The sequence below is a fragment of the Salmo salar genome, chromosome 18, assembly GCF_965601325.2.
Source record: "Salmo salar chromosome 18, fSalSal1, whole genome shotgun sequence".
Taxonomy (NCBI): domain Eukaryota; kingdom Metazoa; phylum Chordata; class Actinopteri; order Salmoniformes; family Salmonidae; genus Salmo; species Salmo salar.
Genome location: NC_138308.1, coordinates 19,545,716 through 19,689,894, shown reverse-complemented (window position 1 = coordinate 19,689,894; position 144,179 = coordinate 19,545,716). Strand labels below are relative to the sequence as shown.

At 41.7% G+C, this 144,179-nt stretch overlaps 2 protein-coding genes across 2 annotated transcripts; one reads left to right on the top strand and one right to left on the bottom strand.

The window, feature by feature from the left end:
- Positions 1–25,874: 25,874 nt before the first annotated feature.
- Positions 25,875–39,911, top strand: LOC106576999 (filensin). Its single transcript, XM_014154628.3, has 8 exons — positions 25,875–26,462; positions 27,140–27,200; positions 27,948–28,043; positions 35,293–35,385; positions 36,257–36,370; positions 37,423–37,643; positions 38,082–38,173; positions 38,591–39,911. The coding sequence occupies exons 1-8, from the start codon at positions 26,092–26,094 to the stop codon at positions 39,517–39,519; spliced, it is 1,977 nt and encodes a 658-aa protein (XP_014010103.3). The 5' UTR covers positions 25,875–26,091; the 3' UTR covers positions 39,520–39,911.
- Positions 39,912–41,094: 1,183 nt separating this feature from the next.
- On the bottom strand, positions 41,095–125,291 carry pcsk2 (proprotein convertase subtilisin/kexin type 2). Its single transcript, XM_014154627.3, has 12 exons — positions 124,883–125,291; positions 121,293–121,397; positions 106,045–106,158; positions 105,504–105,612; positions 102,382–102,419; positions 91,378–91,454; positions 87,460–87,548; positions 85,071–85,246; positions 68,143–68,358; positions 66,364–66,464; positions 64,127–64,354; positions 41,095–42,298 (listed from the first exon to the last, which is right to left on the bottom strand). Exons 1-12 carry the CDS (start codon positions 125,066–125,068, stop codon positions 41,812–41,814), a joined length of 1,926 nt encoding a protein of 641 aa, XP_014010102.1. The 5' UTR covers positions 125,069–125,291; the 3' UTR covers positions 41,095–41,811.
- Positions 125,292–144,179: the final 18,888 nt, after the last annotated feature.

Sequence of the window (144,179 nt, the reverse complement as noted above, 5' to 3'; positions counted from 1 at the left end):
ATACGCACCAGGTTATACGCACTCCTGAGATCCAATTTCGTGAAGAAGCGCGCCCTGTGAAATGACTCCACTGCCGTAGCAATGAGAGGTAGCGGGTAACTGAAACCCACTGTGATAGCATTTAGACCTCTATAGTCAATGCACGGGCGCAGACCTCCCTCCTTCTTCTTCACAAAAAAGAAGCTCGAGGAGACGGGGGACTTAGAGGGCCGAATGTATCCCTGTCTCAAGGACTCAGTGATGTATGTATCCATAGCCACTGTCTCCTCCTGAGACAGAGGATACACGTGACTCCTAGGAAGAACCGCGTCGGCCTGGAGGTTTATCGCACAATCCCCTCGTCGATGGGGGGGTAATAGAGTCGCCTTCATCTTACTGAAAGCGATAGCCAAATCGGCATACTCTGAGGGAATGTGCACGGTGGAGACTTGGTCTGGACTCTCCACCGTAGTCGCACCGATGGAAACTCCTATGCACCTACCTGAGCACTCCCTCGACCACCCCGTCAGAGCCCTCTGCCCCCACGAAATCTGGGGGTTGTGTATGGTTAGCCAGGGGATTCCCAGTACCACCGGAAACGCTGGGGAGTCAATGAGGAACAGGCTGATACGCTCCTCATGACCCCCCCACGTCTGCATAACCAGTGGCACGGTGACCTCCCCTACTTGGCCTGACCCTAGCGGTCGACTATCTAGGGCGTGCACAGGGAAGGGGTGGTCCAGCTGAACCAGGGGAATCCCTAACCTCTTAGCTAACCCACGGTCCATAAAACTCCCAGCTGCACCTGAATCGACTAGCACCTTATACTGGAAGTGAGGGGAAAAATTAGGAAAACAAACGGAGTAGTGTGGTTTTCCACTTTAATTTTGAGTGTGACTCCATGGGTTGATAAAATGGATTTCCATTGATTATTTTTGTGTGATTTTGTTGTCAGCACATTCAACTATGTAAAGAAAAAAGTATTTAATAAGATTATTTATTTCATTCAGATCTAGGATGTGTTGTTTAAGTGTTCCCTTTATTTTTTTGAGCAGTATATTTGCATGTACTCTACCCTAATAATATTACTCTAGATTTTTATACCGACCTCTGCTGCACACTCATTACATTTCTATTATTTTAAGATGAACCTGTAATGTGCCAAATGTAGAAAATACATCTGCCAATTGTTAATCAATCCAAACAATTCAAATTTGAAATTCCTACTTTCCAATTTACTTACTTTCCTTTGTTACCATCACTAGTCTACATCTCTTCCCTTAAACTCAGAAAGCCCTCTACAATCTCTACTGTACTCCAACTCTGTCAGATTATACCATGTTCCATTAAGTGGAATTGACCCTGTCTAAATAAACAAACCAATAACCCCTTTCTGGTAATCTAATCATTGCAACCTGTTGCATTAATTTAGTCAAAATATAAACCTGTTGTTTAACAAAAGTTGAAGCTTCAAAAAGTTGGTGCTGTCTTATTAGCTTAATTACATCTAACGCTACGTTACCAGGTAAACATTTTTTTTCAATTATAGTCAAAATAAACATAACTTCGGTTCTCAGGGAGGCCACTTTAATTACTCTCTCTTCCTCCCTTTCCTCAATTCAATACATCTATTTTAGAATAAAACAAAATAAACCCCTAGGGTTTTCTTGAGTCGCATTGTTCTCGAAACCCCCAAATATGTTATCTCTTGTTTCGACGTTTGTACTTTACCATATAATACCTTGTGACCCTGCTCTACCACATAGTTTACTAATGTGGTGATGTTTGGTATATGAGTTCCTTTGTCTTTTCACACCAATAACCATAACACAGTCACAAAAAATCCAACCTTACCTTTTATTATCTAACCTCCATCTCAGGTGAAGTGCCAGGAACAACAAAACACTTACAATAACACCTAACAATAGTAACCCAGTGCATACCTGTTTACCTCATATAACAAAACATTTGATCAATTACATACACGTTATAATTTGAACTTCAAGTCAGATGCCCTCGCAAGTACTGAGAAAAACTTTGTCATTTCTTCAAACAATCATCTTTATTTAATATTGATTAACCTCTATGGGCTAGGTGGGACGCTTGGCGTCCCACCTACTCAACAGCCAGTTGAATCCTGTGGCGCGTTATTCAAATACCTTAGAAATGCTCTTACTTAAATTTTTCTAAAATATGACTATTTTACACCATTTTAAAGATAAGACTCTCGTTAATCTAACCACACTGTCCGATTTCAAAAAGGCTTTACAACGAAAGCAAAACATTAGATTATGTCAGCAGAGTACCCAGCCAGAAATAATCAGACACCCATTTTTCAAGCTAGCATATAATGTCACATAAACCCAAACCACAGCTAAATGTAGCACTAACCTTTGATGATCTTCATCAGATGACAACCCTAGGACATTATGTTATACAATACCTGCATGTTTTGTTCAATCAAGTTCATATTTATATCAAAAACCAGCTTTTTACATTAGCATGTGACTAGCATGTGACTAGCATTCCCACCGAACACTGCCGGTGAATTTACTAAATTACTCACGATAAACGTTCACAAAAAGCATAACAATTATTTTAAGAATTATAGATACAGAACTCCTCTATGCACTCGATATGTCCGATTTTAAAATAGCTTTTCGGTGAAAGCACTCATCAAAGTCAGATTTACTATAAGAAAAATTGTATTACCTTTGTTGTCTTCGTCAGAATGCACTCCCAGGACTTCTACTTCAATAACAAATGTTGGTTTGGTCCAAAATAATCCATCGTTATATCCAAATAGCGGCGTTTTGTTCGTGCGTTCAAGACACTATCCTAAAGGGTAAATAAGTGTGGCGAGCAGGGCGCAATTCGTGACAAAAAAATTCTAAATATTCCATTACCGTACTTCGAAGCATGTCAACCGCTGTTTAAAATCAATTTTTATGCCATTTTTCTCATAAAAAAGCGATAATATTATTCCGACCGGGAATCTGCGTTTAGGTAAACAGACAAAGGAAAAGAAAGCATTCGGTCGACGCGGGCACACGCCTAAGCCCATAGTACTCTGAGTGGCCACTTGCCAAAAGCGATAAAGTGTTTCAGCCAGAGCCTGCCCCGATATCGTTCAGCTTTTTCCCGGGCTCTGAGAGCCTATGGAAGCCGTAGGAAGTGTCACGTTATTGCACAGATCCTGAGTCTTCAATAAAAAGAGCCAAGATGAAACACTACTTCTCAGACAGGCCACTTCCTGCTTGAAATCTTCTCAGGTTTTGGCCTGCCATATGAGTTCTGTTATACTCACATACACCATTCAAACAGTTTTAGAAACATTAGGGTGTTTTCTATCCAAAGCCAATAATTATATGCATATTATAGTTACTGGGCAGGAGTAGTAACCAGATTAAATCGGGTACGTTTTTTATCCGGCTGTGTCAATACTATATAGCCCTAACAGGTTAATTATTGCAATAATGAGGTTGGTCGATCCCCCACCCTGAGTGTTGGACTGAGTAATCTAACCTTTACACAAATGCAGAGTACTATATATAGCTGACACTAACAATGTTCAGTCATGGTTTGTTCAAGCCCCCTCATGCAGACCAAGGATCATCATAAGCCACTCTGGGTTCATCCTGTCGTTATCTGCACGTAGGTTGTTGTCTTATCCCCACCCTGGCTGAGTTTTCCAGATGCAAGGATGATTTTGAGACAATGAGGGATTGTTCTGCTATCACTACTAAAACACATTCATGTATATGTTATGTAATGCAGTCTTTAACTCATTTGTCAGCTCAAGCCATCTCTGGTGACCATACGCCCAGAATGGCTGTAGGGAACTAGAGTGGAGCACATGAAAACACAGACACTAGTAGGACAGAAATGTCTTACTATTAGTTAAATATCGAATAGATCAGTTAAATATGTCATTTTTCTATCAAACAGCTCATGAAACATGGGACCAACACTTTTAGATGTTGCATTTATATTTTTGTTCAGTAATAGATTACTTCCCTAAGTCCACTTTTTAAGCAAAGCTGTATGTTTCTGATTCCTATTGACAGCAGTGACTAAACGCTTCCATTGTCAGTTGTACAAATGGCACTAGGTTTGGGGATCTTGTCCATTCTATTATGTTGGAAAGAATAATGACAGTAACTTTCATAGAGCCATGTCCATAGATTTTGGCACTGAGAATTCTTACCTTCATCTGCTACAAGCAGAATGAGCAGCCTGCTTGGCAAAGCACTTCCAAAGGCAGCCTTGAGAGAACATTTACTGTGTGATAATGTCGTGTTTCCTGTTTACAATGTTCCTTCCGGTTTTTCTCAACATGTCCTCAGCAACACATATCTGAATAGAAAAAACTGTTAACACAAGGTTGTTTCACAATATCTTTTGTATGCATTATTTTGATGACAGGTGTTATGGACCAAATATGGTCCTTCAGTAAGAATACACTTTATATTTTACAATATTACAATAGTTCATAATGTACTAGCTAGATATAGCTACGCTATCCCATGCATGACTTTGCTGTAACTTTTCTGATTCTCTGGAGGCATGGCATTGACCAAGCTGTAGAAAGCCTTAACAGCAATTTTTCTATAGTAATCCATCGTATAGAGCAGATAAACAGATGGACAGATGGCAGCTGTGGGATTTGAAGATCAATCATCATTGTCACTGTCCCCGCTTCGCTCGTCATGCTGTCTCCCTCTCTCAAACGTCAAGAGCTGCAGGCCGGCTTCTAAAATCTTATTCCTTTGGATATATCGACTTTTTAAGCTGAGAGTCAAGGAGGGAAAATAAATGGGTCTCTTTCATGTTTCATTTTAACTATAGAGTAAAGCATTATATGATTCCCTGCTTAGGTGCATCTACCTATTTTGGTCATGTTCTTGTATCGACAAAGACTGTTTTTAAGGCCTGACGCACGAAAAAGTAGCCGCTGGGTTTTTCTGTTCATTTTAACACCCTTAAAATTTACAGCTCCACTAACACAGCCAATGCCTCAGGTCAAGTCTGTTGTTAGAGCTAAGCAAGCCTGACGGGCTGTATAAACACAAGGCTCTCATTTCCACCTCAGACAGCTTTCTAATCTCAGGCAAGGCTCTGGATTTACTACCACTATTATCTAATATATATGAAGGACAAGTGTCCGGGAACCTAATCCCATTCCTCAAATGTGGACACATTATGCAAACAACATAAATTCCTTCTGAAATGAATCCTGCGGATAGTTGGTGTATTTATGGCCACTTTGAGGTTAGACATCAGTAGTGTACACAGATATACAGTATATCCAGTGTAAAAATGGCCAGACTGTGGCTCTGTGTAGCCTGTTGGCTTGGCTTTTGATTTGTTCTGGGATGCTGATTTTGCAATGCTCTGTTAATAAGAATTTTCATTATTTTGCAATTGGCACATGTTGGGAGTGTATGCAGAGTTTGTGGGTGTGTGCACATTTGTGTGTGTGTGCGCTATGAGTGCGTCTGCAGTAACAGTGATAGTGCATTTAAAGACTATAGTGGATTGTGTGTGAGTGTCCTCTGTGAAGTCCTATTTAGTGGCTGAATGCAGGGTTGCCTGGATGAACTGAACACCTGCAGTGAAGGGAAAAAAGCATCCCCTGCTGATTTTGTATGTTTGCCCACTGACAAAGAAATTAGCAGTCTATAATTTTAATGGTAGGTTTATTTGAACAGTGAGAGACAGAAAAACAACAAAAAAAATCCTGAAAAACGCATGTCAAAAATGTTATAAAATGATTTGCATTTTAATGAGGGAAAAAAGTATTTGACCCCTCTGCAAAACATGACTTACTACTTGGTGGCAAAACCCTTGTTGGCAATCACAGAGGTCAGACGTTTCTTGTAGTTGGCCAAAAGGTTTGCACACATCTCAGGAGGGATTTTGTCCCACTCCTCTTTGCAGATCTTCTCCAAGTCATTAAGATTTCGAGGCTGACGTTTGGCAACTCGAACCTTCAGCTCCCTCCACAGATTTTCTATGGGATTAAGGTCTGGAGACTGGCTAGGCCACTCCAGGACCTACATGTGCTTCTTCTTGAGCCACTCCTTTGTTGCCTTGGCCGTGTGTTTTGGGTCATTGTCATGCTGGAATACCCATCCACGACCCATTTTCAATGCCCTGGCTGAAGGAAGGAGGTTCTCACCCAAGATTTGATGGTACATGGCCCCGTCCATCGTCCCTTTGATGCGTTGAAGTTGTCGTGTCCCCTTAGCAGAAAAACACCCCCAAAGCATAATGTTTCCACTTCCATGTTTGACGGTGGGGATGGTGTTCTTGGGGTCATAGGCAGCATTCCTACTCCTCTAAACACGGCGAGTTGAGTTGATGCCAAAGAGCTCCATTTTGGTCTCATCTGACCACAAAACTTTCACCCAGTTGTCCTCTGAATCATTCAGATGTTCATTGGGAAACTTCAGATGGGCATGTATATGCGCTTTCTTGAGCAGGGGGACCTTGCGGGCGCTGCAGGATTTCAGTCCTTCACGGCGTAGTGTGTCACCAATTGTTTTCTTGGTGACTATGGTCCCAGCTGTCTTGAGATCATTGACAAGATCCTCCCGTGTAGTTCTGGGTTGATTCCTCACCGTTCTCATGATCATTGCAACTCCACGAGGTGAGATCTTGCATGGAGCCCCAGGCCGAGGGAGATTGACAGTTCTTTTGTGTTTCTTCCATTTGCGAATAATCGCACAAACTGTTGTCACCTTCTCACCAAGCTGCTTGGCGATGGTCTTGTAGCCCATTCCAGCCTTGTGTAGGTCTACAATCTTGCCCCTGACATCCTTGGAGAGCTCTTTGGTCTTGGCCATGGTGGAGAGTTTGGAATTTGATTGATTGATTGCTTTTGTGGACAGGTGTCTTTTATCCTCTTGACGGTCGCCTAGGATAGGGGGCGCCACAGCGCATTTTGAAAAAAATTTGTGCCCATTTTAAACGGCCTACTACTCAAACTCAGAAGCTAGGATATGCATATAATTAATACTTGTGGATAGAAAACACCCTAAAGTTTCTAAAACTGTTTGAATGGTGTCTGTGAGTATAACAGAACTCATATGGCAGTCAAAACCCCGATACAGAACTCAACTTCATCAGGTTGCCTATTAATCACACCGTGAGCTATGATTCATGGAGCACTTCCTATTGCTTCCACTAGATGTCCCCAGTCTTTACAAAGTGATTTGAGTCTCCTACTGTGAAAACTGAATGAATGAGACGCTGTGGAACGTGGTCACACGGAGAGGGCCATCACCATTATGACGCCGACGCCCCTGGTTACCCTCCCCTTTCGAAACGTTTTGAAACACAATGCAATCGTCCCCCTCGAATCTTATTGGAGCTCTGGTTAAAAAAGGCCCTAAAGATTTATGTTATACAACGTTTGACATGTTTGAACGAACCTAAATAAGAAAAAAATGCATTTTGTTGAAAGAGTAGCCCCGCGCACGTCGGCACTTTTGGTGCAGCCTTCAGAACGCGCTAACAACAACAAGCTAATGGAACATAAAGGATGAACTTTTTTGAACGAAAATACATTTGTTGTGGACCTGGGATTCCTGGAAGTGCCTAAGTTTGAAGATAATCAAAGATAAGGGATTATTGACAATAGTATACAAGACTAGATTTGATATGCGATTGTTCCAGGTATGCTACTTCCGGTTTGGAGCGAGCAGTCGCACTACGCTTCGCTCCACAGGTAATATTACACTTCACTACATTACAACGGCTTGATTTGTTTGATCTGAGCAATTCTTCTTAGCTAGCTACATAGCCGTCTTTGTATCAAAGATAATCGTGTAGTTTAGAGTAATTAGAGTAATTATCGAGGCTAGCTATCTTCGTCCTCCTAACGTAGTCAACACTGCTAGCTGCTAGCTAGCTAGTCATCACTGCTAGCTAGCCAACTTCTACCGACTAGCAGCACTGCAGAAACTATTACATTACAACGTAACGACTTGATTAGTGTGGTGTTAGTGTTAGTTAGCCAGCTACATAGTTGTCTTTGCTGTCTCTGTATCTAAGATAATTGTGTAGTATGAGTAATTATCGAGGTGAGCTAGCCAGCCGCGACGCGGCGCCAGACTTAGTCAACACACCTAGTCATCATTAACCCACTGCTAGCTAGCCAACCGTTACCGACTAGCAGCGCTGTAGATACTAATACTTTACAACGGAACGATTTGACTAGTTCAGTGTTAGCTAGCTAGCTACTTAGTTGTCTTTGTCATAGCTTGATAATTGTGTAGTTTAGTAATTACCGAGGTTAGCTAGCCAGCCATCGAGGTTAGCTAGCCAGCTATTTCCGTCCCCCGCGACGCCATTTTTCCTAACCCAGCCAACTATTACCGACGAGCAGCATTGTAGAAACTAAATACATTACAAGGAACGTCTTGATTAGTGTTATGTTAGCTAGCTAGCTACAAAGTTGCTTTGTATCATGACAAGGTGTAGTACTGAAACTATCGAGGTTACCTAGCCAGCTACACGTTCAATGTCAACAACGCAGCCACTGCTAGCTAGCCTACTCCACCAGCCAGCAGTACTGTATCATTTTCGTCATTTTAGTCAATAAGATTTTTGCAACGTAAGCTTAACTTTCTGAACATTCGAGACGTGTAGTCCACTTGTCATTCCAATCTCCTTTGCATTAGCGTAGCCTCTTCTGTAGCTTGTCTACTATGTGTCTGTCTATCCCTGTTCTCTCCCCTCTGCACAGGCCATACAAACGCTCCACACCGCGTGGCCGCTGCCACTCTAACCTGGTGGTCCCAGCGCGCACGACCCACGTGGAGTTCCAGGTCTCCGGCAGCCTCTGGAACTGCCGGTCTGCGGCCAACAAGGCTGAGTTCATCTCAGCCTATGCTACCCTCCAGTCCCTAGACTTCCTGGCGCTGACGGAAACATGGATTACCACAGATTACACTGCTACTCCTACTGCTCTCTCCTCGTCTGACTACGTATTCTCGCATACCCCTAGAGCATCGAGCCAGCGGGGTGGTGGCACTGGAATCCTCATCTCTCCCAAGTGGACATTCTCTCTTTCTCTCCTGACCCATCTGTCTATCTCCTCATTTGAATTCCATGCTGTCACAGTTACCAGCCCTTTCAAGCTTAACATCCTTATCATGTATCGCCCTCCAGTTTCCCTTGGAGAGTTCATCAATGAGCTTGACGCCTTGATAAGTTCCTTTCCTGAGGATGGCTCACCTCTCACAGTTCTGGGTGACTTTAACCTCCCCACGTCTAGCTTTGACTCATTCCTCTCTGCCTCCTTCTTTCCACTCCTCTCCTCTTTTGACCTCACCCTCTCACCTTCCCCCCCTACTCACAAGGCAGGCAATACGCTTGACCTCATCTTTACTAGATGCTGTTCTTCCCCTAATCTCATTGCAACTCCCCTCCAAGTCTCCGACCACTACCTTGTATCCTTTTCCCTCTCGCTCTCATCTAACACTTCTCACTCTGCCCCTACTCGGATGGTATTGCGCCGTCCCAACCTTCGCTCTCTCTCTCCCGCTACTCTCTCCTCTTCCATCCTATCATCTCTTCCCTCTGCTCAAACCTTCTCCAACCTATCTCCTGATTCTGCCTCCTCAACCCTCCTCTCCTCCCTCTCTGCATCCTTTGATTTCCTCTGTCCCCTATCCTCCAGGCCGGCTCGGTCCTCCCCTCCTGCTCCGTGGCTCGACGACTCACTGCGAGCTCACAGAACAGGGCTCCGGGCAGCCGAGCGGAAATGGAGGAAAACTCGCCTCCCTGCGGACCTGGCATCCTTTCACTCCCTCCTCTCTACATTTTCCTCTTCTGTCTCTGCTGCTAAAGCCACTTTCTACCACTCTAAACTCCAAGCATCTGCCTCTAACCCTAGGAAGCTCTTTGCTACCTTCTCCTCCCTCCTGAATCCTCCTCCCCCTCCCCCCCCTCCTCCCTCTCTGCGGATGACTTCGTCAACCATTTTGAAAAGAAGGTTGACGACATCCGATCCTCGTTTGCTAAGTCAAACGACACCGCTGGTCCTGCTCACACTGCCCTACCCTGTGCTTTGACCTCTTTCTCCCCTCTCTCTCCAGATGAAATCTCGTGTCTTGTGACGGCCGGCCGCCCAACAACCTGCCCACTTGACCCTATCCCCTCCTCTCTTCTCCAGACCATTTCCGGAGACCTTCTCCCCTACCTCACCTCGCTCATCAACTCATCCTTGACCGCTGGCTACATCCCTTCCGTCTTCAAGAGAGCGAGAGTTGCACCCCTTCTGAAAAAACCTACACTCGATCCCTCCGATGTCAACAACTACAGACCAGTATCCCTTCTTTCCTTTCTCTCCAAAACTCTTGAACGTGCCGTCCTTGGCCAGCTCTCTTGCTATCTCTCTCAGAATGACCTTCTTGATCCTAATCAGTCAGGTTTAAAGACTGGGCATTCAACTGAGACTGCTCTTCTTTGTGTCACGGAGGCTCTCCGCACTGCTAAAGCTAACTCTCTCTCCTCTGTTCTCATCCTTCTAGACCTATCTGCTGCCTTTGATACCGTGAACCATCAGATCCTCCTCTCCACCCTCTCCGAGCTGGGCATCTCCGGCGTGGCCCACGCTTGGATTGCGTCCTACCTGACAGGTCGCTCCTACCAGGTGGCGTGGCGAGAATCTGTCTCCGCACCACGTGCTCTCACCACTGGTGTCCCCCAGGGCTCTGTTCTAGGCCCACTCCTATTCTCGCTATACACCAAGTCACTTGGCTCTGTCATATCCTCACATGGTCTCTCATATCATTGCTATGCAGATGACACACAATTAATCTTCTCCTTTCCCCCTTCTGACAACCAGGTGGCGAATCGCATCTCTGCATGTCTGGCAGACATATCAGTGTGGATGACGGATCACCACCTCAAGCTGAACCTCGGCAAGACGGAGCTGCTCTTCCTCCCGGGGAAGGACTGCCCGTTCCATGATCTCGCCATCACGGTTGACAACTCCCTTGTGTCCTCCTCCCAGAGTGCTAAGAGCCTCGGCGTGACCCTGGACAACACCCTGTCGTTCTCCACTAACATCAAGGCGGTGACCCGATCCTGTAGGTTCATGCTCTACAACATTCGCAGAGCACGACCCTGCCTCACACAGGAAGCGGCGCAGGTCCTAATCCAGGCACTTGTCATCTCCCGTCTGGATTACTGCAACTCGTTGTTGGCTGGGCTCCCTGCCTGTGCCATTAAACCCCTACAACTCATCCAGAACGCCGCAGCCCGTCTGGTGTTCAACCTTCCCAAGTTCTCTCACGTCACCCCGCTCCTCCGCTCTCTCCACTGGCTTCCAGTCGAAGCTCGCATCCGCTACAAGACCATGGTGCTTGCCTACGGAGCTGTGAGGGGAACGGCACCTCCGTACCTTCAGGCTCTGATCAGGCCCTACACCCAAACAAGGGCACTGCGTTCATCCACCTCTGGCCTGCTCGCCCCCCTACCTCTGAGGAAGCACAGTTCCCGCTCAGCCCAGTCAAAACTGTTCGCTGCTCTGGCACCCCAATGGTGGAACAAGCTCCCTCACGACGCCAGGACAGCGGAGTCAATCACCACCTTCCGGAGACACCTGAAACCCCACCTCTTTAAGGAATACCTGGGATAGGATAAAGAAATCCTTCTAACCCCCCCTTAAAAGATTTAGATGCACTATTGTAAAGTGGTTGTTCCACTGGATATTATAAGGTGAATGCACCAATTTGTAAGTCGCTCTGGATAAGAGCGTCTGCTAAATGACTTAAATGTAAATGTAAATGTTCCAAGATGGCTAGCCTATTGCTATTGCTAGCCTATTGTTCTGAGTATCGCATCCCCTTTTATCGCAAAGTGTGATTACCCAGTAAAGTTATTTTTAAATCTGGCATTACAGGTGCTTTCAAGAGATATTCATCTATAAATCTTAGAATGACAATATTACATTTTAAAAATGTTTTCGAATAGTAATTTAGTAAATTGTAGCGCTGTTTCATCGGATGCATTTGAGGGAAAATAGTTAGTCAACGTTACGCACCGATGTAAAATGCTGTTTTTATATATAAATATGAACTTTATCGAACAAAAGAATGCATGTATTGTGTAACATGATGTCCTAGGTGTGTCATCTGATGAAGATTGTCAAAGGTTAGTGCTGCATTTAGCTGTTTTTTGGTTATTTGTGATGCATGTGGTTGGTCGGAAAATGGCTGTGGCTACTTTTACGATATACTCCTCTAACATAATCTAATGTTTTGCTTTTGCTGTAAAGCCTTTTTGAAATCGGACAACGTGGTTCGATTCAGGAGAGGTGTATCTATAAAACGATATAATTTGAAAATTTTTTTTTATTTTTTTAATTAAATGTTGTTATGCTAATGGCGATAGGATTTTTCGCTTTTTTTCTCAATTTTTCGCTGGAGGCCGCACAGGGGTTAAACAGGTAACAAGCTGAGATTAGGAGCACTCCCTTTAAGAGTGTGCTCCTAATCTCAGCTCGTTACCTGTATAAAAGACACCTGGGAGCCAGAAATCTTTCTGATTGAGAGGGGGTCAAATACTCATTTCCCTCATTAAAATGCAAATCAATTTATAACATTTTTGACATGCGTTTTTCTGGATTTTTTTGTTGTTGTTATTCTGTCTCACTGTTCAAATAAACCTACCATTAAAATTACAGACTGATAATTTCTTTGTCAGTGGGCAAACGTACAAAATCAGCAGGGGATCAAATACTTTTTTCCCTCACTGTATCATCTCCCTCTCTAGCATGTAAGAGGTATAATGTAAGTGAGCATTTCCTTCTGAGTGCTCTGACAGGCTGAAGATGGTGAACAGAGAAGAATGAAACTCTAACAAACAGTGGCTGATGCAGCACAAACTCCAGTGGATTATGTGCTGTGCAGCCATTTTTAGTTTTGTGAAATGATGGCATGGTGTGACATTTTAGTGCCTGTTACCATTTAGTAGACTCGCGACAAGCTAAGGGGTTAGTGATGGGGTTGGGGTTCAACCACGAGCTACGGCTCTGAGCGCTGCGGGTTTAAGCCCAGTGCTAGGCACTCATTTTGAATTTTTGTTTTTCTGTTTTAACTCTATCCTGAACCTTAACCCTAACCGCAACCACCAGGAATGAATGCCTACATTTACCTTTAGCCGTATAACCAAACCTTAGGAATGTATGCCTAAACTTATGTTTCAGTTTCACTTTTGCACAGTTTGACTGACAGCTAACATGGCAATATATGCCATAAATAAAAGGACAATACACACTATATACAGTATCTGTTGCCAGCAGTTTTCTTTGGAGGTTTCGTTTGGCTGTGGAGAATTCTCTTCATAAGGTGGGAAGAGCATAATTTTGGATGACTAACCATTAGGAATGAGTCATACTGTATGCCACCGTCAGTGTTTTGTGTCTGTTATTTCATTTTTAGACAAATTATAATATACTCTTTACTCTTTCCACTTTACTTACCCAATTTAAAAACACTCTGGGAGATTTACATGTGAAAGTAGACACTTGAGAAAATGGTCAACAGCTGAATGAATCAGCACTAAAGAACTTTAGTGCCATTAAAAAACCATTCAAAGGCTAAGTGTGGCACTACAGTAGACGATCAGGTCAGAATTTTAAATGCCACGTAGCAAAAATGTCATTTGAACATTGTTTTCTCTCTTTGGAAGTTGCTGCTCTTTAGAAGGCTGTACTTCATCTTCCCTCTCAGTGCTGTTGGAATAATACTGGTGCTGTTGAGACATTTGCGACCAACTGCATTTGTCCTTGACATATCACTATGACAATAGAATACCTGATTTTTGGTTATAGGAAATTATTTTTTAATAAAAAAAAAAATGTAACCAGGAAGGGCTCATTGAGATTTAAAATCTCTTTTTCAAGAGTGTCCTGGCCAAGATAGGCAGCACCAAGTCATCACAAAAATTACAGACAAACACAACATGAAAAACTACAAGTAATCTAGTAAAAACCATAGAATTCACAAGAGTATAACAAAATCAAAAACAGCAAATTGAAAACATTGATAGGTCAGGGAATCAGTCTCAAGATCATTCATCAGTGATTTAAAAATACCAATTGGGACAAGTTCTTCCAGTTTAAAAGTATTTTGTAAGGCGTTCCAAGATGATGGCGCAGAGTACATAAAAGCCTTTTACCAAATTCAGTTCGGACATTTGGAACAGTTAGCAGGATAAGGTCCAGCGAACGAAGAGAGTACCCACCACATTTCTGAACAATAAAAAAGCCCAAATAAAAAGGTAGTAAACCCAAAATGGCTTTTTAAATAAAAGTATACCAGTGACTGAGCCTACGAGTGACTAGAGAAGGCCAGCCAACCCTGGTATACAAAGTGCAGTGGTGCGTAAGGGTTTTGCAGTTTAAAATAAATCTCAAAGTGCCATGGTAAAGGGTGTCTATTGATCTCAAACACTTGAGCGGAAGCATTCATATATAAAATATCCCCATAGTCTAGTCAAGGCATAAATGTAGCTGATACTAGCCTCCTTCTGTCTTCAAAAGAAAAACAGGCCTTATTCCTAAAATAACATCCCAATTACAGCTTAAATTTTTTTGTAAGTTGTTGAATATTTTAAAGAGAGGCCGACATCAATTAAAATTCCAAGATATTTATATGAGGTTACAATCTCAATCTCATTGCCAAGACAGGTAATAATAGGTAAAAAGTTCAGAGGTCTATTTCTTGCTTTAGAAAACACCATTAGTTTAGTTTTGTCAGAATTGAGGATAAGCTTAAATTGACACACAGTATAAAAAGCAGTTTGCAAGTTCTGGAAAGCTTTTGTAAGAGACGAGGCACAACAGTAAATAACAGTATCATCAGCATAAAAATAAAGTTGCGCATTTTGGACATTTTGGTCTATATTATTTATATAAATAGTGAATAAGAGAGGACCAAGTACAGAGCCTTGGAGCCATTACAGACAGACAATTTAACAGACATGAGCCCTTCAAATTGAGTGCACTGAGTTCTATCAGACAGATAGTTAGCAAACCATGCAACTGCATGCTCCGAAAGACCTACACTTGACAATCTCTGACATAGTATAGCATGATCAACTGTATAAAAAGCCTTAGAGAGATCAAGAAAAGTGAGACACAGTGCTGTTTTTAGTCAAGGGCTTCAGTGATATCATTTAAAACCTTAATGGCTGCTGTAATTGTGCTTTGCTTCTTCCTGAAGCCCGATTGGTACATTGATAAAATAGAGTTAGTAAATAAAAACTATTTTAGCTGTTCACTCAGAAGGGTTTCAAGTATTTTCACCAGGGGTGACAGCTTTGAGGTTGGCCTATAATTATTTGAAAGAGTTGGATCTCCCCCTTTTAAAAGTGGGAGGACAAATGCTGATTTCCAGATCTTTGGAATTTCATTACATTCCAGGGTTATATTGAAAAGATATGTAAGTGGTTCAGCTATGAAATCAGCTGCCAGATTTAAAAAGCAGGGATCCAGAAGATCAGGACCTGCAGGCTTTCTCTGATCTAAGGATATCAGGGCTTTATGTACCACCTGCACTGAGAATGGCAAAAAGATAAACGTTTGACGAGCTCTCACTGGTTCAACCACACATAATTAAATTGACTTTTGGTTAAAGGAAATAATTAAATCTCCCATTCACTTTCACCCATTGAAAATAATAAATATGAGAGAGAGTGGATAGTGAGAGTAGGGACCAACAATGTGTTTGTCACGGATCTCCCCGGTATTACCGGCCTTCTAGGCGTCACTGAACTGGATTTATTACCACCAACCCCGGACTGTCTTGTCTCATTATGCACACCTGGTTCCCATTCCCCCTGATTAGTATGTTCGTATATATGTGCCCTCTGTTCCCCATTGTCCTTGTCGGTTATTGTTACCATGTCCGTTGGTCTTGTGAGTACCTGTGTTGTTGTATCGGCTTCCATGCTACATGTTATTGTGCACTTGTTTTACGGGTCTCATCCCGTGTATTATTTAGAGGTTTACTCCTCGCTCTTTTGTTTGGGTGGAGAAAATAAAACCCCCTATTAGGTATTCCTGTATGTGTCTCCTATCATTATACAGCGTGACAGAATAACCGACCTCGCTAAATGGAGACCGCAGGAAACACAGATCTGTCGACCATCGTAGAGACAGTCCAGCATCATGAGGACTGTCTTTCCAGACTCAGCAGCGCCATGGACAGCGTGCTGGCAATTATCCTGCATTTGGAGGGGAATGTGCAGTCTCTCCAGTCTCCAGCACCGATTCCGGCACCAGCCCCCACACCACTACCTGCCTCCGTCCCGTCTGAGCCGGTCCGCGGAATACCCCTGTCCCTCCCAGAGCGCTTTGACGGCGCATCAGTGAGATGCAAGGGATTCCTTCTGCAATGCAATCTGTACCTCGCTTGCTATGCCGATGTTGTCTTCGGGAGAGACAGAGTTGCCATTGTCATCTCGGCACTGACCGGACGGGCCCTGGACTGGGGTTTAGAGGTCTGGGAAACGGGCGGACCCGAGGTCGAGTTCCACGAGCGCTTCACCCTCTTCCGCTCTGTGTTTGTTCATCCTGTGGAGGGCCGAGAGGGGGGTGAGTGCCTACTACGACATCGCCAGCGATCTTGGACTGCCTCGAAGCTCACCCTGGAGTTCCGGACAATCGCGGCCTCCACCGGATGGAACGAGACGGCTCTGGTCACTGTGTTCTGCAGCGGACTGCGGGAGGAGGTACAGATGGAGTTAGCCTGCCATGATGACTACCTGTCACTTGACCAGCTCATCAGCAGTCCCGACAAAGACCTGCACGGAATCCAGAGCCCATAGCTACACCTGCTCCGTGGCCAGAGCCGAAGGAGGTGGGCTTTGCAGGTTTTCCCGAGGCAGAGCGTAGGAGAAGGGGAAATCTGGGCCTCTGCTCCTATTGTGGAGAAAGGGGTCATTTCTCCCTACCTGCCCTCTATCCAGTAATAGGCGAGGCGGTGACAAGCCAGGGAATTCTCCTGCTCCAACTCAGGTAGGATGCAAGACCTCTTCTCCTTTTCTGTCAACTCAACCAGTGTTTTCCCATTAAATTGCCTGAATACCCTAGCCACTCACTCCCGTTAGTTCTGATTTGATTCTGGAGCTGCCGGGAATATTTTAGTGCACTGGCCACTGCATTACGCTATCACCACAAATAAATCTACAATAATCGAGAATTTCAATAAGCATTTTTCTACGGCTGGCCATGCTTTCCACCTGGACACCCCTACCCCGGCCAACAGTGCCGCACCCTCCACAGCAACTTGCCCAAGCGTCCCCCACTTCTCCTTCACCAAAATCCAGATAGCTGATGTACTGAAAGAATTGCAAAATCTGGACCCCTATAAATCAACTGGGCGAGACAATCTGGACCCTCTAGTTCTAAAATTATCCGCCGCAATTGTTGCAACCCCTATTGCTAGCCTGTTCAACCTCTCTTTCGTATCGTCTGAGATCCCCAAAGATTGGAAAGTTACCACGGTCAACTCCTCTTCAAAGGGGGAGACACTCTAGACCCAAACTGTTACAGACCTATATCTATCCTACCCTGCCTTTCTAAAGTCTTCGAAAGCCAAGTTAACAAACAGATCACCGACCATTTCGAAACCCACTGTACCTTCTCCGCAATGCAATTTGGTTTCCGAGCTGGTCATGGGTGCACTTTAGCCATGCTCAAGGTTCTAAACAATATCATAACCGCCATTGATAAAAGACAGTACTGTGCAGCAGACTTCATCAACCTGGCCAAGGCTTTCAACTCTGTCAATCACAGCATTCTTATCGGCAGACTCAACAGCCTTGGTTTCTCAAATGACTGCCTCGCCTGGTTCACCAACTACTTCTCAGATAGAGTTCAGTGTGTCAAATCAGAGGGTCTGTTGTCTGGATCACTGGCAGTCTCTATGGGGGTGCCACAGGATTCAATTCTTGGCCCAACTTTTTTCTCCGTATATATCAATGATGTTGCTCTTGCTGCTGGTGATTCTCTGATCCACCTCTACGCAGACGACACCATTCTGTATACTTTTGGCCCCTCTTTGGACACTGTGTTAACTTCTATGGGCTATCAGGGTGGAAAATTCAAAAACAACAAAATGTCATAATTCAACTTTCTCAAACATACAACTATTTTACACCATTTTAAAGATAAACTTCTTGTTAATCTAACCACATTGTCCAATTTCAAAAAGGCTTTACAGCGAAAGCAAAACATTTGATTATGTTAGGAGAGTACATAGACAAAAATAATCACACAGGCATTTTCCAAGCAAGGACATGTGTCAATAAAACCCAAAACACATCTGATGAAGCACTAACCTTTGACGATCTTCATCAGATGACACTCCTAGGACATTATGTTACACAATACATGTATGTTTTGTTCGATAAAGTTCATATTTATATCCAAAAACAGCATTTTACATTGACGCGTGATGTTCAGAAAATGTATTCCCACCAAAACGATTTACAAAAATACTCATCTTAAACGTTGACAAAATATATTACAATTATTTTAAGAATTATAGATAGACTACCCCTGGATGCAACCGCTGTGTCAGATTTTAAAATAGCTTTACGGAGAAAGCACATTTTTCTATATTCTGAGTACATAACTCAGCCATCACGGCGAGCTATTCAGACACCTGCCAAGTTCGGCGCAACCTAAACTCAGAAATAGTATTAGAAATATTCTCTTACCTTTGCTGATCTTCGTCAGAATGCACTCCCAGGACTGCTACTTCCACAAGAAATGTTGTTTTTGTTCGAAATAATCCATATTTATGTACAAATACCTTCGTTTTGTTCGTGCGTACAGATCACTTATCCAAAGGCATAACGCGCGAGCGCGGAACGAGAGATGAAAAGTCAAAATGTTCCATTACCATATTTAGAAGCATGTCAAATGCTGTTTAAAATCAATCTTTATGGTATTTTAAACATAAAATTGCGATAATATTCCAACCGGACAATAGCATATTCATTCAAGAAGAAAAAGAAGGAGGGGTGCGCTCGCGGGACCGAGCATATCCAATCCCTTTGTTGCCAGGCAGTCCACTCAGAAACTGAGCTCCTATTATCTGCCCAGTGACAGGAAAATGCTCAAACCACTTTCTGAAGGCTTTAGACAGCCAATGGAAGCCTTAGGAAGTGCAACGTCCCCCACAGACACTGTAGTTTTGATAGAGAATCAAAAGAAGAACTACAATTCTCAGACTTTCCACTTCCTGCTTGGAATTTTCTCGCGGTTTTGCCTGCGATATGAGTTCTGTTATACTCACAGACACCATTCAAACAGTTTTAGAAACTTCAGTGTTTTTTATCCAAATCTACTAATAATATGCATATTCTAGTTTCTGGGCCAGAGTAGTAACCTGTTTAAATTGGGTACGTTTTTCATCCGGCCGTGAAAATACTGCCCCCTAGCCCAGACAGGTTAACAAAACTCCAGACGAGCTTCAATGCCATACAACACTCCTTCCGTGGCCTCCAACTGCTCTAAAATGCAAGTAAAACTAAATGCATGCTCTCCAACCGATTGCTGCCCACACCCGCCCGCCCGTCTAGCATCACTACTCTGGATGGTTCTGACTTACAATATGTGGACAACTACAAATACCTAGGTGTCTGGTTAGACTGTAAACTCTCCTTCCAGACTCACATTAAGCATCTCCAATCCAAAATTAACTCTAGAATCGGCTTTCTATTTTGCAACAAAGCCTCCTTCACTTATGCTACTAAACATACCCTCATAAAACTGACTATCCTACTGATCCTCGACTTCAGCGATGTCATATACAAAATAGCCAACAACACTCTACTCAGCAAATTGGATGCAGTCTATCACAGTGCCATCCGTTTTGTCACCAAAGCCCCATATACTACCCACCACAGCAACCTGTATGCTCTCATTGGCTGGCCCTTGCTTCATATTCGTTGCCAAACAGAGTGGCTCCAGGTCATGTATAAGTCTTTGCTAGGTAAAGCCCCGCCTTATCTCAGCTCACTGGTCACCATAGCAACACCCACAAGTAGCACGCACTCCAGCAGGTACAGTTGAAGTCAGAAGTTTATGTACACCTTAGTCAAATACATTTCAACTCAGTTTTTCACAATTCCTGACATTGAATCCTGGTAACAATTTCCTGTCTTACGTCAGTTAGGATCACCACTTTTTTTTAAGAATGTGAAATGTCAGAATAATAGTAGAGAGAATGATTTATTTCAGCTTTTATTTCTTTCATCACATTCCCAGTGGGTCAGAAGTTTACATATACTCAATTAGTATTTGGTAGCATTGCCTTTAAATTGTTTAACCTCTCTGGGCTAGGCGGGACGAATTCGTCCCACCTACGCAACAGCCAGTGTAATCCAGTGGCGCGATTTTCAAATACCTTAAAAATCCTATTACTTCAATTTCTCAAACATATGACTATTTTACAGCATTTTAAAGACAAGACTCTCGTTAATCTAACCACACTGTCCGATTTCAAAAAGGCTTTACAACGAAAGCAAAACATTAGATTATGTCAGCAGAGTACCCAGCCAGAAATAATCAGACACCCATTTTTCAAGCTAGCATATAATGTCACAAAAACCCAGAAGACAGCTAAATGCAGCACTAACCTTTGATGATCTTCATCAGATGACAACCCTAGGACATTATGTTATACAATACATGCATGTTTTGTTCAATCAAGTTCATATTTATATCAAAAAACAGCTTTTTACATTAGCATGTGACGTTCAGAACTAGCAGGGAATTTACTAACAATTTACTAAATTACTCACGATAAACGTTCACAAAAAGCATAACAATTATTTGAAGAATTATAGATACAGAACTCCTCTATGCACTCGATATGTACGATATTAAAATAGCTTTTTGGTGAAAGCACATTTTGCAATATTCTAAGTACATAGCCCAGCCATCACGGGCTAGCTATTTAGACACCCGGCAAGTTTAGCCTTCACCAAAATCAGATTTACTATAACAAAAATGTTATTACCTTTGTTGTCTTCGTCAGAATGCACTCCCAGGACTTCTACTTCAATAACAAATGTTGGTTTGGTCCCAAATAATCCATCGTTATATCCAAATAGCGGCGTTTTGTTTGTGCGTTCCAGACACTATCCGAAATGGTAAAACAGGGTTACGAGCATGGCGCAATTCGTGACAAAAAAATTCTAAATATTCCATTACCGTACTTCGAAGCATGTCAACCGCTGTTTAAAATCAATTTTTATGCAATTTATCTCGTAAAAAAGCGATAATATTCCGACCGGGAATCTCCTTTTCGGTAAACAGAGGAAAAAACAGAAAGACGGGGGCGGCCAGTGCACGTGCCTAAGCCCACTGTCCCTTGATCGGCCACTTGACAAAGGCGATAATGTGTTTCAGCCTGGGGCTGGAATGACGACATTCAGGTTTTTCCCGGGCTCTGAGAGCCTATTGGAGCCGTGGGAAGTGTCACGTTACCGCAGAGATCCTAAGTTTTGTCAAAGAAAGCCAATAAATGGTCAGACAGGCCACTTCCTGTAAAGGAATCTCTCAGGTTTTGACCTGCCATTTGAGTTCTGTTATACTCAGAGACACCATTCAAACAGTTTTAGAAACTTTGGAGTGTTTTCTATCCAAAGCCAATAATTATATGCATATTCTAGTTACTGGGCAGGAGTAGTAACCAGATTAAATCGGGTACGTTTTTTATCCAGCCGTGTCAATACTGCCCCCTACCCCCAACAGGTTAACTTGGGTCAAACATTTCGGGTAGCCTTCCACAAGCTTCCCACAACAAGTTGGGTGAATTTTGGTCCATTCCTCCTGACAGAGCTGGTGTAACTGAGTCAGGATTGTAGGCCTCCTTGCTCGCACACACTTTTTCAGTTTGCCCACACATTTTCTATAGGATTGAGGTCAGGACTTTGTGATGGCCACTCCAATACCTTGACTTTGTTGTCCATAAGCCATTTTGCCTCAACTTTGTAAGTATGCTTGGGGTTATTGTCCATTTGGAAGACCCATTTGCAACCGAGCTTTAACTTTCTGACTGATATCTTGAGATGTTGCTTCAATATATCCACATAACTTTCCATCCTCATGATGCCATCTATTTTGTGAAGTGCACCAGTCCCATCTGCAGCAACGCACCTGTGCTTCATGGTTGGGATGGTGTTCTTCAGCTTGCAAGCCTCCCCCTTTTTCCTCCAAACATAACGATGGTCATTATGGCCAAACAGTTCTATTTTTGTTTCATCAGACCAGAGGACATTTCTCCAAAAATTACGATCTTTGTCCCCATGTGTAGTTGCAAACCGTAGTCTGGCTTTTTCATGGCAGTTTTGGAGCAGTGGCTTCTTCCTTGCTGAGCGGCCTTTCAGGATATGTCGATTTAGGACTCGTTTTACTGTGGATATAGATACTTTTGTACCTGTTTCCTCCAGCATCTTCACAAGGTCCTTTGCTGTTGTTCTGGGATTGATTTGCACTTTTCGCACCAAAGTACGTTCATCTCTAGGAGACAGAACGTGTCTCTTTCCTGAGCAGTATGACGGCTGCGGGGTCCCATGGTGTTTATACGTGCATACTATTGTTTGTACAGATGAACGTGGTACCTTCAGGCGTTTGGAAATTGCTCCAAGGATGAACTAGACTTGTGGAGGTCTACAATTTTTTTCTGAGGTCTTGGCTGATTTTCTTTTGATTTTCCCATGATGTCAAGCAAAGAGGCACTGAGTTTGAAGGTAGACCTTGAAATATATCCACAGGTACACCTCCAATTGACTCCAAGTATGTCAATTAGCCTATCAGAAGCTTCTAAAGCCATGACATAATTATCTGGAATTTTCCAAGCTGTTTGAAGGCACTGTCAACTTAGTGTATGAAAACTTCTGACCCACTGGAATTGTGATTAAGTGAAATAATCTGTCTGTAACAATTGTTTGAAAAATTACTTGTGTCATGCACAAAGTAGATGTCCTAACCGACTTGCCTGTCATGATCGTCATATAAATAATTGGACCAAGGCGCAGTGTGAGTAGAGTTCCACATTTTAATAATAATAAAGATATAACGATGTGAAATACGTAGCGCACATACGCACACATACAAAACAAACAATATCCCACATCGCAGGTGGGAAAAGGAACACACTAGTCACACTCTGACCTATTACACCACAGAGATCCCCGAGGGCTGTCCTCGGTCATGGTGTGACATTGCCAAAACTATAGTTTGCTAACAAGAATTTTATGGAGTGGTTGAACAACAAATTTTAATGACTCCAACCTAAGTGTATGTACATTTCCGACTTCAACTGTATATTTCACTGGTCATCCCCAAAGCCAACTCCTCCTTTGGCCGCCTTTCCTTCCAGTTCTCTGCTGCAAGTGACTGGAACCACTTGAAATATTTTATTTTTTTTGCTCCTTTGCACCCCAGTATCTCTACTTGCTCATCTTCTGCACATCTATCACTCCAGTGTTAATGCTACATTGTAATTATTTCGCCACTATGGACTATTTATTGCCTTACCTCCCTAACCTTACTACATTTGCACACACTATATGTATAGATGTTTCGATTGTGTTATTGACTGCATGTTTGTTTATCCCATGTGTAACTCTGTGTTTGTGTCGCACTGCTTTGCTTTATCTTGGCCAGGTCGCAGTTGTTAATGAGAACTTTTTCTCAACTGGCCTACCTGGTTAAATAAATAACAAAATACCACCAACCCCAGACTGTCTTGTCTCATTACGCACACAGGGTTCCCATTCCCCCTGATTAGTATGTTTGTATATATGTTCCCTCTGCTTCCCATTGTCCTTGTCAGTTATTGTTATTGTGTCCATTGGTCTTGTACCTGTGTTGTATCGGCTTCCATGCTACGTGTTATTGTACACTTGTTTTACAGGTCTCGTCCAGTGTATTATTTAGAGGTTTACTCCTCGCTCTTTTGTTTGGGTGGAGAAAATAAAACCCCCTATTACATATTCCTGTGCTTGTCTCCTATCATTATACAGCGTGACAGTGTTATTGTAAGGTACAACAATAGGGGCCTACAGTGGACTGAACTTGGAAAATCTATAAATAACAAATTAATATATACTGAACAAAAATGTCTAAGCCATGTCTAAGCCCCTGCCCAGTCATGTGAAATACATAGATTAGGGCCTAATGAATTTATTTCAATTTACTGATTTTCTTCTATGAACTGTAACTCAAAATCTTTGAAATTGTTGAATGTTGTGTTTATATTTTTGTTCAGTAATACTAATACTAACATATCTTTTACAGAACTAGGAGCCTATGTCCAGTTCTAGCTGCCTGCACTGCATAACCATTTTTTCCTCTGAACCCCTGGCTTTTCTACGGTCAGAAGTGCTGATGTAATACATTGTGGCATGTGCTCCATTCAGCCATATATGGGCAGACAGCCCCTCTAGATCTGTCAAGTGTGACCACCCACCACACAGGACAATGCCCTAATGCACACACACACCATATTAATAAAATACACATACAATATATAAATACAATATGTGTCAACACACAAACTGACACAGCTGGGTTAGATCTTGAGGTCATGAAGTCATGTAAACGTACATAGCAGAGCACGGCTATCGCCCTGGAACAAGATGAGTCATTTATGCACTCAACCTGTGCTACTCAACCAACACTGGTCTGCTGCAATGTGAAGTGAGGTCACACATGCACACACACACACACACCACCCACCAGACACAGCTTAAATAGCATTGCTTGAGGCACAAGCATTATCAGTGTCCAGAGAGACTCCCTGAAAAAAGCTGTCGTCTGGGTTCTATTTGACATTTTTACAATTTATGTAAACATTCACTGAATTTCTGAGGTATTTCAGGTTGAGAGCTTTCCTCAAAAGGAGCAGCAACACCATCCTCATATAAACTTAGGCGAGAGAGAGAGAGCTCCTTTGGCTTTTGGTGTGTTGTTGTGAGGTGAGGGTGGATGCAACAAAAGCTCATTTGTACAGATACTAGTGTTACTGTGGCTGCTCCTGGCCTTGAATTTGCTAATTCCACAGAGGAATACACATTTTACAGTAACACCAATCCCCTTACATGAAAAAGAAGCAGGCTGTCGATTTGTGTACAGTCAATACATTCAGAATATTCAGTAGACAAGTTGAGAGCTAAACCAAACATTCCAAGATCGTCTGCAGTATCCATAAGACCAAACCCTTTGGTTCCATATGTATTTTTCTCATGCAGTTGATAAAAATGTATTTTTTTACCCCTGGGACAGTCAGTCAATTGTTGTGACTCCCATCAGTGGGATTGTAATTTCGTATAATCTTTGTGCAATTGGAAGATTTTGAATAATGTATGACTGACCAATTTCATTATTTGAGCTGGATCTTGGCCAATGCTTTCTGTGGGTTATTGTGTGTAATAATTTAATGTTTGCGGACATCTATGAATATTCAATTCACTTGTGTGATGAAGGATGTGACAGGGCTTGCCAATTTGTAACAGTTTGTATAATAACCAGTAGGAGAACAAAATAGCTCAAATCTGCTTTAGGGGTTACTAGAGTACTTTTGGCACATTAGTAATTGTCTATAGCCTGTAGCAAAAACCTGCACAGCATGCTATTTCCACTTGGTCATGTGTTAAACCTAGGCCATAGTCCAAAATTCCCTATAAATCAAACCGAGATCTAGAAAAACAGTTCATTGGAAACAATGAGGCTTCTCATAATGGTCCATTTGACACAGCAATATTCCCCCTCGCCTGTCTGCCGTTTGTTTTTGTCTTTTTGCTCGATCATCATTGGCAGAGCTTTTGTAATGTCAGCCACAAAGGCTAACAAACTCTGGAAGGCCCTATGAGCGCGGCTTGCGTGGGATCAGGCCAGCAGGAGATTTGTGGGGGTCTATTTCGCAGCCGGCAGGGGCCGGGCAGTCTTTAGTCTAGCATGAGACAGCCAAGGGTGAGCACCCGAGTTTTCACACACTAAAGGTGCTAAAGGGGAGAACGCACTCCGGGGATAACACCAACCGAGACAGCGGGAGAGCGACAACCACCACCATGCACCAGACCAGTTACAAGCACGAGGTGCGCAAGGAGAAGTATGAACGCTCCGATGTCTTCGAGGAGCCCTATGGCCCTGACGCGTCGGCGGGCGCCTCGGCCATCCAGGGCTGGGAGAGCCTGCAAGAACTCAACAACCGTTTCGCCCGCTACATCAACCGGGCACGCGTGCTGGAGCAGCGCAATGCTGTGTTCCGGAAGCAGCTAGAGACGCTGCAGCGGATGGAGGAGGCTAGTGGGCTCGAGGAGGCCTTTACCGAACAGATCGGCCTGAACCAGCAGCGCATCCGCGAGCTCTCCGCTGACCGTGCCAAGCTTGAGCGAGAGCTGAAGGACTCATGCCGCATGCTGGACGAGTTCACCAACAAGTAAGTGATGTCCGTGAGTTTGAAGGTGTGCGTGCGTGTATTTGTGTGCGTGCGTTAGTAGGACTAGTGTGTTTTTTAAAACTGATGTGTGGGTCAGAGAGAAGGAAAGTGTGGATGGGCCACCGGCTGTGAGTAAGCAGTGCAGGGGTGAGGTGCCCTTCTCAAGACCAGATGCAGAGTAAACTGTTTGTATGCTGGTGAAGGCTTCGTTTTCCCCGATAATCTGACTGTGATACATTGTCCACCTGTTGAAAGTCTGTCTTCAATAAAGGGGTTTATTGACATGGAAATGGCAGGTGCTGTGAGTTCAGTCATGGTAAGTGTCATGGATTTTTACCTTCTAACGCCAAGACAGTACTAAGAGGAATGCTGCACAAGTGGTTGTGTGCTGAAAAAGATAACAAACATCCCTTTCAAGTGTTCTCAAGGGGAGTCAGGTTGAATAAGGAAAATGAATAGTTAATAAAAACGAAAAAAATTGTGTTTTATTCTCACACAGATAGGTGCAGTGAAATGTGTTGTTTTACAGACATTGTAAAGTCAGAAAAGCCCAATAGAGAAAAGTTGATCCTCTCAATGTGCTCAATACACAAACTCATGTAAATGACAGAGCAATACAAGGTAGTCCACACATAATTCTTGAATTTATGTTTTGTGACTGTTTTTGTACTCCAAAGATACAGAAATGAATGTGAGTATCAAGAACAGCTGCGGGGTACATTGGAACAACTCAACAAGGTATGTGTGTGAGTCCTATGACAATTTCCCCCATTTAATTTAATGTAAAAAAACCCGAAATGAAACTTAGTCCCGGACAAAAAATAATTTGATGGACATTCTCCATTGGGCTTGCTTTTTAGTCCAGGACTAAGCCTAATCTGTTTGCGGGAAACCGCCTACTATGTTAAACTGTAATACACATGCTAAACTGTCATGCTGCATTATTAGCGCCCTAACCATAAAACACAATTTATGAGCAAAGTTTTCTGCATAAGCACTTTGCATGAAAGGGGCTTTGCAATGTGGAACAACAGAAAATATGTAATATATAATCTGTCTGGTTAATAATCTACAAGCTTTGTCCAGAGTGGTAGAATCATAATTATATTGTGTAACTGCAATCCTGATAGGACTTTGGGGCTGAGAGACAAAGCTTATGAGGTCAGGACAATACAGTGAGCTGATGGAACTGAATTAAAATGTCTTATCATATCGCTGTCTTTCTGGGTTAGTGATATCAGAGGCTTTAGACATAATGGAGGAATGTACTAGTGAAGAAAAGGCTTTGTGTGGTGTTCAGATGAATAATAACCGCAGTATAATACTGTGTGAGGCTTTATGAGGAGTGGATATCTACCTATCGACTTGCCTCTCTCTCTCTCGTCTCTTTTGCTCCCATCTTCTTCGCTTCTTTTATTTTCTCTTCCCTCTTTTATTTTCCTCTCCTCTCCACTTGTCCTTTTCTCCTCTGCTCTCCTCTCCTAGGAGGCTGACTATGCCCTGTTGAGGAACCTGGAGTTTCAGATCCAGTCCCAGTTCCTTCAGGACGACATCAACTCCACCAAAGACAGACACAGGAAGGTAAGAGGTATACAACCTACACATCATCTGCAATCTATTACAAACTTATTCTGCCTTTTATATTGTACAATCATACAATTGGCCCTGGGGGAAGTATTTTAGGTCAGTGGAGTGTACTAATCATAAAAAAAAGACTTATTGCAAAGGAAACCGGTACAGTATTTGTGTGCCTTTCAACCTGCAGATGTAGGAACTTAAATTGACCAGTCTCGCAATAGGAGTAACATAATCCTGCAGCAAAAGGATTTGATTATGAAAAATATTTGTTTTCATAGGCTACAGTAGGCTACAGTAGGCTATTAGGTGTATCTAGTCCCCCCATTTGAAGGTGTCATAACTATTTGGACAAATTCACTTATAGTGTATTAAAGTAGTCAAAAGTGTAGTATTTGGTCCCATAATCCTAGCACGTAATGACTACATCAAGCTTGCGACTCTACAAACTTGTTGGATGCATTCGCAGTTAGATTTGGTTTGGGTTTTGGATTATGTTGTGCCAAATATAAAGGAATGGTAAATAGTGTATTGTGTAATTTTGGACTCACTTTTATTGTAAATAAGAATAGAATATGTTTCTGAACACTTCTACATTCATGTGGATGCTAACATGATTTCAGATAATCATGAATGAATTGTGAATAATGATGAGTGAGAAAGTTACAGAGGTACAAAGACCATTCTGCAAAACCATGCTAGCCTCTCACCATTACCAATAACAGGGGAGGTTAGCATTTTGGGGGGTTATGATATTTATCCCTCTGTGACTTTATCACAAAGTAAAAATCCAAAATGCTGGTGTATAGAGCCAAATTAAACATTTTAGCCTCCCTGTCAAAATATGTGACTAGTTTCAGGAAACTAGGGCATATTTCGCACGTCACAACTTCACAGGAGAGCCTTCTGGAACGTGAACTTTTATGTGCCTTAATAACAAACTTGTATGCTGTAAATACGAATAAAATATCTGTAAATACGAATAAAATTGTTACATGATGAGCCTAGTTGGTTTGGCCACGGAAAAAGTCAACTGAGACAATGAGCGGGCTGGACATTCCGAGAGATGAGTTCGGATTGGTCTGCCGTGTAGCAGGCTTCTGTCTATAACATGAGCTGTTACATGAGCTGTCAGTATGTGTAGGTAATCCTTTCCAACCCATCTTTTTTTAAAGATATCACATAGTAGAACTGCACAAGGGTTGCTCTCCACTTTCTGGAGGACCGAGTTTTGAAATCAGTGGAATTAGAGTATGATAGCTAAGGAGATGGAGGAAATTCTGGTGTTTGATTGCAAATATGCAGACAGAGTCAAAAAGAGAACACACAGAAGGCTGTTGTATAAAACACCTGTTTCCGGATTACATCTTCAAACTAAGGGCAACCATGGCATCCATGACAGAGAGGGAGAAGCGTCCATCAATTTATACGGGTAAGAGAGTCTAGCTAGCTACATTTTCAGATTTTACACGTTTCTAATTTTGTCAAAGTAATTTTAATTTAAAGTTAAAGTGCAGTGTTGGCTAGCTATCTAACGTTAGCTGGCTGGCTCGCTAGCTAACCTTAAGTGTATGATCTGTGTAGTAATATTATTTGTTTCTCAGAGCCATTTGCATTGCTAGTTGTAGCCTAATGTTAGCTAGGCTAGGGGTTAGGGTTTAAGATTAGGGTTAAGGTTAGGAGTTAGGTTAAAAGGTTAGGGGAAGGGTTAGCTAACATGCTAAGTAGATGCAAAGTAGCAAAAAAGTAGTAAGTAGTTACAAATTGGCTAAAGTTGTCCATGATGAGATTCAAACATGCAACCTTTGGGATGCTAGATGTTCGCCACCTCTCCACCCCGACCAACAACCTTACTTTTGTTTTTGCCTTAAGTAACCTTCTGTCATATGTAACCATACCAAACATAACATACTGTGTCATACTAATTTAAGTGTCGTGTTTACATTTACTATGTTATGTCTAGTCTATGAAACCAGGCTGGCATTTCAGGTAAACATTTTTACATTTGAATGTGGCAGTAGTAGGATCTACAGTAGTAGGATTTTTATTCTGACTGGTGCTTTAGCGTTTGAGACAGCAAGAGAGAATGAGAACTGGAGGTTTTCAGTGAATTTAGATAAATCACAAGGATTATTGGATTTTTCTGTGATCAAATTAAGATACCACATCTGTATATTTATATATATATATATATATTTTTTTTAACATCCGTAATGCTTTGTTTACATCCGCCAGATGGACCGTATCAATCCAATCAATAAATACTGAAACTAAATCAATGACTAGTGAATTTAACAACCCACCTCAGTGCGTTGGTGTTTACCCGGCAAACACATTTTATTTGCTTAGGCAACATACTTAACGAGGCTATTAAATGTGTAATTGCACACATATTTACTCTTAAATTCTTCATCAGGTTAGGCCTATACTGATGCAAGTCAGGCAGAACACATCAGAGAGTCAAACAATTAGACACATTTAAAGGCTGTAATGATGAGCCCAGTGGTCTACCAAACTCTTCACACCACTGCCCTCATTTACAGAGGCTACAGAGCTGCTGGTATTGGCTAGGTCATTAACAGCCCCTTGTAAACAGACAATATTGCAACTGCCTCTTTAGCCACATACTGTACCACATTTTGCTCAACCTTTTTCTAATGGAAGTACCTTGTTGAAGTAGGTTACAGATGTCGGATCTTAACTTGATCACTCGTTTGTCACAGATCATTTTCCTGATGCATCAGGAAATTCAAATGAGCCTTGTGATTCTCTGAAAATGAGCAGTTCTTGGGATCAGGACTTGCTTTCAGAATAAGATTCTCTCTCGCTCACTCAAACGCTAGGCCTAGGTCCTATTACTGCAACATTCAAATGTACAAACATTTATCTGAAATGCAGCCATACACATTAACAACCATTGTTTTATATAGCTTAATGACACAAGCTAGATATTGGTCTCCACTAGGCTACGACATACAAATGTCATGTGTAAATTAAGGTTACGATTGAACTGTCAACATTTAGTTCAATAGTGGCCTGGGGTGGTCTAGCGGTTAGGGCTGCTGCCTTCCACGCCCACATATAGGTCTACAGTGTCTGCGTGGGTTTGATTCCGGCCCATGCCCTTCTGACACAAATAACTGATCCTGTGTGGCTCAGTTGGTAGAGCATGGCGCTTGCAATGCCAACGGCTCAGACACTAGAGGAATGTGGCAGGGTCTACAGTCAATCACAGACTACAAAAAGAAAACCAGCCCCGTCGCGGACTCCGATGTCTTGCTCCCAGACAAATGAAACACCTTCTTCTCTCGCTTTGAGGACAATACAGTGCCACCAACACGGCCCGCTACCAAAACCTGCGGACTCTCCTTCACCGCAGCCAACGTGAGTAAAACATTTAAACGTGTTAACCCTCGCAAGGCTGCCTGCCCAGACGGCATCCCTAGCCGCATCCTCAGAGCATGCGCAGACCAGCTGGCTGGGACATATTCAATCAATAACTATCCCAGTCTGCTGTTCCCACATGCTTCAAGAGGGCCACCATTGTTCCTGTTCCCAAGAAAGCTAAGGTAACTGAGCTAAACGACTATCGCCACGTAGCACTCACTTCCGTCATCATGAAGTGCTTTGAGAGACTAGTCAAGGATCATATCACCTCCACCCTACCTGACACCCTAGACCCAGTCCAATTTGCTTAACACCCAAATAGGTCCACAGACGACGCAATCGTAATCACACTGCACACTGCCCTAACCCATCTCGACAAGAGGAATACCTATGTAAGAATGCTGTTCATCGACAACAGCTCAGCATTTAACACCATAGTACCCTTCAAACTCATCATTAAGCTCGAGACCCTGGGTCTCGACCCCGCCCTGTGCAACTAGGTCCTGGACTTTCTGACGTACCGCCCCCATGTGGTGAGGGTAGGAAACAACATCTCCACCCCGCTAATCCTCAACACTGGGGCCCCCAGTGAGGGTAGGAAACAACATCTCCACCCCGCTAATCCTCAACACTGGGGCCCCCAACACAAGGGTGCGTTCTCAGCCCTCTCCTGTACTCCCTGTTCAACCATGACTGCGTGGCCATGCACGCCTCCAACTCAATCATCAAGTTTGCAGACGACACTACAGTGGTAGGCTTGATTACCAACAACAGCGAGACGGCCTACAGGGAGGAGGTGAGGGCCCTCGGAGTGTGGTGTCAGGAAAACAACCTCACACTCAACGTTAACAAAACAAAGGAGAGGGAGCAGCAGAGGGAGCACCCCCCTATCCATATCGACGGGACAGTAGTGGAGAAGGTGGAAAGATTTAAGTTCCTCGGCGTACACATCATGGACAAACTGAAATGGTCCACCCACACAGACAGCGTGGTGAAGAAGGCGCAGCAGCGCCTCTTCAACCTCAGGAGGCTAAAGAAATTTGGCTTGTCACCAAAAACACTCACAAACCTTTACAGATGCACAATCGAAAGCATCCCGTCGGGCTGTATCACCACCTGGTACGGCAACTGCTCCGCCCACAACCGCAAGGCTCTCCAGAGGGTAGTGAGGTCTGCACAACGCATCACCGGGGGCAAACTACCTGCCCTCCAAGACACCTACACCACCCGATGTCACAGAAAGGCCAACAAAAATCATCAAGGACAACAACCACCCAAGCCACTGCCTGTTCACCCCGCTACCATCCAGAAGGCGAGGTCAGTACAGGTGCATCAAAGCTGGGACCGAGAGACTGTTAAACAGCCATCACTAACACATTGAGTGGCTGCTGCCAACATACTGACTCAAATCTCTAGCCACTTTAATAATAAAAAATTGGATGTAATAAATGTATCACTAATCACTTTAAACAATGCCACTTTATATAATGTTTACATACCCTACATTACTCATCTCATATGTATATACTGTACTCTATACCATCTACTGTATCTTGCCTATGCCGTTCGGCCATCGCTCATCCATATGTACATATTCTTCTTCATTCCTTTACACTTGTGTGAATAAGGTAGTTGTTGTGAAATTGTTAGATTACTTGTTAGATATCACTGCATGGTCAGAACTAGAAGCACAAGCATTTCACTACACTTGCATTAACATCTGCTAACCATGTGTATGTGACCAATAAAATGTGATTTGTTTTGGTTGTAGATTTGATTCCCACAGGGGACCAGTATGAAAATGTATGCACTCACTACTGTAAGTCGTCTGCTAAATTATGTTAATGTAAATCCCCCTGATTTACTAGAATTAGTTTCAGATTTCAAAAATGGTAGCTGGGAAGTAAGTTGCCTTGCACAAGCCTTAGCTTGGAACAGCTCATAGGAGCAGGAGCCTGTCTCCTGTTTCTGTAGTGTGAGGCAGCTTGATGTTGTACACCCCCTGGACAGGGAACGCTAGCCTATCACAGGGCCTTACCCCCAATCTATATTAGCTACTTAATGCTGAGTGGTTCCATGTTTACAGTCTTTGGTATTACTTGGCCAGGGATTGAACTCCCAACCATGGCCAGCCCTCCATCAGGCAGGATTAGGCGGCCACTTATGGCGGCAGATTGACGAGGGCGGCATTTTCTGAGCTAAACTGACCAAGACGCACCTCCAACAAGTACAAATAAAGCCTTACAAAATTCTGTTCAAAAACAATTTCAATTTCTCTCATCCAGTGGCATATGGGCTTTTTAGGTGAGCATTGATGCTAACCTGTGATAAGCAGTGCCCACTTTATCAAAGGCAGGGGCAAAAATATTTTGCTTATCCATTCCCAGCGTGCCTCTCCAGTGTGCTGTTCTAGAGACGTAGCGCTGCGGCGTCCACCAACGTTCTGTCAGAAATATAATCTAACATACAGTACCAGTCAAAAGTTTGGATACACCTACTCATTCCAGGGTTTGTCTTTAGTTTTACTATTTTCTACATTGTTGAAACTATGAAATAAAACATATGGAATCATCTAATAACAAAAAAGTGTTAAACAAATCAAAATATGATTCATATTTTAGATTCTTCAAAGTAGCAACCATTTGCCTTGATGACAGCTTTGCACACTCTTGGCATTCTCTCAACCAGCTTCACCTGGAATGTTTTTACAACAGTCTTGAAGGAGTTCACACACTTGTTGGCTGCTTTTCCTTCACTCTGCGGTCCAACTCATCCCAAACCTATCTCAATTGGGTTTAGGTCGGGTGATTGTGGAGGCCAGATCATCTGATGCAGCTCTCCATCACTCTCCTTCTTGGTCAAATAGCCCTTAAACAGCCTGGAGGTGTGTTAGGTCATTGTCCTGTTGAAAAACAAATTATAGTCCGCTAAGTGCAAACTACATAGGATGGCGTATCGCTGCAGAATGCTGTAAGCATGAGCCGACGTCTTGGATGTTTTTTGGGGCCGTTTAACAAATGGTAGGCTTACCACATTGATGGGCATTCATAAAATGCAATTTCAGGCAACCCTGTAGGGTACAGCTCAGTAAGCACGTACCGACGCCAATGCCTTTTGGACGTCTTTTTTTGGTGCAGTCTTGACAGGCCTTGATTTCCACATCCACGGACATTGGTTTTTGATGCGGACCAAATCTGAACCAATCATAGATGTGTATGTTTGGTTCAGATTTTGTCAGGTCTGGACCAACCTTGATTTTGCCCAAACATAGATGTCTATAAATTACTTATTTTCAACTTTCATTCAGAACCCAAAATTTGCCTGATTTCAACATCAGGAAAATACGTACAATACACTATTCGAGTATAGTAGGGGTGACTTTTTTTGGTCTCACCTAGGGCGGCAGAATGGCAAGGACCGGCCCTGCTCCTAACTTTTCAATATCAGGGCGGACCCTAACCACATGGCCACTGAGTTGGTTATGGATATTGTGTACTGTACAGACCCTGGATTCCAAATACACAGTGCACACATAATACTGAGGAAAATAAAGGGATGACATACAGGGTGGGTATATTTCATAAAGTTAGGATTAGAGTACATAGACGTTGTGTACTGTACTCTAATCCCAAATATATTAAATACACCCACCCTGTATGACAGTTCCCTTTATTTTTTATAGTCCAGGATCTAATATTGTCTTGGAGAACGTCTTAAATGCAATGTTTGTGTTTTAAAGGCAACGTTTATTTTTCATTTGATACAGCAGCAGTATGTATACAAGATCATTTCAAGTAAAATATAATGTCAAATTAATCCCCTCTCCCCCCCTCATCTCCTTTATCCCCCTCCCGCCCCCTCCCTGTAGAACCTGGCAGAGATCCAGACCTACGTGAACATCCTGCACCAGATCAACCAGACAATAATCCTGGGGCCCAACGTGGCCGTGGGCATCTCTGAGGTAAGGTCACCAGGCATCTTTCTGTGTCCAGGGGAACCAGCTGAGTCAGACCAGGGGTGTCAGACCAGATAAAAATAGAGCCGTAAGGACCACCAGTGGAATCAGCTATGTGAGCTGAACTTTGTGTCTTTGACTGGAAAATGTGTTGTGATTTGTTCCAATGTGTTAACGTGTACTGACATTTCAGTGAAGTCTGACTGCCTTTTATAATAAGCTTCTGTTTATTATTATGACAGTTAATCCCAGCTCTGTGTGTCATGTTGTCCCTTTATAGAAAGTATGTTGATGCTGTCAGTCTGTAAGCTGTTTGCTTGTCTGTCTATGAAGTTGCAAGTAAAGCACTGTAATCTAATGTACACCGAGTATACAAAACATGCTCTTTCCATGACAGACTGACCAGGTGAATCTAGGTGAAAGCTATGATCCCTTATTGATGTCACTTGTTAAATCCACTTCAATCAGTGTAGATGAAGGGGAGGAGACAGCTTAAAGATGTATTTTTAAGCCTAGAGACAATTGCAACTCAATTCTAGTTGAGTTGTTGTTCAATTCTACTTGTTCAGTGTGTATTATAACTGGTCTGTGGTCCCTTTGTGTGATCTCTATGTGTTATAACTGGCCTGTGGTCCCTTTGTGTGATCTCTATGTGTTATAACTGGCCTGTGGTCCCTTTGTGTGATCTCTATGTGTTATAACTGGCCTGTGGTCCCTTTGTGTGATCTCTATGTGTTATAACTGGCCTGTGGTCCCTTTGTGTGATCTCTATGTGCTATAACTGGCCTGTGGTCCTTTTGTGTGATCGCTATGTGTTATAACTGGCCTGTCTTGTCTCTGTGTGATCATTGTGTATTATAACTGTTTCTGTGTGAAGGAGCAAGACAAGCAGCTGGCCCAGAGGAGAGTTCCAGCCCTGCAAAGCCAGCTGGAGGAGTACAAGAGCGCCCTCTGCCAGCTCCAGGCACAGAAGCTGCATCTGCAGACCGAGGTAGGTTCCTGTCTCCATTACTGTGATAACTTAGCAAACATCTCACGCTCAAGTGTTTGAAAGTGTCACATTCCAAATCAACCCCTAGGCCCTACTCCCTATGCATATTAGTGAGGAAGGGAGATGAGGTAGCCACTTGACTTGAGGTAGACAATTTACATGTACCCATGGAGGACAGTACATAAATTGGTTGTAGTTGCACAGGGGCACCAGTAGGTGCCAGTCATCACCTTTAGATTAGTGAGTAAAGATGATACAAGCAACAGAGAAGCAGGAAAATACAGGTCTCTCTCTTAGAAAAAATACTAGTAAAAACTAAAAGACATAGGACAAATAAACAACTCTCAATGTCTACCTCAAACTGATCCAAATGTCCATGTGTATTTTCTCCAAAAGTTGTGAATCTATTGAATAATTTCTTAAATGAGCATCCCTTCATTTTAGTTTTGTTTTGTCCCTACCTCTGCTTTCTTCCCAAATGATGCTTTTCACTTTGTTCATTTTCTGTAGCCTGTACCTCATGACTGTTTGTGTTTCCTAGCAAAACGTTTTCAAATGGCATTCTATAACTCAGACTTTTTTAAATTGTGTGACTATAATTGCAAGAAATCTGAATATCTGAATGAAATAATTATCATTTATTTCTCTAAAAACTCTAAAAGCTCAATTTTCAATCGGAGACAGGTTGCCATGAAGGTTGAATACGTATGTGGGTTGAACACCTGTGTAGTACTACAGTTGTCACCACAACATCGTCAGAGAGTACAGTAGTCATGATGTTCTGATTTATTCTGTCTTTTTATAGTCAGACAGCTGGCATGTTAGCATAGTTCGATGACTAAGCAGGAATGACAACGATCGCTTAAATAATCAGATGGGCAAAAAATTAAGTTGAACTTTTCTATATGACATCTATTCTTGATGGTTTTTGGTTTTTTATATTCTGTTTTTGTAATTTTTTATAAGCAGTGTACAGTAGCATACCATATGATAAAATGTTTCCCACATCTATATTGAAATGATAATCCGATTTATCTCTCTCTCTGTGTCAGACGTCAGTGTTGGAGAATTCCATCAAGAGCACCCAGGAGAGCTATGACGATGAGATCCAGCTGTACAACGAGCAAATTGAGTCTCTGAGAAAGGACATTGAGGAGGCCGAGAGGTCCCTGGAGAAATACACCAACGAGTGCCGCCACCTGGCCATGTACCAGATCTCCCTGGAGAATGAGCTGGAGAGGTACAAGAGGATCATTGAGAATGAGGACAACAGGTAATTACTAACCACAACACACAGTGACCAGTGTCCTGCTACTGGATATAGGAAGCACTTCAATGTGTTGACTCTGCGAAATCTTGTAGTAGAATATTTCAGTCACATGGTGGCAGTGTTGGATATTATATTTGTGTGTTTTCCACCTCAGATTTGTTCAATCATGGTTGAATATCTCTTCAGGAGGGTTATTTATTTTTTATGTAATATTTAATCCCCTTTAATATGGCCTAATCTTTTTTTGTTTACTTTATCAATACATATTTTCTTTACAGCCTCACAATACAAAAATGGGAAAGTAATTAGAAAAAGGACAAAGGAATTTACCTCTTAGAATTACTAATATAATGTTTAGTACTAACACATACAAATACACTATCACATGCTGCTTCTGTGGTGGTGACCTAACTGATGTTTCTTCCTCATTCTCTTCCACAGGTTGAATTCAGCGATAATTGGGACTCCCATTACCTTGTTCACCACCAATTACCGCTTTACCCATACACCCACCGTGTCGAGCAGGGGCAGAGGTGAGGACATGCCACAGCTTCTTCACACTGATAGTCTCCATACATACAGAGCAGACACGTAACAACCCATCGTCATCATAGGCTATAACCACACTAGCTAGAGCCCTAATGAATACAGCTACACAGTGATGTGATTCCCACCCACTTAAAACAACAAACAATGGATCCTCCTGAGGTCTATACATGGATAATGGTGATCATGGTTAGGATGATCCAGGTTCCGCAGGAGTCCTCTCCTCCTTCGATAATGTGTTTTGAATTTTTAAAGTGTGTTTTGTCTTATATAAAGGTTCTATTCATGATCCAGGTTAGGATGATCCAGGTCCCGCGGAAGTCCTTTCCCCTTTCAATAATATTTTTAGAATGTTTAAAGAGTGTTTTGTCTCATATAAGATGTTTATTTTGTTTATCTGCCAGACATCACCCAAGCCATCCAGGACATCAGCAGTGTCAAGCCTCGCCAGAAGAACCTGGCTAAGAAGGTCATGAAGAAGAAGGAGATCAGTCCCAAAGACGTGATGGACAGTGGCCAGGACGAAAGAGTCAGTGGAGCTGAACACATGGAGGATGAGAAGCAAGGGATGGCGGCGGAGGAGGACGAGGTGAATAGGGAGAAGCAGAGTTTGCTGTACACGGGTGTGTCCCCACAGGACGTCCCAGACGGAGCTCAGATCAGCAAGGCCTTTGACACGCTCTGTAACATCGTCAGAGACCGCATGAGGAAGTACAAGAAGCCAGAGCCAATCGCTGACTTCTACACTAAGGGGCGCTATGTGCTGGTGACGGGAGACGGCAGCTACCCCCACCCCCATTTCTACACCTCCAGCCCCTCCGCTGGACACGTCTTTGTCACCATCTGTGACGGCATGGTCTCCCCTTATGACCCCTTCAGCCCATACACCCCCCCCCCTGACCCCCCTCATCCACAGCCCATGCCACCCCCTTGCCCCTGTATCCCCACCCCACCTTCCGACGGAGAGGGTGGCAAGGGTGACGATAAGGGCGGAAAAGGTGGTGGGAAGGGGAAATCTAGGGACGTAGATCCTACTCCCCCCCCACAGCCCAACCCTGTCCCAGCTCCAGGTCCGGACCCCAAAGACCCCAAATTCCCCAGCAATCCCTCCGGACCCAAGGGGGGTAAAGATGACAGTCATCGCAGGGGCCTTCCTCCCATGCCCTCCCCCCGTGGCGCTAGCAGCATGCCCCCTGACTCCATGAGCTATGAGAAGGTGGAGATGGTGGAGTCAGTGGAAAAGTTCTCCAAAGACCGCAAGACCAAGGGCTATGAGGAGACGGCCATGGTGGTGGAGACCATGATTGAGAAGACAAGCAAGAAGAAGCACTGAGTCTGAGGAGACTGACCTTGACCAAAAGAGCTGGACAGGCTCCTCACAAGTTCCACCTCACCTTATGCCAGCAAGAACAAACAATGAGACCAATATGAAACTCTGCTAAAGACATTCTAAAAACACTGTTCAACCGTGAATGAGACCAACTGCGAAGAGCCAGTCCTCACATAGGAAACTGCTAAAGACTCCTTCCACATTGCTGATACTGCTCCTCCATCCACTCACGCTCTCTGGCTTTGTGTTCAGCAAGAGTTAGCTGGTTCCATAATGCTGCTGTTGTTGTTTCTACCTACGCCAATACCTTATGCCTTTACTGTCTGAAAACTCAAAGTACCAACATCGAAACAACAGCACAAGCCCCCTCGTCCCCCCCCCCAAAAAAAAATAAAGTGAATAAAAACATGACTTTGATGTGTGAAAAAATGGATTACATGCTACTGCCCTCATGGATGTTTGCCACCCTTCCAAATCAAACCTTGCCCCAAACCTCCACCCAAGACTTAATTTGTGCAATTGGATGCCATTGACCGCCCTCAACACAGTCTTGCTGTGTATAAAACTGCTTTAATAATAAAAAAATGATCAAGTTTCAAAAGCACAAAGCTCTACTGTCTTTGTGTTTTAATGTTAAGACCGCTGTTATGACACACTGTTGCTTTACAAACAAACGCCCCCAGTCCTTCTCATCATCTCATGTAATTACAAAAAAGATTAAACGATTCATATTATATTCTTTGAATAATAACAGCTGATGTTTCATATTTGTACTTTCTATGTACTGTATACAGTTTAAGCGCTCTTTACCTACTTTATAAAGATGATTGAAGGGTAGAGGCGATGGATGCCTCGTTTTTATCTGATCACCCTGTTTGACTTAGATACTAGAGGAATATTAATTGCAACAAAGTGAGGACGCTACACTAAGTAAACTAGTGTGATACTAGAGGAATATTAATTGCACCAAAGTGAGGACACTACACTAAGTAAGCTAGTGTAGTGTTTAGTAAACATCGGGAGTCACCCAGCCCTGAGTGAAAGGTGTTACATTGAACTCTGCAGCTACTGAAGGAAAGACATAAATGTTTAATTGAGGTGATCTGGAGGAGCAGACAGCGACCTCTGAACTCTGCATAATCCACTCTCCCTTAGAGGGTCAGACAAGAGAGAGAAAAAGAGAACGAGAGAGAGCATGTGTGTGTGTGTGTGTGTGTGCGTGTGACAGAGAAACAAAAGTAAGACAAAAAGGGGAGAGAAACAGAAGCTAATAGTGTTTTATACTATATAGTCTCTTTACACAGTGTGTGATCTAAATGTCCCTGTGCTTTGTGCTCTCAAGTTAACAGATAAGGGCTTCCCATTACCGCATAGGCTTCAGTTGACTGGCAATGACCATTGTAAGGCAAAATGACTTACCTTAAAAAGTGGAATTGGAATACAGAGGCACGTGCGCAGGTTCTGACCTCTATCTCTCTGCTGGTCTTATTTCTCATCCTTATTCAAATTACAAAAGAGACTGAAGACATGTCTGCTACCTGAATGTGCATTGCCGAGTGAGGCAAATCACTCAAGTGCTTTAACAAACAGCTGAATAGATTTATTATAGTATACTTTTTTTAGGTGCACAGGCGTCAAAATTAATCACACGTTCCTTGTCTTGTTTATATAGAAACAGTTGCTTGTCACAAAAATATAAACAGAAAGAAGTATCACTGCTCTGATTGCAAGATATTCAACTTTAAGAATGACACAGAAAATCGTTTACAGTCACAAACTGTACAACAGTTGTTTTACCAGAGATGGAGGGGCGGGGAAAAGCAAGAACACCATATAGTGAATATAGTCTGTTTATATACATTTTAGTAAAGTGTAAAAAACATAGACAGAAAGCAAGATGGGATCTTTTAGTTTTCTCTATAGAATAGATTATTTGAAGGTTACACTTTTATCATAATCGGATTACAAGAAACATCTATCGAAAGTGGAGGGCTAATATAAACACAGAAAAACAAAAAGCAGAGAAAAGGGTGGGAGGGGAGAGAAGGAGAGAAAGACAATGAGAGAGAGGAGAGAAAGGGAGGGAGGAGAGAAAGTGTGAGAGAGGGCAAGAGAGGGGGAGAGGAGAGAAAGTTATTTGGTGAGAGAAAGGGAAAGTGAGAGAAAGATATGAGAGAGGGGGAGTGAGAGAAAGATAGGAGAGATGAGAGAGGGGGAGTGAGAGAAAGAAATAGAGAGAGAGAGAGTGGCCCGGCATGCTGACCTGACCAGACGGTGTTTAGTTAGCTACGTCAGCTAGTTTTTACTCAGCAGGCTCTTCAGGCTCCTTTCCACCGCCTCGTCCAGCTCTTCCTCCAACTCCTCCTTTTTGGACATGGCTAATTTGGACTGGTAGTCACGCACTATCTGGTCTATGTAAGGTGCACTTTGTGTTCCGTGCAGCATGAGGGTCCACTCCTTCAGGACCCCCCTCTGTGGCTCGTTTCCCTGGAAGCCCACCTCCAGGACCCAGGTCCCGCGGGGGTCCTCTCCCCAGGTTTGGGTAGTCATGAAGGGCCACTTGTCGAAGCCAACCTTGGCATCGTCGTCCCGGGGCCGGCGGCTTAGTAGGATGGACTTGGTGCCCATGGGGGAGGTCATGTTGATGTTGAGGTCCCCACGGCGACTGCCATTGACAGTGATCACGGCCTGAACATGCTCCAGGTAGCGGACAAAGTTGTCCTTCCCCTGGCAGGAGTCAGTGGAGATGGCCAGGATCAGTTTGTCACCCGACTGGATCTTACTGCAGGGAGAGAGGGTTGGGGGGAGAGAGGAGAGAGAAGAATTAGGAAGGTGAAGGCAGAAGAAGAGTCAAGAGAGACCCAAAGGGAAATAAGAAAGTGATAAAAGTAGGACAACGATAAGGGGCAACAGAAAGAGAGATGGAAAGAGGGATTAACAAGACTTGTGAAAGGGAGACAGAAGACGAAAGTTCGGAAAGGGAGGGTCAGAGAATGAGAGAAACAGGGAAATGGAGAAAGGAAAAACAGGACAGAAAGAAATAGACAGGAAGATGGAGGTAGCAAAGAAAGAGGCTAATATAAAGCTGTATTAAGGAAGAGAGAGGAGAAAGAGAGAAAAATAGTAACATTATCAGTATTCTGGTCAGCTCCTTGAGAAAGCTGGTGTCCCTGTATCTAATTCAATCTGAGATTTAGCCTGCGGGTGCAGAGTATTTACCATAGCCCAGTCTGTCTAGTTCTGTCTACGCCTCCGCCCTCAAATATCCTGCTATTACCTGACCTACTTAGCATGGACCCAGTAGACCCTGATAGAGCACTGGTGGTGCCTCAAATCCTGCTCCCGCACGGCAACACAACAATGACAGAAACAACGCTTTCTTTGCCATTAAATTATTAGAATAAACCGAAGCGTGCAGGCTTTTTGGTTAGACTTAGACTAATATCTTACCATCCTGTTACCACTATCTTAGCTGGCCATCTTTATTAGAGATTGAGATTCACTTGATCTTTATTAGAGATTGAGATTCACTTGATACATAAAAATAAAGCATTTTAATGTAATTTTGATGTAATTGTATGAACTTAAATACTATAGTTAGTACCTGAAATAACTTGTGCATTTCAAAATGCTTTGAGGATGATTGTCTCAAGGACACATCACTGTTTGTGCCCAAGGCAATACCATCGACAACACCATTACCCTTGCCCAGAGAGACCGGCTGAAAAATACACCTAATATTCTAGCCCTTTTTGAATAAGCAAGAACTGTTATGAAAATGTTAATGACTAGTGTTGAATAATGAATGGAGGAGAATGAGAAAGTGTGTAGCACAGTAGAACTCCATTGAGACGCCCTGAGGCCAGCCACAGGCACTAGGACCACCATAGAAAGAACAATACTATGACAGAGCCTGTCTCCTATTGCCTACCATGTAGTTCTAACAGATATTAATAAATGGATGGATAAACAATCTAGGTCCTTTTAAGAAATCTGCCAGTCATCTTCATGATATGTAATTCAGAATAATTTGTCATGTCATGAAAGCTCATGCCATTTATTCTTACTATGCTATGTAATGTTTAGGATTAAAAAAATACTTCTGATTTATTTTCCTTTCAAATATTGAACTTGCATCCTACTTAATGTTTTTCAAAATGGACTTAGATTATTAAACAAGAAAAGGACAGAATAACATTTACATAAACTAAATGTCACTCTTTTCAACAGTTTTTTTCTCCATCTTGCCCAAAGCAACAGGCTCTACTACACAATCACTCCCACAGCATTTCACTGTTCATCCCTCCAGGATAACAAGGGCCTACAGTAGCTAGCAAGCTAGCCAACGTTAGCTTGGGTGCTTGACTGCCGTTGTAAGGCCAGAACGCTCAAATCAACCCTACTCCTCGGCCCAAATGTCCAGTGTGCGCTCCGAGAGCGAAACGGTCTGAATTTACAAACTGACAACACTGAATTTATGAGTGCGCCATATTTCTATTCCATCCTAACGGAAACCCAGAGGGTTTTTCATTTTTTATGGAATAGAAACACCATAATATTAATCAAATTGTAAGTAAGTACCAGTCAAAAGTTTGGACACACCTACTCATTCCAGGATTTTTCTATATTTTTACTATTTTCTACATTGTAGAATAATAGTGAAGACATCACAACTATGAAATAACACTGGTCTCCCGCGTGCCCCGCATTCTGTAGTACAGACATGGCCTGCTCTCCCTTATGTAAGGAATTAGCTACTTTCCCATGTTTACCACAGTATGTATTGTAGACTGCACAATAGCCTAATAAACAAATAAGCACATTTTGTTAATAAAATAATTATTAAAAAAATACTCTTTCAAAATACAGATGTTGATTTAGTTATGGATCCATAACAAATTACTATAGGAATAAATATCACTGATTTAAAGAAATATTGGAACAAAGTTGTCTAATGAAAGAAAACTATTTAGAATCCTAACAATTTAGAATCCAATTTAGAAGCCTACTCCCGACCTTCACATTGTACAGTGCCATATTTTCCATTCCATCCTAACAGAAACCCTGAGGGTTTCATTTTTTGTTTTTCTCTGAATAGAAACATCATAATATTAATCAAATTAATTAAGCCAAATTTCTTAAAATCAATCCCATATACTATGTTATTTCAAAAAAAGGTTTTAAATTCTCTGGTAATACCAATACGCAATACTATCAAATGCTTCTCAAAGATGCCCTCTGGTGGTCAAACTAGCAGTAACAGAAAAAATGGCTGAAAATTAAATGACGTGCCACAGAATGCTGCGGCAGCACGCAAGGTGTGCCGCAGTATGACGCAACTTTTAAAGGAGGAACCACTATAGCAACCCAAAGTCATATTGGACCATCTAAGAATTATATTATCTTCCTTCCTATTCAACTCATGGCAGAGAGCTGGTGCAGGGAGATTGCCTTGTCCAGATTGAGGGTCCCAAGCCAAAGCCTTAGGAGCAGGGATGTTATGTTGCTATTCTCTGGTTCAGAGGCACACACAGGAACCCTGCTGACTCCCTGCTTTGTGGTGAGGCGGTGAGGGTGTTAAGAGCTCACTCGGGCAGGGGTGGACCACTGGGTAGATAGAGAGATGGGGAAGCTGAGCTGAGGAGAGGACGATGGGGGTAAAGTGGACCTAATGGCATTATTAGAGTCAGGGGCCACATCTCTGGCCCATTACAGCTCTCTCAGATTAGCACAGCACACAGAGAGAAAGAAGGAGAGAGGTATGTTCTGGGAAGCACATTGGTAGAATAATATCCTGAGCAGAGAGGTGTGCTGAGGTCTGATGGTGAGGTGGTTAAATTAGTAGTAATTTAGTGGGTCAATGGGATTCAGTACAATACACTGTCATGTGGTTTCATTGAAAACCAGATGGAGTCTGTTACGGCTCTGACCAACAATTAATGAGTTTTAACAGTGAATTAGCTGAGAGCTTTTCTTGTTTTCTGATAATTCATGATAGATTATCAACAATACCTTTAAAACTGTTTTTCATAGATGTTATCATAGATAATAATAAATACATTATATGTGTAGATTCATACATGTTTTGTATTCCAGTATACCTTTACAATAGAAATACAAATTAATTGAAAGTTAATGTTGTATGAACTCATTTAAGGCCACTATGTAATATGTAGATGCTTTGATGTAACTGTATCCTGTAGATCCATTACCCAGAATGCATTTCAGCCAGGTGGCCCAGCTGGAAAGTTAATGAGTCGAACTGTGAACCTGTCACCGGATCACATCACATCCTGAGAAAGGAGGGAAATTGTATTCTGCACTGATATGACAGTATCTATCATTGAAAAGCGGAATGTGTGTATGTGTGTGTCTGTCTGTGCATGTGTGTGCACAAGTACATCATATGTGTTGATCTGTGTGTGTCTGGGCTCATGAATGTGTGCAGAAATCAATTTGTCGCCAAAATGATTTTCCTGAACAGCAGGTGCAGCAATCTCATCAGATAATGTGTGAGAATAACGACTCCCTATGGTCATAAACCCCACCACTAGTTCTTCCCACGCCTCATCACAACAACGTCACACTTCCTCGTTGTCTCTGTGCTGCTGTGCTGTTTGTTGCGTCTTGGCTACCTGCAAACCTTTCGTTTTTTACTTTTAATAACCGTTTAATCCAAACTCTTGCATTTAACACATTTACCAACTTTTAGTTTTTTCCTCATTTCACTTTCTTTATTCAACTTTTTCACCCGAACGCTTTAGTACCTGGATACCAACAATCGATCCAGGCTACCAAGAGCTCAAATCATAAAACGCTCTCTATAGAACTATTTCCAGCATGTGAGTGTGACTACAATTGTTGGCCAGGACATGCTGTAATTGTATGTTTTGTGTCCCCCACGAGTATAGACACTGGGGACATACCCGACACAGCTGTGAGAGAGAGGCTACACCAAACGCTACCACGCAGCCAGACCGGTGCGTAGCAAGGAACAGCCGGCGACCTGCCACTGACAACCGACCTAGCATCACCTGGCCCCCTGCGCTTCTCTCTCGTTCTTCACATTCAAGGAGAGACCGACAACAACATAGTTGTGCGAGGCACAATGAAGCGCTGGTAGGAGACAGGTATTATGGCGAAGCCGGGAAATGTTTGTTCCCTTTGATTGTTGCCGTTCAGCAGTGAAAATTCCTTTGAATCTGCTGGGGACTCGCGTGTTATTAAGTGTATAATCTGCGACATGTTCGTAGTTGTCACGGGGAAAATGTATTGAACTTGAGGCATCTAAAGAAAGGATTATTACTCTTCATGAAAAAATAAAACATTTGACCAAGCGCCTTGAACTGAATAAGGATTCTATGAGACTATCGGCATCTTTAAATGCTTCCAATCAAAACATCCAAGAGGATCATAATGGGATCTTCCTGGACTATGATCAATTTCCACCACTGCACCCCTCTACTAGCTTGAACCAGAAAATGACTGCTCATTGTTCGACTCCAGGTGAGCATGAATGGATGCGTGTCGAAACCAGAAAGAAGTAGAAGAATCGTTCTCGGCGTACCTGCCTTCTTACCCCGCGTCGGGACCCTGTTAGGGCTAGGGGGCAGTATTGACACGGCTGGATAAAAAACATACCCGATTTAATCTGGTTACCACTCCTACCCAGTAACTAGAATATGCATATACTTATTACATATGGTTAGAAAACACCCTAAAGTTTCTAAAACTGTTTGAATGGTGTCTGTGAGTATAACAGAACTCAAATGGCAGGTCAAAACCTGAGAGATTCCTTTACAGGAAGTGGCCTGTCTGACCATTTCTTGAACTTCTTTTCCATCTCTATCTTTTACTAAGGATCTCTGCTCTAACGTGACACTTCCCACGTCTTCCATAGGCTCTCAGAGCCCGGGAAAAAACAGAATGTCGTCATTCCAGCCCCAGGCTGAAACACATTATCGCCTTTCTCAAGTGGCCGATCAAGGGACTCTGGGCTTATGCGCGTGACCCGACCGCCCCCGCCTTTGTGATTTTTTTCCTCTGTTTGCCGAAAAGGAGATTCCCTGTCGGAATATTATCGCTTTTCTACGAGAAAAATGGCGTAAAAATTGATTTTAAACAGCGGTTGACATGCTTCGAAGTACGGTAATGGAATATTTAGAATTTTATTGTCACGAATTGCGCCATGCGCGCGACACTTCTTTACCATTTCGGATAGTGTCTGGAACGCACGAACAAAACGCCGCTATTCGGATATAACGATGGATTATTTTGGACCAAACCAACATTTGTTATTGAAGTAGCAGTCCTGGGTGTGCATTCTGACGAAGACAACAAAAGGTAATCAAACTTTTATAATAGTAAATATGATTATGGTGAGTGCTAAACTTGCCGGGTGTCTAAATAGCGAGCCCGTGATGCCTGGGCTATGTACTTAGAATATTGCAAAATGTGCTTTCACCAAAAAGCTATTTTAAAATCGGACATATCGAGTGCATAGAGGAGGTCTGTATCTATAATTCTTAAAATAATTGTTATGCTTTTTGTGAACGTTTATCGTGAGTAATTTAGTAAAATGTTAGCGAATTCCCCGGAAGTTTGCGGGGGGTATGCTAGTTCTGAACGTCACATGCTAATGTAAAAAGCTGGTTTTTGATATAAATATGAACTTGATTGAACAAAACATGCATGTATTGTATAACATAATGTCCTAGGGTTGTCATCTGATGAAGATCATCAAAGGTGAGTGCTGCATTTAGCTGTCTTCTGGGTTTTGGTGACATTATATGCTGGCTTGAAAAATGGGTGTCTGATTATTTCTGGCTTGGTACTCTGCTGACATAATCTAATGTTTTGCTTTCGTTGTAAAGCCTTTTTGAAATCGGACAGTGTGGTTAGATTAACGAGAGTCTTGTCTTTAAATAGCTGTAAAATAGTCATATGTTTGAGAAATTGAAGTAATAGGATTTTTAAGGTTTTGAAAATCGCGCCACAGGCTGCAAGTGGCTGTTACGTAGGTGGGACGAATTCGTCCCGCCTAGCCCAGAGAGGTTAAGACTTTCAAATCGCTTAGAGCCCCTGTACCAGCTGTCTTCTGCCATGGACTTTGATGTTCCCTCCATGGCTGTGGATGCCCCTCTAGCTACCTCTCCCTGTCCTAGTCAATCAATTGTCTCGGCACAGCCTGGTCCACCTCGGCCCCCCTCCGCTAGGTTGTGCTCTCTTGATGCCTTTGGCTGTTATGTCCTGCACGCAGCCGGCGTCTCAGCAGCTCTCTTCTCAGATGAGTTCTGTGGCTCTGGCCTCGCAATCTGCTTCGAGACACGGCAGAGGCCGGATCATTCCAGCGATTGTGATAGAAGTTTGATGGTGAGGCATATATCTGTACCTGGGGCAAATACTTTGCGTTTTCCTTGGGAAAAAGTTCAGGATATCACCAGGTTGCTTCCCGAGGCTGTGCGTCAGTCACCCGGGTCTGATACTGTCATGGTTCATGTGGGGTTGAATGACATTATGAAGGGCAGCTCAGAACAGCTGAAGATGGATTTAAAAGAACTGATTGGGCAGCTCCTTGACACCAACAAGATGACACCGAAAGAGATGGTAGCTTCGCTTCAAGTCCTAAGGAAACTGTGCAGCATTTTGTTTTTTGTATGTATTATTTCTTACATTGTTAGCCCAGAAAACCTTAACTGTTATTACATACAGCCAGGAAGAACTTTTGGATATCAGAGAGACGTCATCTTTGCCAGCACAACCAGTACTACAACCAGGAATACGACTTTCCCAAAGCGGATCCTTTGCCTGCACCTCCCAGGGCATTTGAACTGATTCCAGAGGCCGACCCAAAACAACGCCGTTGAAGGAGGAGAGGGTGCCGGAACGTTCCTCAAGTGAGGCTTCGCATGCGCGCACACCACCCACAGCTTCCGAGTATATTACACGGTAATGTCCAGTCCCTAGTTAACCTGTCTGGGATAGGGGGCAGTATTTTCACGGCCGGATAAAAAAACATACCCGATTTAATCTGGTTACTACTCCTGCCCAGAAACTAGAATATGCATATAATTAGTAGATTTGGATAGAAAACACTCCAACGTTTCTAAAACTGTTTGAATGGTGTCTGTGAGTATAACAGAACTCATATGGCAGGCCAAAACCTGAGAAGATTCCATACAGGAAGTGCCCTGTCTGACAATTTGTTGTCCTTCTGTTGCATCTCTATCGAAAATACAGCATCTGTGCTGTAACGTGACACTTTCTAAGGCTTCCATTGGCTCTCAGAAGGCACCAGAAAGTGGAATGGGGTGTCTGCTGTCTCTGGGCGAAGAACAGCAGGAGAATTTGTTAGTGGTCAGCCTGGGGACAGTGAGACTGAGAGGCGCATTCACGAGAATTCTCCATTTTTTTTCTTTCAGCCTTTGAATGAATACAACGTCGCCCTGTTGGAATATTATCGCTTTTTTACGAGAAAAATAGCATAAAAATTGATTTTAAACAGCGTTTGACATGCTTCGAAATTCGGTAATGGAATATTTTGAAATATTTTGTCACGAAATGCGCTCGCGCGTCACCCTTCGGATAGTGACCTGAACGCACGGACAAAACGGAGCTATTTGAATATAACAATGGATTATTTGGAACCAAAACAGCATTTGTTGTTGAAGTAGAAGAACAGCAAAGGTAATCCAATTTTTCTAATAGTAATTCTGAGTTTAGGTTGTCCCAAACTTGGTGGGTGTCAAAATAGCTAGCCGTGATGGCCGGGCTATGTACTCAGAATATTGAAAAATGTGCTTTCGCCGAAAAGCTATTTTAAAATCTGACACCGCGATTGCATAAAGGAGTTCTGTATCTATAATTCTTAAAATAATTGTTATGTATTTTGGGAACGTTTATCATGAGTCATTTAGTAAATTCACCGGAAGTTTGCGGTGGGTATGCTAGTTCTGAACATCACATGCTAATGTAAAAAGCTGGTTTTTGATATAAATATGAACTTGATTGAACAACACATGCATGTATTGTATAACATAATGTCCTAGGAGTGTCATCTTATGAAGATCATCAAAGGTTAGTGCTGCATTTAGCTGTGGTTTTGGTTTTTTGACATATATGCTTGCTTTGAAAATGGCTGTGTGATTATTTTTGGCAGGGTACTCTCCTGACATAATCCAATGTTTTGCTTTCGCTGTAAAGCCTTTTTGAAATCGGACAATGTGGTTAGATTAACGAGAGTCTTGTCTTTAAAATGGTGTAAAATAGTCATATGTTTGAGAAATTGAAGTAATAGCATTTCTAAGGTATTTGAATAACGCGCCACGGGATTCCACTGGCTGTTACGTAGGTGGGACGAAATCGTCCCACTGGCCCTAGAGAAGTTAACAAAGCTAATCTGAGAACAAGGCTACCTAAATTCTATCAGCATATCGATTGCAGTACACGAGCGAGTAACACACTCGACCACTGCTACTCCAAATTCCGCGATGCATACAAGACCCTCCCCCTCCCTCATTTTGGCAAATGTGACCATGACTCCATCTTGTTGCTCCCCTCTTATAGGCAGAAACTAAAACAGGAAGCACCCGTACTTAAGTATATCCAATGCTGGTCTGACCAATCGGATTCCACCCTTCAAGATTGCTTCGATCACGTGGACTGGGATATGTTCCAGGTAGCCTCAGACAATAACATTGACATATACGCTGACTCGGTGAGCGAGTTTATAAGGAAGTGTATAGGAGATGTTGTACCCATTGTGACTATTAAAACATTCCCTAACCAGAAAATGTGGATTGATGGCAGCATTTGTGCAAAACTGAAAGCACGTATCACCGCATTTAATCATGACAAGGCGACTGGAAACATGAACGAATACAAACAGTGTAGTTATTCCCTCAATCAAACAAGGAAAGTGTCAGTATAGAGACAAAGTGGAGTCGCAATTCAACGGCTCAAACATGAGACGTATGTGGCAGGGTCTACAGACAATCATGGATTACAAAAAGAAAATCAGCCCCGTTGCGGACATCGACGTCTTGCTCCCAGACAAATGAAACAACTCCTTTGCACATTTTGAGGACAATACAGTGCCACCAACACAGCCCGCTACCAAAGACTGTGGGCTCTCCTCTGTGGCCGACGTGAGTAAAACACTTAAATGTGTTACCCCGCAAGGCTGCCGGCTCAGACGGCATCCCAAGCCACGTCCTCAGAGCATGCACAGACAAGCTGGCTGGTGTGTTTACGGACATATTAAATCAATCCCTATCCCAGTCTGCTGTCCCCACATGCTCAAGATGGCCACCATTGTTCCTGTTCCCAAGAAGTGTGTTGAGGATCAGTGGAGTGGAGATGTTGCAAAGGTAACTGAACTAAATTACCATTGCCCTGTAGCACTCACTTCTGTCATCATGAAGTGCTTTGAAAGGCTAGCTAAGGGTCATATCACCTCCACCCTACCTGTTACCCTAGACCCACTCCAATTTGCTTACCGCCCCAATAGATCCACAGACGACTCAATCACCATCACACTGCACACTGCCCTAACCCATCTGGACAAGAGGAATACCTATGTAAGAATGCTGTTCATAGACTACAGCTCAGCATTTAACACCATAGTACCCTCCAAACTCAACATTAAGCTTGAGACCCTGGGTCTCAGCCCCGCCCTGTGCAACTGGGTCCTGGACTTCTGGACGGGCCGCCCCCAGGTGGTGAAGGTAGGAAACAACATCTCCACTCCACTGATCCTCAACACTGGAGCCCCATAAGGGTGCGTTCTCAGCATCCTGCATGGCCATTTACACCTCCAACTCAATCATCAAGTTTGCAGACGACACTACAGTGGTAGGTTTGATTACCAACAATGACGAGACAGCCTACAGGGAGGAGGTGAGGGCCCTCGGAGTGTGGTGTCAAGAAAATAACCTCTCACTCAATGTCAGCAAAACAAAAGAGATGATTGTGGACTTCAGGAAACAGCAAAAGGAGCACGCCCCTATCCACATCGACGGGACAGTAGTGGAGAAGGTGGAACGTTTTAAGTTCCTCGGTGTACATATCACCGGCAAACTGATATGGTCCACGCACACAGACAGTGTGGTGAAGAAGGCGCATCAGCTTCTATCTCAAGGCCATCAGATTGTTAAACAGCCACCACTAGCACAGAGAGGTGGCTGCATACCTACAGACTTGATATCATCAGCCACTTTAATAAATGGAACACTAGTCACTTTAATAATGTCACTTTAAGAATGTTTACATATCTCACATTACTCATCTCATATGTATACACTGTATAGGTGTTTCCTTCATTATCTATTGCATCTTAGCCGCTCTGTCACTGCTCATCCATATATTTTATACTTATATATTCTCATCCCATTCCTTCACTAGATTGTGTGTATTAGGTTTTGTTGTGGAATTTGTTAGATATTAGGTTTTGTTGTGGAATTGTTAGACATTACCTGTTAGGTACTGCTGCACTGTCGGATCTACAGTAGAAGCAAAGCATTTCGCTACACTCGCAATAACATCTGCTAATCATGTGTATGTGACCAATAAAATTTGATTTGATTTGACAAACGCTCCATAATATCTGTCCCTCTGCCCTCCCTAAATCGTGGCAATGAATGGTTCAAAATGGTTTTAGCCCTCCATAACTGGCTACGAGACTATTGCAGCTCTGTGGGTGTAAAATGTTTGAAAATTTTGATACCTTCTGGAATCAAAGCTTGTATTATAAGGAGGATGGGATCTACCCAGATCATTTGGGTTCCTGGATCTTTTCACAGCATTATAAGGCTGCGTTGAGACAATGACTTATCAATGAAGTCCAGATAATTTAATCCCTACCATTGTGTCGCTGAGTTATCATAATGCTTCAGCAGATGTACATTATCCTAGGGACGTTGGAAGACACAATGTAAGTAACCTAATGTATGTCCCTCTTACTGCCCTGAATGCCTCTGCTGATCCTACAACTATTGTATGCAGTAATCATGTACCTATGAACCAGAGTTATACTGTTAGCACTGAGGTGGTGTGCACTACCAGGAAGTCCACTGTGTGCAGCTCACCCTGCACTAACATAAATAACCTGAGCATGTCTACCTCTGCTAAGCTTCCCAGTAAAGCAAGAAAAACAATCAAGAATCCCAGAAAAGTGTTACAAATAGCGCACATTAACATATGTAGCTTAAGAACAAGGTTCATGAAATCAATAATTTGCTAACAACAGATGACATTCATACTCTGACAGTCTCTGAAACTCACTTAGATAATACCTTTGATGCAACAGTGGTAGCAATACATGTTTATAAGATCTACAGAAAGTATAGAAATGCCAAAAGTGGAGGTGTGGCTGTTTATATTCAGAACCACATTCCTGTAAAGCTAAGAGGGGATATCATGTTAAATATTGTTGAAGTAATATGGCTACAGGTTCATCTGCCTCACCTAAAGCCCATTCTGATGGGAAGCTGCTATAGACCACCAAGTCCTAACAGTCAGTATCTGGATCAAATGTGTGAAATGCTTGATAATGTCTGTGATATTTTCTGAGTGATTTAAATATTGACTGGCTTTCATCAGGCTGCCCCCTCAAGAGAGTTTCAAACTGTAACTAGTGCCTGGAACCTGTTTCAGGTTATCAATCAACCTACCAGGGTAGTTGCAAACAGCACAGGAATGAAATCTTCAACATGTATTGATCACATCTTTACTAATTCTGCAGAAATTTGTTTGAAAGCAGTATCCAAATCCAATTGATGTACTGATCACAATATAGTAGTCATATCTATAGGAAAACCAAAGTTCCAAAGGCTGCACTTAATATAGTGTATAAGAGGTCATACAATAAGTTTTGTAGTGATTTCTATGTTGTTGATGTAAATAATATTTGTTGGTCCGTGGTGTGTAATGAGGTTCAACCAGATGCTGCACTTGAAACATTTAGGAAATTGCTTATCCCAGTTACTAATAAGCATGCACCCATGTCTGGCTGTACAACCGATTGGCAAATGTACTGCAAATTGAGAAATCATGTGAGTAAACTGAATAAAAAGAAGAATAAACTAAACTATGAAAGATAAATGACATAAGAAAGATATATGACATAAAGAATGATCGTAAAATGCTTGGAGCAACTTAAATTACATTTTGGGCAAAAAGTAAATCTCTACGCCACCATTAATTTAATCAATTGGCTCATTCATCACAAAACCCACTGATATTGACAACTACTTTAATGATTTTTTTCATTAGCAAGACTAGCAAATTTAGGCATGACATGCCAGCAAAAAACACTGACACTACATATCCAAGTATATCTGACTAAATTATGAAAGACAAGCATTGTAATTTTAAAAGTAAGTGTGGAAGAGGTGAAAAAGTTATCGTTGTCTATCACCAATGAAAAGCCACCGGTGTCTGACAACTTGGATGGAAAATTACTGAAAATAATAGCGGACGATATTGCCATTCCTATTTGCCATATCTTCAATTTAAGCCTACTAGAAAGTGTGTGCTCTCAGGCCTGGAGGGAAGTAAAAGTTCTTTCTGTACCTAAGAATAGTGAAACCCCTTTTACTGGCTCAAATAGCCAACCAATCAGCCTGTTACCAACCCTTAGTAAACTTTTGGAAAAAATGGTGTTTGACCAGATACAATGCTATTTTACAGTAAACAAGTTGACAACAAACTTTGTTATGGCTTTACACCCCCTGCTATGTTGTGGATAAAGAGTTACCTGTTTAACAGAACACGGAGGGTGTTCTTTAAGGAAATCCTCTCCAACAACATCCAGGTAGAATCAGGAATTCCCCCAGGCAGCTGTCTAGGCCCCTTACTTTTTTCAGTCTATACTAATCTTTGAGTAAAGCCTGTGTTTCTATGTATGCGGATGACTCAACACTATACATGTCAGCTACTACAGCGACTGAAATTACTGAAACACTTAACAAAGAGCTGCAGTTACTTTCAGAATGGGTGGCAAGGAATGAGTTAGTCTTAACCTTTCAAGTGTGAGTTAGAAATATCTCTAAAATATCGCTCCTGCGTGAGTTTTTTCATGCGCGTGATGTTAGAATGCTCTCACTGTTCCAAAGTGATTTTTACGCAATAGGACAGTTACCCGCACTGCCCTCAAACCCAGGCACGCTGCCTGCTAATTATCAATAGGCTATGTTTCAATTAGTCAATTTCAAATTATTTTCTAACAAGTTTTACTTTAGAACAACAGTTTGAATTGAGGTGTGTTCCGCCTCCTCGTTAATTCGCATAAAAAGTAGCCCATTTCACTCTTGCGGACAATTTACATTTGAGGCACTACTGAGCGGACAAACCTCTCTCTTCAATGAGAGCCCAAGCACTTCCCTAGTGTTTCCCCAGATCAAGTATGAAGAAATTGCAGATCTCTAGTCAGAACAGGCCTTGCACAAACATTTTCCCCCAGCACATTTTCTGACTGGTGCCCGCATTGCCTTCATGGTTGTTTGTCTTACAAATAGGACCGCACACGTCCAAAGTCCAATTAAAGTAAGTGGCTTATTTTCTGTATAGCGTGTTGTCATTTCTGCTGTAGCACACCGTATGTATGTATGGATCATAAGGTATTTACTGTTTTATTAACATGTTTTCAAGTACTGAATACAAATCATGCATTCCAATTCTTGAATAGATTGTAATGGACACATATGATGGGTGTAAAATACTTGAATGTTGTACTGATTATGATGAGCTAATGCTAAGCTATTAGCCGGCTAGTTTTTGGCACCATGTTTGTTGACATCATGTTTGCTATGAAAGCGTCTGTCAGACCAAAGATGTTATAACAAGGGATAGTTCCCTTTACCTACTTATGGTGCTTTCAAGACAACTGTGAAAACGTAAAAATATTAGGTAAAATCATGACGTCAATGATCTTCAGGTCGAAAATTCGGAGCTTTAGAAAGAGGCCCGAGCTCCCGAGTTGGAATTCCAAGTTGGATGACCATTCAAAACGATTTTTTCTCAGTCGGAGCTCGTTTTTTCCAGAGTTCCCAGTTGTAACTTTGGTACCTCAGGGTTGTCAGCACAGACGTTCATTTTTATTTAGCGTATCAACTTATTGTGTTTGCCCCCCATTTATTGATAAATCCCCCATTATAGTAATATGTTACGGCCGTCATATGAAGGGGACCAAGGCGCAGCGTGTAGAGTGCTCATCATTATATATTTCAATGGAAATGAACACTAGACAAAATAACAAAATGACAGCCAACAGTTTCGTCAGGTTTACTAACTAAACAGAAAGCAACTACCCACAAAAACAAAGGGAAAAACAGGCTGCCTAAATATGGCTTCCAATCAGAGACAACAATAGACAGCTGCCTCTGATTGGAAACCATACCCGGCCAAAACATAGAAAACAAAACATAGAATGCCCACCCACCTATCACACCCTGACCTAACTAAATAGAGAAAACACAGCTCTCCTATGTCAGAGCGTGACAGTACCCCCCCCCCAAAAGGTGCGGACTCCCGGCCGCAAACCTGAACCTATTGGGGAGGGTCCGGGTGGGCATCTATAATTGGCGGCGGCTCTGGTTCCGGGCGTAGCACCCCCACCACCCACTGATCCCCCCGCTTCTGTGTGCCCGGAGGAACCAGACCCTGGATCATCGCCGGAGGCTTTGGAATGCCAACCGCCGCTGAAGACTCTGGGCTGAAGGCTGCTGAAGACTCTGGGCTGCAGACCGCCGTTGAAGACTCTGGGCTGCAGACCGCCGTTGAAGACTCTGGGCTGCAGACCGCCGTTGAAGACTCTGGGCTGCAGACCGCCGTTGAAGATTCTGGGCTGCAGACCGCCGCTGAAGACTCCGGGCTGCAGACCGTCGCTGGAGGCTCCGGACTGGGGAGCGTCGCTGGAGGCTCCGGACTGGGGAGCATTGCTGGAGGCTCTGGACTGGGGAGCGTCGCTGGAGGCTCCGGACTGGAGACCGTCGCTGGAGGCTCCGGACTGGGGAGCGTCGCTGGAGGCTCCAGACTGGGGAGCATCGCTGGAGGCTCCGGACTGGGGAGCGTCGCTGGAGGCTCCAGACTGGGGAGCGTCGCTGGAGGCTCTGTACTGATGAGCGTCGCTGGAGGCTCCGTACTGATGAGCGTCGCTGGAGGCTCTGGACTGAGGAGCGTCACTGGAGGCTCCTGGCTGAGGAGTGTCGCTGGAGGCTCCGTACTGGGAAGCGTCGCTGGAGGCTCCGGACTGAGGAGCGTCATTGTAGGTTGCGGACTAGGGACAGTTGTTGCAGGCTCCATGCCTTGGATCATCAATACAGGTTCCGTGCCATGGATCATCACTGGAGGCTTCGTGCCATGGATCATCTCTACAGGTGCCGGGCCATGGATTATCCCTACAGGCTCCGGGCCATGGATGATCACTAGAGGCTTCGTGCCATGGATCATCTCTACAGGCTTCGAACCATAGATTATCACTGGAGGCTTTATTCGTGAAGCTGGAACAGGTCTCACCGGACTGGGGAGACGCACTGAAGACCGAGTGCTCAAAGCAGGCACCGGCCGTACTGGGCTATGGAGGCTTACTGGAGGAAGAGTGCGAGGAGCAGGCACAGGACGTACTGGGCTATGGAGGCGCACTGGAGGTCTGGAGCTTAGGGCTGGCACACCCCGTCCTGGCTGGATGGTTATTCTCGCCCAGCAAGGGCGGAGCATTGGTACAGGACAAACTGTGCTGCGCTGGTGAATGGGGGGTACCGTGCGTAAAGCAGGCGCAGGATAACCTGGGCCGAAGAGACGCACTGGAGACCAGATACGCTGAGCCGGCGCACTTCTTCCTGGCTGACGGCCAACTCTAGCACGGCAACCGTGAGGAGCTTGTACCGAGCGCACCGGGCTGTGAATGTGCATGGACGACACAGTGCATATCACCGCATAACACGGTGCTTGTTCAGTCACTCGCTCCCCACGGTAAGCACGAGGAGTTTGCTCAGGTCTTAAAACTGCCTTAGTCAATCTACCTGTGTGCCCCCCCAAAAAAAATGTGGCCGCTGCCTCTCGGCCTCCTGTTGCCTTCCTAGCCGTTCCTCCCAGTAGCGCCGTTCCGCCTTCGCTGCCTGTATCTCCTCCGGCGGGCGGCGATACTCTCCCGGCCTTGTCCAAGGTCCTGCCCTATCTAGGATCTCTTCCCAGGTCCAGTCAAATCGGCCCACGCTGCTTGGTCCTTTGGTGGTGTGTAGTTCTGTTATGGCCGTCATATGAAGGGGACCAAGGAGCAGCGTGTAGAGTGCTCATCATTATATATTTTAATGGAAATGAACACTAGACAAAATAACAAAATGACAGTCAACAGTTCCGTCAGGTTTACTAACTAAACAGAAAGCAACTACCCACAAAAACAAAGGGAAAAACAGGCTGCCTAAGTATGGCTTCCAATTAGAGACAACGATAGACAGCTGCCTCTGATTGGAAACCATACCCGGCCAAAACATAGAATTCCCACCCACCTATCACACCCTGACCTAACTAAACAGAGAAAACACAGCTCTCCTAGGTCAGAGCGTGACATAATATTTCCTGCATCATATCCCCCCACGATACCTTCCCCGATTTCTACCCCCCACGGACTTGAAACCCCCCCACCAAATTAAATTAACCCCCCCACAAATCACCCTAAAATGGTTTAATCCCTGTTTAGTTTCGTGCTACGGTTAGTCTAGGCAGTACGCTTGTATTTGATGTGATGATATGTGAGGTGAAAATATTGTATTTTCTTTGTGATTTTATAACAAGTACATCAACGATTTGTAATATGCTGAAAAGAGGCTAAAGTAAGTTCATATTTTTCAGGCAATGAGCGCAGCTATCTTTGACTTTGTTTATTTGCTTCTTATAGTGAATGACATTCTGGGATTAGGGAGTTTTCGCTTGTCAAATGTAAACAAACATGGCAGCCATCATAAAGATTTTATCTGCTGTTAGCTTAGCTGACACATATTTATATTGTAAACAACACTATATTAGTATATTGTGCTCACCAGAGATGTGGTACATTGTAAACTAGTCTAGCTGTTAGGTCGCTAACTTATGTTTAGTTTTTTTGTCAGCACAACCTGTCATTTAGACTGGTTTATGGAATGAGTTTGGCTGTGGATGTGTTCTGTGTGATGCTTGGATAATGAAGTTCGCATTAATCTTTTACAATAAAAGGTCAAATTGAGGAATAAAGTTTAAGACCTTTATTTTCCATCAGTACAAAAAAATATTTAGATGCTGTTCAGACAACAATGGTGTTTAGATGCGTTTGTTGTGTCATATGTTCTGTTGCTACTGTACCAATCAAGTATTTGAGATTGTACACTGCAGGGACCACTCAACAATGATCACAAATACGTGATTGTATGCGTCAAAGGGTTAAATATTTCAAAGACTAAAAGCACTGTATCATTCACTAAACCCTAAACTTCAACTAAATATTGTGATGAATAATGTGGAAATTTAGCAAATTGAGGAGAATAAACTGCTTGGCGTAACCCTGGATTATAAACTGTCATGGTCAAAACATATTGATACAACAGTAGCTAGGATGGGGAGGAGTCTGTCTATAATAAAGCGCTGCTCTGCATTCTTAACAGCACTATCAACAAGGCAGGTTCTACAGGTCCTAGTTTTGTAGCACCTGGACTACTGTTCAGTCGTGTGGTCAGGTGCCACAAAGAGGGACTTAGCACAGCTGGCCCTTGGAGGTACACAGAGAGCTAACATTAATAATATGCATTAATAATATGTCAATATCATCCTGGTTCAAAGTGGATAGAATACATCACTACTTATTTGTATTTGTGAGAGGTATTGACATGTTGAATGCACCGAGCTGTCTGTTTGAACTACTGGCACACAGCTCGGACACCCATGTATACCCCACAAGACATGCCACCAGAGGTCTCTTCACAGTCCCCAGGTCCCCAGAACAGACTATGGGAGGTGCACAGTAACTACATAGATCCATGACTACATGGAACTTTATTCCACATCAAGTAACACATGCAAGCAGTAAAATTAGATTAAATTAAACAGATACAAATACACCTTATGGAACAGCGGGGACTGTGAAGCAAAACATACGCACTATACACACACGTACACATGGATTTTGTGTCTTAGATATGTGGTAGTAGAGTAGGGGCCTGAGGGCACACACTTAATAAGTTGTGAAATTTGTTATAATGTTTTTAAAATTATATAACTTCCTTAATTTTGGCAGCAGCTAATGGGGATTCATAATCAATACAAATACAAATACACAGAGGAGAGGAGAATAGAGGAGAGATCGTAAAACCCAAACCCAGCCGAGCCGAGGCCACTACAACAGCAGGACTGATAATCAGAAGTTCTGGCCCATGTAGCCGGACCAAAACGCACACAGCAGTCAGTGATGTTAAGCAGTGGTGTGCGTGCGTGCGTGCATCTGTGTGTGTGATGTGATACATTCTCCATTAACAGAGGGGCTATCCAGTCCTGATGCTCTGTATAATAATTCATTCACTGTCACAATGGGGACTGCTGCACTTTGATGTAGCACTGGTACTAGATGGAGTCCTGATTGTACTGCGCCGCAGTGCTGATTCAGAAGGGTTGGGTTAAATGCGGAAGACACGTTTAAGTTTAATGCATTCAGTTGTACAACTGACTAGGTACCCCCCTTTCCCTTTACCTCATATCAGCCCAAAATAACGTTCTGATCAAAGACCCTCTGCATTTCAAACGATGGCCATGCCACTGTATTTGACTCAGACAACCCACATATGAGCAGAGCACATTTCACCCACATGTCTATTCACTACAGGTGTGTGTGTGTGTGTGTGTGTGTGTGTGTGTGTGTGTGTGTGTGTGTGTGTGTGTGTGTGTGTGTGTGTGTGTGTGTGTGTGTGTGTGTGTGTGTGTGTGTGTGTGTGTGTGGGCGTGCGTGCGTGCGTGCGTGTGTGTCTATGTGTGTGAGGGCAGACTCTCTTTGTGTCATCTCTCTGTGCTTATTTAACAAAAGACTCCACTATGCAAGTAACATTTCGGGTGCATACGTAAATTCAGTCATCAATTTTTATACCATAACACAATCCATGTTGTATAGAGCGTTTCGCATGAATTCCGACTCTTTCAACTTGCAACAAAACAATCTATCATATCTAAATGGCTAAACTTTGTTTCACCCAGTCAAGTTCGGTTTCTGTGCAATCCTCAGACACTAGAAGGCAACCAAACTTTGGTTCATCATTTTACATCACGTATTGGCTACACAACACGTCTATTAGCTGACAAAGGACAGCCATCATTATGCACCAATGAGACGGGTTGTGTTCACTTGATTGACAGTCTCTTGGTTCAATGACCACCGATCATTTTGAAACATAGCTAGCTAGATTGCCAATGAGCTGGGCTTTACATGAGTATGTGATGGCCCTTTGTAGGAGTAACAGCCATTGACTTATGCACTCACTTTCTTCTACCAAGTTTTCTCAAAACGTAAAAAGTACAACATGGCTACTAAGAGTATAAACGCTGAATCGAACTTCAAGTATATACATTTGGATGAGATTATTGTAGAAATTGACCGGGAGAGCGACATGAGGAGTCCTGCGCGCAAGAAAGATTGGAAGGAGGGGGTAACCTTACTTTTTTAGATCAGTAAGTAAAATACGTTTTTGCTTGTCGTGCTAATCCATTTTTTTAAAATGGTTTCATATTCATATAAGATATTTGTATATGATTTCTATATATGAGGCATACAATATATTAGTATAGTCTATGCATCTTATTGCCTATTGATCCACATATTTCATTATAGCGATTGTGTTCCCTATACTCTATATATTATATATGTTTATAGATGTGTTGTGTATTTTTTCACCCCCTGCTAAAATAAAAAATTAAGGTTAAATAAAATAAGTAACAGTAAACTTGTGTTCTAACAGATTTTTTCAATAGTGGTAGGGAGTAAGATTACTTGTGGGAGCCAACTTCAAACAACACATTCAAGTCCATCCCCCACTCATTCAAATGTAGGAACTGGCTTCTCCAGTCTGACCCCACTGCTCTCTCTGGCTCCACACCCACCCCACCCGGCCATTTAGAGGTGTGAAGGTAAGTACCTTTTTTGTAGCGAAGCTAATGATCCATCATGTATTACATTCCTGGGAGTGTGTAAACTTAAATGTTTTATTACCATAGCATTTTTGTATGTTCTCTATAGTTATGTACCTGGGATTTTATCAGTTGACCAATTCGGCCACTTGGGTACATTTGGGCAAACTCATGAGGGACACCTGGGAGACTTGATACAAAATATTATGTAGAGCTCTCATTTTTGAATGTATCAATCTGAAACTTTGCACACACACTGCCACCTTCTTCTGGACAACATCTAAAGTAGATTCCTAGGTCAATGTATGGCCTTTCTTTTGCATTACAAAGATTATGCAAAAAACAAACAAAAAACAAGTTTACCAGGTCTAATGTGTTATATACTCCTACATTAATTTCACATTTCCACAAACTTCAAAGTGTTTCCTTTCAAATAGTATCAAGAATATGCATATCCTTGCTTCAGGGCCTGAGCTACAGGCAGTTAGATTTGGGTATGTCCTACTTCAGGAATGCTTTGCAAAAGCAGCCTCTCTACACTTTACTGAATGGCTGTCATTACAGGAGCTTAGATACACACCTTATCGGCACACACACACCAGCGACTGACTCTGCCATGACTGGGCTCCTCTGAGACACACACACACACACACACACACACACTGGTTGCCATGGCCGTCCCAACTGTGGACCACAGATTAGGAAGGAAAATGAGAGGGGTGATATTCTATTGAAAGGTCAGCATAGGAAGACGTGAGCAGTCACACTCACACACATGCACGCACACACACACACACACACACACACACACACACACACACACACACACACACACACACACACACACACACACACACACACACACACACACACACACACACACACACACACACACTGACCTCCCCCCCAGACACACACATAGAATCCACCTTCACACCCACAGACAGCCATGATGTCCCTCCACGCCTGTTACTCGGTCTTATTGATAGGGTTGCTAGGGCAAGCTGTGCCAAGCAATGTGTTGGGGTCTAATTATAGTGTGTGTGTGTGTGTGGGTGCTTGTGAGCCTCACGCAGGGAGACACTGGAGGACATAAGTCCAAAGCTCCGGAAACGGGCTGATGCAGAGGGTACAGTAAATGAGAAAGCGAGAGGGAGGTACGGGGAGACCAAGGGCAGACACGCAGTTGTAACAGGTAGGTATAGATCATATCAATGAGGCTATCACCCCACAGCACGGACCAGATAAACCCACTGTAATCAGCATCAAAGCACTTTGTAACACACAGGCCTATTCTACAGACAGATAGAGCTAACAATTTGGGTCTAACTGCAGACGAACCACACAGTCAGGTACTGGAGCAGAGTTAGCTAAATACAAACAAACCTATCAAAACAAACTAACATCTTAGTACTAATTCTAGTTTCAGCCTGGTCGGTAATTTACTAAGTCTGAAGAGAACCCAGTCACTTACTGGACATCCTGCAATGATCCAGCCACGCAGTGAAAACGCTCAGGGACGGTCTTCCACTCCTTGGCCATCTTGACCATGCCGCCAGCGTCCAGCACACCGTAACCAAACAGGTGGTTGAACTCCAGGCCCACGCCGTTCCTCCGCCACTGGTGCACCTCGTCATGAAGCTGGTTCCTCTTGGAGGTCAGCACAGAGAGGTGCTGCATGTCCCTCCACGTCAGGTTGGGGCTGTGGGGTGAGGAGGGGAGATGGAGGGAGAGGAGAGTTATATGTGTGTACCAGGTGTATCAGGCATTAGGGTTATAATATAAGTGTTCAACACTACAGTACTTCACAGACAGGAGCAGTAGATGATAACATGTTAAAGAATCTATTCTATTCACCTTGACAAGCAAGCAAGCTATCAAAACCACCCATCTACAGCACAGCACAATACAGGAAAGTATCTGATGGAGTAGAGCGGCAGGTAACCTAGTGGTTAGAGCGTTGGACTAGTTACCGAAAGGTTGCAAGATCGAATCCCCGAGCTGACAAGGTAAAAATCTGTCGTTCTGCCTCTGAACAAGGCAGTTAACCCACTGTTCCTAGGCTGTCATTGAAAATAAGAATTTGTTCTTAATTGATTTGCCTAGTTAAATAAAGATAAAATAAATAAAATCCAGCTACATCTACTTCTAGATCACAAAGTAAGAGAAATGATCAACACATCCAATAGAAGAGACTGAATGGATTCTGGTGCATTTTGTCATAAAAGTGATGAATGGAATGAAGATCTCTTGATACACTTTGATGATAACGCCTCAGATGTGTGAACATTAAAGGGTCTGCTTTGAGACGGCTGGCAGCACGTCTCTACTGCTTATCTCTACTGTGGAACAACAGTTTTATTCTGTGGACACTCACTGAATCCTAAAACCACACAGTCCAAGTGTGTTTGGCCAGTAAAAAGGGTCTCGGCACTCACTAACACACACCAGCTTTATACCTCTAGCCAGTGCTAGCATCCGCTGCCCCTGACACTAACATCATTATTGTGTGTTAAGCAAACAGCTTCTCTTTACACAGTCCTGGTCTGTGCCATTGGCTAATGGCATAGAGAACAAAAACACCAGCCCTTAAAATGACAAAAAGGCTGTCTGAGTTAAGAGGATTGAAAACGATTGGGGGCACTGGGTGAAACCTGTCTAGAAACCCTTGTACTTGCATCTTGTACTTGAGATAGAATGTTCAGAATATACTACTTTTATATCGTTTTTGGGAATTTATCCCAGTCTTCTGGGAGCAGCTGGAGCCTGGCCTAGCTCTGGTCTGAGGCAGGACTCCACCCTACATGCTCCCATAGTATCTAAAGTAACTATCAAGTCAAATCTATTATATTATTCAGATCAAATGTGCCATTTGACTCATTAGCATATGTTTAAAATTTTCGAGACCATAAGGACCAAATTAAGCTAAGTTTTCACATCGGCAGTGAATTCATGATGTATGAAATGAAAGACTTGTAAATGTTGCTGTTGCCACAGTGTAATCTTTGTTGAACATAATAAAACCTCAAAACAGAACGATGCATTATTAATTATGGATTTTATCATCGTCTAAATGGGCTGAGGTATTTGTCCGGTTCACCCAGCAACATCGTGACATACGCGTCCCGGCTGACTATGCTGAGAGAACACTCCACCATCATCTTACATCACCAGCTAGCGCTGAGTCGCTCTGGTTCATGTATATGGGCCATTCGGTAATTTATAAAACATGAACGTGCACTTTGGGCCAAATCTACAATAGAAACCTTGTGTTTCAGCCATGTAACGAGGTATAAAGAACACACGCCGGGCCAAATATGATTTGTATCCCTGGCACGAACACAGAGACTTAGTAATAACTGGGCAAGACAACGAACAACTTTCCCTTTTTTTCATGGAGTAGGTCTGTTGGCCTAATGGTAGCTTTGTTTAATAAGTGATTCTGTGAAGAAGGAAGATATGAAGTGTTCTGGAGAGAAGGATAGAAACGGAGGGGGGAGAGTGAGAGAGAATATGGGAGAGAAAGACAGTGAAGGGAGTAGGTCGTATGTAATGAGAGAGCCAAGGTTTCAGTCAGTGTGGAGCTGAAGTTATGAAACACATCTCATCCATGTTAAGAGAGTTAGAACAGCAGTAGCCATATTCTCCTCTGATTGTAAGACCATCAGACACTGACCAGTAATGTGCGTTTGTGTGTGTGTGTGTACATACTTGGCCTCCAATGCCAAGGCAAACACTCCGGCTGCTTCAGGAGCTGCTGCTGATGTTCCAGAGTGGCGCAGGGTGCAGTTTCCATATAGGTCTGTGGTGGCCTGGTATAACACAACCATGGAAGACTGTAATCATATCAGTGGGATAACAACATTCAATGAGAGGAGTGGAGGGGAAAGTGGAGAAGAGAAGACTTCAAAAATGCAAATTATTCAGTAAACATGTGATTCATAATGTGTAATTTAATTACAGATAATCAGAGATAATATACAATTAGTCAGAGAGAGAGAGAAGCACACGTGGGAATTCCTGTCTCTCTCAACCGTCATTGGCTTCCTGGTGAAAGTCAAAATACCAAATATGGTTCTCATATTGGAGAGAGACATCTCTTGAAAATCAATACACAGAGAGGGGGATTTATTTGTCAGAATATTCTCTATGATTGAGTAGCCTTGACTGAACACGATCAAATCACATTGTATTTATATAGTGCTTTCTTAAAAAGTTGCCTACGAATTACAGAACAACAAAACAATAGGAGAACAAGCTACCGTGGGGCAAAGTGGCAAGAGAAAACTCAAAAGAGTGAGTGAAAGGGATTAGTATGACCATCAAGGTCAGATGGTCTTTTCTCTCTCTCTCTCTCTCTCTCTCTCTCTCTCTCTCTCTCTCTCTCTCTCTCAGAGCATTTATCTAAGGCACAGATGATTCACACAATGTTCTGTGATAACTCTGCCCGGTGACACAATTCCCCAGATAAATACTGAAATAACAACAAAGCAGACAGTTGTAGCCCATATGTCTCTGCTAAGTCATTGTCCCAATCCTCTACTCTGATGACAGATATGAAACAGTCATAGGGTTGTTGAGCAACTGGCTTGTCTTCTAGACCTACAGATCATTTCAGGGACAGAGTTTGTTCTCGATATATCTTCTATGTATTCTGAAATGAACAATAACCTGAACAAATCCCAGACCACATACAATCTACAAATGGGGAACAATAGTAAAATGTACTGTGTCTAGTCTACATCTTCCTTAAAGTAAAATCCTATTTTAAACTTGTATATCCTGTTTGACAGTAAGCAGAGATGAAAAGGATTTAACAATCTCCCTCCTTCCAGTCCTCTTTTCTATGTTCTTTTATTATCCATGAAAACTAAACCATGAGGAGACATTAATCAGGGACCACTAGATTGTGAGCTGTCTATCTCAGTGCCTGATACTTCGAGGACCCCAGATGTTCTTTGTTACACTGTGTTAGAAAGAGGGATGTATAACTGATCACACATCTGCCCCCTCAATCTCCACCTGATATTTCACACCCCCAGTGAAATCACAGGCTTATAACCTCCCCTGTCTCTTCCCAGAGCTTTTCTTCTGCTGAATGGGCTGACATACATTGAAATAAGGAATAGATTGAATACCGTGTTTCCATCTCTGGGGATTGTTCAAATGAAAGAGAATAGAACAATCCCTCAATCAATCACAGAGAAAGACTGCATACAACTAAGGACAGGTATTCAGTCTTCAGTGAATAGTTAATGTCTCATAACGACACAGAACAATGGAAAGTTGGCTGAAAAGACCATATCATTATGCAACCTTGTCTTTGTAGGGTTGGATTCAGGGATAGAAATCATACAAATCTGAGCGCTAAGTGTACTCAATGTACTCAGACTGAGGATAACAATGAGATGAACTTGGTCAACCACACACACATGCTCTCTTTTTATTTTTCTCTCCCTCTGTCTTTCACACTCTTTCTCCAACACTCACCACGCCAGCTTCAGGGTTCCTCTTGCGCCCATTGCTGAAGGTGGATGCGAGGGTGGAGGAGCAGCTCTCATCGTACAGAGCCGTACGGCCATCGTTGATGGCTGAGTTGATGGAGATGGTCCACATGCTGGAGGCGTAACCGTCACAGTTACAGTCGTCATAGCTACCGCCGTCTCCAGATGCCCACACGTAGATACTGCCTTTCCCTCCTCGGCCCTACAAGACAACACATCAACTGACTTCAGGATGTGTGATAGTGGTAGAAACAGTGGTAGTGGTAGTTCGAAGCAGTACATTAGCAGTAGTGCTGTAGTAGTAAAACTAGTTACATTATTTTACAATGTTCCAACAATTATCATACAAACTGCTAATAATGATGATTACAATCATGCTATACTGAAAAAAGATAGAAACGCAACATGCAACAATTTCTAAGATTTTACTGAGTTACAATTCCTAGAAGGATATCAGTCAATAAAAAGAAATAAATGAGTCCCTAATCTATGGATTTCACATCGCTAGGCAGGGGTACACCCATGGGTGGGTTTGGGAGGACATAGGCCCACCCACTTGGGAGCCAGCCCCAGCCAATCAGAATTAGTTTTTCTCAAAGGGCTTAATTACAGACGGAAATACTCCTCGGCCCCACGTGGTCTGTGGTTGTGAGGCCGGTTGGACGTACTGCCAAATTCTCTAAAACTGACATGGTAGAGAAATTAACATTAAATTATCTGGCAACAGCTCTATTGGACATTCCTGCATTTAGCATGCCAATTGCACGCTCCCTCAAAACTGTGGCATTGGGTTGTGTGACAAAACTGCACATTTTAGAGTGGCCTTTTATTGTCCCCAGCACAAGGTGCACCTGTGAAATGATCATACTGTTTAATCAGCTTCTTGATATGCGACACCTGTCAGGTGAATGGATTATCTTGGCAAAGGAGAAATGCTCACTAACAGGGATGTAAATACATTTGTGCACAAAATTTGAGAGAAATAAACTTTTTGTGCATATGACAAAAAAAATGATATTTTATTTCCACTAATGAAACATGGGACCAACATTTTACATATTGCATTTATATTTTTGTTCAGTATAATTCAACATTGCCTGACTATCCCTACAACTGCTACTATGACTATTACCACTGTTACTATTATCAAATAATACAGCAAAAAATACAGCAAAAAATTGCAATTGCTTATTTGTTTATTTGGATCCTATTAGCTTTTAAACAAGCAGCAGCTACTCTTCCTGTTGTCCACAAAAATCACAATACATGACAAGTAACAAAATACTGACACATTGATAGACAAGAAAAGTCACACAAATTTAAAATAAAACAATATACAAACAATGAAACCAAAAAAAAGTATACAAACAATACAACTAAATCATAGTGTGTGTGTTAGAGTGTGTCTTTGTGTGCGTGTGTTTGTGTGTGTCCCCTCACAGTCCCCTCCATTCCATGAGTTGTTCTTTAATCCATTTTTTAAAGGTTATTTTGCTGTTTGCTTGAGTAATTGGAGATGGAAGGGGGTTCCATGCGATCATGACTCTACATAAAAATGTCAGTTGCTGTGAATACGTTTTGGACTTGGGGACTGTGACGAGACCCCTGGTCGCATGTCTTGTCGTGTTCTGTATGTATGGGTGTCTGGGCTGAATGTTATTTGATTATGCAGACAATCTGGAATTTTCATCACAGTATTATTTCTCATAAAAACTAAAAGAGAAGTTAATCTCTTGTCAACCCTCAACCAGAAAAGACTGGCATGCATGTTGTTGATGTTAGTTCTGTATGTGCAGTGTGAAGGAACATTTTATGTTTGTGCTTTTCTAATAACCAATTCGACTGGGTTCATGCAAGTGACTGATTGATCGTGCCTGGGAGGAATCCTCACTATCAGTATAAGCAATTTGGCAGTACGCCCAGAACGTTGCTTTGACAACGGAAAGGGATATCTCCGTTTTAAGGTCTCAGCTTTGAGAGAAGAAGCCTCGTGAGGTATTGGTCGGTCACATGCATGATCCAAATGTAAATTTTGAATGAATTATGAATAATGAATAATGTAAATCATGCATATATAACTTGTCTGTGTAAGCAGTTTATAAGACAACTAATGGGACTGTCCCGACGGAGCTCCCGACCAACGTGCAATATGGTGCATTAGGTTTGTTGGAAACTCTCCAGCTTGCTGTCAATAAAAAATTATTAATTGAATATTGACTTCAGGTGTGAAGTCCTGGTGGTCATTTCCACGACAGCAGTTAAGGGCAAGGTGTGCTGCTCTGTTTTGAGACAGTTGCAGCTTTGCTATGTCTTTCTTTGCTGTACTTGACCATATTACCGGACAGTAATTCATAGTTGTTTTTTTTCGCTTTGATACTATTTTCACAAGTATGGGGTAAAATTTCCCAACTCTTAGTACAAAACTCAAAACATCAAAAAGGCTGTTTTTTTCTAAACGTTAAGCACCTTTTCCATTGACTAAGTACAACATCACACAGTAACTTTTTTCAGCAAACCTAATCAGTGTTTCATCTAGAAATAACTTTCATATAAAGTAATTGCCTTTCACAATGCAATGCTCACAATACTTTCATATGATTCTCTTCTCATTTGTTTAAATACATTTGACTGTCACTTAATCCAACTGTGCTTAATGGTTAATCACTTAACTGTTTGGTAAACCTATAGATTTTAAACTGGTTTGTCTACTATAAATGGACATTTAGAACTACAGAAATAAAATGTGTGTTTGTAAAGTATAAACATCTAAATGACATGTATGATGTACAGCACTTTGAGATATCAGCTGATGTAAGAAGGGCTATATAAATACATTTGATTTGATTTGATATGCTAGATGATAACCATACATAATGACTACTTGTTATTGCTAATTGATTTAACATTGTGCTAAGCACAGTGGTTCATCATATAAAAGGGTGTGTGTGAACACTTGCAATGTATTTCAACATGGAGCAGGATAGACAGTAAGGGGGAGGAAGAAATCAAAGAGATCGTGGACAAGAGGCACGTCAGAGAGGTGGGCATGGGACCCATCAAACAGGTGGGCATGGGCCCCATTAAAGAGGTCAAAGAGGTGGGCATGGGCCCCATCAAAGAGTTGGGCATTGGACCCGTCAAAGAGGTGGACATCAGAGAGAGGGAGGCAGATGGCAGGGAACTGGCCACCTGGCCATCGTCGTTGACCATGTGGTAAACAAAAGCCTTACCATGGCAGAGGATGCCAGATTAGTGCACCCCAATCTGAAAAGATTAACTGTAAATTCCATCATGAGAACATTTATCCAAGAAAACTGGAAAGTCTGCAGGATATGCACTATGCTTGACCATTACATTTATGGTAAATTACATATTGTAATGCATGAAAAATCACAAAACATGTTACAGTATTCTTACAGTATGATCTATTGACAGTTTTACCCTCAGAATTGACAGAAGACCCCATGGTGGTGGCTGTGAGCTGACTGACCAGCAGGGGTGGGCAGTGGTGGAAATGGTGGGGGCCAGGAATGACATACAACTGTCCAAAATAAAGCAGGCTGCCTTTGCCAATGTGGCATCCCTCAACCTACCAACAATCGCCCACCTTTTGAAGAGTCACCAGATATCTATGAAACACATTTACCTGGTGCCTTTTGAGAGAAATAATGACTGGGTGAAACAACTGCGGGCCAAGTATGTTTAGGTAGATCATCACCGATCCTCCACCAAATTTCACAGTGGGTGCAAGACCTAGAGAGGCCTACAAGCCACAGTGTCTCGTGAAACAGTGTAGGTTCCGTCCCTCTCTTCGCCCCAACCTGGGCTCGAACCAGGGACCCTTGCACACATCAACAACTGACACCCCACGAAGCATCGTTACCCATCGCGCCACAAAAGCCGCGGCCCTTGCAACGCAAGGGGCAACCCTACTTCAAGTCTCAGAGCGAGTGACGTCACCGATTGAAACGCTATTAGCGCGCACCACCGCTAACTAACTAGCCATTTCACATCGGTTACACTCAACCCCCCTTTGACCTCCTCCTTTTCCGCAGCAACCAACGATCCGGGTCAACAGCATCAATGTCACAGTGTAGGTTACACTCGCACCCACTGTGAAATTTGGTGGAGGATCGGTGATGATCTGGGGGTGCTTCAGCACCGCTGGAATGGGGGGACGCATGAATCAAGCCACGTACAAGGTTGTCCTGGAAGAAAACTTGCTTCCTTCTGCTCTGACAATGTTCCCCAACTCTGAGGATTGGTTTTCCAGCAGGACAATGCTCCATGCCACACAGCCAGGTCAATCAAGGTGTGGGTGGAGGACCACCAGATCAAGACCCTGTCATGGCCAGTGCAATCTCCATACCTGAACCCCATTGAAAACCTCTGGAATGTGATCAAGAGGAAGATGGATGGTCACAAGCCATCAAACAAAGCCGAGCTGCTTGAATTTCTGCACCAGGAGTGGCATAAAGTCACCCAACATCAATGTGAAAGACTGGTGGAGAGCATGCCAAGACACATGAAAGCTGTGATTGAAAATCAGGGTTATTCCACCAAATATTGATTTCTGAACTCTTCCTAAGTTAAAACATTAGTATTGTGTTGTTTAAAAATGAATTTGTACTTATTTGATACAAATGAATGCGTGATAAACGTTGTGTTTTATTTTCATTAATTTAATTTCTTACATTTGATTAGCCTGTTGGGGCTACAGGTTAGCAATGAACCCCGAGTCGGGATTGCTAACAAGGCTGGAAATTCAAAACATCAAAAATCTAATAATTTCAATTTCTCAAACAATCAACTATTTTACACAATTTAAAAGAAACATCTCCTTAATCTAACCACATTGTTCGATTTTCAAAGAGGCTTTACGGCAAAAGCATAAAGTTAGATTATGTTAGGACAGTACATAGCCACAAAAGTACAAACATCCATTTTCAATTCAAGGTCAGGCGTCACCAAAAGCAGAAACCAGCTAGAATTATGCACTAACCTTTGTCAATCTCCATCAGATGACACTCCTAGGACATTATGTTATACAATACATGCATTTTTTGTTCCATCAAGTTCATATTTATATCCAAAAACAGCATTTTACAGTAGCGTGAAATTCAGATTTTTTTCTTCTCTGAAATGCTTCCGGTGAACATAACAAAATTACTATTCGAAAACATTGGTAAATTATAATATTGTCATTCAAAGAATAATATATTATCATCTCGTAATTGCTACCGAATGGCCAGATCTCAAAATAACTTTACTGGGAAATCACATTTTGCAATAAACGGGGTGCTATGCTAAGAACAATAAGCTATGCTATACAGTTAGCATCATCTAATATCGATAATAACATTGTAAATATCCCCTTACCTTTGATTATCTCCATCAGAAGGCACTGCCAGGAATCCCAGGTCCGGAACAAATGTGGTTTCTTTTGACAAAGTTCATAATTTATGTCCAAATAACACCAAGTAGTTAGCGTTCATTATGCTCCCACAAAACGTGGTGGGGGGGTTGTAAAATCCCGCCGAAAAGCTAAAAAAACCTAGTAAATAATCTATTTACGTTCGTTCAAACATGTCAAACTTTGTTTAGCATTAATCTTTTGGTCCATTTTTAACGTTAAACATCAGTAATATTTTCACACAACCTATCCTATGTCTTGATAAACAATTAATGACAAACTCACGCTTCTCAGATTTATGCGAGGGCGCAAAAAAATGAAATGACGACATGTCAACTTCCTTGCATTCTAATTTGCTCTCTGTTTATCATAGACGCTTCAAACAACTTTATAAAGATCGTTGACATCTAGTGGAAGCCGTTGGTGTTGCGAAATGAATCCTTTCTCACTATGGTATCTATAAAACAATGACACTAAATAGTACAGTCACAAAATTCACATTTTTTTAAATCTATTTTTCACAGGTTTTTGCCTGCAATATGAGTTTTGTTATACTTACAGACACCATTCAAACTGTTTTAGAAAATTCAGAGTGTTTTCTATCCGAATGTGTTAATAATATGCATATCCTAGCTTCTGAGTTGGTGTAGGAGGCAGTTAAAAATGGGCACATATTTTTTTCAAAATTTCTCAATACTGCCCCCGAGCCCCAACAGGCTACAGCACACCTATGTTGCAATTATATCTGAAAAATATATATACAAATTGGCATGAATGATTGTAGAAGATGTCTTCATTGACCACACTTTTGATTACCCATTATATAGATATTATGGAAATTATAGATTTTCTGTCAATTTTGTTGGGTAATGTAAGTGTATTGCCTAATGTGAAAACGGTAAAATGTACAGTACTATAGCATATTACTTTCAACATTTCTCAGGGCAATTTGAAATGTGTATCTTGCATTGTTTGCTATTTGATTAACTGGTAATTAAAACGAGAAAGATATCATTATGTTGCATTTAGATGATTAAGACAAATTTCTCATTACATTTCACAATAAAGGCATATTTTCAATCAATGGTTGTGTGGTGAGAGATGTTTACAATCCAAATGAATGCACAATGACAGGTTTTGAATGAAAGGCTGGCTGCGTTACAAGTATGACCAGTTTAAAATTTTGTAATAAGAGTTGTGAAAATGTATCACATACTTGTGAAAATAGTATCAAAGCGATTTACAAAAAAAACTAAGATGGGAGAAGACCAGAGCCTGAACAACTAGTAGTTGATTTTTGTGTAAAAAATTCAGAATATCTTTTTATGACAGTATCGCTCCCCATCTTCACAACATCTTTGTCAACATCACTTGTCCATGATAATTGACCATCCAATGTTATACCTAGGAGTTTAGCTTCCTCAACTTGCTCACTGGTCACACACTTTATGTACAACTCCAGTTGAGCTTTAGATCTTAATTAAGAGAATGTTTTGAACCAAATGCAATGCTTTTAGTTTTAAATGTATTTAAGACCAGTTTATTATTAATCACCCATTCTGATACTGACTGTAACTCCTTATTTTGAATTTCAGTGGGCTCACTGGCTTTGGGTGCTGACATGTCGAGTGTGGAATCATCTGCACACATAGTCATTCTAGCTTTGTGTAAGACCAATGGAAAATAATTTGTAAAAATAAAGAAGAGTAATGGCCCAAGGAAACTGCCCTGAGGGACACCGCACTGTACATATGTGATGTTAGAGAAACTTCCATTGAAAAACACTCTCTGGGTCCTATTGGATAAATAACTCTCCAACCATGTGATGGCAGGTGATGTAAAGCCATAGCAAGTTAGTTTTTTAATAACAATTTATGATCAATAATATCAAAGGCTGCACTGAAATCTAACAGTACAGCTCCAACTATCATCTTATTATGCATTTCTTTTAAGCAATCATCAGTCATCTAAGTCAGTGCAGTACAAGTTGAGTGACCTCTGTATGCATGCTGAAAGTCAGTAGTTAACTTGTTCTGTGAAAATAGCATTGTATTTTGCCAAACACAATCCTCTTCAGTTTACTAAGAACTGACAGCAAACTGAGTGGGTGGCTTTTAGAACCAGCAAAGGGTGCTTTCCTATTTTTAGGCAGTGGATTTACTTTAGCTTCCTTCCATGCCTGTGGACACACACACTCCTTTAGGCTTCAGTTAAACAAATAGCAAATAGGGGTGGCAAGACAGTCTGCTACCATTCTCAATAGTTTCCCATCAAGGTTGTCTATACCTGGTGGCTTATCATTATTGATGGATAACAATAGTTTTTCCACCTCTTCCATACTAACGTGACCATATTCAAAACAGTAATCCTTCTTTTCATTAGTAGATCTTTTATACAAAAATATGATGATCAATGTTGTCATCTCACTTCTGAGTTTTTCCACTTTATTAGTGAAATAGTGATTGAAATGATTGGCAACATAAATAACCCATCAACTTCAATGAATGATAGAGATGAACTGGGTTTTCTGCAGTTGATATAATTTAAAGTAATCCAAAGTATTTTTTCATTGTGTTTTTTGTAATTTATCTTTGATTGGTAATATAATTTATTTAAATGATTGTTAAGTTTAGTCACAACATTTCTCAATTTACAGTATGTTGAGCAGCCTGACTAGTTTGCCACCTCTTTTGCATTTTTCTTTAAGCAGTTCTCACAGTTAGTGCAGGTGCATGCTTGTCAACAATTGGTATGAATCATTTTACAAATACTTCCAGTGCTAAATTTATATTCACTTCCTCATACACATCATACCAACAAACTTTACATTTTCATCAAAATAAACCTGAGTAAACATTTTGTATGATCTCTTATAAATTACTTTAGGCCCAACCTTTGGCACTTTGGCTTTTCTTGTTATTTCCACAATGTAATGGTCACTACAGCCAATGGAAATGTATTTTGCTTTGGAGCAAAGCGCTGCAGCGTTAGTGAAGATATCAATACAAGTGGATGTCACAGATCCAACACTATTGGTATGCTCTCTAATTGGTTGAGTGATAACCTGGGTCATATTACAGCTTCCTCTTGGGTCACAGTTACAAGCTTCCTGTTGAGAGAACAGCTAGTTGCTAACCAGTCAGTGTTCAGGTCACCCAGGAAATAGACGTCTCTGTTAACATCACACACATTATCAAGCATTGCACACATACAGGTTTATCCAAATACTGACTGTTAGCACTTTGTGGCCTATATCAGCACCCCCCAAAAAAGAGGCTTTAGATGTAAACTTGCGACCACAACACTTCAACAACATTTGACATGAGATCTTCGCTAAGTTCACAGGAATAAGGCTCTGAACATATACAGCAACACCTCCCCCATAGGCATTCCTTTCTGTAGATCTTATATCCTTGTATTGCTACTGCTGTATCATCAAGGGAATGATTTAAGTGAGTTTCAGAGATGGCAAGTTTATTAATGTTGATGTTAACAAGTTAATGCTTTCATTAACATTATTTCTAAGGCTACATATATTAATATGGGCTATTCTTATCCCTTTCCTTGGTAGTTTATCAGCAATAGATATAAATTGGAGACAACATAAATAAATGTCTGTGTGTGATGTTAGGCTGAAACTACTGACCCTGAGGCTCTCTCATTTCTCCCAGGCATTTGGGAGGGAAGGTGGACAATGAGCCTGTCATAGCGGATGTGAGCAATGTTCTCTTGCTCTCTGGCAGCTTTCATAGTTGGGTTAAGTTATTTCCGCCTCTGGATGATCAGATTTGATGGTTTTTATACCAAGACCTGTAGCTACCTTGTCAGAGAGACATCCATAACGGTATCATGTAGAGAAACACCAGTGTCAAGCTTTTCGTTTGTAGTTTATTTTCCTCAAGCTCTAATACCTGAAACATCTTTGTGTTATGATAGCTCTCATCCTCTGTTGCTGACAATCAGTTACATAAAGAACGCGAGAAAGAGGAGGTGGGAGTTTGAAGAGTCGTGCAGAGGAAAGATGTTACAGAGGGAAAAATATGCATGTTGGAGAGTGAAAGAAAGACAGTATTTTATTCACTCCAGCAACAGTACAGATAAAGTGTATTTTAGTGCTAGTGTCACAAACCAACCAAAACAAATCTCAGGTTTAATCAAAGCACTATAATTGTTTACTCATTAGCTCTAGCTGTTGAGCTAATAATGTGGAGAGTTGTGGGAGGGAGCCATTCCTGGTTGTACAAACAAATACCAGAGCTGTATCCCACTGGGCAAAAACTGGTTGAATCAACATTGTTTCAACTTAATTTGTCAACGTATTGTGACGTGGAATTTATGTTGAAATACATTGGATTTGAAAAAAGGGTAGCATTTCTATCACCGGATTATGTCATTATGGTAACCAAATGTCAACATACACAAACCTTAAATAAAATATGTTGCATTTGTTCCTTTAAAACAACGTCAGATCTTCAACATTATATCCACTATCAGAAAAGAAAAAAAAACAATACAGTTGAAGTCGGAAGTTTACATACACCTTAGCCAAATACATTTCAACTCAGTTTCACAATTCCTGACATTTAATCCTCGTAAAAATTCCCTGTCTTAGGTCAGTTAGGATCACCACTTTATTTTAAGAATGTGAAATGTCAGAATAATAGTAGAGAGAATTATTTATTTCAGCTTTTATTGCTTTCATCACATTCCCAGTGGGTCAGAAGTTTACATGCACTCAATTAGTATTTGGTAGCATTGCCTTTAAATTGTTTAACTTGGTCAAACATTTCGGGTAACCTTCCACAAGCTTCCCACAATAAGTTGGGTGAATTTTGGCCCATTCCTCCTGACAGAGCTGGTGTAACTGAGTCAGGTTTGTAGGGTTCCTTGCTCGCGCACACACTTTTTCAGTTCTGCCCACAAATGTTCTATGGGATTGAGGTCAGGGCTTTGTGATGGCCACTCCAATACCTTGACTTTGTTGTCCTTAAGCCATTTTATCACAACTTCGGAAGTATGCTTGGGGTCATTGTTCATTTGGAAGAACCATTTGCGACCAAGCTTTAACTTCCTGACTGATGTGTTGAGATGTTGCTTTAATATATCCACATAATTTTCCTTCCTCCAAAAATATTGATATTTTTGTACCTGTTTCCTCCAGCATGTTCACAAGGTCCTTTGCTGTTGTTCTGGGATTGATTTGCACTTTTCACACCAAAGTACGTTCATCTCTAGGAGACAGAGCGGTATGACGGCTGCGTTTGTCCCATGGTGTTTATACTTGCGTACTATTGTTTGTACAGATGAATGTGGTACCTTCAGGTGTTTGGAAATTGCTCCCAAGGATGAACCAGACTTGTGGAGGTCTACAATTTTCTTTCTGAAGTCTTGGCTGATTTCTTTTGATTTTCCCATGATTCAAGCAAAGAGACACTGAGTTTGAAGGTAGGCCTTGAAATACATGAAATTATGTCAATTAGCCTATCAGAAGCTTCTAAAGCCATGACATCATTCTCTGGAATTTTCCAAGCTGTTTAAAGGTACAGTCAACTTAGTGTATGTAAACTTCTTACCCACTGGAATTGTGATACAGTGAATTATAAGTGAAATAATCTGTCTGTAAACAATTAATGGAAAAATTACTTGTGCCATGCACAAAGTAGATGTCCTAACCGACTTGCCAAAACTAGTTTGTTAACAAGAAATGTGTGGAGTTTTAATGACTCCAACCTAAGTGTATGTAAACTTCCGACTTCAACTGTATATAGGCTGGGCATCACCTCCTACTGGACAATGTGCTATCAATGTGTGTGAGAATAATTGTAGAGTGATCTCCACTTAAAAACGAAATACGTTTACTGTTGCTATCAAAGTCATTCCAAAGGGTAGGTTTAAAAGAGCAAATTACATCTGACCACACCCTATCAGTCATACAGTATATCATCAATGATTTTATTTTAGACTACAGTATATAACATTTGCAAAGTCATCAACAGATATTGTTTCAATTCATCCTGAAAAGCTGAAATGTCTTGAGGCAATAAGTATTCAACCCCTTTGTTATGGCAAACCTAAATAAGTTCAGGAGTAAAAATGGGCTTAACATGTCACATAAGTTGCATGGACTCACTCTGTGTATAATAATACTGTTTAACATGAATTTTGAATGACTACCTCAGCGCTGTATCCCACACATACAATAATCTGTATGGTCCCTCAGTCGAGCAGTGTATTTCAAACACAAATTACCCCGCAAAGACCCGGGAGGTTTTCCAATACCTCGCAAAGATCAGCACCTTTTGGTAGATGGGTAAAAAAAGCAGACATTGAATATTCCTTTGAGCATGGTGAAGTTATTCATTAAACTTTGGATGTTGTATCAATACACACAGTCACTACAAAGATACAGGCGTCCTTCCTAACTCAGTTGCCGGGGAGGAAGGAAATCATCTGGGATTCCACCATGAGGCCAATGGTTACTTTAAAACAGTTACAGAGTTTAATGGCTGTGATAGGAGAAAACTGATGATGGAACAACAACATTGTTATTACTCCACAATACTAACCTAATTGACAGAGTGACGAGAAGGAAGCCAGTACAGAATAAAAATATTCTAAAACAATGCATGCTGTTTGCAAAAAGGCAATAAAGAAATACTGCATAGGTGGCAGGGTCTACAGACAATCATGGGTTACATAGGGCAACCCAGCCACGTCGCGGACACTGACGTCTTGCTCCCAGACAAGCTAAACACCTTCTGTGGGCTCTCATTCTCCGTGGCCGACGTGAGTATGATGTTTACGAGTGTTAACCCTTGCAAGGCTGCAGGCCCAGACGGAATCTCTAGCCATGTTCTCAGAGCATGCACAGACCAGCTGGCTGGAGTGTTTACAGACATATTCTACCTATCCCAGTCTGCTGTCCCCACTTGCTTCAAGATGTCCACCATTGTTCCTGTAGCCAAGAAAGCAAAGGTAACTGAACTAAATTACCATTGCCCTGTAGCACTCACTTCTGTCATCATGAAGTGCTTTGAAAGGCTAGCTAAGGATCATATCACCTCCACCGTACCTGACACCCTTGACCCATTTCAATTTACTTACCGCCCCAATAGATCCAAAGACGATGCAATCGCCATCGCATTGCACACTGCTCTCTCCCATCTGGACAATAGGAATACCTATGTAAGAATGCTGTTACATTTACATTTTACATTTACATTTACATATGCTGTTCATTGACTATAGCTCAGCCTTAAACACCATAGTACCCTCCAAGCTAATCATTAAGCTTGGGGCCCTGGGTCTGAACCCTGCCCTGTGCAACTGGGTCCTGGACTTCCAGACGGGCCGCCCCCAGGTGGTGAAGGTAGGAAACAACACCTCCACCACACACATCCGCAACACAGGGGTCCCACAAGGGTGGTGCTCAGCCCCCCTGTACTCCCTGTTCACCCACGCACGCCTCCAACTCAATCATCAAGTTTCAGACGGAACAGTAGTAGGCCTGACGAGACAGCAACAATGACGAGACAGCATACAGGGAGGAGGCGAGGGCCCTGGCGGAGCGGTGCCAGGAAAATAACCTCTCACTCAAAGTCAACAAAACGAAGGAGCTGATAGTGGACTTGAGGAGACAGCAGAGGGAGCAAGCCCTTATCGACATCGACGGGACTGCATTGGAAAAGGTGAAAAGCTTCAAGTTCCTCTGCGTACATATCACTGATAATCTGAAATTGTCCACAACACAGACAGTGTGGTGAAGAAGGCGCAACAGATGCACAATTAAGAGCATCCTGTCGGGCTGTAGCATTGCCTGGTAAGGCAACTACACCTTCCGCAGCCGCAGAGCTCTCCAGAGGGTAATGCGGTCTGCCCAACTCATCAACGGGGGCACACTGTCTGCCCTCCAGGACACCTACAGCACCCAATGTCACAGGAAGGCCAAAAAGATCATCAAGGACATCAACCACCCGAGCCACTGCCTGTTCACCCCACTATCATCCAGAAGGCGAGGTCAGTGCAGGTGCATCAAAGATGGGACAGAGAGGCTGAAAAACAGCTTCTATCTCAAGGCCATCAGACTGTTAAATAGCCATCACTAGCCGGCTACCACCCGGTTACTCATCCTTGCACCATAGAGTCTGCTGACCTATGTACATAGACATGGAATCACTGGTCACTTTAATAATGGAACACTAGACACTTTAATAAATGTTTACATACTGTTTTATACATTTCATATGTATATACTGTATTCTACTGTATTTTAGTCAAGGCCACGCCGACATTGCTCGTCCTAATATTTATACAGTGTATTTCTTAATTCCATTATTTTACTTTTAGATTTGTGTGTATTGTTGGGAATTGTTAGATACTACTGCACTGTTGGATCTAGGAACACAAGCATTTTGCTACAACCACAATAACATCTGCTAAATATGTGTACTGTATGTGACCAATAGAATTTGACTTGATTTAATGTCATTGATCAAATATTACCCAATTAGTCAGGTTGAAATTATGTGGTGTGCCCAGTCGGATACTATTAGTTCTCTTGATTGCTATCCTTTTCTCCTCTCCTTACATGTATGGCCACTGAGCTCACACGAGTGGATACAGAGAGATAATGTGATGGAAAAGCCACCGAGCTCATAGGAGTTGATACAGAGAGGCAATGTGGCGGAAAAGCCACTGAGCTTGACCCTCAGCATCAAAGCCAGGGTCAGTTCCATTTCCGGTTAATGCAATTGAATATGGAATTTGTCCATGGGTGTAAAATTACAAATCTAATTGAGCCCTGTTGAACCCAATCCCAATCTAATCCGAATTAGCATACTGGTTGGTAATTTCAGTAATGGGTTGAGAAAGGGGCTAAGAAAAGGGAACTTAGTGTTCCAAGAGGGCAATGTCTGTTTTCAATCATAAGGTATTGCATTGTATTATATTGTTCCAAACCATCTTATTTTTTCTCTCTCTCTATTATAGTGACTCTCTTCTCGACCATAACAATCAATCAGATACGATACAGATACACCATGTGAATTGAAGAAGAGCAAACAACATATCCGGATCATAAAACAGTTTTGGGATGACAAACTGGCTTTCACTGGGCACACTATGTCATTTCAACATGGATAATTGGGTAATATTTGGTTGAGACGTTTATCAATGAGATTACAACCTAGACTCACCCACTCAAAAAGACAGACAAAGTTAGTTGAATTTCCAGTGTGTATCACTATGCTTTCAACCATCTAAATGTACAACCAAATTCCAGATATTTTGTTTATTTGTACAACAGATGAGAATGTTATCACTGTGCTTCATCTAATAGAAGAACCAAATGACCTGGATTGCAGTTGAGATTACATTAAAAGTGCATGGTTCAAATGACCAAGGCTGTTCAAGATTCTGCACATATTATTACAGCAATTGTGAAGATCCACAGACCTGTGACGATCTTTGTATGCTATCCTTATCATGCACGCTTTATATGATTACATAAAAAGAAATGTATTGTTACAGTAACCACTGAGTTAGTCCTCAAAAGAATAGGACTAAATCAAATTAAAATCAAACTTTAAATTCCTTTTAAAATAAAGTTAGATTTGATTTAGTCCTACTCCTTAACTTGGATTTTTGGTTGAGGTGGAGATGTGAATCTAATGATTAATTTTTGACAAACTGGAATTAAAGCCAGGCTAATTATTGGCACAGATGATTAATTTTTGACAAACTGGAATTAAAGCCAGGCTAATTATTGGCACAGATGGAATTTTCTAAGCAGAAGATACAAATCCTTCAAATGTTTATATTTGGTTGCGTTGACAACAACACACAATTCAACATCACTAAATATTATCACATTTTAAATGTAATCCAGAGCTTGAAACCTTAGACCTATTGTATTGTCTATTTTTAGTTGAATTCTGGGTTGAATTGAAGTGATTTCTGTTGATGACTTTACAAACGCTAGAGGACTAAATAGCATCATTGACTTATGAGTGATAAAGTACGGTCACATTTCATTTGCTCTGTTAAACCTACCCTTTGTAATGGCTTCGAAAGCAACAGTGATTCTATTTTTTTTTTTTTTAAGTGGAGATTTCTCAACATTCATTCTCACGATAGTACATTGGTAATAGTCAGTAACAAATATCATAGATAAGCAAGGTTGGGCTTGGTTAAAACCTTGGATGGGAGACCAAAGGGTAGATGTTGATAGATCTAGTAGGAGGTGCTGCCAAGCCTATAGTTTATTTTCTGAATGAGATATAATTTAGAAAATCTGGTTTAAAGGTACAAATTCAACAAATGTTGTAAAAGGTTTGTCTGTGTTGACATTTGGTTACCATAATGACATAATCCTGTGGTTTAAATTTCATCCTCGGAACAACAGTTTACGGTGATTACTTTTTCAAATCCAATGTACAGTATTTCCACTTAGATTCCACATCACAATATGTTGACAAATTACGTTGAAACAATGTTGATTCAACCAGTTTGTGCCCAGTTGGGTGATATGAAACACTTAGTATCCCACTCCAGTTGAAGATTTAGCACCAGAGGTGTCTGCATCTCAAAACCCTTCTGTTTATTTGTGGAGGATCTAGGTTCACCAGAGTTATGTACGTGTCCCTCTCTCCACATCTATTCCTCCCTTTCCATTTACATTGCAAAGTGCTGTTTGAAATACGGTGAGATCACATATGTGCACGGCTTCTGTCTCCGGCGCTCCAACAAGCACTCTCATATATCTAGCGCCGTCCCGGAACATTCCGTGTGATTTGTTTCCATTATCCACGTCAATTTGCAAAACGAAGCCGCCTCGCTCAAGATGCAAACTAAGTGACTCGTTTAGAGTGAAGTGATTGGACCAGGGTGGGGGTGACAAGTGTTCCCTAACTGTTGAAGAGAATTGAGGAAACATGCATGGCTGTTCAATGGAAAAAATGCTAATTGAATGATTCTCATCTTGGGTTGATGGAAAATAAGGTACTTTTTTTGTTGTTTTACAATGTGCACCCTGCCTAACCTACGTAATGGTGTATATATTGTGTGTGTATATATATATATATATATATATATATTAGAAGGCTGAGTGAAATACTGCTTGATTAGTTGTGCTTATCTTAGCCAGGCTTAGAACACATTTTGCACCTATTCAGCAACGCTGCTTGAGATCTGGTCAAAGCAGACCAGACCACCCCTCTGCATGTGGTATTATGATTAATCAAGCAGCTAATTGCCACTGGCACAGGCAGTATGCTAAATAACAGTGTGTTCCAGGGTGTCTCTGAAAGTGTCTAACAGCAAGGCTGTTCTTGTGTAAAGCTGTTCTTTTTCCTATTTTGTGACTTGAGTCTCATGTACTGTGTGCCTCTTCAAAGAACCCAGTTATCTGAGTAAGACAAGTACTCTACAACCCTGCTATCCCCAGTCAGACCAGTGTTTTTGTGTTTGTGTTTGTGTGTGTGTGCATGTGCGTGTGTGAGTACCTTGTTGACTCCGTCAGCCATGGCCTGCAGAGTGAGCTCTCGGGGTCCGTCTACAGTCTTGCCGTCATCGGTGGGCCCCCAACTGGCACTGTAGATGTCAATGACCTGGGGCATGTGGCTGATGGACGATGCCTCGATGATGTCCGTCATGAAGGGTTGGTCTAGCATGCGGATACCTGGGGGAGGAGGAGAACAGAGAGTGTAAGGTACACACTATTACAATTCTAAGCCACTTTTGACTGAATATCCCCAGCTAGCACATTTGGTTCCTGTTTTTGATTTCAAACTGGTTATGGGAACAAACCATACGTTTCCTGACTGGCAAATCTGAATGTTTTTTTAAACGTTCTGAGAATGTTTCTTTTTAGTTTGCTGGGAGGTTCTGAGAATGTTTATTATGGTTCCTTGAAAGTCTTCCTGGGAGGTTTTATTAACACTCTTTGAATGGAAATTATAGGTTATCAACATTGAAATGAAATGTAACCATGTTTGACCTTTTAGGAAACGTAATGAAATATATATTTTTTTTAAATCCAAAAATGTGCTGAAAATGCACCAAAGCCAAGCAACTATCCTGCACCATTCCCACAAAGTTGTTGGAAGGTTGTATGCAATATAACCATATGACAACCACACTCTCATCAAGCTCTAAGTAACATATGCTTCTCAGAAAGTTATGTGCTAGCTGGGAATCTTGTTTATGGCTTGACTATAATAATTATAATAACTAACATAGCTAACATAAATAGCATTCCTCTCTGTTTGAGCCAGGTGTTTGAGTAGGATAAGTTAGCTAGCTGCATTAACTAGCTAAGTAAGTGAAAGTGAAAAAAATACAACAAACTATAGCTCTCTCTCTGTCTCTGTCTCTCTCTCTGCGGCTTCTCCTACATTTTTTAAAATAAATACATTTGTTAAAAAATGACCAACTATTGTCTTTCCCTCTCTTTGAGTCAACTACTCCCACATTTTATGCACTGCAGTGCTAGCTAGCTGTAGCTTATGCTTTCAGTACTAGATTCATTCTCTGATCCTTTGATTGAGTGGACAACATGTCAGTTCTGATAGGTTGGCGGACGTCCTCCGGAAGTCGTCATAATTACTGTAAGTCTATGGAAGGGGGAGAGAACCAGGAGCCTCCTAGGTGTTGTATTGCAGATCTATTGCAGATCTTCATTGCGAAACAGTGTGTTTTAATTACATATTTGGTGACGTGAATATATTTAGTATAGTTTTATCTATTTTTATTTTTATGAAATTCACTGAGTAATTCCTCCTCTGAGGAGCCTTCACTGTACAAAACGTATTCAGCCACACTTGATGAATCTATTTGGAGGAAAAGTGATGTTAACATAATGAAATCTCCAAAACAATACATTTTAACATCAAAGCCTTCATAAGGGCGCTTTCCTTTCTCCTTTCAACCTTTATGGAAATGTAGGGATTCAAGGTTAAATTAACAACATATTGATGAAGTTGTCTCTCCACTGGAAATTGTAATTCCACACAAAGCAAAGTGTTGCCAGTTTGTAGATACACTAGACGACAAACTGAACTGATGCCAGGTTTCTGGACAATAGAGGACAAATCAAATCATGAAAAGTTATTTTATTGTACTCTATAGAGCCAAATCATAGGGTGAACTCAATAAGCAGAGGAAGCATGGAATTGTCTCTATCGATGTTGTAGTCATTTTGATTCCGCCTGCAGACATGTATTCCCATTGTTAGAGCAGTAAGTCCAGTATCTTGTCAGTATATACACTGATTGTACAAAACATTAAGGACACCTGCTCTTTCCATGGCATAGACTGACCAGGTGAATCCAGGTGAAAGCTATGATCCCTTATTGATGTCACTTGTTAAATCCACTTCAATCAGTATAGATGAAAATTGAGACATTGATTGTGTATGTGTGCCATTCAGAAGGTGGTATGGTAGTAGGTGCAAGGCTTGACACAACTGTGGGAAGTTAACAGGGGCCAGCATCCCTGTGCAACGCTTTCGACACCTTGTAGAGTCCATGTCCCGACGAATTGAGGCTGTTCTGAGGGCAAAAGGGGAAGGTGCAACTCAATATTAGGAAGGTGTTCCTAATGTTTGGTATCCTCAGTGTAGATAATCTTTGATCACTGTCACCAGCTATCACTAGCTACAAGGGCGGAAAAAATGGCTATGTAGCCAACTTGATTCTTCTTACATCTACTACTAAAGTTAAAAAGCATTGGATAGGTGTGAACGGGAGAAAGTTTCCTTCCACCCTATGTTTTGCACCGGTCTCGGTTATTATGACTGCCACTTTTACAAGTTTTCAAAAATGACTGTGATCACTAGTACTTTTACATCCAAGCCAGCTGTTACTTACCACAGTATTAGAGTAGTCTACATACCTGCCACCTTAGAGTTGTAGGCCACTCCCACTCCACAGATGTTGTTGTTGGCTGCTGCAGACACCTCACCAGCACACCTTGTTCCATGACTACACACAGAAACACACAGATAGATTGGGGAACGGGCTAAGGTTGGAAAACATATTGGGAATCAATGTATTAGGTCAATGTAACAGGTCTTTAACCACCTGTTGTAGACTTTGTGACTTCTCTGTGAACCTATTATGTCTATCAGGAATAGGATTACCGGTTGGAAGACGGGCCATGGCATTTTGGGGCACAAATCAATAAGAATTAGAATGAGGAATCAGTCCATTGCGCCACCTGGATAACATTAGCTTCAACAATTCCTACCACATTCATTCGAAAGAAGATTAAGAAATTGGTAGAATCTCAGATTTGCATTAACATCTGATGGTAGGTTGAGGAGATGGCATTTTAAAAGGTCATACGAAGACAAACTTGCGTTGTGTGTGTGCGCACATGCCTATGTGTCTGTGTGTGTGTGTTTGTGTGTGTGGGGGCTTCCCACAGGGTAGCTGCAGTGAGCCCTCTCGGCTTTCCCAGCATGCTTTGCCACAGAAAGTCTGCTATTTATAACAAACAGCTAATTAGCCACTGAGTCCTGCACTGCACTAATTCAGCAGCGGCGACGCTTCACCACACACACACACACACACACACATATATGTGTGGCGAAGAGAGGAGAGCAGTGAGGTTGGATGGTGTTCTCTATGTTTAATCGTCTAGTCCTTGAGGTGCCCTCGGCAGCAGTGGGTCATGAAGTCTGAGTTGGTGATGGGAGAAAGATACAGCGCTATCGGACATGAGGTCGCCCCTGTGAGCACTGCAGACAGGAGAGAGTGGACAAATGCCAATCTAGCCACCGTATCTCTGTGTATCTCTCATACCTGTAGAAGATCTCACAGAGTGCATTGTCTAGGTAGATTTACATCACTGGAATGAAAAGCAAGGTTGCCTACTCATCCAAATAAACAGTGCATTTAAACTGTGTCTAAATACTCTACAGATAACAAGCTATCAAACTAAGTTAATCCATCATTTATCAGCCAATCTTCACTTCCACTCATACAGATATGCAGGAATAAATTGCAACAGACAATATCTTCTAACCCACAGTACCTACCTCCCATGATATATCTACTTAATAACTAGTCTGGGTGGAATATGTTGTGGACTACCGTAATGCAGCAGCTATGAGTGCCCAAAGATATTAATGACTAGAGCTACGTGGCGAGATTCTTTTATATATATTTTTTTATTTCACCTTTATTTATCGAGGTAGGCCAGTTGAGAACAAGTTCTCATATCTACTGCGACCTGGCCAAGATAAAGCAAAGCAGTGCGACAAAAATCACAACACAGAGTTACACATGGAATAAACAAACGTACAGTCAATAACACAATAGAAAAATCTGTATACAGTGTGTGCAAATGAAGTAAGGAGGTAAGGCAATAAATAGGCCAATAGTGGCGAAGTAATTACAATTTATTACAATTTACACTGGAGTGATAGATGTGCAGATGAGGATGTGCAAGTACAAAAACTGGTGTGCAAAAGAGCAGAAAAACAACGGATGAGGTGGGTAGTTGGTTGGATGGGCTATTTACAGATGGGCTGTGTACAGCTGCAGCAATCGGTAAGCTGCTCTGACAGCTGACGCTTAAAGTTAGTGAGGGAGATACAAGTCTCCAACTTCAGTGATTTTTGCAATTCGTTCCAGTCATTGGCAGCAGAGAACTGGAATGAAAGGCGGCCAAAGGAGGTGTTGGCTTTGGGGATGACGAGTGGAATATACCTGCTGGAGCGCGTGCTATGGGTGGGTGTTGCTATGGTGACCAGTGAGCTGAGATAAGGCGGAGCTATACCTAGCAAAGACTTATAGATGACCTGGAGCCAGTGGGTTTGGCGACGAATATGTAGCAAGGACCAGCCAACGAGAGCATACAGGTCGCTGTGGTGGGTAGTATATGGGGCTTTGGTGACAAAACGGATGGTACTGTGATAGACTGCATCCAATTTGCTGAGTAGAGTGTTGGAGGCTAATTTGTAAATGACATCGCCGAAGTCAAGGATCGGTAGGATAGTCAGTTTTACGAGGGTAAGTTTGGCAGCAGGAGTTAAGGAGGCTTTGTTGCGAAATAGGAAGCCGATTCTAGATTTAATTTTGGATTGGAGATGCTTAATGTGAGTCTGGAAGGATAGTTTACAGTCTAACTAGACACCTAGGTATTTGTAGTTGTCCACATATTCTAAGTCAGAACTGTCCAGAGTAGTGATGCTAGTCGGGCGGGCGGGTGCAGGCAGCGATCGGTTGAAGAGCATGGATTTAATTTTACTAGCATTTAAGAGCAGTTGGAGGCCACGGTAGGAGTGTTGTATGGCGCTGAAGCTCGTTTGGAGGTTTGTTAACACAGTGTCCAAAGAAGGGCCAGATGTATACAGAATGGTGTCGTCTGCGTAGAGGTGGATCAAAGAATCACCCCGCAGCAAGAGCGACATCATTGATTTATTCAGAGAAAAGAGTCAACCTGAGAATTGAACCCTGTGGCACCCCCATAGAGACTGCCAGAGGTCCGGACAACAGGCCCTCCGATTTGACACACTGAACTTTATCTGAGAAGTAGTTAGTGAACCAGGCGAGGCAGTCATTGGAGAAACCAAGGCTGTTGAGAGTCTGCCGATAAGAATATGGTGATTGACAGAGTCGAAAGCATTGGCCAGGTCGATGAAGTCTGCTGCATAGTACTGTCTTTTATTGATGCCGGTTATGATATCGTTTAGGACCTTGAGTGTGGCTGAGATGCACCCGTGACCAGCTTGGAAACCAGATTGCATAGCGAAGAAGGTACGGTGGAATTCGAAATGGTCGGTGGTCTGTTTCTTCACTTGGCTTTCAAAGACTTTAGAAAGGCAGGGTAGGATGGATATAAGTCTGTAACAGTTTGGGTCTAGAGTGTCTCCCCTTTGAAGAGGGGGATGACCGTGGCCGCTTTCCAATCTTTAGGAATCTCAGACAATACGAAAAAGAGGTTGAACAGACTAGTAATAGGGGTTGCAGCAATGGCGGCGGATAATTTTAGGAAGAGAGGGTCCAGATTGTCTAGCCCAGCTGATTTGTAGGGATCCAGATTTTGCAGCTCTTTCAGAACATCAGATGTCTGGATTTGGGTGAAGGAGAAGCTGGGGGGGGTTTCGACCAGTTGTTGCGGGGTTGCAGAGCTGTTGGCCGGGGTTGGGGTAGCCAGGTAGAAAGCATGGCCAGCCGTAGAGAAATGCTTATTGAAATTCGCGATTATCATGGATTTATCAGTGGTGACAGTGTTTCCTAGTCTCAGTGCAGTGAGCAGCTGGGAGGAGGCACCTTTATTCTCCATGGACTTTACAGTGTCCCAAAACCTTTTGGAATTTGTGCTGCAGGATGCAAATTTCTGTTTGAAAACGCTAGCCTTGCTTTCCTAACTGACTGTGTGTATTGGTTCCTGACTTCCCTGAAAAGTTGCATATCGCGGAGACTATTCGATGCTAGTGCAGTACACCACAGGGTGTTTTTGTGCTGTTTAAGGGCAGCACAAAATCAATACAGACAAGGGGACTTGCTATACCATGGCCAAGCCAAGGAGAACAGAGTTTATAACACACTAAGCTCTGCCTCACTCCTCTGCCTCACACCTCTGCCTCACTCCTCTGCAAACAAACATTCATGCATGCCCACACACGTATACACACACACACACACACACACACACACACACACACACACACACACACACACACACACACACACACACACACACACACACACACACACACAGTAATAAAACTATAACTGTGTGATGAATTCTTATGGGGCAGATTACTTTAGAGGGGCGAGCGGCTGGCCAGCTGGTTTTTACCTGTTAAACCAGTCGTCAGTGTAGCGGGGGTATGGGTACGGGTCATTGCTGCTGAAGTCATAGCTGGCCTCGGCGTTCTGAAAAGACCGAACACAAAAACTGTTTAATCAGACAGGCTACATGACACAACAGGAAGAAGAGAGAGTGAGAGAAACAAGAAGGTAACGGTAACACAAAACTACAGAGCATCCAATAGAGGTGCAGTGACCTTCTCAAATCTAGTCTTGTCTTGTCCAGACCCAACCTAGACTGCTGTGATGTGCCACTTTACTAACAACTCAACTGATGTTCTTGTTGTTGCTGCCTCTGTATATAGGGTGTGGTTCACTGTGTTGTGACGTTTCAGATTCTTCTATTCATTTTCCTCTCAGTTACGCAACATATGTGAGTAAAACGCTTTTCTGGACAACACTGAGTCCAATTGTTCTTAACCTGGCAGAATAATTAAAGGTTGATTGCTTCGAGAATTTTCATGTAGAATGTCCTCATGCAAAAACATGCTATAATGAAGACCTTTCAGTCTGATGGAAGCATGTCACATGGAACAGATTAATACGAAGAAAATATCAAAAACGCGCACTCGCACAAACACACACACACACACACACAGTACTAATATGATGGTAATGCATGGTCACAGCAGGGAACAGTGGCTGAGACACTGACACACCAATTATTCCCGCCATTTAATTCCACGTGGCCAAAAGTAATAGGAGCGGAATTAACAGCGGAAAAGCAGGAGAAAACAGATGCATTAGAAGCACATCTGTCGGAGAGTCATCAATCCATGCTGCATAATCAGCAAATGGCCTGCCCTGCAGCCACACTCACTCACATAGGCACGCACACACAAACAAATCTACAGATCCACCAACCATTACAGGAATCGCTATCCATTATTTATTGTCTCTCTCTCTTTACACCCCCTCCCTCTTTTCTATACCACTTGCTTCCCTCTGAGATTGCCATTTCAGAAGCTATCTTGAAAAGATGTCTCTCTCAAACTTTGTTGCCTGAAAGCCACTCTGTTTTTCATTTTCCTCTTCCTATTTTTCCACTCTTCTCACCCCAAAACAATCAACTAGTCACCTTCAAGTCTCTTCCCACTGGGCAAAAACTGGTTGAATCAATGCTGTTTTCACGTCATTTCAACAACAAAAAATATAAGCTGATCAAAATCAAATAGACAAATGTGTCACATGCCCCAAATACAACTGGTGTCGACTTTACCATGAAATGCTTGCTTATGAGCCCTTCCCAACAAATAGTAAAATAGTAACACTGGGAGTACCAGTACCAGATCAATGTGTGGGGGTACGAGGTATTTGAGGTAGATATGTACATAAAGTCATGGTAAAGTGGCTAGGCATCAGGATAGATAATAATAAGAGTAAGAAGAAAGAACAGAGTAGCAGCAGCATATGATGAGTGTACAATTGTGTGGAGATGTGTGTCGGTTGTGTCGGTATTTGTGTGTGTTATGTGTGTGCTTATGTGCGTATGTACAGTATGTAGGATATGTGAATGTGTGTGGGTTTTGTGTCAGTGTAGTGTGTGTGTGTGTACAGTATATACAGTACTGTATAGTCTTGTGAGTGTGCATAGAGTCAGTGCAAGATATTGTCAATGCAGATAGTCCGTGTAACCATTTAATTAACTATTTAGCAGTCTTATGGCTTGGGGTAGAAGCTGTTTCGAAGCCTGTTCGTCCGAGATCTGATGCTTTGGCGGACGGTAGCAGATTTAACTGTCTAGGCTTGGGTGGCTGAAGTCTTCGGCAATTCTTCGGGCCTTCCTCTGACACTGCCTGATAGAGGTCCTGGATGGCAGGGAGCTCGGCCCCAGTGATGTCCTGGGTAACGCTTTGCGGTCGAGGGCAGTGCATTTGCCATACCAATCAGTGATGCAGCCAGTCAAGATTCTCATGATGGTGCAGCTGTAGAACCTTCTGAGGATCCGAGGGCCAATTTCAGCCTGCTGAGGGGGAAAAGGTGCTGCTCTTTACAACTGTGCGGGTGTGTGAGGACCATGTTAAGTCCGTAGTGATGTGGACGCCAAGGAACTTGAAGCTCTTAACCCGTTCCACTACAGCCCCATCGATGTGGATGGGGGCGTTCTCTCCTCTTTTTCCTGTAGTCCACGATCAGCTCCTTGGTCTTACAGACGATGAGGGAGAGGTTGTTGTCATGGAACCACATTGCCAAGTCTCTGACCACCACCCTGTAGGCAAGGGGTTCCCAAACTTTTTTAGTCCACGACCCCATTTTGATATCTGAAAATTCTAGTGACCGCAACCATGTGAAAACCATTATGTAATTAACAACCAATGTTTACTTTTTTAATGTGGGGCTATGACAGTCAATTAAAAATGTGTCTGACATAATGTCTCTGTCGCGTTCAAAACAACTGGAAACTGGGAACTTCGAAATCTCTGACTTCCGACTTCAGTGCGTTCAAGACAACTGGAACTTGGAAAAAAACTAGCTCCGACTGGGAAAAATCGTTTTGAACAGTCATCCAACTCCAAGTCGGGAACTCGGGCCTCTTTCTAAAGCTCAGACTTTCTGACCTGAAGATCACTGATGTCATGATTTTACCTAGTATTTTTCTGAGTTTCCAGTTGTCTTGAAAGCATCATTATCTCACCACCACTAATGAGATGGGTGTGCTTGATGCATGTCACGTCAGAGCTTCTCAAAGTCAGGGGCCGTGATCAACAGTGTGCATCTCATCTCTGCTGTCACATCCAGCCTGGTTTGATATTTGGTTTTAATGCAGACAAGAGCAGTGCTGATTCCAGCTTCACACAGATATGAGCTGGTGAAGGATACAATACGTTTTAATGTTCTGAGGGAGATGGCAGGGTATTATTCCCTTTGAGTCAGGAACCAAAACAGCTCGAAAGGCCCCACTTGACTCGACAGATCGAAAGGCCCCACCGCACCCCTGAAGGTGGCCTACCCTCACCACCTGGGGCCCGCCCGTGAGGAAGTCCAGGATCCAGTTGCAGATAGAGGTGTTCAGTCCCAGGGTCCTGAGCTTGGTAATGAGCTTGGAGGGGACTATGGTGTTGAATGCTGAGCTGTAGTCTATGAACAGCATTCTCACATAGTTATTTCCCCTCTTGTCCAGGTGGGAGAGGGCAGTGTGAAGTGCAATTGCGATGGTGTCATCTGTGGATCTGTGGGGGCGGTATGCAAATTGGAGTGGGTCCAGGGTGTCTAGGAGGATGGTGTTGATGTGTTTCTTGACCAGCCTTTTAAAGCACTTCTTATTACTGATGTGCGTGCTACAGGGCTATAGTAATTTAGGCAGGTTACCTTACCTTGGAGTTCTTGGGAACAGGGACAATGGTGGTCAGCTTGAAACATGTTGGGATTACAGACTAGGACAAGGAGAGATTGATGATGTTAAAGACACCGTGCTTCTACACCTGCATTGCTTGCTGTTTGGGGTTTTAGGCTGGGTTTCTGTACAGCACTTTGAGATATCAGCTGATGTAAGAAGGGCTATATAAATACATTTGATTTGATGATGTTGAATCAACATGGAAAACTGAGTCATCAATGTTAGGGAATTTCATATTTTTTTCATCCAACTTTTAACCTAAATCCAATGACATGGTGACAGATTTTGTTGATTTCCCATTGAATTCACATTAGGTGACAACTCAACCAAATCAAAACTAAATGTTGAAATGATGTTTGTGCCCAGTGGGTTGTCACTGTTTCCCCTGTTTTTATGTTAGACAGTCTCTCTCTCTCTCTCTCTCTCTTTCCACTCCTGTCTCTCTCATCTTCCTCTCTCCTTCAGCTCAGTCACATTCAAAATCCCCTGTCGTTCTAATCACCATTTCCCTTAATTTCTCTACTTGTAGCTTGTCTGTCCGAATGGCATTTATGACTCGTGGAGTTTTTACAGAGCAGTGTGCCCGGTCACCAGAGACACGAGGGAGATGGCGGTGAAAGTGTGGTGGTGATCATTAGAAGTATAGAGCTGAACCCATCAGATCATTTACCGGGTGGACTGGCTAGATCAGACCTTAGCAAGATACCAGCTGACATTTCCCAGCGAGGATATAGGGATGACTCAGTGAGGGACAAAGAGATACCAAAACACTGCACCCTGCTGCTCTGCTGTATCAGCAGAGTGGAGCAGGTAACTAGGTGGTAACAAGGTGAAGAGAATTACTTCCAGCACCGTGGCTGTAGTGTGAGTAAGATTGTCTGGAGGGGTTGATACCTCTGTATCAGTGGAGGCTGGTGGGAGGCGCTATAGGAGGAAGGTCTCATTGTAATGGCTGGAATGGAATAAATGGAAACGTTTGGTTTTCATATGTTTGATGTGTTTAATACCGTTCCATTTATTCCATCCCGGCCATTACAAAGAGCCTGTCCTCCTATAGCTTCCTTCCATCAGCCTCCTCTGCTCTGTATACAGAGAGGGTTGTGGCTGAAGGTTGGTGTTAGGACAAAAAGTTACTGATGTTAAATCAAATCAAACTTTGTCACATGCGCTGAATACAACAAGTGTAGACCTTACCGTGAAATGCTTACTTACAAGCCCTTAACCAACAATGCAGTTCAAGAAGAGTTAAGAAAATATTTACCAAGTAGACTAAAGTAAAAAATAATAACAAAAAGTAACACAATAAGAATAACAATATGAGGCAATATACAGGGAGCACCGGTACAGAGTCAGTGTGCGGGGGTACAGGTTAGTTGAGGTAATTTGTACATGTAGGTAGGGGTGAAGTGATTATGCATAGATAATAAACAGTGAGTAGCAGCAGTGTACAAAAGGGAGGGGTGGGGGGGTCAATGTAAATTGTCCGGTGGCGATTTTAATAATTGTTCAGCAGTCTTATGGCTTGGGGGTAGAAGCTGTTGAGGAGCCTTTTGGTCCTAGACTTAGGGCTCCGGTACCAATTGCCGTGCGGTAGCAGAGAAAACAGTCTATAACTTGTGTGACTGGAGTCTCTGTCAATTTTATGGGCTTTCCTCTGACACCGCCTATTATGTAGGTCCTGGATGGCAGGAAGCTTGGCCTCAGTGATGTACAGGGCCATTCACACTACCCTCTGTAGCGCCTTACAGTCAGATGCCGAGCAGTTGCCATACCAGGCAGTGATGCAACCGGTCATTATGCCCTCGATGGTGCAGCTGTAGAACCTTTTGAGGATCTGGGGACCAATGCCAAATCTTTTCCATGCCAAATCTTTTCTCCTTAGGGGGAAAAGGTTTTGTCGTGCCCTCTTCACGACTGTCTTGGTATGTTTGGATCATGATAGTTCGTTGGTGATGTGGACACCATGGAACTTGAAACTCTCGACCTGCAGCCCAGTCAATGTAAATGGGGGCCTGTTCGGCCCGCCTTATCCTGTAGTCCACAATCAGCTCCTTTGTCTTGCTCACATTGAGGGAGAGGTTGTTGTCCTGGCACCACACTGCCAGTTCTCTGACCTCCTCCCTATAGGCCGTCTCATCATTGTCGGTGATCAGGCCTACCACTGTTGTGTCGTCAGCAAACTTAATGATGGTGTTGGAGTCGTGTTTGGCCACGCAGTCATGGGTGAACAGGGAGTACAGGAGGGGACTAAGTACACACCCCTGAGGGGCCCCAGTGTGACGGATCAGCGTGACAGAAGTGTTGTTGCCTATTCTTACCATTTGGGGGCGGCCCGCCAGGAAGTCCAGGATCCAGTTGCAAAGGGAGGTGTTTAGTCCCAGAGTCCTTAGCTTAGTGATGAGCTTCGTGGGCACTATGGTGTTGAACGCTGAGATGTAGTCAATGAACATCATTCTCACATAGGTGTTCCTTTTGAGTATACGTCACCTACAAAATGTACCGATCATTCAATATAATACAAATACTTGGTGGGTGTATTCAAACCACTCACAAAAAGTCCCTACTTAGGACAGGCAGAACTTAATGTGCTCGTGCCGGCTTCCGCTGGATTTCTTAAAACGCTACATACGGGAGATTACATGTGTGTTAAAACTTGATTGCAACCGAAACTTGACTGCAACCACCCACAATAATAAACAAGGAGATCAGTTGATCTCTCGCTGTTACTGTGTCAAGTGATTATGATACTAGACAGCTGCGTCTAGGTTCTCTACTCCTGCCCACAATGAAATATCAACCTATCAGGAGTATTTTAAACTGTAAAAAAAAAGTATACTTATTCGAGTATAAGAATATAGAAGGAGTAGGCCTATATTTCGTTCAAATGTTTCGCCTTAAATGACCAAATAATATGAGTGCTGTTTGAAATAACTTTATTAGACAACATTTTCTTTGTATAAAATAGATGATATAGACCTAACTCATCATGACTGACTTGATTTAACACACATTTCAAATATGGACAGCCCGTTTATACTATTCAACAACAACTTTATTTTTAAAGACAAGATATAATTAATGGATTACATAAATAAGAAAAAATAATTTAATAGGAAAAAAGAAATTATAATAAGAATAGGCAACACCAAAAACTAGTGCAACTGAGATCAGCTGTGTGGGTGATTTTTCCACGTATTGATGGTTTAACGAGAGATTACCTTGTGTTAGTACACTGGCCAATGTTCGTCGCAATAGGCCCCTTATATTATATAAGGTCAAAGCCCTGCTTAGATTTTCAATCCCCTGCTGTATTGAATATTACCACATCCTCAAATTAACGATGCACTAGAAATGCTCTCATGCATCTCTGAGAGTACCACTTATGATATTCTCATTATGAACAAAGGAAGGTTGTTTGATATATTGGCCCAAAGCTTTTGAATATCGAGTGTCCTTATATACCAGTTTGGAAACACATACTGTGAAATTTGTTGTAGATTAATTTACATCAATAGCCTACTAATTGATATTCTAAGTGTGAATAAAAAGAGTTCTCCCTGGTTCCTTATTAAACTCAGACGTCATGAGTATCTTTACCACGCCATCTTCGTCATGAAGTACTTTCCAATAAAAGAGACTCAGAATCCCTTAACAACCTAATAAAATACAGGCACACGCACACTAAAACACACACTGTACGAGATGAACCCTTGTGATTATGTGACATCACCGGGCGTTGGCATGGTTATTTCCCTTGGAGGAAAGAAAGTAATCCTTGAACAATATAAAGACACAACATCCAATAATAACGCAGTAACAACATCCCAATGCAACATCCCAGTGCAGATAGGGGCACTGACAAACCTCCAGCTTGCTAGAGACTTCCCAAAGACCAGATAGGAGCAAAAATTACATTGTCAAAAGTCCTTCAGATGATAACATTGATAACTGCTTTAAGTTAGTTACATTATCAAGAGTAGGATGTCTGTCTGAACGATGCATAAGAGACGCTAAACAAAACTGTCCCGGCTTTACCTGACATCTGCTACCCTTTGATAATGGCATCATATTATAATGATGACTACGGCACCGTAGAAGAGTCCATACACACACACACACGCACCTACACACACTTGTACATACAGTGCATTCGTAAAGTATTCAGACCACGTTACTTTTTCCACATTATGTTACGTTGCAGCCTTAATTCTAAAACGGCTTAAAAATGTTTCCTCATTTCTCATCAATCTACACACAACATCCCATAATGACAAAGCAAAAACAGGTTTATAGAAATGCTTGCAACTGTACTAAAAATTAAAAACTGAAATATCACATTTACATAAGCATTCAGACCCTTTACTCAGTACTTTGTTGAAGCACCTTTGGCAGTGACTACAGCCTAGAGTCTTCTTGGGAATGATGCTACAAGCTTGGAACACCTGTATATGGGGAGTTTCTCCCATTGTTCTCTGCAGATCCTCTCAAGCTCTGTCAGGTTGGATTGGGAGCATCGCTGCACAGCTATTTTCAGGTCTCTCCAGAGATGTTCGATCGGGTTCAAGTCCGGGCTCTGGCTCTGCCACTCAAGGACATTCAGGGACTTGTCCCGAAGCCACTCCTAGGTTGTTTTGGCTGTGTGCTTAGGGTTGTTGTCCTGTTGGAAGGTGAACCGTTGTCCCAGTCTGAGGTCCTAAGTGCTCTGGAGCAGGTTTTCATTAAGGATCTCACTGTACTTTGCTTCATTCATCTTTACCTCGATCCTGACTAGTCTCCCAGTCCCTGTCACTGAAAAACATCCCCACAGCTGTCCTGCCCTGACCATAGAGAGCCTTTTTATTCTCGATTTTGGTTAGGTCGGGGTGTGAATATGGGGGGGGGGGGGGGGGGGTTCTATGTAGGTGTTTTATTTCTATGTTGGCCTGGTATGGTTCCTAATCAGAGGCAGCTGTTTATCGTTCTCTCTGATTGGGGATTATATTTAGGCAGCCATTTCCCCACTGTGTTTTGTGGGATCTTGTTTTGAGTTAGTGCATGTAGCACCTCTTATGTTATGGTTAGTTGATTGTTTCCTTTTTGTTTTTTGGTAAGTTTCACTAAATAAAATATGTGGAACTCAGAGCGCCTTGGTCAGTCTCTCCACACAACCGTGACAACAGCATGATGCTGCCACCACCATGCTTCAATGTAGGGATGGTGCCAGGATTCCTCCAGATGTGAAGCTTGGCATTCAGGCCAAAGAGTTCAATCTTGGGATCATCAGACCAGAAAATCTTGTTTCTCATGGTCTGAGAGTCCTTTAGGTGCCTTTTGGCAAACTCCAAGTGGGCTGTCATGTGCCTTTTACTGAGGAGTGGCTTCCGTCTGGACAAAGGCCTGATTGGTAGAGTACTGCAGAGATGGTTGTCCTTCTGGAAAGTTCTCCCATTTCCACAGAGGAACTCTGGAGCTCTGTCAGAGTGACCATCGGGTTCTTGGTCACTTCCCTGACCAAGGCCCTTCTCTCCCGATTGCTCAGTTTGGCTGGGTGGCCAGCTCTAGGAAGAGTCTTGGTGGTTCCAAACTTCTTCCATTTAAGAATAATGGTGGACACTGTGTTCTTGGGGACCTTCAATGCAGCAGTATTTTTTCCCCAGATCTGTGCCTCAACACAATCCTGTCTCGGAGCTCTACGGACAATTCCTTATACCTCATGGCTTGGTTTTTGCTCTGACACGCACTGTCAACTGTGGGACCTTATATAGACAGTTGTGTGCCTTTCCAAATCATGTCCAATCAATTGAATTTACCACAGGTGGACTCCAATCAAGTTGTAGACACATGTCAAGGATGATAAATGGAAACAGGATGTACCTGAGCTCAATTTCGAATGTCTTAGCAAAGGGTCCAAATAACCTTTTACTTCTTATTTCTGTTTTAAATTTTGATAAATGTGCAAAAATGTCAAAAAAACTGTTTTTGCTTCATCATTATGGGGCAGTGTGTAGATTGATGAGGGGGAAAAAATATTTGATACATTTTAGAATAAGGCTGTAACATAACAAAATGTGGAAAAAGGGAAGTGGTCTGAATACTTTCCAAATGCACTGTATAATCGTGCGCTCTTGCACATACTAATGCAGACCAATCAATAGTGGCTGATTGCAGTGTTTGTAGTCTTCTGGAAAATAGGAATACATAAACCAACAACAGCTTCGGCCCTGGAAGAGAGTGAAGATGCACTAAATGAGTTTATCAGCCTCCTACACACACACACACACACACACACACACACACACACACACACACACACACACACACCCACCCACACACCCCCACAGGAAGTGTATAGCACTAAGTCAGTTTTAGATCGTTACACAGCGTGATCCATCAGCCCAGTAGACCATGCATGTCCTGCATCATCCTGACTGCCACGCTCACAACAGGCTATTTTTGGGGTAAGACTCATCCCCGTTAACAGGCAAGAAACATACACACACACACACACACACACACACACACACACACACACACACACACACACACACACACACACACACACACACACACACACACACACACACACACACACACACACACACACACACACACACACACACACACACACACACACCCGGCATCACGCAGGAACCACAGAGCTTATGTCAAAAAGCTGAACAGAACTGCACACAGTATCAAGTTTCCTTGCCAATCTTAAAATAATTCCCCTTTTTCCAATATCCTCAGACTGAAAGGAAATAGTTTGCATTTAATCATCTCTCTCTCTCCCTCGCTCTCACTCTCTCCCTCTTCTGCCGTCTCATCTTTCACCTTCTCTGAAGCTCTGAAATCTTTCCAAGATGAGAGGAAAGAGAAGAGAGGAGAAGCAGAGATGAAGGGATGGAGGAAAAGCACTGTGTGTATGTGTGTGTGTGTTTGTGTGTGTCTAATTGCATCCCACAGCAGAGATGCAGCATAGCCTTTCAGTACTGTTCATTACTGTGTCTCTATGAGAGAACATATTACTGGATGGTGCTGTGTTACAAAAGACATGACTGGTTTCCTGTATCAGTATTGGGCACCCTGCTGTAAACGCTTCTGTCAGATCCGATAACATTCACAACTCTCACTATCAGTCAAAACAACAGCCATTTCATAATTTTAGCAGTTGGCCATTTCTGTTTAACACTGAACACTGAGCTTATTGAGTACATAGTCTGTAGATGTTCACTAGTACTGCAGTGTTAATAGTTATATAATATATTTTGTAATGTGAGTTCCTTACTTTTACTCCTTAGTATTTTCCCTGTTTCTGGCCAGCATTGAGGTGTTATTATCAGTATTCTGGAGTTGGAATATCACAATATGCGGTGCTAGCTACCCTGGCATTATCTGTACCAGTGACAGATCGGCCTGCCATCCCGCCTGCCACAGTGCTGTACGCATTAACATTAAACAGCTTGGCTGGCCGGATGCCTGTCTCCCCGTCCTCCAAGGATTCAAGGAGACTTGCCAACCATGAAGGAAACTTGGAATACACCTGCCACTGGCACCGCCACTGGCACTCAACAACAAACCTGTGACAAGTGCCATTTCAAGGCCTGATTCATGTCATAACAGCAATACAGGGAATTAAAGGAGAGGATTGTGAAATGAGAACAAAGATTATGCACTTACGTAGTTTGATGCAAGATCTGGGTGGAGATAGTCGATCCCTGAAACATAATTTCAACATAAATTAGTGAGATAATGCTATACATTTTTCCTCAAAGGAATTTAGGTCTTGAGGGGAGATTTTGACCTTTATAAGATCTCAATCAATAAATGGTCACTTATTTTACGTTGTGCTTATTACATTCTAAAGTGGAGCTGGTCGGTACTTGTACATGTCATTTATTCAAAAGGTATTTAGTTCATTAAACATGTGTAGATACCTTGTAGTCATGAACTATAATTAACCACATTAATAAGTGGATGACTAATACCTTTAAATCTGTATTTATAATTGACACATACTGTGTAGTGGCCACCAACTGTTATGAATGGCTACCAACTCTGGTCCTGAATAGTGACAGGCAGTGGTGGAAAAAGTACCCAAATATCATACTTTACAAACACAGTATTTGTGTTTAGTGAGTCCGCCAGATCAGAGGCAGTAGGGATGACAACGCGTTATATTGATAGGTGCGTGAATTGGACCATATTGCTGTCCAGTCAGAGCATGCAAAATGTAAGAAGTACTTTTTGTTGGCAGGGAAATTTACGGAGTAAAATGTACACTGCTCAAAAAAATAAAGGGAACACTTAAACAACACAATGTAACTCCAAGTCAATCACACTTCTGTGAAATCAAACTGTCCACTTAGGAAGCAACACTGATTGACAATAAATTTCACATGCTGTTGTGCAAATGGAATAGACAACAGGTGGAAATTATAGGCAATTAGCAAGACACCCCCAATAAAGGAGTGGTTCTGCAGGTGGAGACCACAGACCACTTCTCAGTTCCTATGCTTCCTGGCTGATGTTTTGGTCACTTTTGAATGCTGGCGGTGCTTTCACTCTAGTGGTAGCATGAGACGGAGTCTACAACCCACACAAGTGGCTCAGGTAGTGCAGCTCATCCAGGATGGCACATCAATGCGAGCTGTGGCAAGAAGGTTTGCTGTGTCTGTCAGCGTAGTGTCCAGAGCATGGAGGCGCTACCAGGAGACAGGCCAGTACATCAGGAGACGTGGAGGAGGCCGTAGGAGGGCAACAACCCAGCAGCAGGACCGCTACCTCCGCCTTTGTGCAAGAAGGAGCAGGAGAAGCACTGCCAGAGCCCTGCAAAATGACCTCCAGCAGGCCACAAATGTGCATGTGTCTGCTCAAACGGTCAGAAACAGACTCCATGAGGGTGGTATGAGGGCCCGACGTCCACAGGTGGGGGTTGTGCTTACAGCCCAACACCGTGCAGGACGTTTGGCATTTGCCAGAGAACACCAAGATTGGCAAATTCACCACTGGCGCCCTGTGCTCTTCACAGATGAAAGCAGGTTCACACTGAGCATGTGACAGACGTGACAGAGTCTGGAGACACCGTGGAGAACGTTCTGCTGCCTGCAACATCCTCCAGCATGACCGGTTTGGCGGTGGGTCAGTCATGGTGTGGGGTGGCATTTCTTTGGGGGGCCACACAGCCCTCCATGTGCTCGCCAGAGGTAGCTTGACTGCCATTAGGTACCGAGATGAGATCCTCAGACCCCTTGTGAGACCATATGCTGGTGCGGTTGGCCCTGGGTTCCTCCTAATGCAAGACAATGCTAGACCTCATGTGGCTGGAGTGTGTCAGCAGTTCCTGCAAGAGGAAGGCATTGATGCTATGGACTGGCCCGCCAGTTCCCCAGACCTGAATCCAATTGAGCACATCTGGGACATCATGTCTCGCTCCATCCACCAACGCCACGTTGCACCACAGACTGTCCAGGAGTTGGCGGATGCTTTAGTCCAGGTCTGGGAGGAGATCCCTCAGGAGACCATCCGCCACGTCATCAGGAGCATGCCCAGGCGTTGTAGGGAGGTCATACAGGCACGTGGAGGCCACACACTACTGAGCCTCATTTTGACTTGTTTTAAGGACATTACATCAAAGTTGGATCAGGCTGTAGTGTGGTTTTCCACTTTAATTTTGAGTGTGACTCCAAATCCAGACCTCCATGCGTTGATAAATTGGATTTCCATTGATTATTTTTGTGTGATTTTGTTGTCAGCACATTCAACTATGTAAAGAAAAAAGTATTTAATAAGATTATTTCTTTCATTCAGATCTAGGATGTGTTGTTTAAGTCTTCCCTTTATTTTTTTGAGCAGTATATTTTGTGACGTAGTGGAGTAAAAGTAAAAGTTTTTAAAAATATAAATAGTTAAATAAGGTACAGATAGATAAAAATTACTTAAGTAGTACTTGAAGGTTTTTTTACTTAGTTCCTTAACACCACTGGCTACAGGGTATAAAGTAGGGGTATCAAACACACAGCCCCTGCAGGTGGTATGACAAAAAAAAGACCTCAATCTACTGTACATTTAAATTATTAAAACCAAATTGAAACTGTGTATAAATAATAGTGGATCTACATTATACAGTCTCTTCACTCTGTCCAGCTTACTAACAGTCACCTGAATGAAAGCTAAACAGTCAGAGAGAATCGAAAAATCCCCCCCAAAAACATGGATAGCTGACTTTTTGTTAATTGCACATTTTGGCAGTGAGGAAATATAACACATTTTCAGAGTGGCCCTCTGCAAAAATCACTGAAGTTGGAGACTTATATCTCCCTCACTAACTTTAAGCATCAGCTGTCAGAGCAACTTACCAATCTCTGCAACTGTACACAGCCTATCTGTAAATAACCCATCCAACTGCCTACCCCATCCCCATATTTGTTTTTGTTTTTCTGCTCTTTTGCACACCAGTATTTCTACTTACACATCCTCATCTGCACATCTATCACTCCAGTGTTAATTGCAAAATTGTAATTACTTCGCCACTATTGGCCTATTTATTGCCTTACCTCCTTACTTCATTTGCACACACTGTATACAGATTTTTCTATTGTGTTATTGACTGTACGTTTGTTTATCCCATGTGTAACTCTGTGTTGTTGTTTTTGTCGCACTGCTTTGCTTTATCTTGGCCAGGTCGCAGTTGTTAATGAGAACTTGTTCTCAACTGGCCTACCTGGTTAAATAAAGGTGAAATTAAAAAAATAAAAAAAAATAAAAAAAAGATCAACCGTAAGGGCTATACTGGTACCTACCATCGTCCATGATGGCTATGGTGATGCCTCTCCCGGTGTAGCCCAGTCCCCAAGCCTCAGCCACATTGAGGTCCAGTCCGGGGGTCCCATCAGCCTGGCCCGTGTTGATCTAATCAGTCACACAAACAATATGGAGACAGGCCGTGATGCAGGACACCCAGCCGAGCGGCCATTAGATAATTAGTCAACATGGAGGAAGATAGGGGTAAGGAAGGGGGGAGGAAGAGATGAGGTGTGGAGGATGGGAGGGAGGGGGAGTAAATGTCACGGATATGGCACTTAGCTGGGATCCTACTGCGGAGCGTTTAATCTGACAAGTGGAACAAAGGAAGGCACGTTGGCCCCGGCGGAAAGGAAAGTCACGCTTGCCAGTCTAGGGTAAACACTGGGGGAGGAGGCTGACATAAACAGGGAGATGAGATGGTGTGGGCAATATTGACTAATGAGAAGACTTCATCTCCATAGGAGGAACAGCAGTGAATATGTCTGTGATCAGTGGTCAGTGAGTAAACAAGTATAACAGAGGCTGATGACTACTCACCAGATACCACTGTTTGCTGAATAGGGGGTCGGTAATTTTGACGTCAATTTCGTTGATGCTTCTGTAGCCTCGCTTCTGTCGGCCGAAGCCCTCCTGGTCCAACACATTCTTTACCTGAGAAAGGAAATGCAAATATTACACCATGAGCATTTATATTCAGAGTAATCTGAATCAATATAGTCAAAATGTATAATTACAACGTACTGCATGTGTATATGGTAACTATACAAGAAACCCACTCATAAACACTTTACCTATAAGTAATTTGCATAACTGTGCGAAGTGTACATTGGAGGGAACTACTTTTAATTTGTTTGAACTTAACATCCATTCAAAGGGAATATTAGCTAAGCTGACATATGAAATTGTTTTAAGAAGGTCATACTATAGATTATTTAGCTATTTGATTTTGCATTTTAGGACCCAACAAAATATACAGTACCAGCCAAAGGTTTTGACACACCTACTCATTCAAGGGTTTTTCTTTATTTTTACTATTTTCTACATTGTAGAATAATATTGAAAACATCACAATGATTAAATAACACATATGGAATCATGGAGGAACCAAAACATTGTTAAACAAATCCAAATATATTTTAGATTTTAGATTCTTTAAAGTATCCACCCTTTGCCTTGATGACAGCTTTGCACACGCTTGGCATTATCTCAACCAGTTTCACCTGGAATGCTTTTCCAACAGTTTTGAAGGAGATCTCACATATGCTGAGCAGTTGTTGGCTGCTTTTCCTTCACTCTGCAGTCCAACTAATCACAAACCATCTCAATTGGGTTGAGGTCAGGTGATTGTGGAGGCCAGGTCATCTGATGCAGCACTCCATCACTCTCCTTCCTGAACAAATAGCCCTTACACAGCCTGGAGGAGTGTTGGGTAATTGTCCTGTTGAAAAACAAATTATAGTCCCACTAAGCGCAAGCCAGATTTGATGGCGTATCGCTGCAGAATACTGTGGTAGCCATGCTGTTTAAGTGTGCCTTGAATTCTAAGTAAATCAATGACAGTGTCACCAGCAAAGCAACCCCACACCATCACACCTCCTCCTCCATGCTTCACTGTGGGAACCAGACATCTGGAGATCATCCGTTCATCTAGTCTGCATCTCACAAAGACACAGCGATTGGAACCAAACATCTCAAATTTGGACTCATCAGACCAAAGGACAGATTTGTAATGTTCATTGCTCGTGCTTCTTGTCCCAAGCAAGTCTCTTATTATTATTGGTGTCCTTTAGTAGTGGTTTCTTTGCAGCAATTCGATCATGAAGGCCTGATTCACACAGTCTCCTCTGAACAGTTGATGTTGAGATGTGTCTGTTACTTGAACTCTGTTAAGCATTTATTTGGGCTCAATTTCTGAGGCAGGTAACTCTAATGATCTTATCCTCTGCAGCAGAGGTATCTCTTGGTCTTCCTTTCCTGCGGGGGTCCTCATGAGAGCCAGTTTCATCATAGCGCTTGATGGTTTTTGCGACTGCACTTGAAGAAACTATAAAAGCTCTTGAAATGTTCCAGATTGACTGACCTTCATGTCTTAAAGTAATGATGTTCTGTCGTTTCTCTTGGATTATTTGAGCTGTTCTTGCCAATTAGGGCTATCTGATTAGCTCAAACGCATTAAGAAGGAAAGAAATTACACAAATGAACTTTTAACAAGGCCATCTGTTAATTGAAATGCATTCCAGGTGACTACCTCATGAAGCTGGTTGAGAGAATACCAAGAATGTGTAAAGCTGTCATCAAGGGAAAGGGTGGATACTTTGAAGAATCTCAAATATTAATTTGTTTCACACTTTTCTGGTTGCTACATGATTCCATATGTGTTTGTTCATAGTTTTGATGTCTTCACTATTATTCTACAATGCGCAAAATTGTAAAAAATTAAGAAAAACCCTGGAATGAGTAGGTGGGTCCAAACCTTTGACTGGTACAGTATATACAATTTTTTTTTATTAAATATAGATTTTGGCCTTTACCACTAAAGCCCATAGAAACGCATTGAATAATACATTCATAAATGGCAAAAAGGACAGTCAAAAAATACATCATAAGGAACAAGGTTTTGAAGTGCCTGTCCTAAATCCAAGAGATATACAGTATATTTTTTAAACATATTTAATTAACCCCTTTGTTTGGGTAGGCACAAAACAAGCTTTATTTTTTTGTTATGTAACTTAGATTGACGCGGTGCAGCAATCGACTCCAGGGGGTTAACATGATTTTTGAATGACTACCTCATCTCTGTACCCCATACATACAATTATCTGTAAGGTCCCTCAGTCGAGCAGTGTATTTCAAACATAGATTAAACCACAAAGATCAGGGAGGTTTTCCAACTGCGTCACTCCAATCAAATCCTCGCAAAGAAGGGCACCTATTGGGAGACACTTAAAAAAAAAATAATAATAATAACCTGACATTGAATATCCCTTTGAGCAAGACAAAGTTAATAATTCGATTTTGGAATGCTGTATCAGTGCACCCCGTTTCTACAAAGATACAGGTGTTCTTTCTAACTCAGTTGCCCGGAGAGCAGAAAACCACTCAGGGATATCACAATGAGGACAATGGTGACTGTAAAACAGCTACAGAGTTTAATGGCTGTGATACGAGAATACTGAGGATGGATCAACAACATTGTAGTTACTCCACAATACTAAAGTAAATGACAGAGTGAAAATGAAGGAAGCCTGTATAGAATTAAAAAAAACATTTAAAAAAATGCATCCTGTTTGCAGTAAGGCACTAAAGTAGAACTGCAAAGAATGTGGTAAAGAAATTAATGTTACAGCATGTCCTGAATACAAAGTGTTATGTTTGGTGCAAATCCAACACAACACATCACTGAGTACCACATATTTTCAACCATAGTGGTGGCTGCATCATGTTATGGGTATGCATATCTTCGGCAAGGACTAGGGAGTTTATTAAGATAAAAAGAAACGGAATATATCTAAGCACAGGCAAAATCCTTGAGGAAAACCTGGTTCAGTCTGCTTTCCAACAGACACTGGGAGACAAATCCACCTTTCAGCAGGACAATACCCTAAAACACAAGGCCAAATATACACTGGAGTTGCTTACCAAGACGACATTGAATGTCCCTGAGTGGCCTTGTTAGAGTGTTGACTTAAATCGGCCTGAAAATCTATGGCAAGACTTGAAAATGGCCATCTAGCAATGATCAATAAACAACTTGACAGAGCTTGAAGAATTGTTAAAAGAATAATGTGCAAATATTGAACAATCCAGGTCTGAAAAGCTCTTAGAGACTTACCCAGAAAGACTCACAGCTGTTACCACTGCTAAAGGTGATCTGACATGTATTGATGTGAATACTTATTTAAATGAAATGTTTCAGTATTTACTTTTCAATAGATTAGGAACATTTTCTAAAAACAAGTTTTCACTTTGTCAGTATTGGATATATTTTTGTTTAATCCATTTTGATTTCAGGCTGTAACAGAACAAAGTGTGGAATAAGTCTAGGGGCATGAATACTTTCTGAAGTCACTGTACATTCATAATGCCCTACCCCGTCCACCTGTGTCTCTAGTGTAGGGATGGAGGGCGGCGTCACATAAATCAACAGGCTAATTCTATTTGTCTCAGTCTGAATCATCTGAATCATACATGCCGTGCAGCTGGGTCCCTACAGTACCATACACACACACACACACACACACACACACACACACACACACACACACACACACACACACACACACACACACACACACACACACACACACACACACACACGGGAATTTGAAAGAGACTGTTTCAGAGGGTGCCCTAGCAGACAAAATAACTCCCCAATTAGCCTGACAAAGTCCTTGTGTTTGTTCCCATCATCAAAGACACTTTGACTAAAGAGCTTATTTACTGCTGCAACAGGGACAATTTTGCAAAAACAGGATCAACAACAGAGGGTGTTTTTCTTCTCATGATTTCATAAAGATTTACAATGGTGTTTCTAAAGGAGTGGTTTGTTAATATCTGGGTTATATGGTCTGATCTAATCACGATAAACTAACTGTGGGCACAAATGGTATTCAAGATGAAAGGAAGACATTAATGATCCAGTGAGGGGGCAGTGTGTTTCGCTGGAGGCAATGTAATTTAAGCCTATTTAGTATAAAAGCTAGAATCCTTAATTGAAACAATAACAAAGGGCCATCTTGCCTCTGTTTTGGTAAGAAGCTGCGGGATGGGCCTGGAGAACTGTAACCACTCTCAAATTCATAGACAGAGCTATGGATTCAATGACCGACCATCCATGGTATCAAAAGTATAGTTTTAACCATGTTTTGAGGCAATACAGTCAATGTTCAGATTTACATTGTTTACAAACATTGCAGTAAAAAAAAGCGTTGTGTTTTGATGGGTACGACAGTTGAACTAAGCTCATGAGGCATTTAGAAGTTATATTCTTCAAGAACCAATGGTATACTAAATTAATTTATACGTCCAAAAATGGATGTAGCAACTAAGGATTCTAGCTTTAAGTCCAAAAATCCCATTAGGAAATAATTGAACAGTCAAGCATAAAAAGCAGGTATCTCCACATTGGCAAATGTATTAAAATCTACATGCTTTGTCTATCAATTACTGTACAGCAAAATGCACAATATAATATAAAGCTCAAGTTAATAAAATGGAGTCTGAAAATATCATAACCAATATTGCTACATGAAATTGTGACCTGGCTGAATATTATATTAGACATCATCTAATGGATCAAAGCCTTGAATCCTCTCACTCTCCCTGTCATTCTGTCATTCGACTCTGAGGCAGTTAAACTAAGGTAAAGGTATAGCAATGAAAGATGACTCAGACAGTGTCCACAGCCAAATCAAGTGCCTGTACAGTAATGCTTTATATTCTCTCTACAGCTGGGGCTACAGCCTCATTTCCAGACTGGAGTAGGGCTCTCTATCTGGAAGTTATTAGGGAGAGTAAAGGACCTTGCTCTACTTGTCACCAGCTGCTCAAGGACACTAATTTAGTTGGAACTCCTTGCTCAGAATGACTGGTAAAGTACACGGTGCTGTCTTAAGATGAGCTCTATAAATGTACCTCTCTCCAGCTAATAGCTCATCCTCAGATGGAATTTACATTATTTTGCATAATGTCAAGGTAAGTTTCCATCACGGCACTACTATTGAATTTCAAAATCTTTCAACTCCCTTTACAGACTTAAAAATATAACAACTTGCAGCTAATCGCTCAATTTGGCCAAATAGCAATTCAACCACAGCTAGGTTACTTATCACACTGATGTTAAGTTCATAATATTGAGTCAATTCAACCACAGCTAGGTTACTTATCACACTGATGTTAAGTTCATAATATTGAGTCAATTCAACCACCGCTAGGTTACTTATCACACAGATGTTAAGTTCATAATATTGAGTCAATTCAACCACTGCTAGGTTACTTATCACACTTATGTTAAAACCTCTCTGGGGTATGTGGGACGCTAGCGTCCCACCCGCGGGACACACTATTCAACAGCCAGTGAAATAGCAGGGCGGCAAATTCAAAACAACAAAAATCTCATAATTCAAATTTCTCAAACATACAACTATTATATCCCATTTTAAAGATACACTTCTCGTTAATCCAACCACATTGTCTGATTTCAAAAAGGCTTTACGGTGAAAGCATAACATTACATTATGTTAGGACAGCGCCGAGACAAGAAAAACCACACAGCCATTTTCCAAGCAAGATATACAGCTAAAATGAATCACTAACCTTTGATGAGCTTCATCAGATGGCACTCATAGGACTTCATGTTACACAATACATGTATGTTTCACTCGATAAAGTTCATATTTATATCCAAAAAACACATTTTACATTGGTGTGTAATGAAATGTGAAATGTTTTGCCTCCCAAAACTTCTGGTGAATGAGCACATCAATTTACAGAAATACTCATCATAAACGTTGATAAAATATTCAACAGTTATTCAAAGAATTATAGATGCCCTTCTCCTTAATACAACCGCTGTGTCAGATTTCAAAAAAGCTTTACGGCGAAAGCAAATTTTGCAATAATCTGAGTACAGCGCTCAGATATCAAAACAAGCCATACAGATACCCGCCATTTTGGAGTCAACAGAAATGACAAAAATGACATTATAAATATTCACTTACCTTTGATGATCTTCATCAGAATGCACTCCAAGGAATACCAGTTCCACAATAAATGTTTGTTTTGTTCGATAAAGTCCATCATTTATGTCTAAATACCTCCTTTTTGTTTGCGCGTTTAGTCCACTACTCCAAATGCAGGAAGTCCGCGCAAAATGTCACGACGAAAAGTCAAAAAAGTTATATTTACGTTCGTAGAAACATGTCAAACAATATATAGCATCAATCTTTAGGATGTTTTTATCATAAATCTTCAGTAATATTACAACCGGACAATTCCAATGTCTTCAAAAAAGAAAAGGAACACAGCTAACTCTCATGTGAGCGTGCACCTCTGAGCTCATGTCATTTTCTCACTCATCTACTTCCAGGAGCTCTTATTCTCTCCCCATTCACAGTAGAAGCATGAAACAACGTTCTAAAGACTGTTGACATCTAGTGGAAGCCTTAGGAAGTGCAAAATGAACCTTAAGTCACTGTATACTGTATAGGCAATCACTTGAAAAACTACAAACCTCAGATTTCCACACTTCCTGGTTGGATTTTTCTCAGGTTTTTGCCTGCCATATGAGTTCTGTTATACTCACAGACATCATTCAAACCGTTTTAGAAACTTCAGAGTGTTTTCCATCCAAATCTACTACTAATATGCATATCCTACCTTCTGAGCCTGAGTAGTAGGCAGTTTAATTTGGATGGAAAACACGCCTTTCATCCGGACGTCAAAATACTGCCCCCTACCCTAGAGAAGTTAAGTTCATAATATTGAGTCAATATTTTATTTTCAACTGCATGCTTGTTGAATAGAGTCAGATATGCAATGAAAGAAAGTCCTTCCTGAGCTTACTCATGATGGAGAGCTTACCGCTCTCCATCATGTGCAAACACACATGATGGAGAGCGGACTAGGCATTGTCCGATGTGTTTTACCACCATAGATAAGGGATCAGCCGTTAAGCATGCTCTTTACAAGGCTAGAGGACACTTATTGTTGGCTTTAAAATGGACCAAACCCATAAAACACATCTCTTCTTTCACTGCCTAAGTACCTGTGACAGATAGAGCAGTCCGTTTGGACCCCTGACAATCCTATGTTACAGATAGATGCGAGCAAAACGTTTTGCATTTTGTCACAAAATAATTTTCAGAATCAGAGCATTGTGTTTTCTATCCTGTATACCTTTTCCTTTTGCTAAACTGTCCAACATAGATGGAAAATGGACTAATGTGCACTATATAGCCATTTAATGGAGCCACATAGAACATCTATACCTGGTGACGTAAAAAGGAACGTAAAAGAACCATCCATCTTCCTTCATCTCTCTCCCTCTCTCCTTCCATCGCCTATCTCCATCCATCTTCCTCCCTCCCTCACCCCCTCCCTCCCTCCATCTTCCTTCCTCCTTCCTCCCTCCATACCCCTCCATCCGTCCCCTCCATTATATGACTAACACTGGTGTTTCCCCTCGAGACAGCCCTCGACCCAGTGTCTCATGTCGCCCACTCACATCATCAGAAGGAGCCCGCGCACAATCACCCTCCCCGCGCTCTACTACCCACCTGCTCTCTGCCTGCTCCCTGTTTCTGCCTGCCTACTAGAAGCACCACCAAGCAAGGCTTCAAACGCCACCTCATTTCAAAGGGCTGAGCTGTCCTCCATCTTTCTCTCCCTCCCTCTCTCTCTAAATCATCTCTATTTCAGAGCACCAAGATACAGCACATTTAGATGGATTAATTCCCTTCCAACATGGTACTGTCTTAACAACGGAGTGGATTTTTAGATGTAATGACAAAATTTAGATTTCCACCTAAATAGATATACCCAAAAGTAACTGCTATTCATGTGTAATTACATGATTCTGACATGCCAAAACATGGTATATCTGGAAAGAACTCATCTGGGAGATTATGAGGAAATTATCAGACGATAGATAGGCATTACATAGTTCAGAATACACAAGATCAAGCACACACAAAATAACAGTTTTTTAATTTTGAAAGTAATCTTTCATTGACAAGCTATAAGTGAATTATTGATCTCCAGAACTGGAAACACATCAGATGGCTTCCACAACATGTGAATAACATCAGAAAAAAATAGGATTGATAGACCTAACAACTAGAAATGGGAAGATGTTTTAGTAAGTGGTGTCAGGTGTGGTTACGGGACTATTCCAGGTGTCCCTAAACCTCTCCAAAGTGGCATATATGTAAATTAGATAATTCCAGTGCTATTACATATTTGTAATCCCTAAATGCTATTTGTTCAGTATAAGAACACCATATCAACCTCACTCAAATTGTGGTGGTGTTATGGGGTATCCAGGGTACATTCAAGTGTCCTTTCAACCTCTCCAAAGTGTCCGAATGTGGTAATTGCACTGTTGTGCACACTGGATGTGCCAAAAAGTTATTGTTAACTATAAAAATTGAATTTCTGCAACACCAACGTCTCTCAAACATTGTAGGGGTGTCGGAGGACATACAGGGGATATCCAAGTGTTTTCATAATATTTTTCATGTGCAAAGATATAGTCACTCGGTGGACATTCGATGTTGCCATTAAGTCATACATAATCAGATAACATTGACAATAGGCTAGATTTGTTCCTACTAACCTAAGGATTAATTTCATACCCCCCATACAGCTATAGCTCAAACACAGACCAAATCGAACATTACCTTGTAAGATGTTTGACTCTCTGGGCTGGTGATGAATAACGGTAGGTCACAGGCAGACAAAAAAGACATCCACATGATCTGTGGAGTCCCGGCATTCGGTGTGAATCAACGTATTCCGTGTTTATTTAGTTTAATGTTTTAATAGTGTTTAAATAATGCTTTATTCATCTCATATGTATATAGAGTACCAGTCCAAATTTTGGACACACCAAGTCATTCCAAGGTTTTTCTTTATTTTTACTATTTTCTATGTTGTAGAATAATAGTAAAGACATCAAAACTATGAAATAACACATATGGAATCATGTAGTAACCAAATAAGTGTTAAACAAATTAATATTTGAGATTCTTCAAAGTAGCCACCCTTTGCATTGATGACAGCTTTGCACATTCTTGGCCTTTTCTCAACCAGCTCCATGAGGTAGTCACCTGGAATGCATTTCAATTAACAGCCTTGTTAAAAGTACATTTGTGGAATTTATTTTCTTCTTAATGCGTTTGAGCCAATCAGTTGTGTTGTGACAAGGTAGGGGTGGTATACAGAAGATAGCCCTATTTTGAAAAAGACCAAGTCCATATTATGGCAAGAACAGCTCAAATAATCAAAGAGAAATGACAGTCCATCATTACATTAAAACATGAAGGTCAGTCAATACAGAACATTTCAAGAACTTTGAAAGTTTCTTCAAGTGCAGTCGCAAAAACCATTAAGATCTACGATGAAAATGGCTCTCATGAGGACCACAACAGGAAAGGAAGTCCCAGAGTTATCTCTGCTGCAGAGGATAAGTTCATTAGTTACCGGCCTCAGAAATGCCATGCCAAATAAATGCTTCAAAGAGTTCAGGTAACAGAAACATCTCAACATCAACAGTTCAGAGGAGACTGTGTGAATTATTGCTAATAAACCACAACTAAAGGACACCAATAAGAAGAAGAGACTTGATTGGGCCAAGAAACACAAGCAATGGACATTAGACCGGTGGAAATCTGTCCTTTGTTCTTTGTTCTCTTCTTTGTTCTTGGTCTGATGAGTCCAAATTTGAGATTTTTGGTTCCAACCGCCGTGTCTTTGTGAGACGCAGAGTAGGTGAACGGATGATCTCTGCATGTCTGGTTCCCACCGTGAAGCTTGGAGGATGAGGTGTGATGGTGTGGGGGTGCTTTGCTGGTGATAGTGTCAGTGATTTATTTAGAATTCAAGGCACACTTAAACAGCATGGCTACCACAGAATTCTGCAGCGATACGCCATCCCATCTGGTTTGCGCTTAGTGGGACTATCATTTGTTTTTCAACAGGACAATGACCCAACACACTTCCAGGCTGTGTAAGGGCTATTTGACCAAGAAGGAGAGGGTTGGAGTGCTGCATCAGATGACCTGGCCTCCACAATCACCCGACCTCAACTCAAGTGAGGGGGTTTGGGATCAGTTTGACTGCAGAGTGAAGGAAAAGCAGCCAACAAGTGCTCAGCATATGTAGGAACTCCTTCAAGACTGTTGGAAAAGAATTCCAGGTGAAGCTGGTTGAGAGAATGCCAAGAGTGTGCAAAGCTGTCATCAAGGCAAAGGGTGGATACTTTTAAGAATCTCAGGTATAAAATATATTTGGATTTGTTTAACATTTTTTTGGTTACTACATGATTCCATATGTGTTATTTCATAGTTTTGATGTCTTCATTATTATTCTACAATGTAGAAAATAGTAAAAATAAAGAAAATCCCTTGAATGAGTATGTGTCCAAACTTTTGAATGGTACTGTATGTATATACTGTATTCTATCCTACTGTACTTTAGTCAATGCCATTCCGACATTGCTCGATCTAATGTTTCTATCTTTCTTAATTCCATTCTTTTACTTTTAGATTTGTGCGTATTATTGTGAATCATTTTTAGATACTACTTTACTGTTAGATACTACTGCACTGTTGGAGCTAGGAAACCAAGCATTTCGCTACACATCTGCTAAATATATGTATGTGACCAATACAATTTGATTTGATTTGATGTATGCTTTACAATCCTAACCGGAATGTAGGTAGCAGCCATTTTGAAATGAGGTCATCGGCTCAGCCTGCTCTTATACATTCGTATACCCATATATAGTAAGTTATACCAAAGATTTTAAGGCACAAATCAATAGCCAAGACACTTTGCTTTCCGCAGACACCCTGCTTTTGCAGATCGTTCTCATACCAGACTGAAATGAATAAAAAAAATCAAATAGGGTACTTTACATTTAAGAGGATAAAGTACAAAGATAGAGCACTTTTTATATTCATGGTCAGAAATGTAGCCCTATGGATTATAACTGAAATGTCATGTTCCTCAGGTGGAACAAATGAGAGGTTTATACCAAGACATGAATGAACAGGGAAGAGGGATAATGTCAAAATGAAGACACAAGCAGACATGCGTCACAGACCTGTCTGTAGTTAGCTTGAGGAAGGAGTAGGCCTTAACCACAGATCTAGGTTAACATTGTCCTACCCCCAATCCTAATCATTTCTATTAGAGGGATGGGAAAATATCTGATCCTGTATCAGTGGTTAGGGAAAACTCAGAGATAACAGAGCTGTGTGTATAAACCAACCTCCACTTTTTACCTGAGGACATAAACAGAATCTAATCAATACTCTACTTCAGTCAATAGGGCCATTAGACAATCTGTTGGTTTTCTAAGGAACCTGTAAGATCATGATTACTCCTAATGTCTTCGTAAATGTATTTTCAGAGGCTCATAAATTCAACAAAATTGCACCTTCTTAGGTATCCATTTTTTATAATTCAGAATAACAACTAGAACCTAAAATAATTGTATGTGGTCTTCCCTAGCACAAGAGTGGCAAAAGGGAAAGTTATAGAAAATTGCTTTCAAAGTAATCGAAGGGGATTCTTTCTGGGTCATCCTCCACAATACAACCCATTGTCCTAGGAGAAACACTCAAAGCACAACAGGAGAACAAGGTAGTAATACTTTAAAAGAGACAGAGGCAGCAACAATGTGCAGATAAACTCTCCCACCATTTCAGAACCACAGAAAGCTGAAATCCATAACTACAGGACTACATATGAGCATGTCAAGCAGAGAGCATCCTAGATGTAGAGCTTACGGGTTTTACACTATATTTCCGCCCTGCGGGAATCAAATTAACATAATAAAAAAATCCCATATACATCTGTCAGTTTAACCTCTACAGGATCGGTGTGTCCTCACGGGACAGTTGAGCTAACGTAGGCTAATGTGATTAGCATGAGGTTGTAAGTAAGATGAACATTTCCCAGGACATAGACATATCTGATATGGGCAGAAAGCTTAAATTCTTAATTTAACTGCACTGTCCAATTTACAGTAGCTATTACAGTGAAAGAAAACCATAGTATTGTTTGAGGAGAGTGCACAATTATGAACTTGAAAATGTATTAATAAACCAATTAGGTACATTTGAGCAATCTTGATACAACATTTTGAACAGATATGCAATGGTTCATTGGATGAGTCTAAAACTTTGCATATATACTGCTGCCATCTAATGGACAAAATAATACATTAGGGCCTTTCTCTTGCATTTAAAATATGATAGTACAACAACAACAAAAACACAGGTTTTTTTCTTTGTATTATCTTTTACCAGATTCATTGTATTATATTCTCCTACATTAACCTGTCTGGGAACGTGGCCCACCATAGTCAACAGCCAGTGGAATCGCATCGCGCGAAATACAAATACCTCTATATGCTATAACTTAAATTTCTCAAACATATGACTATTTTACACCATTTTATAGATACACCTCTCCTGAATCGAACCACGTTGTCCGATTTCAAAAAGGCTTTACAGCAAAAGCAAAACATTAGATTATGTTAGGAGAGTACCCTGCCAAAAAAAATCACACTGCCATTTTCAAAGCAACTAGCATGCATCACAAATACCCAAAACACAGCTAAATGCAGCACTAACCTTTGACAATCTTCATCAGATGACACTCCTAGGATATCATGTTACACAATACATGCATTTTTTGTTCGATAAAGTTCATATTTATATATAAAAACAGCATTTTACATCGACGCGTGACGTTCAGAAAATATTTTCCCTCAAATGCTTCCGGTGAATCAGCGCTACAATTTACAAAATTACTATTCGAAAACATTGTTAAAATGTAATATTGTCATTCAAAGAATTATAGATTAACATCTCATGAATGCAACCACATTGCCAGATTTAAAAATAACTTTACTGGGAAATCACACTTTGCAATAAACGACGTGGTATGCTCAGAAAAATAGGCTAGGCGATACATGTTAGCGCCATCTTGGAACCATCTAAAATCAAATATACTATTGTAAATATTCCCTTACCTTTGATTATCTTCATCAGAAGGCACTTCCAGGCATCCCAGGTCCACAACAAATGTAGTTTTGTTCGAAAAAGTTAATAATTTATGTCCCAATAGTTCCTTCTTGTTAGCGCGTTCCGAAGGCTACTCATAATGTACTGAAGCGCTCGGGACTTTTCGTCACGAATGTGCAAAAAATATATATTTATGTTTGTTCAAACATGTCAAACATTGTATAACATAAATCTTTAGGGCCTTTTTCAACCAGAGCTTCAATAATATTCAAGGCGGACGATTGCATTGTCTTACTAAATGTTTCAGAACAAAAGGGTTCCCATGGGCACCCGCGTCATAGTAGTAATGGCCCTCCCCCTGTGACCAACTTCCCAAGCCTCTCTTTGGGTCAGTTTCTACCATAGAAGACTCAAACCACTTTGTAAAGACTGTTGACATCTAGTGGAAGCCTTAGGAAGTGCTAAATGATTAATAAGTCCCTGTGTGTTTCAATGGCAAAGGCTTGAAAGTGATTCCACACATCAGATTTCCACTTCCTGTTAGGATTTGTCTCAGGGTTTTGACTGCCATATGAGTTCTGTTATACTCACAGACACCATTCAAACAGTTTTAGAAACTTTAGAGTGTTTTCCATCCAAATCTACTAATTATATGCATATTCTAGTTACTGGGCAGGAGTAGTAACCAGATTAAATCGGGTACGCTTTTTATCCAGCCGTGCAAATACTGCCCCCTATCCCCAACAGGTTTTAATGTCACATTTCCACAAACTTCAAAGTGTTTCCTTTCAAACGGTATCAAGAATATGCATATCCTTGTTTCAGGTCCTGAGCTACAGACAGTTAGATTTGGGTATGTCATTTTAGGTGAAAAAAAAAGAAGAATAAAAAGGGGCGGATCCTTAAGAGGTTGCACTTCCGCATCTGGTGTGAAAGATGACAGAGCTAGAGCGGTGATTGTCAGACCATAAGATATCCCAAAAATCGGTCTTCTCACAAAATCGTCTGTAGCGTCCTAACAGTTTGGCCTAACTATTATGGAAAGATGAAACTCTCTATGACCCCCACAAGTGTCTGAAGCTGCTTGGTTTGTTTCTCAAGCGTTCCCGGAAGTCTTGCGATGTTGTGCCTCTGGGTTTAGAAACTCTGTGGTTAGATTTGGGTCATCTTCGACAAAATTGCTTTCACCCATAAACATAGAAATTTCATGCGATATAAAGATGGAAAATTGTCATGCTATCTTCCTGATAAAAGCATTCCATTCATGAAGAAGTATTGATATTCTGCTCTTCTTTTACATTTCTAAATGAAATCTGCAGTAGTTTTGAGGTCATTACCATATGCTTGGTATAACCTACTTTTGGTGCCTATTTTCTGTAGGCATTATATATCCAAGTCAGTAACCAGGGGCTGTCTATGCCTTTTTCACCTTTATATCTATGTGAATAAATGCGGCTAGATTGAAACATGAGATGAAACATGAAACATGAGATTAAAAAGAAGTGCATTATGTTTAAGTGTTATATTTAATTTAAGAACTGAATTAATACTTTCCTCGTGGCACGGGCTGGATGGTATAAATACTGTGTAGCTTTCTGAAGTGATTATGTATGCTACTATAAGAAATCACATGGACTTCAGCACTAAACACACAAATGGCATGACTAACATCGGTTTTAATCATAGCTTGTTACAGCCCAAGCCTCTCCTAATCATCATATTCATACTGCACAAGAATGAGTGATTTAAAAAATAACACTGTATGCAAAGACAAGATAATACCTTTGATAGATAAACTTGTTAGGGGCTGGGTATGTCCCTTGAGGAGCTAGCCTCAAATTGTAATAATTTTTTCGGAGTGGCGGGGGAACTGGGCCCGTTTCCATGGGAACCTGGGTGTCTGTGTGTGTGCGTGTGTGCGTGTGTGTGTGTGTGTGTGTGTGTGTGTGTGTGTGTGTGTGTGTGTGTGTGTGTGTGTGTGTGTGTGTGTGTGTGTGTGTGTGTGTGAGCGTGTGTGTGTGTTTTACTTACCCTGCGGTCTTTCTCCAGACGCTGTCTGTGGCGAAGGCTGCGTTTGCTCCTCCTCTGAGGGGTGTCCTGGGGGTAGAAGTGAAAAAGGCCCTCTCCAAAGGGAAGCTGGGAAAGAGAGAGAATAATGGCGTGGGAGAAGGAAAGAAAGGGAAGGTTTGAGTGAGAAAGTGTTGGAGAGAGAAGGAAGGTAGAGAGTGGGAGAAGAAAGAGATGAAGTGATGGAAAGAAAAATGGGGGAATGAGAGAGAGTGGTTGATGGAGGCACAGAGAATGATGGAGGAAGGAGACAGGTGAGAGAGGAAAGATTGTATATATATATATATATATATAGAAAGTAATGGAGTGAATGACAGAATGGAAAGAGGGGAGAGAGAGAGATAGAAAGAGAGAGAGAGAGAGAGAGAGAGAGAGAGAGAGAGAATCACTCCATTCTGTGGAATCACAGGGTCTATTTTAAGAAAGTGTGCACTGCTGGAATGAACTACAATAAATCACAGAGGGAAGAAATGAGATGCATGGTACGAGCAGTGCCTAAGGCTCCCTAGTCAGATTAAAGACCTCCATACGCTGTAATAAAGGCTGGGGTGCCAGGTCACAGTTTTCAATGAAACCCAGTCTAATGTGTCTGTCTGATCTATGTGAATCTGTATGTTTATGCAGCTATGGTAATGTATGGTTACCAGGGTCCACTGCACGCAGCCATCGTACAATACAGTAAGACTGGCAGTAAATAGCCGATGTGAGAGGATGTTCAAGAGTAAATCCTGGCTTCCCTTTTCACAGGATGTTATGTACAGTAAATGCCGGTGATTCAAAGTAAACATTAGGGAATTGGCTTAATGTGTGTGTGTCACTGCACAGATATTGTTTATTGGTGTGTGTGCTATGGAGACAAACATAGCTGGAGATTACATAATCTAGAGAAGGTGTATGTGTGAAGCAGTGAAAGAGTGGATGGAGGGGGATAGCCTACTGTATGGAAGTGTCTACAAGGAGAAAGACTAGCAAGCAGACACTTTCAGAAACCAGTTAGAGATTCTGCCATTAAACCTCCGTCAAAACAACACACATTCAGTATCTAATCATGCCTGTCAAACTACACATAAAATCTTCAGTAGCCAAGAGGGACATGCCATTATTTTGAATGCCGAAGTGAAAATCTTAATTCACAAAACCACAATAACCTCGATTTTTATGCTTCGCCTCAGTGCCTTGCTCCCCAGCCAATTGCACCCACGCTCTTATTCTGACATCTGACAAGGCCGTTCAGTCAGGGGGATCATTTTTCCTGTTGAGACATCAATGGCTGCTTAAGGTGTTTGATGTGTGATGACAAGGTCTGCATTCACTGGGCTGTTTAAGAGCATTGGGCCAGTAACCGAATTGCTCCTGTAAGTCGCTCTGGATAAGAGTGTCTGCTAAATTACTAAAATTATAATTATAAACTGCCATGTCTGAAGACAAAGTATTCTGCTGGTTTCTGATCAAATTGTTTTCTACATTTAGAATTCAGTGAATTGATTTATGATCAAGTGTATGAAGAGTATTCAGACTTTATAAACTGACTCTTATTTAAATAATCTTGCTGACCCGGAAAATGCTCAGTCTAAGTGTATGGAACAAACACACAAATGCAGTGTAGGCCTACTTGACACCTTGGCATGTATTCCAAAACAAAGCACCAGTGCACAAGCAATTGAACATGCGTGTGCAATATAAGCTCAATGAATGGGCTCAAGGATAAGAACTTACTCAGGCTTTCACATAGCAAGTGAAAGGATCTTCTGTGGTCACACGTTATTTGGATAGTCCGGACTTTCCATAAGTAGATGCTCTACAGATGGTCATACTGTCAACAAACTATATTTTGATAAGCAACTGCTTGCTAAGGTTACGGTTAGGGTTAGGTTTAGAATAAGGTTAAAGGCTAAGGTTAGGGTAAGGGTTAAGTTTAGGGTTAGGATGAGGGTTAAGGTTAGGGTTAGTAGAAAGTTAGTTGAAATGTTACAGATAGTCTGTAAAGCATCTACAGATAGACTATCCCAAAAAAGTGTTACATATTCTGTTAGCAGGTTTGCATGTGTGAGAACATAGTGACCTGATCAGAATCCTTATATTTATTCCTTAGATTATATCCGTATGTTTTTTCAACCCTGAAGAAGGCACTCTGTGCTGATACGTTGGTTAGATGTACCCATTAAATTGTTGGGAGCATATTCAGAGTGTGACATTTTTTTTTTTTTTTAATAGTTTACCCTCCGTTAGTCAGTACCTCTACAACATTTTTTGGGTGTGTGTCAGCTCAGGTAGCCTAGAGTGTTGGGCCCATAACCAAAAGGTTGCTGGTTAGAATCCCGGAGCCAAAAAGGTGGATAAATCTGACTTTCTGCCCTTGAACAAGGCAGTTAACTTCCAACAACTGCTCCCTGGGTGCCGATGACGTCGATTAAGGCAGCCCCCCGCACCTCTCTGATGGGGTGGTCTAAATGCGGAAGACACATTTCAGTTAAATGAATTCAGTTGTGCAACTGACCTGTTTCACCCTCTACCACCACTGTGATTATTATTATTTGACCCAGTTGGCCATCTATGAACGTTTGAACATCTTGGCCATGTACTGTTATAATCTCCACCCGGCACAGCCAGAAGAGGCCACCCCTCAGAGCCTGGTTCCTCTCTAGGTTTCTTCCTAGGTTCTGGCCTTTCTAGGGAGTTTTTCCTAGCCACTGTGCTTCTACATCTGCATTGCTTGCTGTTTGGGGTTTTAGGCTGGGTTTCTGTATAGCACTTTGTGACATCAGCTGATGTAAAAGGGCATTATAAATACATTTGATTGATTGATTGATTGATTGATTGATTGATTGATTGATTGATTGATTGATTATAGTGTTTGACAGAGACCTATATTTATGAACTGACAACAGCTATATTTTTAGGCTGAGGCTATAGGTCATCAACTAACTAAATTAGTTTTCAATGATGTCTTGAGTGGGCAGAGTCCTCAAGGATGATCCCAGTGTAACTGATGTTAGGCTGCTATTAGCCTGCCCTAATTCACATAATCTATTCAGGCCACATTTATCATTTCCAAAATTACTGGGGACCAAGAAATGTACTGGCAATGTGGTGGCAGTTTAGGAACAAATGTAACTGTTTGACAGTTTCAGTGATAGCATTCGAAGAAAATGTTAGAATATAGCAGAAATTTAGGATGACGACATATTGATGTATCGAATATGAAGATTAGGCGACATAAACAGAGATATTATGTAACAAAATAAATGATCGAGATCAACTTAATTGACGGTCGTGTGAAAAACAAAACAAATAGGCCTAGGCATATTTCAAATAATATGCTATATATTAAAAACATGTAACTGAAGTCAAAACAAGTATTTATGTTTGAAAAATAATAGCCCAATAATATTTATAATATTCTAGGCCATTTAGAAGAAAAAAAATAACAATGGGAATATTATTTTTTTCAAGGGTAGTTTAGCGACAAAAACTGGGCATGTTCATCAATGAAAATCGAATAAGGCTACATGATGCTAATTTCCTGCACATAATAGCCTAACGTTACGACTTACCTTCCTGGAGCTTTGAAACCCGTGCTCCGTTGCAAGTTGGTGCGCTTCATCGTGTGCGCCTTCATGCAATTGAACCAAGAGATGATTTGTAAAGATCCCTTCCTCCGTGGCTTGTGTTGCATGAACCAGCGAGTTTAGTAATATCAATCCAACTGCTGTCCCATATCTGAGAGATCCGAGCATCATGGCTTGTATCAGGGTGCCTGTCGGAGTGAATTCTTCGGGCGGGATGCTCCTCTGAAGAGATGTCTGAATCAGACCTTTTGGGGATACATCTCCTCGGCTGCTGAGGGCTAGTGGAAGTTGGACCGTCCTTCGGGTTTTAGCGTCTCTTTGCTGTGTGGGCGATGCTACGAGACCAGTCGACGGGTGGTTGTGTTTCAGACCAAACCTGCATCCTCAGCTCTCTCCTTCTTCATCTATCATTTATCAGCTCCTCCGTTCAGGTCCTCTCCGCGTGACGTTCCACCAATCGGCGCCGGCGGGTGTGTCTCCCTCCTCTCTTCCTCTCTCAGCTCTAGCGAGTCTTAGTGGAGAGGAGTAGGACACTTTCAGGACACTGGAGAATTCCTTCTCTGGTCAGATTTGGTGGTGAATACCTAAGTAGGAAAAGCCTGGTAGGAAATCCCTGAATAGAAACACCTACAGCAACTAGTTTTACATGGTCCTCCTTAAATAACTTTGTGTATGATTCCTTGCTTTATTAGACCCCTGGTGTGCAGAAAATTACACCAGTGTCCAAGTACAGTGCCAGGCATAAATATTGGCTGCATTTGAGTCATTTAGCAGATGCTCTTATCCAGAGCGACTTACAGCTGCAATTACAGTTAAAGTGCTTTGCTCAAGGGCACATCGACAGGTTTTTCTCTTAGTTGGCACTGGGATTTGAATCAGTGACATTTCGGTTACTATCCCAACACTCTTAACTGCTAGGCTACTATCCCAACACTCTTAACTGCTAGGCCAGCCCATATAGACTTTGTAGCCTTGGTTATAAAAAAGGTAGTGCCTCAATTATTTGTCTTATGCACAAGGATGTAGACTGTAGCCTATACTTGAATGGACAACATATTTTACTGCAATATGGTGAAGGGCTGTGGTCTCTATGTGAGCAGCTGGTTCTTAGAAACAGGGGAACATGACAGCTTCTCCTGCAGCTGAGCACCAGACAGGGAGGAATGAAAATGTTGGAACAGAGAAGAGAAGACTGTAATGAGAAGCAAAAGGAAACAAAGAAAAAAAATATGATCAAATTTGTTTTTTTAAAAATACATAGCCCATCTGGTATCAACGTTCTTTGTAGATATCTGTGGAAGGTCGTGTGGAGGAGATTTGTGAATGTGTGTTTGGGATTGGGCTCCCAGATACAGACTGATATTTCCCTTTCTCTCTGCTTGCTGTGTGATGGGTCCCAGGCTATATCTTCTGCTGTGTGATGGGTCCCATGCTATATCTTCTGCTGTGTGATGGATCCCATGCTATATCTTCTGCTGTGTGATGGGTCCCAGGCTATATCTTCTGCTGTGTGATGGGTCCCAGGCTATATCTTCTGCTGTGTGATGGGTCCCAGGCTATATCTTCTGCTGTGTGATGGGTCCCAGGCTATATCTTCTGCTGTGTGATGGGTCCCAGGCTATATATTCTGCTGTGTGATGGGTCCCAGGCTATATCTTCTGCTGTGTGATGGGTCCCAGGCTATATCTTCTGCTGTGTGATGGGTCCCAGGCTATATCTTCTGCTGTGTGATGGGTCCCAGGCTATATCTTCTGCTGTGTGATATGAACCACAACTGGCCATTCGGCTCTCTAAAGTGGGCATTGATTGTAGGTCTGGACCCAAAACAAACCAGGGTACAGGACTTTGAGTCCATAACACAATACCATGTAGACGATTCATTGCAATGACAAGATGATGTGAATCATCTAAAACCAGCCATGAAAATGTGGTTGTTTTCATTACATGTCATTGGAAGGACACTTGTCAGTCGATAGAGCATATCAGGTCTTTGACTCTTTATAGGGCAGACAAAATGGTGCTCTTTTGGCCTTGCATTGGAATCAACAGTAGAATGGAGACAATGTAAGGAGCTTGCAACATCACAACAAACGGTCAAAGCAATCTTTTCACCATATCTTGCACATTATTCCAGAGCTGTGTTGTGCACGACATGCCGTAGATCAACGACATCCCACACTGCTTTATAATTGGCCACATCTCACAATGTGACTGCCCCTGGAAAAGTCGATTTTCTCAAAGAGAGAGCATTATCTGCTGAGCATGTTTGGGGATATTTGGAGTTGAGCGCACGCTGAATGGCGATTGCTTTTCATGCTCTGCAAGCTTACTCGATGATTACTTCTCTCATTACAATTCGCAGACACAATCTTAAATAAGGACAAGCCGAAATGTGTGTCATGATTCTCAATTGAATGATTCCATGATATCTGTAGCAGTATTTCTCTCAGGTACATTGGCCTCATCCCAAAGGTGTAGGCTATCTGAGAATCAATACAGAGGAAACCAGACATGTGTCATCTTGGACTGCTATAATCGTATTTCTTTGACTTTCTATTACATCATCACACAGGTGTTCTATCGATCACTTAAAGTAGATAACATTAGAAAGCAACATATCACATAAAGGTTGGCATGATGGATCCTGAAAAGGAATACCTATGCAGTATTGTCCTAGACAGAGACCGGCCTGATATCATCATAGAGAAAGAAGTAGATCCTACTAATTATTATCATTTTTTTATGTACAGTATAGGATCTTCTCCGTTAATCAGTGTTTCCATCATCCCTGCAGACTCCCTCCCACACACCTGCCTTTTTACATTGGTGAAACAATGATTTATTTAGCCAGACAAGATAAGCCTCCTTACTTCTTCCTGCTGAAAAGAAACCCCTGCTTGGTTTCCTCATTGATTGATGCTCACTTCCATTTTGATTGGCACATCCTCTGGTACTATTGGTCACACTAGGCACACCAGGCAGCTGCAAACCAGTGTTGACAAACCTGCCAGGGAGAGTACAGTACATTCTGTTTTGTAGGTCTGAAATAGCAACTCTTTGACTCTTTTGTCTCACAAAATGTCAGTCTATTTCTCATTAAAAGACTGAATCGATGAATGAAATCCCTTAATCCATTCATTAAAAAAGCTATTTGATTATAATGACAACAATACAGTGTTCAATTAACATTGCAGCGGGGTGTTCATTCATGTCTAATCAAGGTGGAGATAAGACGTCATCCCCATGGATGCAAAGCCTCAGTCACATAACACATGACAGCCTAGTTCTCTCATCTTTCTCAAATATTTTCTCATGCCACCTCTGGAAATACATTTGTTTCTGAGGATGACTTAAGTATACCATGACCTCTTCTCTAGGTAGAACAAATGGCTTTTCTCTTACTGTGTGTGATGGTTACATATACTATAATGGCTTGATTCAATCCATTGCGCTGAAGAGCTGCACTACAGCGCGATAGAAATGTAAAGGCAATGTTTCAATCGCACTATAATACTGAACTTCAGCTCTACGGATTGAATCGTGCCCTAAGTTTCAAAAGGCTATCGTTTTTCAGAGACCAGCTGAGCTGGGGGGCTAATGCAGCCTTCCCCAGAGAACTCAGTCCTGTGAATAAACTCACCACCTCAAAGAGACGTTTTATACAACTACGAGACTTCATTAGGGTGACTCTCAAGGGACAATGGAACCTACCTAAGATGTCACCTATTGAACAACTCTGCCATGCAGACCAACCACTGTTCAAGACCATTTCCCGTGTTTACAATGCTCTTATGTCAGTACTAACACTGCCTGAGCTAGATAAACCCCAACTTAGATGGGAAAAAGATCTGGGTATTGATCTTGATGAGGGTCTATGGAGTGACCTATGCAGGGATGGTGTTACATCCACATTGAACTCCAGATACAGACTGATCCAGTTTAATTTCCTCCATCAGCTCTATATCACCCCATCTAGACTGCACAAGTTCAACCCTGATATCTCCTCCCTATGTTTTAGATGTGGCTCAGATGAAGGAACATTCCTCCATTCCACTTGGCAGTGTTCAAAACTACATGGTTTCTGGCAGGGGGTATGCGATACCATATCCTCAATTCACGGGGTTGCATTCCCTTTAGACCCGGAGGTCTGTCTACTGGGTAACTATACTAACACCAATCTTAGGCAAAGTCATACTATAAAGCTAACAGAAATATTGCTAGCGATTGCCAAGAAATGTATTGCCTTGAAATGGAAATCGGATTCCTTCCTGCCAGTTGCAATGTGGCTATCGGAAGTTAATAGTTGTATCCCACTGGAGAAAATCACTTACTGCTTGAGGAATAAGTTAAAGACATTTTACAGAATTTGGCAACCTTTTATTGACTATATGGAGAATCTCCCCTCACATCACATTGATTGAGTCTCTATATAATTCTTATATAATGTTTCAAACGTAATGTATAATATGTAGCTTACGGCAGGTGACCATATGATTCAATGTCTCATTATTATAATTTTTTATTTTACTCTTTATTATGACTTATGTATCATGTATGTTTTTTATGTATTATGTATGTCCGTATATATAATTTTTATTTTTTATTACGCTCGTCTGTTACCGTCACTTTGTCATTTGTTGTCTAACATATTTTCACTTTTGTTTTGAATGTTCTTAATTGGAAAATGCAAAATAAAATATATATTTTTTAAAAGAGACGTTTTATGCATACTGAAGCGTGCATAAAACATGCCAACGATGTCGTCATAGAGAAGATAATGCAGAACATATAATGCTATCTAATGACTGAGTCATCACCTTTTTACTGTTCCATTAGAGAGCATTGTATGAACATTGCAAGGTTATAACCCTAGCCTATTATCTGGGTGTAGCCTCAACACGGCCCATTCCAAAAAGATCATACAACTTGTATGAGGTCATTGAAATGCATGGCTTCCCTCACAACAACACTTCAGATGCTAGCTCTGTGGCATGGCTGTATTTGGTGTGTGTGTGTGTGTGTGTGTGTGTGTGTGTGTGTGTGTGTGTGTGTGTGTGTGTGCGTGTGTGTGTGTGTGTGTGTGTGTGTGTGTGTGTGTGTGTGTGTGTGTGTGTGTGTACGTGCGTCTGTGGTGTGGGGGGGGGGGGGGGGGGAGTCTCACCCTGGCAATCCTGGCCTAAGATCGTAAGGAAGAGCAGAGCCCCAGACCTGCACCACACACACACACACACACACACACACACACACACACACACACACACACACACACACACACACACACACACACACACACACACACACACACACACACACACACACACACACAGTACACACACTACACACACACCAAAACCCCTGCTGTTGTTTTCATAACTAGAACCCTCCAGGTTTGACCTTTCAGACAGACTATAGATCATTTTTAAAAGGTCAATCTGTAATTGGTACACACATTCATTTTTTTGAAGGAGCAATCTACAATTGGTACACACATTTTTTGACTTTTAAATTAATGATATTGTTACAGTCATAGGTCACACATGTTCATGTGTGCTATCTGTGTACTGTTTCCTGTCTGGGGGAGTTGTTATCCGACTGAATGAAGGTAAAATTATGCTCGCATTGCAGTGCATGATGGTGGAGAATGTCCCTTTGTGCTAGAGTTACAGCACCTGCCTGTAGAAGTGAGGGTATATAATAAACCAGAGATTTGTGTCAGTATACTACATTGCCGTGTGATATTGCGCCTCCTGTGAGTATTAGTTGTCATCTAAATGGGATGCTTGCTGTAGCCGACATAACGCTCTAGTAAAACCACAACAATATATACCCATTGACTCGTGAAGAATATAACTTATAAATGCCTCCGTTCAACTGCTGTAACCCATCAGCACCCCAAATATGAGCTTTACTCCATATTTTGTTAACAATGCAATTGTAAACAAACCATATATAGCCTCAAAACATGGTTGAAACTATAATTTTTATTTCATGTATGGTCAGTCCTCAAATATTTAGCTTCGTCTTTGAATTTGACAGCAGTTACATTTCTCCAGTTCCATCCCTCAGTGTTTTAGCAAAATACTAGTGGGTTGGACACTTATTGTTTGAACTGCAGACTGCCACTTTTTTATATATATGTACATATTTATTTCACCTTTGTTTAACCAGGTAATCCAGTTGAGAACAAGTTCTCATTTACAGCTGCGACCAGGCCAAGATAAAGCAAAGCAGTGCGACAAAAACAACAACACAGAGTTACACATGGGATAAACAAACGTACAGTCAAAAACACAATAGGTAAATCTGTATACAGTGTGTGCAAATGAAGCAAGGCGGTAAGGCAATAAATAGGCCAATAGTGGCGATGTAATTACAATTTAGCAATTTACACTGGAGTGATATATGTGCAGATGAGGATGTGCAAGTAGAAATACTGGTGTGCAAAAGAGCAGAAAAACAAAAACAAAATATGGGGATGAGGTAGATAGTTGGTTGGTTGGATGGGCTATTTACAGCGATCGGTAAGTTGTTCTGACAGCTGACGCTTAAAGTTAGTGAGGGAGATATGTCTCCAACTTCAGTGATTTTTGCAATTCCTTCCAGTCATTGGCAGCAGAGAACTGGAAGCAAAGGCGGCCAAAGGAGGTGTTGGCTTTGGGGATGATGAGTGAAATATACCTACTGGAGCACGTGCTACGGGTGGGTGTTGCTATGGTGACCAGTGAGCTGAGATAAGGCAGAGCTTCACCTAGCAAATACTTATAGATGACCTGGAGCCAGTGGGTTTGGCGACAAATATGTAGCGAGGACCAGCCAACGAGAGCATACAGGTCATAGTGATGGGTAGTATATGGGGCTTTGCTGACAAAATGGATGGCACTGTGATAGACTGCATCCAATTTGCTGAGTAGAGTGTTATTTTGTAAATGGCATCGCCAAAGTCAAGGATCGGTAGGACAGTCAGTTTTACGAGGGTATATTTGGCAGCATTAGTGAAGGAGGCTTTGTTGCGAAATAGGAAGCAGATTCTAGATTTAACTTTGGATTGGAGATGCTTAATGTGAGTGTGGAAGGAGAGTTTACAATCTAGCCAGACACCTAGGTATTTGTAGTTGTCCACATATTCTAGGTCAGAACTGTCCAGAGTAGTGATGCTAGTCGGGCGGGCGGGTGTGGGCAGCGATCGGTCGAAGAGCATGCATTTCATTTTACTAGCATTTAAGAGCAGTTGGAGGCCACGGAAGGAGTGTTGTATGGTGCTGAAGCTCGGTTGGAGGTTTCTTAACACAGTGTCCGAAGAAGGGACAGTTGTATACAGAATGGTGTCGTCTGCGTAGAGGTGGATCAAAGAATCACCCGCAGCAAGAGCGACATCATTGATATATACAGAGAAAAGAGTTGGCACGAGAATTGAACCCTGTGGCACCCCATAGAGACTGCCAGAGGTCCGGACAACAGGCCCTCCGATTTGACACACTGAACTCTATCTCAGAAGTAGTTAGTGCAACAGGGGAGGTAGTCATTAAAGAAACCAAGGCTGTTGAGTCTGCCGATAAGAATACGGTAATTGACAGAGTCGAAAGCATTGGCCAGGTCGATGAAGACGGCTGCACAGTACTGTCTTTTGTTGATAGCTGTTATTATATCATTTAGGACCTTGAGTGTGGCTGAGATGCACCCGTGACCAGCTCGGAAACCAAATTGCATAGCGGAGAATGTACGGTGGAATTCGAAATGGTCGGTGGTCTGTTTCTTCACTTGGCTTTCAAAGACTTTAGAAAGGCAGGGCAGGATGGATATAGGTCTGTAACAGTTTGGGTCTAGAGTGTCTCCCCCTTTGAAGAGGGGGATGACCACGGCCGCTTTCCAATCTTTAGGAATCTCAGACGATACGAAAGAGAGGTTGAACAGACTAGTAATAGGGGTTGCAACAATGGCGGCAGATTGTTTTAGGAAGAGAGGGTCCAGATTTTCTAGCCCAGCTGATTTGTAGGGATCCAGATTTTGCAGCTCTTTCAGAACATCAGATGTCTGGATTTGGGTGAAGGAGAAGTGGGGGGGGGGCTTGGGTCAGTTGCTGCGGGGGGTGCAGAGCTGTTGGCCAGGGTTGGGGTAGCCAGGTGGAAAGTATGACCAGCCGTAGAGAAATTCTTATTGAAATTCTGGATTATCTAGAATTAAGTTTGAATGGGTGATTTAAAATGATTCAACAAAGGAAAAAGCAGACATTACTCCATCAAACACTTAAAATATTGTTTCAATATCACAAATAACTCTCAAATGTTACCTGTCTATCTACAAGGTGTCACTAAGACTTCCCCAAAGGATATATATTTTAAATGGGAGTTTACCAATAGCTTCTGCACCCCATATTATGAGTTTTCTGCTTTTCATACAGACATGACTGACTGCTGTTTGAAATCATATTGAAAAGAACCTAACACACCAAAGAGAAGTTAAAATAATCCAACTGTTTCATTTCTGTTGCCGGAAAAACCATGAATAACCCTCCAAAAATTAAAGTACCCAGATGAAAGTGCATTATGACTGTCAGCTAGAGAGGAGGCATAAACAAAGATGAACAAAAAACAATGGGAGTTCAGTTGCTCCTAGTTGCTAAGCTTTCACTGTGTGAACTGCTCTTTGTGTCTGTCGGGTAGTGAGGCAGACGAGGGGGCGTTAGGGTAGAGGGGATAATCATGGGTATCACACCTGCATTGATATCTAGACCACAAGTGCCACAGGAAGGGCACATTCCGATGGTGTTTTGCTCTCTCACTCTGTCTCGCTCTCTTTCTCTCCCTCGGAAACCACTGCCTCAGACTCTGTGAGATTGGATATCTGATGTTTGCGGTGGTTTGTGGACATAGGGAAAAGTCCGAGATTTCAATACACGTCTTGAGGGTGGGACGGTACGCCCCTCAGATTGCATCTGAGAATGACATAGTCATTAACTACTACAGTATCCTGGAGCAACAACAGAACAGGAGCCTTTAGATCAGTGGTCACCTCATTCAACTAAATCAAAAAGACCTCGATTAACTGATTGCCAGCCTGCAGCTCTCCAAGTTCTTTTTTATTTATTTATTTTATTTTTTATTTTTTTAGGGGTGAATCAGCTTTAATATTTTAGATTGATTGTGGCTTCTGTTGATGTAATCGTCTGCGTCATTTTCAATCCCCTATATATATATATTTTTGTCAATATATTATATAACATATATTTTTGTTATATATTTTCCTTCTTTATTATTTTCCCCTAACCCTACCACCCCACCCTTAATTGGAATAAACTAATGGACATCAATTCTTAGGTTTAGATTTCCAGCCTATACATACTACACACACTGACAGTGTATTTTATATTAGTATTTTATATTAGTATATTATATATTACCTTTTGTTTGTTTTTAGTCCCAGCCTTCAGCTACCCTCAACCCCTCCCAGCTATCTCTGAAGACCATCCAGTTTTGATTTCTAGCTGTCATATATTGTTCCACTGTGCTGTGATGTTTCACAAAAGTTCTGAACCTTTCTATTCCCATAGTTTCTACAGATTGTAAATTAAAGATAAAAACCTTTGCTAAGAGTATTATTGTAATATTGATCGATTGACAGTGACTTATCAAATCACCCAGCAGTGCTATTGCAGAGTTAGCTCCAAGTAAATGTTGCTATTCTTCAGCCATTCCTGAACCTGCGACCAAAAACAAGCTACATATGGGCAGTACCAAAATAAGTGATCTGATGATTCTGTCTCTTCGCAGCAAAATCTGCAGAGCTGGGATGGTTATATCCCCCATATATATAATTTTGTATAATAATTGAAATTGAAAAAACTCTACGTTTTGAATCCGGTGTCGTTGTAATATTTATTGTATTTCAAAAGTTATATTGAATTGTGGTTTGGTTTTCAATATCAATCAACAATAAATATCCAAGCAGAAGACACTCCTTCTAATGTTGATGTTTACATTTATATCCCCCATATATATATATATATAATTTTGTATAATAATTGAAATTGAAAAAACTCTATGTTTTGAATCCAGCGTCGTTTTGTGTATCAGTTCATAACCCATGTGCCATGAAATCGGTACATCAAAAATCTCATCCCAACTATTATGCCAATTGTATGGTGGAGCTGTCCATTTTTGGGTCCTTAAATGAAACTGTTAACTGCATGTGTGACATATCTCCACCAGTCTTATTTAGGATATAATTTAGAAAGATTATACCGTTTAAAAAAAAACACATTCATTATCAATTGGTATATTTGAGTTTAACCATAATATTTGTTGTCATATTTGTTCTGTTTTTTTTCTGGTGGATTCAACTGAAATTGTAAACAGCTTTCTATCGCTTGTTTTAAAAGTAGCAATATTTTGAAGATTATATCATTTTCAAATAACCCGAAAGTCAGAGGATGTAATCTGAATGAAGGGAAAAATTCTGTTTATTTCCGTCTATGATCAAAAATGAACACTAATAGTGGGAAAGTTCACATCAGCCTCTGTTTAGTGGTATGTGTCAGCACACATCACTGTTTGATAGCATCACAACAACGTTTTTTTTAAAAAGCACATCTTTTGTTATTCCAAGAATACCTGTGTTGTTGTCAGGGTTAGCTGCCTCTTAACACAGTGTGTTGGCTAATCACAGCCCACTGGAATAAACGTTGTTTCAACGTAATTTGTCAACATATTGTGACCTGGAATCTAAATGGAAAATACATTTTATTTGAAAAAACTTTTGTTGTGAGGGTGAAATTTCAACCACAGAATTATGCCATCATGGTAACCAAATGTAAATATCGACAAACCTTGTATAATATATGTTAAGAATTTGTACCTTTAAACAACGTCAGATCTTCAATGTTATATCCACTATCAGAAAAAAAACTGTGAGCTGAGCAGCACCTCCTACTGGATAATTGATCTCTTCAGTTACCCTTTGGTCTCCCATCCAGGGTTTTAACCAAGCCCAGCTCTGCTTAGCTATGATATTACCCACTAGTGACAGGTATTAATTCAACGTTTATTCCACATTGGTTCAATGTAATTTCATTGAATGATGTGGAAACCATGTCAATTCAACCAGTATGTGCCCAGTGGGTTGTCACTGACTATTACCAATGTGCTAGCGTGAGGATTATTGTTGAGAGATCGCCACTTTAAAAGTAAATAGATTCGCTCACTGTTGCTATCGAAATCATTCCGAAGGGTAGGTAACAGAGAAAATGAAATGTGACTTCCAGACTTGGAATTGTATCAACTCGCCGCCCAAGGCTTTTACTTGTGACATATAGTTAAATACACTAAAGAGGAACAATGGGTATTTAATGAAGATGCGCATGATCATCCCCAGAATGTTTTCATGTGTCTATTTTCAAAGGATAAAGCTAAGAACATGAATAACTTCATAGTTAAGAACACTATAACAACATGGAAGAAAATCCAACATATTGTACAAGTACCAATATCACTCCCTAAACATAACCCTATGGAACAATCCTTGGATAGCTTTTCCGAATTCACCCATAATTTTGGTAATAGGAAATTAATTTATTTCCATGAGAGCATTAATAAGCCATTTTGGATTGACCAATGTAGATATTTTCAAAATACATGCAACTTAAAGAAATAGGAAAAAGCTACTTAAAAGTGTTATATCCCGAAATGTCAATTTGAAATCTTTCGGACATCAGAGCAATCTTAAAGGAATCCTATTTGAGTCAGAAAAGGATATTAATATGATAGGTAAGCTATACAAAATCTTGCAGAGAGCCTATTCAACTGACTATCTCTTAGAAACAAGTGCGTGGGCAACAGAGAGAAACAAAATGGAGGAGTTTGAGGCCATATGGCAGATAATAATGCGGGCACTAGAGATGTGAGCATGTGGGTCTGGGCAGGTGTGATGTTAATATTTGTGTGATGTTGTCGTTTGTATGTTATGTGTTGTAAAAAAAACTAATAAAAATAATCTTATCAAAAATAAAGAAATGTGACCATACCTTATCACTCATATATAATCAATTATGCTATTTAGGCCTATATAGCATTTGCAAAGTCATCAACAGCTATTGTTTCACTTCAATCCTGAATTCAACAAAAAATAGGCAAACATAGGCAATACAATAGGCCTAGGGTTTCAAGCTTTGGTTGATTTAAATGTAAATATCAACATTAGAAGGAGTGTCTTCTGCTTGGATATTTATTGTTGATTGATATTGAAAACCAAACACAATTCAATATAACTTTTGAAATACAATAAATAGCATATTAACTTGTCAAAAAGGTACCAAATGATATGTTGGTCTCACATCTCCAACTCAACCAAAAAGTTAAATAATGGGATAAAGCCATTGCCTCAGACAGAACTATCTAAGCAGTAGATACCTTTTTCAGTTATTTTTTTATTTCACCTTTATTTAACCAGGTAGGCCAGTTGAGAACAAGTTCTTATTTACAACTGCGACCTGGCCAAGATAAAGCAAAGCAGTTCGACACATACAACAACACAGAGTTACATATGGAATAAACAAATATACAGTCAATAATACAGTAGAAAAAGTCTGTATACGGTGTGTGCAAATGAGGTAGGATAAGGGAGGTAAGGCAATAAATAGGCCATGGTGGGGAAGTAATTACAATATAGCAATTTGACACTGGAATGGTAGATGTGCAGAAGATGAATGTTCAAGTAGAGATACTGGGGTGCAAAGGAGCAAGATAAATAAATAAATACAGTATGGGGATGAGGTAGTTGGATGAGCTATTTACAGATGGGCTATGTACAGGTGCAGTGATCTGTGAGCTGCTTTGACAGCTGGTGCTTAAAGCTAGTGAGGGAGATATGAGTCTCCAGCTTCAGTGATGTTTGCAGTTCGTTCCAGTCATTGCCAGCAGAGAACTGGAAGGAAAGGCGGGGCTTTACCTTCCAGAGACTTGTAGATGACCTGGAGCCAGTGGGTTTGGCGGCGAGTATGAAGCGAGGGCCAGCCAATGAGAGCGTACAGGTTGCAGTGATGGGTAGTATATGGGGCTTTGGTGACAAGACGGATGGCACTGTGATAGACTGCATCCAATTTGTTGAGTAGAGTGTTGGAGGCTATTTTGTAAATGTCATCGCCAAAGTCGAGGATCGGTAGGATGGTCAGTTTTACGAGGGTATGTTTGGCAGCATGAGTGAAGGATGCTTTGTTGTGACCTATCCTTTAAAACGTTGATATTTGGCTGTGTTGTCAACCAAACACAATTCAATATTACTAAATAACCTGAAGTTAAGCCTATCTTACAAACTAATGTTCAACCCTACAATGAGCAACACATCCATGGCCACATTTTGAAGTTACTGTAACTATACATGTGTTATTATGTACTCATATAAAGCATGAATGTTCAAGATAGCATGCATAGGTCATCACAGGTCACAACTGTTGTAATAATCTGTGCAGAATCTCAAACAGCATTGATCAATTAGACCATGTATACTGAACAAAAATATAAACACAACATGCAACAATTTCAAAGATTTTACTGAGTTACAGTTCATATTAGGAAATCAGTCAATTAAAATAACTTCATTAGCTCCTAATCTGTGGACTTCACATGACTGGGCAGGGGTGCAGCCATGACTAGGCCCACCCACTTGGGAGCAAGTCCCAACCAAACAGAATTATTTTTTTCTCCACGAAAGTGCTTTATTACAGACATAAATACTCCTCACTAACAGCTCACTAACAGGGATGTAAACAAATTTGTGCACAACATTTGTGAGAAATAAGCTTTTTGTGCTTAAGGAAAATGTTGGGATTTTTTATTTCAGCTCATGAAACATTTTACATGTTGCGTTTATGTTTTTGTTCAGTGTACTTTTGTAATCTTAACTGCAATCCAGGTCATTTGTCTCTGCTATTATATGAAGTGCATTGAAAACACATTAGACAGTTTTATAAATAAAAACAATATATGACATTGTAGTCCCATTTTAACTTTGCTGTGCTTTAAAATGGAACCCAGTTAGGCACTGAACAAGAATAAATTGAACCCATCACTCACTCTCTCTCTGACTGTTTCTCTCTTTGTTCTTCCCCTCCCTTTTCTCACTCTCTCTTTTTATCTTAATTCTTCTTATTCTCTCTTTCCACCTCTCTCTCTCCCTTATTCGAAAACGTAGTTGTTGTGCTATCATGTGAGTGCTATTCATATTCCTCACTGCAGGTCAGAGACAGACTGAGGGCCGGGACATTCCTTTGTCCAGCGGGTGATTCGCTGGTTTGTTGTCATAGCCCGCTGGGACTTAATTTGTGATGTTCACCTCTACTGTGATTTTTTTCATTGCCTTAGTGTGAGGATTGAACAGACATGTCTTGTTACTGTATTCACAATGAAGTTCATTCTGCTGAAGACCTCTGACTCTTACCATAAAGCAGAAATCTAGTCAATGTCGGTCTAAAACCCTTTGTTACCAAATCTGTTTGTGAATTATTTTTTCAATATATCATGTACTATTTCCCATAAACGTCAAAACACATATATTTTTGCAACAAAAATACTAATATTTTGCTGTTTTTACAGGTATATTAATAATGGGTGTTGAATGTAATTGTGATACCATAGGAGTACAATACTGTGTAAATGGGCTTTGTATACACTGAGTGTACAAAAATGTTACAATAATTGCTCTTTCCATGACATTAACTGACCAGGTGAATCCAAGTGATCCCTTATTGATGTCACCTGTTAAATCCACTTCAAACAGTGTATATTAAGGGGAGGAGACAGGTTAAAGAAGGTTTTTTAAAGCCTTGAGACAATTGAGACATGGATTGTGTACGTGTGAAACAAAATATTTAAGTGCCTTTGAATGAGGTATGGTAGAAGGTGCAAAGCACAATGGTTTGAGTGTGTAAAGAACTGCAACGCTACTGGATTTTTCATGCTGAACATTTTCCTGTGTGTATCAAGAATGGTCCACCACCCACAGGACATCCATCCATTTTCACACAACTGTGGGAAGCAATGGAGTCAACATGGGCAAGTATCCCTGTGGAACGCTTTTGACACCTTGTAGAGTCCATGCCCTGACAAATTGAGACTATTCTCAGGGCAAACGAGGGGGTAGAACTCAATATTTGGGAGGTGTTCCTAATTTTTTGTACACTCAGTGTATATGAGGCACCTGACATGCCTCTAACTGTTGCCTTATTTTCGCCAACGGGAAGCAAGATCAACTCTCTGACTTCTGTTTTCCTTTCTGGGAGTGAAAAAACTCCACTGCATTGGTTTCTTCATTCTATCCTGCCTTCCTATGAATCAGTGTAAATGAAACGTAAACTGGCTCTTGCCATGCCAAGGCTTAGCATCAATATAGCCCTGCGTCTGGAACGAAAACCTCCGTCTCACAAACAATTTCCATTATTAATGATCTCCAGCAAACAACCGCCAACGCATCCCAGCAGCAGTGCTGTTCTCACCTAACCTCTCTCCCCCGACAGAGAGAGGGAGACAAAGAATGAGAGAGTTCGAGAGAGACAGAGAGAGAGGCAAAGAGAGAGAGAGTAAGAGATATAGAGAGGTAGACAAAGAAATACAAGTGAGAGAGATGGAGAGGGAGAAATGGAGAGGTTTGAGTAGGAAGAAAGGAGATATAGCGAGAAAGATGGAGCTAGGAGGAAGACAGGAGAGACAGGAGAGAGTGTGGAGGAGGGAGAGAAAAGATAAATAGAGGAAGTTAGGAAGAAGACAGGTGGTGGCAAAAAAAAGACAAGAGACAGAGATATAATCCAGCCATTGTTATTCCACACACACTCTCAGTGCGAATCTAGGATAATTGGAAAGGGAGAAACAAGCGGGAGAGGTGAATACGTTGTGTCCCTTAATGAATTAACTTCCTCTGAAAAAAACTTGACATGCAAATCAAGAGAGGGAATGAATCAGTCATCCCACTGGGCACACACACTGGTTGAATCAACGTTGTTTCCACGTCAATGAAATGACGTGGAATAGACATTGAATTGACATCTGTGCCCAGTGGGATCTGGAGAGAGAGAGCGATTAGACAGAGAGCGATAAAGAAGAGACCGTGGGAGAAAGACAGTAGGCAGAGATAAAGAAGAGAAACAGAGAGGCAGAGAAGGCAGCGATAAAGAAGAGAGAGAAATGGGAAGAATGACAGTAAAGATAAAATAAAATAACTTTTGCTAGACAATTAAAGACAGTTCATCGTCAGATTTGATTAACTTTGGCTGATTCACTGTGACTTGAGTGTACCTTCAAGAGGAAGCCTCATGTAACCTCATATAGACAGACAGATGATGTACTGAATCTGTGTGGAGAGGCATCCATAAAGCCTACAGTGTTTGACAGAGGATCCCTTGTCACCAACCTTGTTTGGGCAGTAATGCTCTATATCCTTGGCATTCATTTATAATCAATGTCTATCATATTATTCAATCACTATTTAAGCATTGTAAAATTACCGTGGAAGTTGTTGCTACCCATTGTCATCAGACAGGGAGTTCGTCTGGGTTATTAGTGGTCTGTTTTAATTGCCATTACCGGTGGAGAATACCCAGTGCCCCTGCTTGCCAAGCTCCTCAGAGTCAGAATACCAAGCCCAGCTCTAATTAGCCAAATATTTTTCTAATTTACTCTATGAGCTGGATGAGGTCCTATGATACTGAACGCACCCATTCCAGCACCTGCCTAGTTAACACATAGATCAACCACACATATCCTAGCCCTTATGGCCAATTACCAGACGAGCTGAAAGGTGCCATAATGTGTAGCCTTCCTGTATGCATGTGACTTCCGAGAAGAGGTCTCGACCTTTAATGGCACCGAGGGATGTCTTGACAGGCACAGGAAAGAGTGCACTTGACCTATGACTGCAGGGTCTCTGGTGTGAGCATTTCTCTGGCTTTCCCCACTGACTTGTTTGACATGCACAAAATGTAGAATCATGATTATGACAGTAAATGTAGATATTACTTTCATTTACCCTTCAAAAAATAAGAAATGATTATTATTTATTATTTGAAATATACATCTCTAACTGATAGTAAATGCAGCTATATATATATATATATATATATATATATATATATATATATATATATATATATATATATATATATATATATATATATATATACAGTGGGGGGGAAAAGTATTTAGTCAGCCACCAATTGTGCAAGTTCTCCCACTTAAAAAGATGAGAGAGGCCTGTAATTTTCATCATAGGTACACATCAACTATGACAGACAAAATGAGAAAAAAAATCCAGAAAATCACATTGTAGGATTTCACATTACAGGCCTCTCTCATCTTTTTAAGTGGGAGAACTTGCACAATTGGTGGCTGACTAAATACTTTTTTCCCCCACTGTATATATATATATATATATATATATATATATATATATATATAAAATATATATATTTTAAAAACCCTGCATTTACTGTCAGTTAGAGAGGTATATTTCATTGTCTTCTACAGCGCCTATCATAAGTACTCACCCCGCTTGGATATCTTCACATTTTATTGTTACAAAGTGCGATTAAAATGGATTTAATTGTCATTTTTTTTGCCATCGATCTACAGGGAATACTCTGTAATGTCAAAGTCAAAGAAAAATTACAAATGTAAAAAGATTAATGAAAATAAAACACTAAAATACCTTGATTAGATAAATCTACTCACCCCCCTGAGTTAATATATGTTAGAAACACCTTTGACAGCGATTACAGCTGTGAGTCTTCTTATGTAAGTCTCTAAAGCCTTGTTCACACTGCAGGCCGTAATGCTCAAATCAGTTTTGTTGTTTTAAATCAGTTTTGGAATACTGACTGTCCAAACAGCAAGTTACAAGTGACCAAATAAAATGTGTGTGTTCAGACAGCAGTCATTTTCTGACATGGCTATGCTAGTTGTCGTAGTAATGTCGGGTGCGTGCGCAGTGGTGTAGGCTGATTGGTGGTGGTGATTGCGCTTCCTAGCACTCAGAAGTTAAGTAGCAAGCTAAAGCGACAACAATGCCTGCTATGGATGTTGCCTAGTTGCTTTGAATGTTCAAAATCATAGTGTAAGAACAAATTTAAAGCCTCAAAGGGTAAGATTACCCAAACTTCAAAACAAGTCCTTATTGGCTAGCCACAGCAGTCAACTAGCTAGCTAGCTGTTTAGTTTTCTAGCACATTCATGAATTTGTTTGTAAACAATTAACAAAATAGTTAGCTACAACGTGTTATTGTCAAACTGTCAACATAGCAGATTGGAAGCAACAAGATATGCCAAATAACAATCTAAAAACCACTTGAGGACAAATAAATCAGCTGTGACTGTTTCAACACAAATCGCATGGCCAGGAATTGGATTTGTATGAAATGATGCTTGAAGTATCTGATTATATGTGCTTTTTGGCTGTTCAGACTGCAGGAAAAAGATTTGAATCAGATATGCAAACAAATAGGATTTGAGTCACTTCAAACTGCCAATGTGAACAAGGCTTACTGTAAGAGCTTTGCACACCTGGATTGTGCAATATTTGTCCATTATTCTTTTCAAAATTCTTCAAGCTCTCAAAGTGTTGGGGATGAACTTGGCCACTCAGGAACATTAACTGTCTTCTTGGTAAGCAACTCCAGTGTAGATTTGGCCTTAGGTTGTTGGTTATTGTCCTTCTGAAAGGTGAATTCCTCTCCCAGTATCTGGTGTAAAATAGACTGACGCAGGTTTCCTCTAGGAATTTTTCATGCTTAGCTCCATCCCATTTCTTTTTATCCTTATAAACTCCCCAGTTTTTGCCGATGTCAAGCATACCCATAGCATGATGAAGCCACCACCATCCTTGAAAATAAGGAGGCAGAGATTGGTGCCAAACATAACATTTTGCATTTAGGCCATGTTTTTTCCCCCCAGTATTACTTTAGTGCCTTGTTGGCACTATTTTTTTGTTTTGTATATTTTTAGGTCACTATTGTGGAGTCACTACAATGTTATTGATCCATCCTCAGTTCTCTCCCATCATAGCCATTGAACTCTGTATCTGTTTTAAAATCGCCAATGGCCTCATGGTGACAGCCCTGAGCAGTTTCCTTCCTGTCCTGCAGCTCAGTTCAGAAGGATGACTGTATCTTTGATGTGTCTGGGTGGTTTAATACATAATCCACACCATCATTATTAACTTGACCATGCTTAAAGAGATATTCAATGTCTGATTTGTTATTGTTACCCATCTACCAATCACTGCCCTTCTTTATTAGGCGTCCTGGTCT

What these genes read in the sequence shown, in the direction of transcription:
- LOC106576999 (XM_014154628.3), top strand. Translation starts at nt 26,092, where the DNA reads ATGCACCAGACCAGTTACAAGCACGAGGTGCGCAAGGAGAAGTATGAA. An exon ending in ATTGAGAATGAGGACAACAG is followed by an intron (nt 37,644 to 38,081) that starts GTAATTACTAAC and finishes TCTCTTCCACAG; the next exon opens with GTTGAATTCAGCGATAATTG. An exon ending in CGTGTCGAGCAGGGGCAGAG is followed by an intron (nt 38,174 to 38,590) that starts GTGAGGACATGC and finishes TTTATCTGCCAG; the next exon opens with ACATCACCCAAGCCATCCAG.
- pcsk2 (XM_014154627.3), bottom strand. Translation starts at nt 125,068, where the DNA reads ATGATGCTCGGATCTCTCAGATATGGGACAGCAGTTGGATTGATATTA. An exon ending in GTCTGGAGAAAGACCGCAGG is followed by an intron (nt 106,159 to 121,292) that starts GTAAGTAAAACA and finishes TTCCTTTCTCAG; the next exon opens with GTAAAGAATGTGTTGGACCA. An exon ending in GGATCATTGCAGGATGTCCA is followed by an intron (nt 42,299 to 64,126) that starts GTAAGTGACTGG and finishes CTCTCCCTGCAG; the next exon opens with TAAGATCCAGTCGGGTGACA.